At 37.0% G+C, this 144,179-nt stretch overlaps 2 protein-coding genes across 5 annotated transcripts; one reads left to right on the top strand and one right to left on the bottom strand.

The window, feature by feature from the left end:
* Nucleotides 1-4,010: 4,010 nt before the first annotated feature.
* LOC149800586 (vesicular glutamate transporter 1-like) lies at nucleotides 4,011-85,661 on the bottom strand. Of its 4 annotated transcripts, none has more exons than XM_089954544.1 (12): nucleotides 85,510-85,661; nucleotides 77,734-77,908; nucleotides 76,422-76,564; nucleotides 74,527-74,641; nucleotides 31,541-31,628; nucleotides 28,404-28,490; nucleotides 27,439-27,578; nucleotides 24,181-24,330; nucleotides 23,168-23,300; nucleotides 19,845-19,955; nucleotides 17,923-18,047; nucleotides 4,011-7,172 (listed from the first exon to the last, which is right to left on the bottom strand). In XM_089954544.1, exons 2-12 carry the CDS (start codon nucleotides 77,887-77,889, stop codon nucleotides 6,906-6,908), a joined length of 1,515 nt encoding a protein of 504 aa, XP_089810670.1. In that variant the 5' UTR covers nucleotides 77,890-77,908; nucleotides 85,510-85,661; the 3' UTR covers nucleotides 4,011-6,905. The 4 variants fall into 4 exon arrangements, with proteins under 4 accessions (XP_089810670.1, XP_089810671.1, XP_089810669.1 ...); XM_089954545.1 differs by having other exon boundaries at nucleotides 85,529-85,657; XM_089954543.1 differs by lacking the exon at nucleotides 85,510-85,661 and adding an exon at nucleotides 79,810-80,167.
* A 13,189-nt stretch (nucleotides 85,662-98,850) lies between these two features.
* Nucleotides 98,851-100,623, top strand: LOC149800587 (TELO2-interacting protein 2-like). The gene has a single exon (XM_089954546.1). It carries the CDS (start codon nucleotides 98,927-98,929, stop codon nucleotides 100,448-100,450), a length of 1,524 nt encoding a protein of 507 aa, XP_089810672.1. The 5' UTR covers nucleotides 98,851-98,926; the 3' UTR covers nucleotides 100,451-100,623.
* Nucleotides 100,624-144,179: the final 43,556 nt, after the last annotated feature.

The raw sequence follows: 144,179 nt of genomic DNA on the forward strand, positions 1-144,179 counted from the left end.
TCGGGAACAATTATCGGTTCATCACTCTGATCTTTTTTCTTTCTTGATTTTCTTTCTTTTTTCTGTGGTGGAATATCTTCCTTTGGTCTAGCTCCTAATTCCTCTGGTTGAAATATTGGCTCCTGTGGTTGAATATCTTCCTGTGATGTTTCTTTTCTCCCTCGTTTTTTAGTTTTTTCCTTCTTCTCCTGTTGTTTTCTTTCTTTTTCCAGTTGTTTTCTTTCTTCTTTTTCCTGTTGTTTTCTTTCTTTCTCCAGTTGTTTTCTGTCTTTCTCCCTTTGCACAATATCTTTTTGTGTATCTCTTGCTGTTTCTAAAAATCTTCTGTAACGCGGATCCGTTGTCTTCCTTACTGATGTTGTTTGTGTGTAAATTTTATATACCATATCGTACCAACTATCGCGAGTTGCATATCTTTTTTTCCCCACTGCAGTCAAAAATTCAGCTCGACTACTAAAATATTCCTCCGCAAATTGGCCAATCTCATCTATATTATACAATGTCGAGAGGGGCTGCGATATTATTTCCCATCCCTCATCGGTGAAATTTTCTCTTAAATTATCGATATTAAACTTCCCTTTTATCATTGAGATTTTTCTTCCTCCCGGTTTTCCACCTCCAGGTTTTCCTCCATCAGCAATTGCAAGTTGTTGCGCCGCTGCTGCTATTGCTAATCGCTCGGGTAATGTTCGTGATTGATCCTCAATACCTTTCAACATAGGAAAGATTCCACGTTTTCTAGCATCTGGATCTTTTTCGTCGCCATATACAACCTGCTCAATTGTTCCGGTCACTGGCTTCAACCATTTTGCCGAAGTTTCTGAAATTCCATGTTGCATATCTTCGTAATCACGAACATTTCTCTTAAATAATTGTTTTGTCGGAATAAACTTCTTTAATGTCGCTAATTGCTCTCGTGCTAATCTGGCCGAATGAGGTTCTCCAACTGTGCTAACTTTTCGACTCATCTTATTTTCAACTATATTGTTTTATTGTGAAATAAAATTAGTATCCGCAGTCGGAATTTGCAATCACAAACAAATTTTACAATACCCCCCCAAAAAATGCTGTTTTTTTTTATGTCTGAAAATGCACTTTGGGTTGAAATTTTGCGGATTAATTTGCGCAGGAGGCTTTATTTCTGCTTTCTGAGGCTTCTACGGATAAATGTTTGGTGGGAGGGTTAAATTTATCTGAGCCACCTGGTCTGTACGACTTCCCTGCTGCTCATACATCAATAAATTGCGTCACATCAGTACATATTCCTAATCCCGTTATACTCAACAACATCACATTAATCAGGCATATTTTCTTTACATTACAACTCATATACACTACACAAGTATTCAAATACCCATACGCTGATATATCCATACATCCATATTAACACACTTCAACCATTTTACAAATTCACAATTCAGGAATGTGTAAATTCTAACATATCACATGAATAAATGCATTATGTTACTATAAAGTTACCGAATAGCAGATCACAAAATTAATTCTGACCACAAGCTAACAATCTACAGAATTCTCTACATGATACTAAAACTCATTTCTCAAATATGCATGTATACACTACTATGGTAATTCTACGCACTAAACGATCATAATAATTAGGTATACATACTGCACATAATTACAATTACAATGCCGTACTATTCTGCAAAAATCAAGCAAATAGCTTATTGACCTTTACGAAGCTTTGTCTTTCCTTAGAAACTCCTAAGTTTTACCGCCAAATTAAGAGTGGCTCTCTCAGATTAACCCTATATTGCTCATCAATCTTCCTAGTCGAGACTAAATTTTTGCTTGCTAGTTAGAAGTTATAATTCGGATCGAAATTGTTATCACATCCTCCATTTCAATCCTGAAAGAATGTCGTTTTGACTTGATTCAACCAAACTTAGCGGACAATATCCTTCTCGCTGTCTGTTCACATGGGGACAGATTTAGAACACTCCCCGTTCCCTCGTGGTTCCTCTGATCTTGGAAAAAGCTGTAACACATAGGTGGGAAGTTGCGCTATATAACACCTGTGTTGATTCAAGATGCTGGATCTTCTCTTTGGTCACGGTAACCTTGCATAAGAGATTAACTCTAGCCTGCGGCAATGTTTAGACAGCAACCATGGCTTGTACCAATACCTTAGTTTATACACGACTTACAAACTAGGATGAGCAACGTGACACAATATGTTAGTAATTATTGAAATATTATCTGGACAAAGATACACATCAGTGGGAGCATTGTTAATTGTATGGTTAATGAGATCAAAAGCATTTTTAAAATAATATTAATACATAATTATCTATAGAGTGTATCCATTCTTCCACCAGTTCATCAAAGCCAGTAAATTCAACCATTGTGTTGGTATAAATAGCCAAAATATAAAGCAGCCAAGAAGTTAGCAAGCAACACATTTTTCAGTGGTTCGAAAAGAGCAGGAAGGTGCTATGTATATCTATATTGTGTACTTAACATTTAGCCATGACTGTAGGTTGTAGTTTAATCTAATCGGCATTCGTGAACAATTGTGCTGATAGCTAAATTTTGTCCATGGATGTGTGTTGTACTTTAAGATAAAATTTGTAAACATGTTGACATGGCCTTTAGACCTTAGAAGAATCTGAAAATTAACTTATGACCCACATCCTGGTTAGCATATTGTTTCTTAGGGTTTTATATAAAGTTCTTAAAAACAAAATAATTTATTCCTATTTTAATATCAGTCTAGTTGAATCCCTTTTAGTTTATGTTCATATATACTTTCTGAGGAATTGTGATTTAAATCATTCATTGGAATTACTAAAGTGTTCAACTGTAAAAAAACACTATTTTGGAATTATTGTGAATTCGTTTTAAGACATTCTGGATTATATCAATCAGATACATCAAGACTATTAGTACATCAGCACATTCAAAATTCTTGGACTTCATTCAGAACCCTATACATTTGGACTTGTGATAGAACTTTTATCATCATTTGGGTTTTAATTCATAATGCAGTAACTTTCAATTAAAATTTCATTTTATAACTAAGAGAATTAAATTATATGTTGATTTTATAAACTTGTTGGTTTTGCTTCTTTCTGTTAGTTAGTTTATGACCACAGAATCATAATAAAGGCTTGATACAGTTCTTTAATTAGAGAAGTAAGTTTTGTTGCCATGTTTTAGACATGGGGCTTAGCTAATTGGAATGCTTGTGGGAAGACTATAGTGAAGATGCTTTGGTTCATTAACTCGCTGATAGATGAGCAATTCCATAGGTAGCTATTTTTAACATTTTATGGCTTAGTCAAGCAGTACAAATAGATTTATTTCCATTACAACTGAGAAGACGTTTTAGCACTTCATCTTTAAATACTAAAAGCAGACAAAGGTAAAAATCAGGAGAACCCTTTCATTCACAAAATAGTTCAGTTAATCAAAGTCATTTCTGGACAAAGGTTAAGTAAGGATATCAGGGCTAGATCAGGTCAAGTGTTGGGGGAAGTGGTGGTCCAAAATTTAACATGGGCTCAAAGATTGCATGCTACCTGTCTAAAAGTACGAAAATGTATAAGGCCCTTCATTATAACATGGTTTCTGTTATAAAGTCCTTCATTTTAACAAAGTTCCTGTTATAAAAAAGTTATAATAACATGAATCTTGTTAAAAGGCCCTTCATTATAACACAGTTTCTCTTATAAGGTCCTTAATTATAACATATTTCCTTTTATAACAGGTATAATTACACGATTCCTGTTATAATGCCCTTCATTATAACACATTTTCTGTTATAAAAGAGTTATAATAACATGATTCTTGTTACAATACCCTTCATTATAACAGTTTATGTTAAAAGGCCCTTCATTATAACACATTTCCTGTTATAAAAGAGTAATAATATGCCCTGCATTATAACTCACGTATTCTAAAAGGCAAGTATTGTGATTGATCTTTTTTTCTGTTGGTGGTAGTAATGTTATACGTCTAATGTACTTCATTATAAGACAGCTTAAATATGAGGTGGTATAACATTTTTATGATTCCTATGGGCAGCATTATAATGAAGGAATAATATAGTCATTTGTATAAATATTACTCAATTAATAAATTACTGACAGTTAAATGTGCAATACTGAGATATCAAAATTTATGTTAAATCAACAAGAATGTTAGAAACAATCACTGAAATCAAAGAGGACCTAAATTAACACACTTTATATTCTAAATTGACTGTATTCTGTACATGTTCTACTATAACGGTTTCATAACATGCAGAAAATAAATTTATTACGTTAGGCACTAAATACCCAATTATTGTGGTACTTAATTTTTTCTATTTTCTTTTTAAAAAGTCAAACTAATTTGCTAGTATCAAATTTCACAGATATGCTACTTGATGCAAATTTAATTAATTTTGCAAAATAAAAACAATGAAAACAAATAAAGAATAGCTGTTATTGAAAATTGCATCTAGACTTCCCACTGTGAGTTCGTGAAAGTATTGATTAATACAATGCTTAAATGGTCAGTGTATACAGACCTGGACATGCTATCGTTTGGCAATGATTCTCTAAATGACACAATTAACATTGACGTTTTTAAGCAGGTACACCTGTATCTCAGAAGTACTAATCACTTTTGAGCCTACTGATTTAAGGGTAGAATCCAGGAAAGTGAAATCCAAATGTGTGTTTTGTTTAATACCGTTGTCATGGTTTTGAAGTCTTATGTCTCGAAGAATCATATACAAAAATACAGTTAGTTGGATAACAGCTTCATCTACAAAAATTTGGTAATGTGTCAATTTATCAGTGTCTGATTATTTAAATTCTTGTGATACATTAAAGTTATAAATTAATCACATGATCTTGTGTGTAAAAAACATCAAGCAGTGTAATGTAACCAGCAATTGTATAAACAATGTATGTGTTTGCTAATCACTGACAGGGGTGTTAATAATTTATTAAACACGCTGAGATAAAATTGTCCATGCTTTTGACATAATATATGGTTAATATGTTAAGTTTTATTAAGTCTCCATTGTTTACAAATTGTATGTAACAATCATAGCTTGTTGATGGCTGCACAAAAAAAGTTGATTAATTTAAGCTCTGGACAGTATAGGGATCCATCTCTGTCAGAAAAATTCTAAATTCAGTTATCAGCTCATTAGCAGCTACAACATTTTTAAAATATGACTTGTAGTAAATGACTGCATTTCATTTGTTGACCTTAACATATTTAACTGTGAGATGTTAGTTTGTATTCGTTCTACTATTTTACATTATTATGATGACACCATCAAGTAAACGTAGACGAGTAGAGATACTGGCTAGCATATAAAAAGATTTGACAGCACAAAGAAGATCACCCAAAAGCCACTATTCAAGATATTTACTATCATGCATGTACAAGTGTATAAAATGAGGTGAAATGAGTGCAAGTCAACAGATGCATCCATTAATCTATTTCACCCATTACTGATATATATATATATATATATATATATATATATATATATATATATATATATATATATATATATGTATGTATGTATGTATGATATTTGCTTGAAACAAGTGAATAATTGATATATTTCACTGAGTCACTGGATTAAAAACTCTGTATTTTCAAGAGTGGCAAAGCCACAAGTGAAAATACTAGAGTTTTTCACCCGCGAGATGAAATGTATCCATTATTCACTCGTTTCAAGCAAATATTCTTTTCATTTTATGCTCACATACATTGGCTACCTAAAGTTTCTGACACAATGAATTAACAGATTCCTTATGGTAATGTCAGCTGTTTACCATACATGTTCTGCTGTGCTATGTGTACCTGTGCACAAAATAGTTATTTTTTCACCACAGTGAAATATCAATATTATTTTAATTAGAAAATCAAGTAATTCACTGCTTAGCATAAAATATATGTGTATATATATATATATATATATATATATATATATATGTGCATACATACATGTCAACATATATTCAAAACTATTATACTACACATGAAATATGAATAAATATATACATTCAGAAATACCAGTGAAAATTTCAACAACATAAGAACTGTTCACTATTTGTATAGTGTCAATATTGAATAATGCCAAGTAAGTATTTACTGTCAAGCTCAATATAATTTTGAGCTAATCTGATGTATTGCCATTTGTGATTGGATACATTTATGCAATTTGTATCTTTTGTTTTTATGACCTGGAAATTAAAAGAAGACACCATCGCTGTTCTAAGACACCATCAATGTTCTAAGTAAGGAATGGTCCCAGAAAGTTTTCACCACTGTATTTGATTTGTATGACCTACCACATGTCTGTACTTGTTTAAAAAAACATTAAGATATGTATATCGATAGCTGGAATGATCAGTACATCAGTCTAATATGCCTGACTACTTGGGAAACGGTCCTGGAGAATAAAATGTATACACTATAGGCATCCACATTATTGCTAAACGGTTCCATGTTCATATATGCATTAAAAACAGCAATCTAGGCTAACTATATGGTAGGTCCTTCTTGAGGAGATTAGAGTCAACACAATGCTATGTTACTACACATAACACCAGCACCGTAATATGAATTTCTTCACTGGACAAGGATGACGAGTTCCTAAGGTAAAACCACAACATACTGTTTTCTCACGTTTCAGAGCTTAAACAATTAACATGCTCAAAATGTTTCTTGAGAATTGTAAAAGCAATAAAATAAAATAAATTGTGATACTGTTCTGGAATGTTATAGGATATTTAAGCTACCCATTTTTTATCTCATACAAGTGCTACCTGCCATTCAATGGTACATATAAACATTCTTCCACTGCTGTTGTAAAATACTTCATAGATACATTCTATAACTTTCAAGATCATGCTTTCACATAAACCAATGATCTAAATAGTGGTAGTAAACCAGAGTTTATCTTTAGGATCGTCATAGTCATACACAAAATTATAACTTTTGGTTAAAAGACGTTCTCTCTCATTATCATCCACCATACTGTTAACTGAGGTGGAGCTAACAACATTTGGAAGTTTCCTTTCAATTTCATCTTCTGCCCATGGCTGCCTATTCCCAGAAGCAAATATCCCATAGTATATTACTCCACCAAAATGTACAACGGCTGATATCAGAAACAACAATTGCCATTCCTTTAGTGTCTGAAATAAAGAAAATTGTTATATTTTATGAATACGATATGCAGTAAGCCATTGAATAATATGATGGAGCAATAAGAATGCACAGTCTGTATTTATAGGATAGCTCCTTATATGCTATATTTAAGAACGAGCTAATGAAAATTAAGTTTTCAACGTCGAACATTACTAAACAACTTATGGTAGTTGCTGACAAGAACACAATTTCTCTTGCCCAGTAACCCAGCTTATTCCAATTTCTGACTACACAACTTTAAAGCACAACTTCAGACTACTCTGTACACTTTTGTATGGATACATTTTAGTGCTCATGTGTATGAAGATTCAGACCAGACGCATGCAAAAAAAAGCGAAGGGTGGGTTAAACAAATGACAGGTTCTGAAATTTAATATCTGTTAACAGTAAATTTTCATTCCTAGCAGAAGGCAAGGATTGCAGGGATAAATTCAGACCCGACAAGGGGCATTGGTTCTTGTAAAAATATCTAACGGGGGAAATTATCACTGCCTGTAGGAAAATTGGCAAAAACCTAGATAAAGTCTTTCTATTGTGCACAGATGAGGTGCCTCTCCAGCTTAAAGTTTTGTACTTGAGGCTTTTCCTTACTTTAAGGTATTATTATTCAATCGTCATAATCACATTTTACTGGTATATTGCCAGTGCTCAAAGAAATTTTGTTTTTCACAGGCCCTGGACTAGTGACTTAAATAAACTCACAAGCCCTGACTGAAATTCCACAAGCCATACTCCAATTTCCGCATGCCCAAAAGTTCCCCTTTTTCAATATTGTCACACAATCCAGAGCTTCCAACCCTACAGGTTCACAATTAGTGAAAATAGGGATAAATATTAGTGAATTTTGACAAGAATTAGTGAAAAATACCATGACAATAACTCCTTCCACACTGACCTTGAGTACTACATTATATCAAGATCTCAAAATAAAAAGAAAATACTATATATATATATATATATATATATATATATATATATATATATATATATATGCATTTCTATTTATTATGATATTCACAAACTTCTCTTGTTCTTGTGGTTATTTAGCAAGAGATGAAACATTTAACCACCAATCGATATAGGTGCATGGCTCCTCTATCATTACTGCCATAGGTTGCTATAGAAAATAAAGACATTTGCATGCAAAGCACCAAGTTTTCTGTGGTGTTGTCTGACATTGCTTTAACTAGTGCAGCACTTTTGGTTCTTCCACAGGAAAATTTGGAAGTGGTCTTTGAGTCTGGGAATATTTGTCAGAACAAATGTTTAGCATGGTCTACAGCAGATAAAGGTAGATTGTGTTCAACAAGAAAACTCTCAAACAATGCTTCAGCATTGGTAGCTTGCTGGTCTTCTGTCGATGGCTTAAAATATTCCAGTGCTAAAATCTGCTATAAGTTCCTAATTTTCCCAACCTCTATGTGCTTTTTGTTACCAATGTGCTTTTTCACATCATCTCTGACACCATGTCCAATGCTAAACTTTGTGGCACACTGTGTGCAAAACGCATGATGTATATTGGTGTTTGATGGCTGAATGCATGGCCAAATGTTGGTATATTCCAAGCTAAACTTCACTTTTTGTGCAATGCATTTCTTTTTCCTTGGTGGTAAAGACATAATTTCAAGATGCAATGCAAAGCGGTAATTCAAATCAGTGTTGGCAGTGCATGCACCTAGAAAAATTCTGGTTAGGCCCAGCTTTCTTTCAAAAGCATTTGTAAAACTACTCTTATACATATAGATTAAAATACATTAAAATGCTTGCTACCAGGCCAACTGTACCAATCGGCTATAGTTCTACCAATATCATGACTAGCCGTACCAGACCATTTCAGCAGCTGCCGATATCAAGACTAGCAATTAACAGGAAAACAGTTATTTTATTACAAATTTAAAATAATTGAGAATTGGGGAATATGTGATTTTTTTGCATGTGGACTGAATCAGTGAAATGATGTAGAGAGTAGTGAAATTGATGACAAAATCATAAGAGTTGGCAGCTATGCACAATGTTGCATAGCTACAATTCAAATATAAATTCATAGGGTTCAAATAGGTTTGAAGATAATGGAAGTGTCCCTAGTATCCATCACTACTCACAAGGGACTAGGATGATAAATCAGCCACTTCTCCACAATCAAATTGATTTCAGTTTAGGGGCTGATATCACCTTTTCATTAAAACCAGCAAAAGTCTGCAGACACTTTTGCCTGCACACATTGGTGTACATTTTATACACTTACCAGTATTTCCCATGGCTGTGGAGCTACCATCGGCTGAAAGCTTTTTTTTGGTAGCATGTACATTATATTTCCAGAGCAAATTCTATGTTTGTTGACTTGTAAATCCATGTGGGATAGCACAACTCTCTATCCTGTGGCCATTTTGAATTTTGTGCTAGATATAGCTGTTACCAATTACTGGTAAGTGTCTAAAGTGTATGCATGTTTGTTCCAGAATGATTTCCAGGCAGCAAAATTGCACATTTTAATGAACAGGTGCCATTAGGCCCACATATGGTCCATCAGTATCAACACAGATTTGGGGGGGTTGATATATCAGACTAGCTAGGGACTGGATGGTTCTGGTGTTGAAACCTCTCTGCTGGATTCTCATAAAGTGAATCCCGATCAGATCTGAGTTGCAGTATGTCGATGTGTGATTTGTAGTACATGCAAAGAATTAATAGCCCACCCACCCCATGTCTTTATTTTTCACTAGCGTGCTTCACACAGTAAATCTACATCTACCAAGAGAATGATCATGCTTTGCATGCTATATATGCATTAAAATCCAACTTCAAAGAAACATTGCTGCTGTTCACAAACTTGTCAAAAATATAAAAATACATATGGCTTAAATACTCTTATTCATACTGTATAATAACTTTTGTTCTTGTACATGTATCTAGCATTTCAAAATGGGTTGTTCCACTTCCTGATTCTACCTATGTAAATTAGCACAATGGGCTCACCCACTGCAGCCTTCAAACATATCTCACTAGCAATCGTCAACCAATTAAGTAATATGTGAAATGATAGTTAATACATGACCTTCCTCTCTTTAACTGCCACTATTTAAACTGCCCAAGGGATAGTTTTACATCAGATCCAATCATGATAGTTTACGTTTATACATGCTACATGTAACAGGCATATACTGAAAGTGTTTTTGTTTTCTTTAAAGGTTTTTAATTATTTTTTTATATTAAGATTACTGAAAGCTGTGTTTTCTCAAAAGTCAGGAGATATGGGAGTACAAAATCATATTTTCAGCATGACATGCTATGCTTCAATTAGATTTAACATCAGATCTCAATCCATCTGGTCAGCCTGTATGAAAACTTCTGCCCTGACTTTAACCAGATTCCAGGTGGAATTTTAAAGCAGATTTCACCTAAATCCTAGATTCCACTTATTATAAATTTTAGGTGGATTCAGGGTGGAAAATGGCCCAAAATATGCAAATTACTCCATCTATTACTAGGAGGAATCTTTTCATTCCGCATACTAGGTGGAATTTGTTGATTCTGTCTACTAGGCGGTATCTGTTTATTCTGCTTATTTAACATAGATTCCCCTTATTATCACTTTTAGGCAGTTTCAGGGTGGAATATAGCTCGAAATATGTGAATTACTCTGTCTGTTACTAGGCAGAATCTTTACTTCTGCCTAATTAGATGGAAATACCTGCAGAAACCCCATCCAATAATGAAAATGTCAAGGCAGATTTCAGACAGGTTTTTTAAGCGCTTTCTGCCTAAACCATACAAAGTATACTTCAGATTTATATTAAACTGTCCAATGATTCTTAGACATTATTGGGAATCAATGATAAATATTCACAATAAATTTTTTAATGGATTATAAATTTTACATTGACAGACATAAAATAAGATTTAGGTTTTTCTTGTCCTCATTTTCTTTTTTATAACGAAGACCTAAACCATCATGGCATCACTTAAATCTTTTTCATTTCACTTTAAAGTTTGGTGAAATTTCACAAATATTTTGATTAAAACCTTCATTGAAACTGGTGAGATCTCACTAAAATTTTGATCATTATGTAGTATTTTACTGAAGTTTCAGTACTTTTTCAGACATTTCGGAAGGTTTCAAATAAATAATGGATATGAATTAAACAGGACTTTATTAACCAAGGTGATATTTAAGAGTGCATTAAAAAAAAAATACAGATGTTGTAATTATATGACATCCAAGGCAAGAAATATGGGAGTTAATAACAATAATAATAATAACAATAAAGACTTTATTTAGAGAAGGTAACTCAATTTGTTACAGCACTAATCTACCTTGAGGCCTTCTATCTGTGATGTACAACATATACAGTATATACATGTACAATATGATGTGAAGAACCTGGCTTGACACTAAATAATTAAGTGATTTTAAAAATCAAAGTATCAAGGCTGGAACATATTCACAGGCATCTGTGAACACACAAACATGTATAAAATATAAAATATCATCCTGTATTGAAAAAATTCAACTGTGAAAATGATGCAAAATTACAGAAAAGCAGACAGTAATTATTGTACAAGAACTGTTCAATTGTCTAAAGATTTCATCCATTTGAGACATTGATTATGAAAAGAAGAAATACTAGGAGCCTGCCTTATGTCATTTGTACTGTAGACTTGATTTTTGATTGTTCAAACTATGATGCTGTTGTGGTCTCTTGAATTAATCCTTGTTCCATAAGCAGCTGTGTCAAACGTTTATCATGATATAATTATTCTTATTTTACACTGAACTGTAACACACCTAGAATAATTTGATAATATATATAATAATGCCTCATGATATTGAAAGATGATTCTACTTTTTGGCCAAGAAAATTCCGCAAAACTCTGACCATCTTTGATAGACATGGGCATCTGGCAACAATTCCCACCAGTGATCTATACGTTGTCCCTCCTTAAATTCTTAAGTTAATCAGTTTGGAGTTATATATCTTCAAAATCACCCTGGTTCAATTCCTTGTCCTATTTAGCACATTAGCTGCTACTGTAAAGCTCTTTATGGCACAAAAAGCAAAATGCTAATCCTGGCATTCAGTTTTGATATAGACTGATCAATTATGTTCCCATCGACTTTGCATTCAAGCTATTCTCATTGCTGCACATTTTTCAAATGGTTATTCAATCTTGTAACTGACTCATAAATTCGCATCGCCATGTTTAGCAAACATGCTCATTCCCATCAGTTTTCGTTATGCAACAATTCATTGGGCAAGTAAAAGATTTTGACCAATCAGAAAGCTCTTTAGAGCGATCATCTGTTAAACAATAAATGGAACACGTACTTATTAGAAAGCCCATTGTGGAATGGGACCGGATAGAGCATTATTTTAAAAAAATGTTTTGGAGAGATATTAAAAAAGGGTCTATATCAAGGAAAATCAGATTCAGGTCAGGAGAAAAGCGAAATTCTGTTTTAAAACGGAAAACAAGATAAAAACTTGTTTGAGGGCAGTTAAATCCAATTGAAGTTAAATGAAACTACAACAAAAACAACAAATTTGAAAAAGAAATAAAACAAGGAAAGATGTGGAAAGAAGTTATAAATTGTGTCCAAAAAAAACAATAAAATTACTGCTATCAGAAACAGGAAATATAAATGCGGCTGAAAATCATTCAAACTGTACGAGAAACAATAAATTTTATCATATTTTATAGATATTTTTATTGAAATGTCAGTGATATTACAATCACAAAGTATCACTATATTTTCACTCATTTAACTTTACAGACACACAAAAGCCAAGTCCTAATTCTGCCATATTTAACTGATGTAAATGACTAAGTTCTTCATTCTGCCAAGATGTTGGTTAGAAAATAAACTAAGTCCAGATTCCTCCTTTCATATAATATATGCCAGTGACTAAGTTCATAATTCTACTGAGATGGTGGGTAGAAAATCAACCAAGTCCAAACTTATGCCGAAAGATGTAATATATAGCAGGAATTTTGACAAAAGTCCATCTCAGAGTTAGATGGACTCTAGATGGATTTGTCTTTGGCTTCTCCAATTTTACATGTCCGCCTTTGCATTAGCCAGATTTTAAACATTTTAGGCAGATTCCGCCAGGTGTCTGTTTAAGTTCCAGGTGGAATCCACCTAACTATTTTGTACGGGTGACCTGATTTAGATTACAGGGGCTTGTATCGCTGCTTACGATTTAACTGTCAGTCATACATACAGTATAAAATAATATACTACTGACAGTTAAACTGTAAGCAATGATAAAAGCCCTTGTGATTTAGATTGAGATATGTCCGGTATGTCAACACTGTGAAAATACATTTACACATTTCATCAGTGCTATCAAAGTTTCCTCAGGCAAATAAAAATTTTTTGACAAGCCTGATGGGCACTTTGTTTAGAATACAGCTTGTAATTCAGTACTGACCATTTGGGATATCACCATAAGTACCTTTACTGCCCAATATTTATTTGAAGTTCTATCTTTAGGACTTTTGTGTCAATAGATCGAACTAGCTCAGTCTGTACATGAAGCCAGCTAGAGTCCACTTCATATGCATGCTCTAAAGATGGGACTTTCTGCAGGACATGCTAACACAGCCTTCAAGATACTTCAACTGAATTTATTGACTTGTCAAATGACAATTTAATAATTTGTGTACAGAATTATGCATCCTCTAACAGTTAGAAACACTTTTTTCAGGACAGTGACTTCGTTCTTTTTCCTGGACAGTGACTTTGCTTTGTGCACGACTAGTTCAGTTTACTACATCTGTAATATCCTTCATTCTGATCTGCATACTTAAAATGTATGATCATTTGTTCGTTTTTTTACATTTGCAATGTTTTCCTTCTGTGCAGTCATCACCTTGTCTGGTGAGCTGTGATTAACTGCTGCAGGTCATCTTCCTTCTTTCCTTCTGGGGGTACACAGAGAGCAGTGTCTAACTCCTGTCTTTTTTGGTCAATGTCTAAGCCCCAAATCTTAACCATGTTAACTTTATAAAGTCCATAAAGTATCCAATTTTAACCAATTTATGTTAAAATGTTGTTGTTTTTAAAACCATGCCATTATAATAGTAACTGGCTTGCTATGCCTTTACTTAATTATGTTATTATTGCATCCTTAATTCTGTTTTATACTAATATACAATGAAAATTGCTTAAAGTGGCCTCCTGTTATTATTGCATCCTTAATTCTGTTTTATATTAATATACACTGAAAATTGCTTAAAGTGGCCTCCTGTTATTATTTCATCCTTAATTCTGTTTTATATTAATATACACTGAAAATTGCTTAAAGTGGCCTCCTGTTATTATTTCATCCTTAATTCTGTTTTATATTAATATACACTGAAAATTGCTTAAAGTGGCCTCCTGTTATTATTGCATCCTTAATTCTGTTTTATATTAATATACACTGAAAATTGCTTAAAGTGGCCTCCTGTTATTATTTCATCCTTAATTCTGTTTTATATTAATATACAATGAAAATCTCTGAAAGTGGCCTCCTGTTATTATTGCATCCTTAATTCTGTTTTATATTAATATGCACTGAAAATTGCTTAAAGTGGCCTCCTGTTATTATTTCATCCTTAATTCTGTTTTATATTAATATACAATGAAAATCGCTTAAAGTGGCCTCCTGTTATTATTGCATCCTTAATTCTGTTTTATACTAATATACAATGAAAATTGCTTAAAGTGGCCTCCTGTTATTATTGCATCCTTAATTCTGTTTTATATTAATATACAGTGAAAATTGCTTAAAGTGGCCTCCTGTTATTATTTCATCCTTAATTCTGTTTTATATTAATATACAATGAAAATCGCTTAAAGTGGCCTCCTGTTATTATTGCATCCTTAATTCTGTTTTATATTAATATACAATGAAAATTGCTTAAAGTGGCCTCCTGTTATTATTTCATCCTTAATTCTGTTTTATATTAATATACAATGAAAATTGCTTAAAGTGGCCTCCTGTTATTATTGCATCCTTAATTCTGTTTTATATTAATATACAATGAAAATTGCTTAAAGTGGCCTCCTGTTATTATTGCATCCTTAATTCTGTTTTATATTAATATGCACTGAAAATTGCTTAAAGTGGCCTCCTGTTATTATTTCATCCTTAATTCTGTTTTATATTAATATACAATGAAAATTGCTTAAAGTGGCCTCCTGTTATTATTGCATCCTTAATTCTGTTTTATACTAATATACAATGAAAATTGCTTAAAGTGGCCTCTTGTTATTATTGCATCCTTAATTCTGTTTTATATTAATATACAGTGAAAATTGCTTAAAGTGGCCTCCTGTTATTATTTCATCCTTAATTCTGTTTTATATTAATATACAATGAAAATCGCTTAAAGTGGCCTCCTGTTATTATTGCATCCTTAATTCTGTTTTATATTAATATACAATGAAAATTGCTTAAAGTGGCCTCCTGTTATTATTGCATCCTTAATTCTGTTTTATACTAATATACAATGAAAATTGCTTAAAGTGGCCTCCTGTTATTATTGCATCCTTAATTCTGTTTTATATTAATATGCACTGAAAATTGCTTAAAGTGGCCTCCTGTTATTATTTCATCCTTAATTCTGTTTTATATTAATATACAATGAAAATCGCTTAAAGTGGCCTCCTGTTATTATTTCATCCTTAATTCTGTTTTATATTAATATACAATGAAAATCGCTTAAAGTGGCCTCCTGTTATTATTTCATCCTTAATTCTGTTTTATATTAATATACAATGAAAATCGCTTAAAGTGGCCTCCTGTTATTATTGCATCCTTAATTCTGTTTTATACTAATATACAATGAAAATTGCTTAAAGTGGCCTCCTGTTATTATTGCATCCTTAATTCTGTTTTATATTAATATACAGTGAAAATTGCTTAAAGTGGCCTCCTGTTATTATTTCATCCTTAATTCTGTTTTATATTAATATACAATGAAAATCGCTTAAAGTGGCCTCCTGTTATTATTGCATCCTTAATTCTGTTTTATATTAATATACAATGAAAATCGCTTAAAGTGGCCTCCTGTTATTATTGCATCCTTAATTCTGTTTTATACTAATATACAATGAAAATCGCTTAAAGTGGCCTCCTGTTATTATTGCATCCTTAATTCTGTTTTATACTAATATACAATGAAAATTGCTTAAAGTGGCCTCCTGTTATTATTGCATCCTTAATTCTGTTTTATATTAATATACAATGAAAATTGCTTAAAGTGGCCTCCTGTTATTATTGCATCCTTAATTCTGTTTTATACTAATATACAGTGAAAATTGCTTAAAGTGGCCTCCTGTTATTATTGCATCCTTAATTCTGTTTTATATTAATATACAGTGAAAATTGCTTAAAGTGGCCTCCTGTTATTATTTCATCCTTAATTCTGTTTTATATTAATATACAATGAAAATCGCTTAAAGTGGCCTCCTGTTATTATTGCATCCTTAATTCTGTTTTATATTAATATACAATGAAAATCGCTTAAAGTGGCCTCCTGTTATTATTGCATCCTTAATTCTGTTTTATACTAATATACAATGAAAATTGCTTAAAGTGGCCTCCTGTTATTATTGCATCCTTAATTCTGTTTTATATTAATATACAATGAAAATTGCTTAAAGTGGCCTCCTGTTATTATTGCATCCTTAATTCTGTTTTATACTAATATACAGTGAAAATTGCTTAAAGTGGCCTCCTGTTATTATTGCATCCTTAATTCTGTTTTATACTAATATACAGTGAAAATTGCTTAAAGTGGCCTCCTGTTATTATTGCATCCTTAATTCTGTTTTATATTAATATACAGTGAAAATTGCTTAAAGTGGCCTCCTGTTATTATTTCATCCTTAATTCTGTTTTATATTAATATACAATGAAAATCGCTTAAAGTGGCCTCCTGTTATTATTGCATCCTTAATTCTGTTTTATATTAATATGCACTGAAAATTGCTTAAAGTGGCCTCCTGTTATTATTTCATCCTTAATTCTGTTTTATATTAATATACACTGAAAATTGCTTAAAGTGGCCTCCTGTTATTATTTCATCCTTAATTCTGTTTTATATTAATATACAATGAAAATCGCTTAAAGTGGCCTCCTGTTATTATTGCATCCTTAATTCTGTTTTATATTAATATGCACTGAAAATCGCTTAAAGTGGCCTCCTGTTATTATTGCATCCTTAATTCTGTTTTATATTAATATGCACTGAAAATCGCTTAAAGTGGCCTCCTGTTATTATTTCATCCTTAATTCTGTTTTATATTAATATACACTGAAAATTGCTTAAAGTGGCCTCCTGTTATTATTTCATCCTTAATTCTGTTTTATATTAATATACAATGAAAATCGCTTAAAGTGGCCTCCTGTTATTATTGCACCCTTAATTCTGTTTTATATTAATATACAATGAAAATCGCTTAAAGTGGCCTCCTGTTATTATTGCAACCTTAATTCTAAAATATGTTCTACTCTGTATATCTACTTGCAAGTTTGAGAGTATGGCCATTATGAGTTTTTAAGTCCATCTATTCTAAACATGCAGTTTCATTCACTAATTATATTATCTGACTCCATGGTCTTACTGTCCTTCCACTCTATTCACAAACACTGATTCACAAAATTACTGTAGTTCATTAAATTCTGGTGGATTCCTTTTACAAATATATGCATTGCTATTTTGAGTATTACTGGCTACACTTACCCCATTATGGGTCAGCTGTGAACCTAGCAATGTGCTAATGATGGCCCCTGATGCCCCCAAGCGTGCTATCCCAGTCAAAACACTGGCATATTGTGGGGACAGGTCCAAAGGATTCACCTGGTAACCTGCAGTAGCAAAATAATGCATTTATTATTATTATTATTATTATTATTATTCTATCATATAAGAAAGCAGTCATTAGTGTTATGAGTCTATGCTCTTAAAATAAGTAACAGAAAAGAATGAAGACAACAAACTTTAAAATTTAACAAATAATTAATTTCCATTGAATATAATGTTAAAAAAAGAGAAAAAGGACTTACGGTATTACAAATTAAATCCAAAAATGATCCAAGAATTAAAAACACAAGTCCTAGTAATAAACAGTCCTGAATGAAACTGAGTTCAAGTCCTGATGAGATCAAAGGCGATGATGTCTGTTATAGTTAGCAAAGTGCTGATGTGTCAACAGTCTCTTGTTAAGTCACAGAAATATTATTCCAGGTTTGAATTCAGTATAAATTCCAGTGAATGTCTTGTTCCAAGAATTTTGGTTCAGTACTTTTATATTTCCAGAGAAAATAATCACTTGAATTCAATAATATGAAGAAAACAAAATTCAGTCCAAACTGGTCACAACATAACACAACTTATAGTTCTAAATGCTAAAGCATGACTGGTAAAATCTTGACAGTCACAATATAATATAGTTCTCTCTGACCTCTGGTCACAAATTTGCATTTTCAAAAAACAACTATTACCTAATGGAAAATAACTTTCTAGCATGATTTAATGAGCCTTGTTTATTTAAAATTTAATACCCTATAAAGTTCTCTTTGGAATCCCCAAAACCCTGACTCAAATCAACATGTTTACTTGAATAATAATTTGGTCAATGAGCTCATGCCCATAGAGGATAATGAAGCTATTATTAGTTGTTTACATCAATGAAATAAAAAAATACAAAATAAGTCAATCAGGTCAAACAAAACTGAATTCAGTTTTGGACAAGGTCAAGTCCAGTAAACCATGTTACATTATAATAACATGTAATGGAATTTAAGAAAATTAAAACTAACAAACAAACAATTAAGTTAAATATACATTACATTAGGCTTAGTGTTCTTCTTACATAATGTCAATATAGAAAGAGATCCCACTACAAGAAGACCATCCAATACTTGAAAAACCACAGAAAACACAACATTTCAACCATAAAAGTTTGAAGAAAAATATAAATGTTGTCAACAACATTGAAATTAGGAGTTCTGAAGAGGCTACTTAATTCAGCAATTATATATATATATATATATATATATATATATATATATATATATATATATATATATATATATATAAAGAATTACTTCTTCTTTGCCATATGTTTTGAATTGAAAGGAACTAGAAACATCAAGAGTGTTATGCCAATTTATAATGTTCTGGATGCTTATAAATGGTTAACTTGAGTACATTGATGAGTATGAGCTAGCCTTCAGTGAACTCTTTCGTTGGTAATCAATAGTGTACTTTTCTCTTACTGCATTAATGACTCAGGAAAAGGGCAACTTATATAGCATAAATTGGTCAAAACACATCCTGAAGAAAACAAAGGTTTTTATTGAAAATACAGTAACAAATTGATTAGCTCTCATCTCACACACCCATAAAACAGATTTTGCAAATTAAAGTAGGAAATAAAATGTTTCCCTTCAAAACTTCCATTATGTGTATGATAGCTATTATTTTTACATGATACAAAAAATGCAAATTCCAACTTTTAATAATTGCAGCCACCATCAGGACCTGCCCAAGGGTTTTTGGTGACCTAGTTCACCAATATGGTTGGGCTGGCAAACCCATATAGGTGAACTAGAGCATCAAAAACTCTTGGGCAGGCCCTGGGTACCACATGTACTACTTACCCGATATTGCCAGACCACTGATGGCGACACCCACTGACAGTAGAATAATGGCCACTTTCCAGTCACTGATAAAATAAAGGCCAAGTATACATCCCGCCTCCACTCCAAACCCTGAAGCAATGAATAAAAAATGTGTTCGGTGACCTCTCAACTCCTGTACAATGATCACCCCATGGCTATCACGGCAGATCAAGATCTGCCATCCCATAATGCACTTGTAGTTGAGGATCTTCACAGTTTGCTTAGAGACAGCAAAAGACCAAATAGTGAAGACCCTGATTTTCCAACAGATTATGTTACAGCTGACACTGCTATATGATTTTGCAGATGAGTGCATTATATATGAGGCAAGATGATATAATATATTTGAGGCATGATGGTATACCATACATGAGTCATGATGTTACATTATGAATGAGTGATGATGGTATATTATACATTAGTTATGATGTTATACTATGAATGAGTGATGATGGTATATTATACATAAGTTATGATGTTATACTATGAATGAGTGATGATGGTATATTATACATTAGTTATGATGTTATACTATGAATGAGTGATGATGGTATATTATACATAAGTTATGATGTTATACTATGAATGAGTGATGATGGTATATTATACATAAGTTATGATGTTATACTATGAATGAGTGATGATGGTATATTATACACAAGTGGATATGGTATATTATACACATATCATTATAATATATTATACACAAATCAATATGGTATATTATACACAAGTCATGATCGTATATCATACATGAGTCAAAATGGTATATTATACACAAGTCATGATTGCATATTACACATGAGTCAAAATGGTATATTATACACAAGTCACGATTGTATATTATAAATAAGTTGTCACATTATAAGTACGCAACAATAGCCAAATTGTAACATGTATATGCTAGACCCTGAGGCTAATTATTCGCTTCATAAATGTTGCGAGGTAAGCTGACATCAAAAAGACAGAGGGGAGAAGCCAGTTGTGTATAACATGGCCATAGGAACTTGTTACTGGTGCCTTATTCTGCTGAATGCGATTCACAGGTAAGTGGCATAAATTGCCGGTGTTGGCTCAAAGGAAATCAAGTGGGGGCTCATAAATCCACCCTTGACAGACTGTCGGGGAGGGGGCAATGTCTGTTAATTATGTAGACCATGGGTGAATCGACATCCACTCGGAATTGAGCAAGGCGTGGCCACCATTGGAATCGCAAGTTTAAATCTAGTGTCTTGAAACTAAACGTCAGTAGTCGCTAAACCATCTTGCGGGAATTACATAAGGAAGTTCTAAGCTACTCCGACATCATTCGAAATTGATGGGAAACATTGTTATTCATGGAATTACAAAGGAGCTTCAGAAAGGTCAGTGACTTATTTGCTCGATTGTCACAATCTATTACGGCAAGGTAATTGTACTTTAATTATGTGCAGTATATATACTTCATTACTAGAATCATTAGTTCTTAGAATTACCATTTGTAGGGTTTGATTCATTTATAGTGTTTTACATTAATATTTTGAGATATGAGCAATGTTTATGTAAAGAATTAATATTGTAATTCACTATTTGATTAATTCGTAGTAACCTCGTTTATTTATTCATGTGATATTCTAGATTTGCAAATGTTGAATTGAATTATAACTTTGTATAATGGTTGCAGTGTGCAACATTAGTTAATATGAGTATTTGACTATTTGTGTATACTTTGTAGGAGTATAATGTATAAGGATATATCAGTGCATGGATATGTGGATATCAGTGTACACTTTGTAGAAGTGTAATGTACAGAAATGCGTCTGATTACGTGATATTGTTCTGTATAATAAGATTGAGAATCTATATATACCGATGTGATGAAATCTATTGATATATGCATGATAAGCAGTTGATAATGTGTATACCATACCAGAAAGTATGGGTATTTCGATGTGCGTGAATGCGTGACCAAAGAAGGTAATGGCTTATCTGATGATAGATTGTTGTTTAGTGTGAGACTAGATAGTTAGAGGAATATACTAATGTCCTTCTGTGTGTTCAGACAGGAAGCTTTTAGGGACCGGAAGAACTGTAGGAGACAGAGAAGGGAAATACCCTGGTACAGTTGGTCCCGAGTCTCTGGGAGACAAGAAAATGAGAGAACGGAAGTGGAGGACGTGAAGAGTGAAGGACGTGGTTGCTGGACTGAAGGTGTACTGGATACCAGTCAAGAAATACTACAGATCAAGAGATGAGTAGAAACACAGGACAGGAGGAAAATCTATCACACTAAGTCAGATGATGAAATAGGCCATCACTTGGTTGAGGGAAAGACAAGTGATATGGTTTGAATATTGAATTTCAATTGAGGAAGGATTATCTGTAATTGAACAGCATTAAATTTGTTGTTTATTTGAATTTCACCTTTTGTGTATTCAGTAATTTAACTGTCTGCATCGCTGACTGGGGGCTCAGAGCTTTGCATCTCTATCACTACTTCAATTTCTAACAAAAACAAGCCAGGGTGGGTCTTCTGTAATAATTAAAGATAATACTGGGAGCACCCCACCCCAACCTAAGGTAGTCAACGAGAGCCCCTATACATAAGTCATGGTGGTATATTATACACAAGTTATGATGGTATATTATACACAAGTCATGATGGTATATTATACATGAGTCAATATGTATAGTATACATAAGTCAATATGGTGTAATATATACAAGTCATAATGGTATATTATACACAAGTCATGACAGTATAACACACACAAGTTATGATGGTACATCATACACAAGCCATGATGGCATATCATACATGAGTTATGATGGCACATCATACATGAGTTATGATGGCATATCATACATGAGTTATGACAGTATATCAGACATGACTCAACTCATGATGGTATATCACACACAAGTCATAATAGGATATCATCCATGAGGCAAGATATACAAACGTTACATAGCATTCACAGCCAGAATCTACACTCTTCACCAAAGAATCTTCCTAGTTTCAAAATGCTGGCCAGTACTGGACCAAGAAACTGTTTCATAAAATATTTATTTGTGTAATGTTTCAAAATGACAAAGGTATTTGTTATAGATTTTTTATTTCAAATAATCCTAAAAATCTAAATATGGCAATATTAAAATTTACATAGAAGCCAATTCCATGCTAAACCTGAGAAATATCTCTAAAACTATATAATGCATTCAACTTATTCTTTCTTGATACTCCTTTATATTTTGAATGAAGACAATAATGAACTATCTAAAATATAAATGGCCTTTATGGCAGCAAAATAACATGATCTTACCAATACATTGAGCAAGTTTTCGTGCCACAGTGGTGCTGATTATCCGCCCCTTGATGAGATGGTCAAACATGAAGCCACCAAAGACCACCACGATAGTCATTAAAATGTGGGGAATAGATGAAAACAGGCCAATCTAGAAAACAATATATATATATATATATATATATAGAGAGAGAGAGAGAGAGAGAGAGAGAGAGAGAGAGAGAGAGATGAAATAACGACAAAGCAAATTCCATTAATGTAAACATTTCAGGTATCACACTCCTCCACTCTAATAAGAATTTGAACTGTAAAAAATGAAGCTAATCATATATGATTTTCCATCTCAGAATGTCATTTTCAACTATTTATTAAAGAATCATTATACTATATGATACATTGACAAAAGTAGCATTCAAGTAGGTATTAAATGCAAACTTTATAATAAAGGCATCCCAATATTTTAAATATGGAGCTGATAGATTGATCAATGGAATTAAAGTTAGTTATTATGCATAATAGTAACATTCTCCATGGACTGCCACATATTAGGAGTGTATTCTTTGAACTGTGGAAAAACTGATAGATTCTGTTATATTACATCTTTGGGGCCATCCATAAATGACGTCACGCGATTTTGGCTGATTTTTTACCCCTACACCCCCCCGCCCCGTCACACATTTTTTTAACAAATTCCTTCCCCTTGTCACATGTTGTCCCCCCCCCCCCGTGTGTGACATCATTTATGGACAGTCCCTTTTCACGGCAAAGTTATGCCTCATATTGACATCAGATCCTTGTTAACAAAATTCTAGTGTCCCATTTTGACTTTTTCAGTTTGATATTTACAGTTTTCATATTTTTTGCATTTGATTAATTTGCAGCGTATCCACCCATTGCTTCTTTTAGAAACACCAGGTTTAGTCTCTATGGCTTGTTAACAATATAAATATGTTTTTATGATTCATAGCAAATTCATCAGTAGATTTCTCACTTTATGTTAAACTACCGTAACACTAAACCATTAAACTCACATTTGCAGTGGACATGTGGAAGACATCTTTCAAGTATTGTGGTTCCTCTACTATAAGCATAGAAAAAATCCAATTTCTACAAAAAGCTCCCACAAACACCGCAGAAACAGGAAGTGATGTAAAAATCTGTTTCCAGGGAACTTTTGCTGACTGAAAGAAATGGAACAAATTAAAATCAATTTAGATATTGTTTGCATATCATTACAACTTAATTGAAATAATTAAAACCAATTACATATTGTTTGCATATAATAACAACTAAATTGAAATGAAAGATATTTAACTGTTCAGGAAGAGAGGTACAGTGAACTCTTGATGATTTAGATGGCATGCTACTGACAAAAGAAATTCTACCACAATATATCAGTAGAGATACGTTTGTATAAAGGAAATGCCATTTTCATCCATGCTCAAACCAAATCTGGGAAATATCAACATAATATTAAGTGTAACTATAATTTTCCAATGACACATGTGACCCATTTTTGTAGTTTATTGAAAGGTGTTGATAAGTGAACGTCTTTTACACTAAGACCACTCTTGTCAAAGACAGGGGCAATTTTTGGAACAATGCCAATACAAATATGTAATACAGGATGATTATTAATTAGGGAGAGAGAGAGATAATTCCAACTATTTTGAGCACAATGTGGTGATAACACATTCTGCTAAATATTTCTTCAGGAATATTCTCAAATGTATCAGTACAATTTTATGATTTGTACATTTAGGAGAACAGATACAGCAAAATGTAGGTTAATACATGAATTGAGCTGTGGGCCAACAGATCAAGTCAAATAAAGGCCAATACTGTTTAAAATACAGACCAAAAGAAAAGGAAATACAGACAGAAAATATAGTACAGTGTGGGGGAAAATTGAATGCAAAGTGTTGACCAATAGATAAAGAAAAGTGCAGGCATTTGCAATGAATTGCTAACATTTTTCATGTTCAAAATAATCATGTACAGTGAAGTTGTACATAATTTAATTCAGTACATTTGATAATTGTATTTAAGAAAATTAGCATGTACATAGTTCTATTTATTTTGATACATTTTTAATACATTAAATGCTATTTTTCAAGGCAATTTTCATATTAAATTTATAACTTGATCAGATGGTGTGTCTTTTCCTGTGCATAAGTTATAGCAATTCATTGCCAATGCATAACTCCAATACTACTCTCTGAATAATATATTAAGTCAGAATAAATGAAACATCATTAGGACATTTTGGCTTGACAGAACATCGAGTCTTCTATTCAACATTACCAATGACAAGTTTATGTGTGTTGTACATCTAAGTTCAAAGTAAAAGGATTTATTTATCAAAGTCAATCATTCTTATTAACTTTGCATTTACCAATCAAAAGAGTTTGATATTTAATTAATATTATTAATTAGTATATCTTGACCATATGAAATGTACAAAAATATAAAATTAAGACACAGATTGTGATTTCATAACATCTGTAAATGAATGCATCAGGAAACATATGCAAGTGGAAATACAGTGAGTAATCAGACCTGTTAACCCTGACGAGTCCATCTCAGAAGGCAATTGATTTTGTTTTGTAAGTTTTACCAGTTTTCAATAAGGTGTAACAAAATATCATAAACTGCTACTGTAATTCTAGAAAACATAATTAAAAGTTCGATATGCAGAACGTGCAGCAACGATAAACATTATGTTCGACTGAAAAGTTTGTAAAGTACGCGTAGACTTTCTTTACCACTAGTACAGTGCACAAACTGTAGTTCCAAACCATATGCAGCTCAATGGCTTGTTGCTGTCTCTCAACTTGACATAATTCCTGGAAATTCTTTTTCCATTTCACATGATGACGGTAATCATATCTCCCGCTACGAGTCATACTCAAATTGGCACATGATGTTCAATAAACGTAATTGTGTGCCTTCCAGCTCTTATTCACAAGAATCTGAATACTTTTTTTTAATTTTCCTGAGTTGATTATTAACACTTTTCAAGAGGCTTATTTTCCCTTTTGTCTTAAACATGCATGGCTTGCTGGATGCCATTTTTAAAAAAATTATATGATCAACAGTTTGATCATGCAGACGCTTCGCATGAACAAATAGGTGCAGTATTTAAGCGATCTTAAATGTGCTGCTTTTAAGTTAGTCTGGTTGCCTGACCGATTTCACTACCTCTAATATGAAACCTAGATTCAAATCAAACATGGATGAACACATTTTCCAGATTTTTTGGCAATGATCATTTTTCCATAGGTTTTGCTTTTATGCCGTAAGTCCATATTTTACAGGTAATTTTCTTAAGACTTACAGCAAAGGTGTAAGAGTTGGCAGGTCTGCAGTAACATTACACTGACAGGTACCTAGATACAGGATAGCAAAGTTTTGGGGACAGATATAGGGAAATATTTCACAACTGAAGTGGAAACATTGAATTGTCAGGAGTGGCAAAGCCACCAGTGAAAATACAAAATAGTTCCACTGCACGAGTCATAGATTTCCTTATATCTACTCCTAAAAACATATATAGAGAATTTCAAATAGGTAATCTTTAATACTGAATTGATGAGAAGCAGCACCTTTCATTTGTTGTGCATAAAAAATAGTCCGTGGAATCGTTTCACTGTTCTGTAACTAGTAAATTTTATTTGTTTAATTTTTACCAATTATAATTCAATAGAGCAACTGTCCTTCTGAATATACAGAATATTTGATTTGAACAACATCGTATTTCAATATAGAATGTATATGCATGGTCAGTATGATATCACATGGAGAAATGTTTAACAACAAGAGTGGGTCACTCTCAGTTTCATTTCTAGGCATCCAAATTGTTGGATACATGATGGAATGATTATGGATGCAGATATTCCAGGTTTACAGTAATATTTTTGACTGGATATTTGCATTATTTGATTTGGAACAGGAGACATATATAAATTTGGAACAGTAGACAAATTTTCAGAACTGTATAAAAAAAGATGACACCTGAAGCTGCTTTTTGTTGTTTGGAATTCATTCATGTTTTTGAAATTTCTTTTTTGTTGTTGTTGTTTTGTTTATGGGTCCTCCTCATTGACTGCATACATATATACATCAGGGGCTATACAGCCATGACATATATTTTAAGATTTGTTCATTCTTAGAGAGAGGAGCATAAGAAGAAACCAAACTGGCCTTAATATAAATATTCACATCTAAATTACATATATACATAAGGATAGATACTGTTATGTCATGATATTATGTAATATCCATCTTACTGTTGCCTTTGACCCCGCCTTCACATTGTTTCCCTCTCTTTCATAAAGCTCTTTTTCCTTTTCGCCGAGGCAGGGACACAAGGATGGACTGTCATATACTGTACACAGCCAGACTATTGACCACAGAGTACCTAAACCACCTGCAGAATGAAGAAAAAGACAAGTTAAAATGTACTTCTGAAGGTTGACAAATGTTTAAAAAATGTACCTTGTAAAGGTAGAAAAATGTTTATAAAACTTTTCAAAGACAAATTCAGACATTTATTGAGGATTTACAGTGTCTTTTTCAATTTATAATGGATTCTCTTTATAAATGGACTATACGTACCTCTACTTCTCTAGGACCAGTAAGTGAATGGCTTCGCATGGCAAGTCTCGATATTTGACACAATTCTTGCCAAAACTTGATGAGGTAAAAGTGATTTTTGTTGAATCAAAACTGAACAATCCATGTGTTAGGACTATGTAAAACTTCTCATGGCATAGATGTACAAATAACCAGCTTGGTATAGTGGGTATTATGTAACAGAAAGAAAAAACAGAGCAGACACTATTAATAAAGTGGGGGGCAGGTATGTAATAAATATAATTCTACATCTATACTCATTTCAAATGAAATTTAAGAAACAAAATGAACAATTTCCTTCATTTGCCAAGGTTCACATTTGAAATATAATGAAATGAACACTCATTTAAAATGTTCTATTTACAAAGTGAACTATCCCCACTCTTCAAGCAATGTTTACATATATATATATATATATATATATATATATATATATATATATATATATATACATACATACAACTGACAGTGGCATGGGTTTAAATGTTTATCAGTCTTATCCAGCATTCTGTTTTGCAGTAAGGTCCAGCAAATCTTAATCTCTAAACACTTACAAGTATGTATTTCAGTAGTAATTCTATGTATAGGTTTTGTAGACATAAGAAAGATGGACACTCACCGTAAAGTATTAAGGCAGCATACCATGTGACATAGCACATGCACGCCCCAGACACAACAAAGGCAACGGCTGTACTTAAGTAGGCCCCTGTTCATTAAAAAAAAGTTTCAGCTGTGTGAAGCAAAGAAGAAAAGAAACAAATGAAAAGAATTGTCTTTTTGGGTACATGTACAAAATAATTATGTGATCAGACCAACCTCACTATCAGTAGTCATATGATGGAGTTGTATCATCCATTTTTGTAGCTATCATTAATGATTACATGAAACCAAGACCTCACATTGAAAAGTATTGCACCAAAAATGGATTTAACATCATGGTTTTCCAATATTTTTATGTCAAAGAAACATAAAAACAGCACATGTCCTAGGTTTATTATAGTATTTATGTCTTGTCATATCTTGTCATATCTCATTGTGGTGTGTCCTTCTCTGTTTTGTTATTTCATAACTCATTGTGGTGTGTCCTTTCATATCTTGTCATGTCATATCTCACTGTGAAGTGTCCTTCCATGTCTTGTATGTCAGATCTCATTGTGGTGTGTCCTTTCCATGTCTTGTCATGTCCTAACTCATTGTGGTGTGTCCTTTCATATCTTGTCATGTCATATCTCATTGTGGTGTGTCCTTTCCATATCTTGTCATGTCATATCTCACTGTCGTGTGTCCTTCTATGTCTTGTATGTCATATCTCATTGTGGTGTGTCCTTTCCATGTCCTGTCATGTCCTAACTCATTGTGGTGTGTCCTTCCGTGTTTTGTCATTTCATAACTCATTGTGGTGTGTCCTTTCATATCTTGTCATGTCCTAACTCACTGTGGTGTGTCACCTTCCATGTCTTGTCATATCATAACTCACTGTGGTGTGTCCTTTCATATCTTGTCATGTCATATCTCACTGTGGTGTGTCCTTCCATGTCTTGTATGTCATATCTCATTGTGGTGTGTCCTTTCCATGTCTTGTCATGTCCTAACTCATTGTGGTGTGTCCTTCCGTGTTTTGTCATTTCATAACTCATTGTGGTGTGTCCTTTCATATCTTGTCATGTCCTAACTCACTGTGGTGTGTCACCTTCCATGTCTTGTCATATCATAACTCACTGTGGTGTGTCCTTTCATATCTTGTCATGTCATATCTCACTGTGGTGTGTCCTTCCATGTCTTGTATGTCATATCTCATTGTGGTGTGTCCTTTCCATGTCTTGTCATGTCCTAACTCATTGTGGTGTGTCCTTCCATGTCTTGTCATGTCATAATTCATTGTGGTGTGTCCTTTCATGTCTTGTCATGTCCTAACTCATTGTGGTGTGTCACCTTCCATGTCTTGTCATGTCATAACTCACTGTGGTGTGTCCTTCTATGTCTTGTCATGTCATATCTCACTGTGGTGTGTCCTTCCACGTCTTGTCATATCATAACTCATTGTGGTGTGTCCTTTCATATCTTGTCATGTCATATCTCATTGTGGTGTGTCACCTTCCATGTCTTGTCATGTCATATCTCACTGTGGTGTGTCCTTCTATGTCTTGTCATATCATAACTCACTGTGGTGTGTCCTTTCATATCTTGTCATGTCATATCTCACTGTGGTGTGTCCTTCCATGTCTTGTATGTCATATCTCATTGTGGTGTGTCCTTTCCATGTCTTGTCATGTCCTAACTCATTGTGGTGTGTCCTTCCATGTCTTGTCATGTCATAATTCATTGTGGTGTGTCCTTTCATGTCTTGTCATGTCCTAACTCACTGTGGTGTGTCACCTTCCATGTCTTGTCATATCATAACTCACTGTGGTGTGTCCTTTCATATCTTGTCATGTCATATCTCACTGTGGTGTGTCCTTCCATGTCTTGTATGTCATATCTCATTGTGGTGTGTCCTTTCCATGTCTTGTCATGTCCTAACTCATTGTGGTGTGTCCTTCCGTGTTTTGTCATTTCATAACTCATTGTGGTGTGTCCTTTCATATCTTGTGATGTCATATCTCATTGTGGTGTGTCCTTTCCATATCTTGTCATGTCATATCTCACTGTGGTGTGTCCTTCTATGTCTTGTATGTCATATCTCACTGTGGTGTGTCCTTCCATGTCTTGTATGTCATATCTCATTGTGGTGTGTCCTTTCCATGTCTTGTCATGTCCTAACTCATTGTGGTGTGTCCTTCTGTGTTTTGTCATTTCATAACTCATTGTGGTGTGTCCTTTCATATCTTGTCATGTCATATCTCACTGTGGTGTGTCCTTCCATGTCTTGTATGTCATATCTCATTGTGGTGTGTCCTTTCCATGTCTTGTCATGTCCTAACTCATTGTGGTGTGTCCTTCCATGTCTTGTCATGTCATAATTCATTGTGGTGTGTCCTTTCATGTCTTGTCATGTCCTAACTCATTGTGGTGTGTCACCTTCCATGTCTTGTCATGTCATAACTCACTGTGGTGTGTCCTTCTATGTCTTGTCATGTCATAACTCATTGTGGTGTGTCCTTCCACGTCTTGTCATATCATAACTCATTGTGGTGTGTCCTTTCATATCTTGTCATGTCATATCTCACTGTGGCGTGTCCTTCTATGTCTTGTATGTCATATCTCACTGTGGTGTGTCCTTTCCATGTCTTGTCATGTCCTAACTCATTGTGGTATGTCCTTTCCATGTCTTGTCATGTCATAACTCACTGTGGCGTGTCCTTCTATGTCTTGTATGTCATATCTCACTGTGGTGTGTCCTTCCATGTCTTGTCATGTCCTAACTCATTGTGGTGTGTCCTTTCATGTCTTGTCATGTCATAACTCATTGTGGTGTGTCACCTTCCATGTCTTGTCATGTCATAACTCATTGTGGTGTGTCCTTCCGTGTTGTGTCATGTCATATCCCATCATATTACATTACATCATATATCACTGCCCAGAATGCAATGCTTCAAAATATATAGTCAAGAGAAGAAGCTTTTAAATTGATTGATCTTTTATTTTCTTTCAAGCGTTTCTACTGATAGAGATGTAAAAGAATTCATGATGACTTAGTCTACATTCCATGAAAAGTATTTGTATCTCTGTCCAGTGCTAATGAGTACATTTAATTTTGTCATCATGGCCCAAGACTTCCTTGTATCACCAAATGGTTTATACAAATGGGTTTTTTACCTGCATATGAAATTGTGATCAAACGGCTTTTCTCTGATTTAGGTGCCCATGCAGCAATAACACCATTCAGTGCAGGTACTGTAACGCCCTTGAATGAATGAATAAATAAATAATTTAACCGATCAATTAATCAATAACAGTCAGCAAGAAAGATTCATGAATATATGAACTGGAAGAAAGGACTGTTATAAAATACGTAATGCATCATTAGTAGACATTTTAATGAGTATGAGAATGATTCAGAATAGACTCAATCACTGACATTTTTAATGAGTATGAGAATGATTCAGAATAGACTCAATCATCGACATTTTAATGAGTATCAGAGCAGCAGGGAAGTTCTACAGACCAGACTCACAGACCAAAATAAAGCCTCCTACGCGAACTTTCTCCGTAGAAGCCTCAGATTTCAAAAATAAGCCTTCCCACGAAAATTAATTTGCGTAAATTCGTCACCGATTGCAATTTTTGTGTGCAAATTCGATGATTCTGGACAAGTAAAAAACAAAGATTTTAGGGGGGGGGGGGAATTTATTCTGGTGTCGACGAAGTTTGCAAAGTTTGGCTGCAAGTCTCATGAATAAATTTGATCAAGACCGATTCGATATCTACTACGCGGATCATGAAGATTAATCGTGATGAAACCATGCGGTGTTGCCTGGGCGCGGCTGAAGAAATTTTTGAATTTGTTTATGTCCATATCACCGTTGCACCAGGTCTGATGAATATTTCTCAACGTGTGAGTATCAACGCCATTGAAAACTGATAAGATATTGCAATTGTCCCTAATTACCTTTGGAATTTGCGTATATCGCTGCGTCACGTAAATAACATCGGTGTTCTTGTGTCGGCCACGCGAAAATATCCTAGCCGGATTAGTTTGCTTATCCAGCATAACATCATCGAAAACAACAAGATTATTAACATCACCATCTAAATTTTCCACTGATGGAGCTTCATTGATGTCTGTGATGAATTCGATTGTGCCTTCGTCGGTATTGTCGCTGAATTCCTTTAGCACTTGATAACAACGCTGATCATCAACTGACGGTGCAACCAAATACAACTTATCCCATTTTAGCCATCGCATTATCAAATTTAGCAACAACTGCGTTTTTCCAGAACCGGACGGGCCAATGATTATCATCCTTATCGAATTCGGTAACACCGCGTTGTGTTTCACCTGCTCGCGTCGCTTCGTGGCTGAAAAATCAATTACATTCATGTTACTAGAATACATGGATCTATATTGTGTTAAGTGTCGCACGCGCACAGCTACGATAAATCCAACCGAAATCGTCACACGCAATAACAGGAACGCAATTGCAGGAGAATGCGAAGTTTGTAAGACACGCAAGTTCAGATTTGTAAAAAAAAAAATAGAAGAACCGGAGGAGACATTACCGCCTCCATGAAAAATCTACCCGGGTTGCCTTGGGCGAAATATCCCGGAGAAAAGCATCTGCCAGGATACAATTACTGCGGACCCGGCACAAGGCTCGATATAAGACTCAACGATAATAATCAACCAAATCCCGGCGAAGATCCAGTAAACGCCATCGATAACGCGTGTTACTATCACGATCTTGCGTATCGTAGCGGGGATTTACAACAAAGACATCTCGCTGATATTAGGCTAATTCATGCAATAGACGCGATTCCTGACAAAAATTTCAAAGAAAAATTGGCAACTTGGTTGATAAAAGGCGCAATGAAAGGTAAATTAGTATTCGGTGCTGGTAAATAATAATGGAGCAAATATATTATTCTCCGCGAGGATTCTGGCGAGGAAAATCAGCAATAGCCAAACTCGCTAAAGCCGCTAAAGTAAAACAATCCACCGCTGAATCGTGGTTATCGAAACAGGCAGTCTGGCAAATATATCTTCCTCCGCCTAAGAAAATACCGTACGCGAGTTTCTCTGTCAGCGTACCTAACGAAGTCCATCAGGCTGATCTTATGTTTCTTCCTCACGATACTGTCGACGGAGTCACATACAAATACGTGTTAACGGTTGTTGATATTGCTAGCAGATACAAGGAGGCGGAACCGTTATCGAATAAAACAGCAACAGAAATTTCAAAGGCATTTGAGAAAATTTACTCGCGATCTCCGCTGACCTGGCCGAAGCTTCTCCAGGTTGATCCAGGTCGAGAATTTCTTGGCGCGGTTACTTCACTGATGAAAAAGAATAATGTTAAAATCCGTCGCGGTATTGTAGGTGTTCATCACAATCAGGCTATCGTCGAAAGATTCAATAAAACTCTTGCAGAACGATTATTCGGATATCAGTACGCGCGCGAATTTATTCAAGATAATCGATCTCATGATTGGGTAACAAGATTACCTCACGTGATTAACGCGCTAAATAACGAAGTAACTCGAACAATAGCAATGAAACCCGCAATTGCAATTACAAAATCGAATATACCACTAAAGCGAGATTCCACAATTCCGCCTGTGCTAGGTAGCGTCATGGTCAGGTATTTATATAAAGAAGGCGAGGCCGAAGGAGGAAGAAAAAGAGCAACCGATCCAAACTGGAGCGTTACAACACACAAAATATCAGCCGTAACAAGATCATCGGGAAGACCAGCAATTTATTTCCTAGATTCGCTAGCGCCACAACGCGGACTTACCAAAGAAGAATTACAAATAATACCGAAAGATACTCAACTACCGCCAGCGTCATTAATGTGATTTACTCGAATTCTACCTAACTGAGATAATTTTCTTACTCTTGACACGGCCAGATACACTAAATTTGACCAGGAAATTCTATCATCGACAATCCAAACCTGACCGTGAACCGTCAATCCCTGCGATGAATGTATCGTTGTTGCATATCCTAGTTTCCATGGCGATCTTTCTGCGTTTATCGCGTCATTAACAAGATTAATATCAACAAGAATAATATCATTCAGTACCAAGATCTTTTCCTCTCCGCAGGGTAAAGTAACACTGATATTTTGTTTCCTGGTATCAGCGGGCCTGTAACATAACGGTACCTGCAATGTTGGAAATTTCTCGCAATGCAGCTTGAATAACATCTCCTGAATAATATCGCGAACAATTTTTCTGCTAGCAACGATCAAATGATCGGGACGCCACAAATTTAGAAAAATATCCATCGGAGTCTCGTCGATTATTCTTCTCATCACATCGCATTGAATTTTATTCGGTTGTAATCGAATTATTTTCTTAAATTCAGTCAGTAAAATATCATCGGATCTATAATCGGCGTCGATTTCCTCATAATAGTCAACGAAGTTCCTGAGCCATTCGTGAGGAGATTCACCATCAATCGGATCAGGCTGGCCATGATCTCCGCACATTATCACGGCTGTATTTTTCTCCTCCAGCCAGATCAGGAACGATTTTAATACAACTAAATTTACTGTGCAAATTTCATCAAATATTATAATTCTGTTGATATATTTATTTCCCATACGAGCCGAATCCCATAATCCACCGCTGTATTTGAAATAACTGTGATATGTGCAAGAATCAACGCCGCGTTGCCTTATTTCTCGCGCTAATCTGTGAGTTGGAGTCAACACTATCATATCAGATTTCGCAAATAAATTTATCGCTCGTGTTGTTTTACCGCTACCACCAGGTCCATTTAGGTAAACGAATTTACTACGTGAAATCGGGTCAAATGCAGATGCAGCCGTTGATATTTCCTCAAATTTATCTCGATGAAATTTATCGCAATCTTCGACATCGGCATCCTCACAGTAATCTAGGATATCCTCGTTTTTTATCCTCCAAGTTCCCCAAGAACCATCGGCGATTAAATTATCCAGCCTATACTGGTATTTCTTATCGATATAAAACGAGTCCGTTGCGACCCTTACCGCGATATCAGAAAATGTATTTATCATCGACAGTAAATTTATACTCACATAAGCGAGCATCGATGATCTCAAATGCGTATACTGCGCTGATTCTCCATCGAGATAGCTAATTACGGTACCCAACTTTACTCCGTCAATAATAATATTCTCTCTGTTGCAGAATATTCCTCGCGATACCGTATCGGCAATAATAAAGTCCATCTCGGCATCGTTGATAAATAACCTAGCGTGTCGGTGTTTATGATCAACGGATCCTCCTTGAGTAAATTTGCCAATTATTTTTCTTCCAATATCTTTCGCGTTTTCACAATCCGTCGGCAACCACACTTCGGTTTGTTTCCTGTATGATATAATCGCCTCGCTCACTGTCAACGATATTAACATTGACGAATCCAGCATATATCTCAACAACACCGTGGGAACCCATCTGCGTTGAGATAAATGCCGACCAAACCAAATATAACAAATTTTATGTAAATTTTCAGCAAACTCGAATGAAGTTACATAAGCGAATCCGGTCATAACAAAATCTGGCAACGGTCCGTTAATTGCTACCCTTGTCATTTCGTTGGTGGGATGGCCAAATTTAGCAAAATAATCCGCACAATCGCCGTATCCGAGGAAACTTCCAGGATAGCACACGCTCATATCAACGGAGATCATGTCTTCGAAATAATACTTGGTATTCCACAATCCGCCATGGCCGTATTCGATACAGCTAAGTTGAATATCAGCGAGGTATTCGTTTCTCGTAGGTTTCCACGAATTTCTTTCTCTGGCAGCGTGAGCAGCAACAGACGGAACAGTAAAGCAGTTCGTTAATAACTGATCGGGATTTGACGAATATTTCACCGCGATATTTCTCATCGATTCATGTAATTTTTCATCTCGGTAAATATCTCCTCGCGGCAATATAAACTGATCGTATTTTTCTTCGCTCGAGAATAACCAAACCGATATCGGATCAGATGCGGCTAATATTTTGATATATCTGAACATAGCATCGGAATTGTCCTTTGCACCATCAACGGGATAAAATTTAACAGCGCGATCTCGCGGGAATATCATTACCGACTGCGACCACGCATGTGAATTATGATCAATAATTTCGATTGGAACTCCTCGAGATCTATACGGCGACGAATATAATATTTCTCCTGATAGCGTTTTCACGGTAATAGGAAATTTAAGTTTCTTGCTCAACACAGCAACATCGTCAATCGATGCGCCATCAACAACTGTCTTCGCCCATGAGTTAATTTTATCCAACCTCAACTGGGTCAGACCAGATCCACGACGAGCGTTTTTCATGTGCTCGATAACGCGCTCAGCCACGCAGTTTATCATCGGTGATTCTTTCATCGCAGGTAGATTTTTCATGTCGGGATTATTATTTAGCCGATAAATTCCATAAACAACAGCACTAGAAGGATATGCCCTGGCATAATAAGGACCGTCAATTCCCAATAATAATCCTGGCTTCGAATTTTTATCAAGAATAACGTTTTTCTTACCGCCACACACGGGATCTCGTTTATCGCGAATAATCCAAGTGTCGTCAGGCATTTGTGCAATAAATTGTATTCCGAAGATAAATCGTTCTTCTTTATGTTCGTTTTTTATATGCTCGATTATCTTCTTCGCTCGCTCCAGATTCATCGTAGCATCAACAGAGTTAGTTTTCCATGTCGACCAAGTGTGAACCGCTCCATCATCGAAAAATTCTTTTTTGGCACGATCAACCTCAGGTATAATATATTCTGCCTCATCAAGATCAAATGCATCCATTATTATATTTTAGACAAATGTTTAAATTATAATGAATAAATGTTCGTGGATACCAATCGGATCAACAAAATCATGCGACAAATCCTGCAGAGGTGATTATTGTGGCGCTCATATATATGCGATTCGACGAGGCAGTAAAGGACCACAACGGTGTTTAGTTTGCCAAGTTGGCACTCGAGGAAAGACTCGATTGTGTTTATCCTGCGGAGGAAAGAATTATCGGGAATTGCTCAGATATTACAAAAAGAAATCTTCCTCGATAATAACATGCGAAGAAGATTATATTAATCGATTCAAGGCAAATTACGATTTAAACAAACAGAATATTGTATATGGAACTGAAATCGACGATTCCTGAATCAACAATCACGCACGAGTATAGATCTCATCCAACCATTGATGGATATGAAGCATCTTCGGATGGTGTTGTCAGAAATATCAAAACGAAAAATCAAGTCGGTAGTGTTAATAGATTTGGATATCTCAAAATTACCGTCGGTAATGATAAAAAACGAAGATGTACGACTTATTTCTGTCACAGGTTCGTATACGAGTGTTATCACGGACCAATAAAAATCGGTCTTGTTATCGACCACATTGACGGAAATAAACTTAACAACAAACTTTCCAATCTCCGGGCTGTAACTCAAAGTGTAAATTGTAAATTTAATGGCGGATATCGATCAGCTAAGGCGGTAAAATCATTAAATCGAGAAACAAATGAAGAAATTGTATTCACGTCGATGAACGCCGCCGCAAGGTATTTTGGTATTAATCAAGCATCGGTGCAACGCGCGGCAGAAAAAATAATCAACGCAGCATTTTCCTATGAATTTGGCGAATGGATCGAGTTTTACTATATTCCGATAATATCCGAAGAAAATTAATTGAATATTACAAAAATTATATATGGACGAAGAAAATATAAATAACATCATCGAAGCCATCGATGATCTGAGAAAGAAAAAAATAAATCTTCCCTCGGAGTTGGACACGAATAAAATCCGATCCGAATTTGAGACGATTGTTCAAGGGAAACTTGAATATAAATACACGCTACCATCCGAATACAAATTAATAAAGAAAATCCAGATTGCGATGTATCAATCACTTGCGACAGTCAGCGATGATCGCGTCGAGGATTTTGTTAAATTATCGACGCTGGTAGAAAAAGCTAGGTTGATTTTATCGGATGCATATGAATCAAAAAAAATTACAAGCTCGCGTGTCAGACAACTGAAAAAACTTGTCGATGAGAGCAAGGCCAAGGAAATTTCTGATCCTTGAATTTTCCTGAAGATTTCCGCAAACAAAAAAAAAACAAAAATTAAAAAAATCTTCCAATTTTGAAAATTTCCCCGGTTTTTATTTATTTTTTTGGCCCATTTTTCCCTGGTGTACAGATTCAAAAAATCTGCGATTCTCACGATTTTACCAGCAGATTGATACTTATCGTTTCCCCGCGTATATCAAGCAAATTTCCTTTCTGATCCGTTAGTTTGAAATTTATCCTTGACAACAATCGATTATGACATCTTAGGTAAAACGGATTCACTGGCTCCTTTATTATCAAATAACCAGGAGAGGCGCTAGGTGAAAACGAATACAATATAAATCCCTGCTGCGCCTGATTTGACTCTGACGAATCAACATTGTAGCTGCCCTCGACAACATCCGCGTGAAGATAAATCGCGATAACTTCCGTTATGTTAACGATACCTGGCGAGATATGCCGCCCCTGCCCGGCGGGATCGTTATTGTGTTTGAGAATCGATTCTGATTGTATTTTTTTAGTCCACGCGGCATGTAACTTCGGAAATAAATCATCGATGGTATCAGTAACAGATTTTCTCATTTTATCAACATCATAATCGGGGAATTTGAAATTTGGTAGCGTTTCCTCGGTTAATCCAAAAAATGTCATAAATTTTTGTTTTTCTCCTGAATTTTTGATCAACTCGAATTTGCTAATAGGAAGAACATAATCGGCAATTGATATATCGTCGACTATCGCCTGAATAAACATACCATGATAATATTCAACATCATTCGCGAGTTGATTTAAAATTTTCACGCGTCCGATAATTTCGCTACATGAGCCTGATTTATTTAAGATGCATTCATGAAAGGATTCCCGCAATAAATTTAAATGTAATTTATGTTCTTGATTAAATTCGTCGAGGATTCTTCTTACCAAGATGCCTTCTATGGGGGCTATTATCCTGTTAATGTGGGTAGCGTCGAAGATTTTCACACCGGGGGGAATTTTAGGAAGAGGCAACCACGAGAGAATTTTTTCGTCCCTAAAATTAAAAGCGAACACCATCAGGTTAAATTTGTGGTTGTTCATGTAGCTGATGGCGCTATCGATCAGAAATTTGTGTTTGATATCTCCGTACCATCCTTCGTCGGTGGTAAAATCTTCTTTTTTTGGTTCCGGTTGCTCTGGAGGAGCTTCCTCGTGAAAACCTGGAATAAAAACATCTGGTTTTTCTGGTTTTGCCAGAGGTGCGATTTCAGGCCAACCTAATATGGTCCTAATCGATGATTGGTAAATATCTACCATGTACGGTGATTTCACTTCTATCATCGATGACAGTGTTGGATCGTGCGCAGATATCTTTATTCCCGGAGTAGCATCGCCGGTTATATTTGATATTCTACTGGTAAATTCCTTACCTAGTTGCTCAATTTCGTAACTGCCTGTTGGTATGCCAACGACGATCCAATCAGGTGTTCCATCGAGTTTGTTTTTGTTGGCAAAAACAAGTGAATTGTTTGATAATAATTTGCCAAATGATTTCGATCTAACATTGGGCCAGCTATTGTAGACACGCAATTGTGTTAACGCAATTTCTTTGACGCTGATTGGTGTTGGAAAATTGATGCTAAATTCTGGCTTGGTGGAGCTTAACGATATTAGTGTTGTTGTCGGTGGTGTCGTGTTTGTCACGATCTGGGCTAGTTCGGACATTATTAATATTCATTTGTTCAATCTCCGAGTAAATACCGATCATTGCCGAAAATTCTGGATCGGAGATAACGCCATCATTGAGACTCTCCGAAAGCAGCGATGATAATCTCGAATAGGCGTCGTTGACCTGGGATAATTTATTCTTGTACAATGATAACTTTTCACTCGTGCACGAGGAGATTTTTTTCGCTACGATATTGAGAACACCAGCGATTGTTGTTGTCGACGAGATTATTATCGTTGCAACGATTGGCGCTATTGTTGTTACCGCGGATAAAATTATTCCAGCACCGGCGACTACCGCGGATACTGCGTACACGGCGACGTCAATGATAACTAATCTACGCTGGTATTTTTTTATTTTTATCTGGTAATCGTCTAGGAGCTTTTTTAGCGAATCCTGCCATGACCTCGCCTGATTGTATCGGTAGTCCGATGCGGTCATTTATTAGTATCTTACGATAACAATTACGGATAATATGGCGTACGTTCGTATAAAAATTCGAAAATTACAGAATAATTCACCACTCCCATGCTGGTTCTGTCTGGCGTGAATGTTGCTCTGTCTGGCGGTTCTAGCGTGAATATTGTTTTGCTATATTCACTTAACGAAATAATAATAAAAAATCCAGGGCAGAGTTCATAAATTTTATAATTCTGATCCGGTTGTACCTTAAATTTTATATCGGAGATAATATGTACTCGATATGAGCCAGCAATTGGCGCGGTAAAGCTAAATGTGTTATTCTCGGGTGTCCAGGTAAAATCATTTATGGATAACACAAATGTTAGATTGCATCGAAAAATTCTGTCTATCAATTTATTTGTCACATATAATTTCTCCAATATTGGGATATCCAACGATGATATTTTTGTGTTAATATCGTTAATTTTTGTAGTTGCGTCGAGAAGATCCGAGCTCAATTTTGGTATATCAGTGGCGTAAACGAATTTATCGATCTTTTGGTCAATAGCTCTGTCGTACACTGATGTATCGACCTTTTGACGCGCTAATTCACGTACCGCGTTAATATCCTCGTTGATTTTTTTTATTTTCTCATCTGTCGATTCACGCGCTGCGTTAAACCCCCTGGTAAATTCGGGAACAACAACATCGCTGAGTTTATTAATTTCCTCGCTGATTTTTTTGTTGAGATCGTCGATTGTTGTTCTCTGACCCAACGAGATATTTACTTCGTTAATTTCGGCAAGAATATTAGTAATTTCCTCGTTGATTTTTTTTATTTTCTCACTGAGATCGCTGTGTGTAGTTGAGGAGGTATCGATGAATTTTTTTATATCCTCGTCGAGTTTTTTACTGAGATTTTTTGATACCTCCTCGAGTTTTTTAAGATCATTATTTAGCTTGTTAAATCTTTTTGTTATTTTTTCCTGGAAATCATCCTGTGATGCCTTATCGGACTTTAGAAGCATCGCCGCTGATAACTCGCTATTTTTTTGTTTTATATCCACGAGATCGGCCTTTAGTGGGAACTCCGCGATAATATCGGCGATATCAGCGATAGATTTTAATACCATCTCAGATTGGCGAGTAAATTGACTGATATGATCGTTATATTCTTCTCGCTTGATTATATCAGTTATTTTGACATTGCTGGTGTGTAATCTTCCCTCGGTATTTTGAAAAACAGCAACTTCACCAGGATCTACTTCTGACAGCGATAGGAGATTGTTAATATCACTCTTGGTTGCAAATTTTGATGTATCGATGTCGCCTGTTTCTGTTTTTTCCTTCCTGTAGAGGGATCTACCATAAATGTCAACCATGATATTTATCTACGGCGTATTCAAATACAATTTTGTGATACGGACCGGATGATTTTGAAATTGCGTCAAGAACATTAATTGACTCTGGACCGCATATTGGTGGATCCGCTAATGTTTGTGTTGGAAGAGTCGAATACCAAATCGGAATATTCAGCGAAGACACGTAGTTGATAAATTCATTTGGTGGTGCTAATCCATACGAGTCAAAATAAACGACTTCGCGAGGATTAATCGCGTAGGCAATCCAATGCGTGCCAGGGCCGGTATTTTTATCGAGATTTATTATTCCTGTCTCGGTAGGGTTTGGTTTTTCTGGTAGTTGATCCCGCATAAATACGCCTCTGAAAAATTTTATTTTTTTATTCTTTGCTTCGCTAAGTAGATCTAAATTTGAATAGGCCGTGCTAATCTTAGGCCGGATCCGTATGGGGGACGCCTTAGATAAAGGCCGTTCCCCTTTTTTTTACCGTATCTCCCTCCGGTAATTTTACTTGTTAATGCGGAACCTAATTGGGAACCTATACCTCCGAGCGCGCCTAATCCTAGTGCCTTTCCAATCGCCGGAAGAGCCATTTTCACTAGCCCCAATAGAGGAAGAAATCCGCCTGTTTTGACCATGTCTCTGATGGCGCCTATGGAAAGGCTCACATGAACACCGGAATTTGCTGATTTGGCCTTGGTAAATCGTTCACGCTGACCTCTAGTTAGTGATAGTTTGTTAGGCCCACCATGAATTTGATCATTTTTCAGGGTTAATTTCATACCGCATCGCTTTGATATCGCTGATTGGAGTTTTTTCATCTGACCTGGGGTCAGAGTTACACTGACGTGTTCGTATGGCATATTAATAATCGCTTAATCTAAATTTGGAATTTGTCACATGTTCTCGACAGGAGCATCGATGACTCTCATTCTGCCGCTGATGCCTTCCAAGATCATTGTTCTATCGCTGAGAATTACCGCGATCACTTTGTGATTAAGTCCAGCTGTGTTAATTCTGGCTTTGAAATGGATATCAACAACAGATTGTTTTACCAAATCGAGATGCTCCAGGGAAAAGTAATAGATAGGATAATGAGTATTAAAATCTAGCTGCGATATTTGCAATCCCGTATCGATATTTTGATCGCGACCCATGAAACTTAACAAGCGATGATACGCACGAGCCGTCGAATGATTTTCAAAATCAATTGATATTTCCTCGGATGGTTCTTGTTGGCCATTTACTCTCAACGACACATTTGTCGCTCCAATGTGATCAAATATCATATGACTGTATAATTGATGATACCTATTGGCACGCAAAAACGCGATAAAGATATGCCTAGGTGCAGAGGTACCCTGCTGCGATGCAATACGCCAGGTAAAATCACCATTAATATTGGTAGTTGTGGAATCTGTTGTTGTTGTCAGCCATGACATGACAGATTTACCGCCTTGGTTCATAAATGACAATAATTTTTCTTCTTCGATTATTGACGGGGTTATCGCTGGCATCCACAAGGTAAATTTTAGTAATCTTACTATGCCGTTATTATTCGCGGCATCATTGGGACCTATCACGCCAGTAGCGTAATCGACGGCACCTTCTCGCCAGATAGCATCGTTGCTATTTTCCTTTCTGACAAATGTTACGGTGTGTTTTGCTCCGTAGATACTTTTCCTGAAATGTCTGCAAAATCCGAATATATGGGATAACGGGATAGCACAAGCGAATCTTCTGTTACCTGGTGATAGCATGGACTTTCGCGTGGTAAATCCGAGATTATAGTCAGGATAAGGTTTAATGATCATATCTTCGATACCAGCGGGAACAGCAGGATTGGCGCGATCGTTGGGTTGTCTGATAAGGAACGGCCTACTTTCGGGACGATCAGTATTATCCTTGGCAAACATCATACTAGGGCCAGCTGATCTAGTAAAATCATCCGAGTATCTAGCTAGGCCTATTATCGTTGTTGCTAAGTCAATATCGTTGGTAATTGACTCAATCTCTCTTCCGTCGATCATGTAAGTGGCGCTCTTGAATAATGCCATAATACCGTTATTGACGAATCCTACTCTAAAATCTGCCCCATAATTGGTACCATCCGTTTTAACAACTTCCCCAATAACTTCGATATATGCCTCAGATGGAAGAAAATATCTTGTTGTATCGTGAACTTGAATTTCCAAGCGATTAGGTGTATTTGGTTCAACTGCAATATACGAAAAATACTGGAAATCTCGTACGGATATATCTCTACCTACAGGCTCGTCCATGTCAAACACTTCATTTGACACTTGTGCGAACATTTATTATTAAGAATATCATCTAAAACGAAGACCACTGCCTGAAATGAAGCTTGTATTTGCAACTTCATTTGCGAGATTTGTCTTAGCAACTTCCTGCGCTATATTTGTCTTAGCAACTTCCTTTGCGAGATCATTTATTTTTTTATTTGCTGCGTCGTTTATGACTTTGCTGATTTCGGGTGGCATTTCTCTGGTGCTAGGTAATTTGACGTGTTGTTTTTTGCGCATTAAATTTAATATTTTACTTTTGACAATATTGAAGCCTTTACTGGCCAAATTACCGATACCAGAAATGGCAGTCTCGCCGATTTTTCCTATTGCTTTTAACCCGAACTGTTTGATCGTGGGTCCGATTTTAGGTATTACTCGCGTAACGAGACTTCCAATGATATCGCCGAATCCATTGCCGTGTATATATTTGTATACAGGCAATCTAGAGTTTACTATGCGGACCTGCTTGGATCTGCGCTGATGTTTGTGAACAATCATGTTATTTTAATTGTGTTGTTTTAATCGATGAGCTCATCGACAAGTTCCTTGTAAATGTGAGAATTAATGATGCCACCGCGGAATAACCGCTGACAAATATCTGAGGCTTCGTTGATTACTTCGCGAGAGTTATTTCCGGCTCGTTTTCCTCCGATTAATACCTCGAGGCGAGACACGTCGTTGACAACATTGTCAGGGCAAACGGTATATCCGCTTCCTGTTTTTGGTTCTGAAAATGACGATGGCGATAACGCTTCCTCGAATACTTCTCCTGACGATGTCCCTGATGACGACGTTAGTGGCGAATATATTTCTGGTGGAGTTTCGCGTCTACCAAGTGGCCAAGCCTCATCTTTCGGAATATTCCGTTTTCCTGGGGGTGAAAGTTCCTGTGGTTTCCAGTTTGTCGATGTTGGTTCTGGAGGTGGGGGGCGCCAAGTGGGGCGCTTTGTAGGACCCCCCCTTGGATATATTGAAGGAGAAAGGGGGAGGTGGCGAAGATCAAAAGGGGAGAAAGAAGGACTATCACTCTTAGGTGATTGTTCTGAAGGGAGTTGAAAGGAAGGGGGGGATAACTGGGGGATTAACGTGTCACTCGCCACTTTAGGTGACGGAATTTTCCTTATACTCGTAAATCTGTATTTAATAACATCTGATGAAAATTTTGCAAAATTTTCATCATCATATTTTACTGGTTTTCCTAAACCACCAAAATAAATTATCGCTAGCCAATCAATTTCTTCAATTTTATCGGCAATATCCTTATTATTCAAAAAAAATCTTTTATTTTCCGGAGAATTATCCGCAGCCATCTGAATTCTTGAACCATCGTTACTGAGTAAATGCAACAAATTCTTGTTCAAATAATTATCAGCTGATATTTTAGGATCAATTGTAAACGAACCATTACCCGCAGATGGTTTATATTCGCTTGGTTGAGTTACTGGTTCTTGATCACTCTGATCTTTTTTCTTTTTTGATTTTCTCTCTTTTTTCTGAGGTGTAATTTTTTCTTTTGGTCTAGCTCCTAATTCCTGTGGTTGAATATCTTCTTCCTGTGGTTGAATATCTTCCTGTGGTATTACTTTTCTCCTTCGTGTTTTAGCTTTTTCTTCCTTCTCCTGTTGTTTTCTTTCCTTCGCTTGCTGTTTTATATCTTCCGCTAGTTGCTTATTATAATTATATCTATCGTCTGCTGCTTCTAAAAATCTTCTAAAAAATGGATCCCTTTCACTCGCCTGTGTTTTTTCCGCATAAACTTTATATAACATACCATACCAACTATTACGGGTTTTATATTTTCCCTTTCCTATTTCAGTCAAATATTCATTTCGAGTACTAAACATATCTTCCGCAAATTGACCAATTCGATCTATGGTATACAGTGTCGAGGGCGGTCGTGATATTATTTCCCATCCCTCATCGGTGAAATTTTCTCTTAAATTCTCGATATTAAACTTCCCTTCTTTTACTCCCAGTTTTCCTACTACGGTTTTTCCCTTACTACCTATTTTATAAGCAATTGCAGGTTGTCGCCCTTGTGCTGCTGCTGCTATTGCTAATCGATCGGGTAATGTTCGTGATTGTTCCTCAATACCTTTCAACATGGGAAAAATTCCCTTTTTCTTAATATCCGGATCTTTTTCGTCGCCAAATACAACTTGCTCGATTGCTCCGGTAACTGGCTTCAACCATTTCGATGATGCCTCGGCAATTCCATGTTGTATATCTTCGTAACCACGAACATTTCTCTTAAATAATTGTTTTGTCGGGATAAGCTTCTTTAATGCCGCTAATTGCTCTCGCGCTAATCTGGCAGAATGAGGCTCTCCAACTGTACTAGCTTTCGGACTCATATTATTTTCAACTATATTGTTTTAATGCGAGGTAAAATTAGGATCAGCAGCCAAATCTTCGCAAACTTCGTCGACACCAGAATAAATTTCCCCCCCCCCCCCCAAAATCTTTGTTTTTTACTTGTCCAGAATCATCGAATTTGCTCACAAAAATTGCAATCGGGGACGAATTTACGCAAATTAATTTTCGTAGGAAGGCTTATTTTTTAAATCTGAGGCTTCTACGGAGAAAGTTCGCGTAGGAGGCTTTATTTTGGTCTGTGAGTCTGGTCTGTAGAACTTCCCTGCTGCTGTATCAGAATGATTCAGAATAGACTCAATTATTGACAGTTTTAATGAGTATGAGAATGATTCAGAATAGACTCAATCATTGACATTTTTAATGAGTATGAGAATGATTCAGAATAGACTCAATTATTGACATTTTTAATGAGTATGAGAATGATTCAGAATAGACTCAATCATTGACATTTTTAATGAGTATGAGAATGATTCAGAATAGACTCAATCACTGACATTTTAATGAGTATGAGAATGATTCAGAATAGACTCAATCATTTACATTTTAATGAGTATGAGAATGATTCAGGACAGACTAAATCATTTACTCTGTACACATCAAAGAACTTTATGCAGCTGTTTTTGACCAGTGGTATACTGTAGCTAATCCAGACTTCTATGGAGATTGTCGATGGAGGAAGGGAGTATTGGGGGTGAACTCCATGACATTTTGGACAGAAATGTTAACCTGGTGATCCTAAAAGGACACACAGGTAAGTACCATGGTAAAAAAGCACACACTACCGCAGCAAAAAGGCTCACAGTAACAAACCACAGTTAAAAGGATACTGTTACGTATCACTATACATTTTATTCATATTCCTATTAATGTACTAGTCAGGAAACTAGATACATGTATTTATAACTTATAGGACATTACAGTGTCAATCCCATGCCAAAAGCAATCTTGTTCTATGGTTAAATTTGAGTCAGACACCCATTTTCAAGTAAAAAATCAGTGATTACATAACAAGCACCTGTCCATATACTGAGAATGAAAGAGAAGGACCCAGTTGTGTACCTTTAATTTATTGAAAGACATCTACTGATTTACTAATAAGCTTGAAAAAAATGTACACAATAGCTTTCATTAGGCAGTTCTTTCCCAAAATGATAGCGCCACATGAAAACCCAGTCCATGTCATCTGGAACAACCATGCTCATATGATAATAGTTTTGAAATACCAAACATCGCTATATGTTTTTAGAAAAAGTTTTCCCAATAATTGTGTGTTAAGTTTTGTCTATCGATATTCAGATTACAGCTGATTTTTTGCTGCTAATAACCGTTTTATTTTCTTAAAATATTATTTCTTGTTTAAAACTGAATGCCACTTGAATTTTTCATTACTGCCTACAACATATTTACAAATAATTTTGATCCTAATCAAGATAAAATACATGTATTTTAGAAATAGTAACATAAAGTAACTTCTCATAATGGGATAAGATATATTATTTTAGAAATAGTAACGTAAAGTAACTCCTCATCACAGGATAAGATATAATATTTTAGAATACTGTAATATACAGAAACGTCTCATATCAAAAAATGATATGCATTTTAGAAATAGTAATATATAGTAACTTCTCATTATCAATGTTACTATTATCCAGAATAATGTTCATATAGTATCCAGTGTTTTCTTTGATGCTAGAAGTCCAAATTTGTAATGGGAAAAGTTTTTTAAAAAATGAAAACTATTTCACAAATCGAATATCTCAAATCATATACTGATTTAAGTGTTCATATAAGTCAATCATGTGATGTTATATTTTCAAATGCTCTTATCCTTCCTTCATTTTGAAATTATATTTTATTAGTGGATTAATAATGAATTTAAGAATTCTTGATTCTAAAATGTATTGTGTTGGAAACCATTCAATGGAAAATTCTTTGCAATGATGTAATAATAAAATTGAACTGTACACAGTGCAAGAATGAATCAAGAATAAAATTTTCAGTCTTTAACATACTACCCTAAATTATCTTGTTACAAAATGGGGCGGAATAAATTGGTACATTTCAAATGTTCTTTTCCTTATTAAACGGCACACATAGAACTCTCCTTTGCTTACTTTAATGTATATAACATGTGTGGCTCAATACTGAAAGTTAAGAAAACACATATCAAAAGATTATCTGAAAATATAATCCAAGTATTTTTCAGGAAAAAGTACAAAAAGAAACAAACTGAATTATAGAACACAAATGAATGCTCCCTATAGGAATACTACAATGGATGCTCCATACTATGCACATGTATCTGTTACCATAATAATAGTACTTACATTATAATATACTTCACAAGTGAAATTTCATTATGCAGTATTATATGATGCATTATTGTTTTGACACTGAGGACAATATTGAAAATATACAGTTAAATAACATTGAAGCTGTACAAGCAATTCTGGTCTGTATCAGCACTAATACAGCAAGGGTAATAATAATAATAATAATAACAATGATAATAACAACAACAATAATAATAGCAATAATAATAATAACAATAACACTAATGTGGATTAACATGGTGTCTAAGTTATAAAAAAAGCCATTTATAATATTAGATAACACATACAACACATGCAATGACAAGATTACAAAAACAAATAGGGGCCCTGAGTGGCCAAGTGGTCTAAAGTGCTCTCCATCACGGATCACTACCATCTCACCTCTGTCTGCGAGGGTTCGAGTCTCGAGCTCAGCCAATGTGGATATGTGAGAAAGCTTGCCAGTAGCTTCTCGTGGGTCGGTGGTTCTTTCCAGGATTTTCCTGGGTTCTTCCTCCACCATTAATACTGGCCTCCATGTATAGCCTATCTTGTGCTGACAAATGGCATTAAACCCTATGACAACAACAACACCAAAAACAAACAATGAAATTACAAAACAAATTAATGCTGATAACAATTAAGGAAGCAAACATTATTAAGTCTTAAAGTCTGTTCTTATAGTTTAAATAGGTGAGCACTTTTCAATGAGATTACAGTGTCCTTGTGTTTAAGATCTATGGGCAATTTATTCCATGTATCTGGGCCATGGTGTGCAAAAGAACATTCATATGACTTCGTATTAAAATTGGGAACAATGAGAATATAAGAGTCGGAAGAGGAGCTTAAGTTTTTAGATGGGGTATACAACTGGGTAAAGTCAGATAATTATATTGGACAGGAGATATAGTCACTGAAATGTAGCATAGTGAACAGATTTTGTGTTTGATTCTGGATCAAACGAGAGGCCACTGAAGGATGTAAAGCAGGGGGTAGGTGAGCTCAGTTCTTGGTACTCTAAGGATGATTCAAGCAGAGGTGTTTTGGACCTTTTAAGTTTGTGTAGATGATACGGAGACAAACCCAACAGCAGTGAATAGTCCTTGAAAGTACTAAGGAACACGAGTCTTTTAATGGCATCAACTGAAAGAAAATTTTGAATAGAGCTGATGTGTCTTAGTTCCAGATATGCAACCTTGAGTATGTTCATGACATGTTGGTGTAATGAAAGCGTGTTGCTGATACTCATTGTTTGAGGTAAAGAATGTGAATGAAACGTCTCTGCATGGTGATTATAGATGGTTTCAGCTTTATTATCATTCATCTGCAGCTTGTTTCCATGACTTCACACTGAAAATGCACTTCTTCAGGTGTTGGAAAGTAGCCTCAGCTTCAGATTTGTATTTTAGAGTGTCATCAGCATACAATTGGTTTGACACTGGATGTTGATCTATGGTTGAGTGTGTAGCGTGATGATAATGAACACGGCCGAGAACAGAGACTTTTGGAACACCAAAACACAAATCAACTGGGCAGAAATGTTTTTTATTTATGGAAGAAATTTGGGCTATATCATGAATAGCAAATATATGGAGATAGTAAAGTATACTATCATGGTCTATTCTGTCAAATGCTGCAGACATTAAGTCAAGGAGGGTGAAGACTGTAATCTTTCTGCTATCCAAAGTAGAGACGAGGTCATTAACTATGCACATTGCAGTTTCAGTACTATGGTGAGGGTGATATGCAGACTGTACATTGCTAAAAAGACTATTTGAATTCAGATGAGATACAAGTTGGACAGAACAACTTTTTTCTAAGATTTTTAAATGAATGACAGGCTATAAACAGGAAGGTAGGGTTGATGTCAGTTTCCTCAATGTAGGCTTTACCATGGCAGTTTTGAAAAATTATGAGAATTCCCTGGATGAGAGAAGTGATAGCATCAGTTAGTGAATACAATACTGAATCTAATTAGCACTCAAACAGCAGTGATGTCACAATCAGATCACGTTCACATGACTTTGGGATGCTCTTCATCGCCATTGTATCTACCAAATCCATACAGACCGGTTCAAATGATGTTAAAGGTTGCCATGTATATTCTGTATCACAAATGTATGGTGACATCGAATTAACTGAAATCGAGTTGTCAAGTTTATCTCTAATGGACTCAGTTGTGTCACTGAAGAAATCTGCAAACAGGTCTGGAAGGTCAACCAGATAGAATGTCACTGGAAGTGGTGTACATTTATTTTCCTTGACATTAGCTTGTTTGTAATCTCAAATACCAGTAGCTCTTTGCAGCTGAACTTTCAGTGACCTTAGTACTGCAGTGGGCTGATTTTGCTGCATGATCTATATTTGTGACATTCTTCTTGGCAGCTTCATAGATCTGCTTATGAACAGTGACATCTGGTGGAAAGCCAATCCTCTCAGCCTCATATAGCATTCTCTTTTAACAGCATGTAAGCTGGTCCCTAACACTATTAAACTGTGGAGATCACTTTTGAATTGATACTCTGTTCTCCACTGCTGGGGCATGTTTGTCAAGCAATAAAGACAAGCACTTGTCAAGATGTACTGCTGTAAGAGATAACAAAGTTGTTAGGTTTGCTTGGATGTCATGCATTATTTGTTGTTTTTTTTGTCAAACAGAGGCTTCTCTTAAGTATCAAACAGAGATGGAGGGTTAGGGACTGATACCTTGAGATGGCATATGAAGCAGAGTTGATCTGATACAGTAAGTTCAAGGGACACCAATGAAGACTGTCATATATTATCATCCGTTCTATCAAGAATTAAGTCTAAAATGTAACCATGGCTGAGTTGGCTAACTGACTGATTGAGGTTAAAAATGTGAATGGAATCTAAGAGTTTTGATGTGTATGGATTTGCAGGACAGTCAAAGTGAAAATTGAAATCTCCAAGAAAAATCAAGTTATCGCCTACTGAATTCCGTACTCCAGGAGGTTAGAGAACTACTCCTAAAAGAGAGATTCAATCAGCTTGTTTTTTTCGACTAGCAGGAGAAAAAATGGACTGAGTTTTGATCCGCTGTTAGTGTGGTTTGGACCAGTTCAAATTATGTGTGTTCAAATTGGAAGTTGTAGTGTACTTAAGACAGTCAGTTATAGAGTTCTTTGTGATTACAGCAATTCCACCTTCATGGGAGTGGCATGGGAATGACTTTATGGAGTTACAAAAACCAGAGGGTGTTAGATTCACACGCTTTGACTCATCATCTGAATATGTTAGCCATGACTTTTCTGTTTGCTTGAAGATGTCGATAACCTGACTGTTGATAAAGTTAAGACTTTCAGTGTGCAGTTCTGGTGATCCTGCTAACTGTGTATTGAATAATGGAATGCGCAGTGGCTGCACAGACTTCAAGGTTGATGATTTAAGAAGAATGTGAATTAAGTTTACCAAATTAGTGGTTGAGTTTTCAAATTTTTGCGAAGGAATGGGCAAAAGGGAGATAACTGGAATTTCCTTCCTGTTCTCCCCCACCAGAATTTAAGTTGAGTACAGTATCAGTCCATTAAGTAAAGTGCTCAATGCAGTATGAAGCACCAAGGATCTGTTATTTAATGCAGTTAATGATGGTCCATTGTACGATAAACTGGTTGACTGGCGAGTATAAAGTGATGACAACATGTTCAAAACAAAAGAAGGTTGTATTAACAAGACAAAAGGACAGAAATAGTCTAATAGTTCTCTTTCCAAAACAAGTAACTGAAGAAATAGATTCCAACAGAATGATGATAAAATCACTATGTAGGTCATTAATCTCAAAAACTGAAGAATATATTGTAAGTTTATGTGATATCTTTTGGAATATTATATAGTGTGGAATGCTTTATTTTGTTGTACTATATTGTGATCTACAAAGTAAGGATATGGCAGTCGCATTTTGTCTTCTACCTCATGTGTACATACTGCTGGTCAGAATGAGTCTGCCAGATCATGGCACGTAACTGGTATTTATACCACTGCGAACCATTGGTCTTACATGAAGATTTTGATGGGAAAAAGCTTTGTTTTAAGTTCATGAAGCAAATACATAATTGGTTCGAATGATAATGATCAACAATTTAGAATGCTCAAAAGTATGAATTGGGCAGATTGCAACTCACAATTTGTCATTGGAATTACTCTATATTTGGAGACATGTTGTGAAGATATTCATAGCAGAACTTAACAATGTATCTCAGAAGATAAGCTAAATTACATACTAGGACTTAAAACAGGCCAAAACATAACCACCAAAAAGACCAATTTCAACCAACATTGACAATGGAATGTGCCAATCACAACCACCAACATTAAAGTATATTATTTTTTGAAAGTCACATGACCTGATAGTACAATACTTGTACAGTTCTTATTGTGCCTATTGACCCTACAAGTCCTATATATCTTCATGCATGTATTAAAATGTATCAAATATTGTTGATCATTAATAAATTATATAGACATATGAAGCATTGAGAGTTAGTATTTAATGCTGAGATTTTTGAGAATTATTGCAACATGAGTAATGCTCTATTTATATTTTATAACACCAGAATTTATCACAAAGGAATTAAGACCTTGTTGATATTACAGCTTTATGTTGATAAAATTGAATCTATTCAGACACCTAATTTAACAGCATTTAGGCCTCATTCAACATACAGTTTTATAAACTGAACATAATGCATCTGTTATTAGTGACACAGACACATTTGGAATAGTGGAGTACAGTTTTATAAAATGAACATAATGCATCTGTTACTAGTGACATGGACACATTTGGAATAGTGGAGTACAGCTTTATAAAATGAACATAATGCATCTGTTACTAGTGACACAGACACATTTGGAATAGTGGAGTACAGTTTTATAAAATGAACATAATGCATCTGTTACTAATGACACAGACACATTTGGAATAGTGGAGTACAGTTTTATAAAATGAACATAATGCATCTGTTACTAGTGACACAGACACATTTGGAATAGTGGGTACAGTTTTATAAAATGAACATAATGCATCTGTTACTAGTGACATACACATTTCGAATAGTGGATACAGTTTTATAAATTGAACATAATTCATCTGTTACTAGTGACACAGACACATCTGGAATAGTGGATACAGTTTTATAAAATGAACATAATGCATCTGTTACTAGTGACATGGACACATTTGGAATAGTGGAGTACAGCTTTATAAAATGAACATAATGCATCTGTTACTAGTGACACAGACACATTTGGAATAGTGGAGTACAGTTTTATAAAATGAACATAATGCATCTGTTACTAGTGACATGGACACATTTGGAATAGTGGAGTACTGCTTTATAAAATGAACATAATGCATCTGTTACTAGTGACACAGACACATTTGGAATAGTGGAGTACAGTTTTATAAAATGAACATAAAGCATATGTTACTAGTGAGATGGACACATTTGGAATAATGGATACAGTTTTATAAAATGAGATTAATGCTGAGATTTTTGAGAATTATTGCAACATGAACAAAGCTCTATTTATATTTTATAACACCAGAATTTATCACAAAGGAATTAAGACCTTGTTGATATTACAGCTTTATGTTGATAAAATTGAATCTATTCAGACACCTAATTTAACAGCATTTAGGCCTCATTCAACATACAGTTTTATAAACTGAACATAATGCATCTGTTATTAGTGACACAGACACATTTGGAATAGTGGAGTACAGTTTTATAAAATGAACATAATGCATCTGTTACTAGTGAAATGGACACATTTGGAATAGTGGAGTACAGCTTTATAAAATGAACATAATGCATCTGTTACTAGTGACACAGACACATTTGGAATAGTGGAGTACAGTTTTATAAAATGAACATAATGCATCTGTTACTAGTGACATGGACACATTTGGAATAGTGGAGTACAGCTTTATAAAATGAACATAATGCATCTGTTACTAGTAACATAGATACATTTGGAATAGTGGATACAGTTTTATAAAATGAGCATAATGCATTTGTTACTAGTGACACAGACACATTTGGAATAGTGGATACAGTTTTATAAAATGAACATAATGCATCTGTTACTAGTGACATATACACATTTGGAATAATGGATACAGTTTTATAAAATGAACATAATGCATCTGTTACTAGTGACATACACATTTCGAATAGTGGATACAGTTTTATAAATTGAACATAATTCATCTGTTACTAGTGACACAGACACATCTGGAATAGTGGATACAGTTTTATAAAATGAACATAATGCATCTGTTACTAGTGACATGGACACATTTGGAACAGTGGAGTACAGCTTTATAAAATGAACATAATGCATCTGTTACTAGTAACATAGATACATTTGGAATAGTGGATACAGTTTTATAAAATGAACATAATGCATCTGTTACTAGTGACATACACACATTTGGAATAATGGATACAGTTTTATAAAATGAGCATAATGCATCTGTTACTAGTGACACAGACACATTTGGAATAGTGGATACAGTTTTATAAAATGAACATAATGCATCTGTTACTAGTGACATATACACATTTGGAATAATGGATACAGTTTTATAAAATGAACATAATGCATCTGTTACTAGTGACACAGACACATTTGGAATAGTGGAGTATAGTTTTATAAAATGAACATAATGCATCTGTTACTAGTGACACAGACACATTTGGAATAGTGGAGTACAGTTTTATAAAATGAACATAATGCATCTGTTACTAGTGACACAGACACATTTGGAATAGTGGAGTACAGTTTTATAAAATGAACATAATGCATCTGTTACTAGTGACACAGACACATTTGGAATAGTGGAGTACAATAGAAGTACATGTGGAAAATGTAAATTTATCATTGCTACAGGACAGGATGACAGAAGAGGAAGGTTCAGAGTATAGCTCTTATGAAGCACTTAGTGAAATAGAAAATGAAATGCTATATCTTTCTAATAACTCTGGTTATATTTTTCTCATTGGTGACTTTAATGTCAGAATTGCTAACTTATCAGATATTTGTCATAACTTTCTTAATACAAACCAAGCTGAAATATGTCTTGATAATGATGCAATGATACATCTAGGGGACTAAGGCTCCAAAACAATTTAGTATACCCCAGGTCTGACACTCATAAGACAGAAATAGAAATTGGTACAGTATACATTTATGGAATTTTTGTAGAAATAATAATATGTATATTTGTAATGGAATGGTTGGTGTAGACAAGAGTTGAAAAATGCACATCAGGTGGCAAGAGCTTAACTGATTATATATTAATGTCTTTAAATGGCTTTCAATTGTAATAAACAATATCTGAAGTGCTCAATTTTAACCCTTTGTTCCCAGGCATTCACTTTTCTTTAACATACGCTATTAGACATGATCAACTACATTTACATGATGTTCTGTCATGTAAAAAAGACCTAGCAGATTGTGGGATACCTTAAGAAAACTGATTTCCTGCTGGAGATTGTGGGATACTAGAAGAAAAAATGAATTCCTGGCAAACAAAAATATATTCAAAATCTGAATTATATTGACTGTGATTTGGAGGAACTTATCAATAAAAATAATATAACGCGAGGCGATCAAATAGAATCATCAGCAACATTAGTAGTACTTTTATTATCTATGCTGAGCTAACATTTTGCCCAGAAAAGACATACAGCTGTAAGTTTTGCAAATACAAGCTAGAAAAAGAGCTGAACCATGGTTTGGCAATGAAAGCCAGAAAATATTACTACCTCTAAAGCACAGTGCATGAAATCGCAGCGAGTACAGCTAACATGCGAACTGCTTGTAGACACTGTAAGAAACCTGTTGCAAAGCATTACTCTCAGTTTAAAAATCACTGCAAAGGAAATTACACACTTTATATTCAAAAGATCCCAAGAGATACTGGAGTATGATAAATAATGCCAGGAAGAAAAGACCATTTGAGAGTATTCTATTGAAATTTTAGAATATTTTAAAGAAATAAACTCGGTGCACATGGGTACTGACAATCAAGTAATCCCATTAATGGTGCAAGCGGCAGATGTTGTCGATAACTCATGTTTGAACGACCAAATTACAGCTGAAGAAATGTTAAAAGTTGCTAACAGTCTAAAAAAATAATAACAAAGGTTCAATTGATAATATATTAAGTGAATATGTTTTAAATGCTCAACTTATGAAATGTTAAATGCTTATGTGAAATATTTTAATATAATCCTTAATACTGGATATGTACCAGTTGGTTGGACCAAAGGTATTCTGTGCCAATCTAAAAAACTAAAGGTGACAACACCAATATGTCAAGATGCTTTGGTAAAGTTTTTACTGCAGTACTATATTTAAGACTGTCTAAATTACTTGACAATAATACATTACCATCTGAGACTCAAGCTTGATTCAGGAATGGCTATTCCACAACAGACAATATTTGTTTTTTGTAAAGCCTTATTGAATTTATTAGACAATGCAAAAAGAAACTTTTCTGCACATTTTTTCATTTTAGAATGCCTTTGATAATGCATGGAGAGTTGGATTATGGCATAAGCTGTAATTGGTAGGCAGCAGAGGTAAATTTTATGATGTTATATTAAATATTTTAATGATATCAAATCATCTGTCTGCGTAAATAAATTTTATAATGTTATATCAAATATTTTAATGATATCAAATCATGTGTCTGCGTAAATAATGATTTTTCTGTTTTGTTTGTTTTCTCATGTGAAAAATGTGTAAGACAAGGGAGACATTTATCTCCATTATTGGGTTTTTTCCGATTAGGCGGAGAAAAAATGGACTGAGTTTTGTTCCGTTGTGAGTGTGGCTTGGACCAGTTCAAATTATGTGTGTTCAAATTGGAAGTTGTAGTGTCCTCATTCCTACATGACCTAGAATCTTTTTTACTAGTAAATAGGTACAGAGGATGTCCCGTGTCCTTCAAATATACAGAATTTGTAAATAGTTTAAATATTATGTTGCTTTCTAGTATCCATAGCTAATTAAAGTATGATTTTACTTAAAAAGACAAAGACAAAATATAATATAAATTCTCTCATATACAAACATTGTGGTGATAATGGTTACGATGATAAATGGTGATTTGAAGCACAATCTTGATATTGGGTTATGCTACGTATGGAGTAATCGAAGTTTTGTACAAGTTAAATGGTTAACAAATTCAATAGAACAATGACTGAAAGGTCAATATATGCAAGCCTTGGCAGCTAGCATCAATACATCATCCAAAGGTCAAAATTACAGGTTATTTAAAACTAGTTTGTATTTAGAAAAGATCTGTTTCTCATTACTAATATATATATATATATATATATATATATATATATATATATATATATATATATATATATATAAAAAGTTTAATTAAGTTTAGAACTGCAGATAACAGTTTTCTGGCTGAAACCAGTAGACGGGCTATTGTGCTCTATAACGAAATATATTGCACACTCGGTCAGTCTCAACTAATATGGGATGAATATCACTATCACATTTTCACAATTCCAGGACTAATATTCAAAAATATAATTAGTTAATGAATACATGTAACGTATGATTCTTAAGAAATATTTGCAGGTTTTCAGAATGTGTTTTCTGAAACCTGTAATCCCTGTTACGCATTATGTAATAATATCACACGTTATATTCATGGTCTTTTTCTTATATATATATATCATATGTTACAAACTTTACATCCTGAGTGCAATAAAGTCTTGTTTGGTCTTGTCAACTATCCTTTTCTCCCTGTTCTTTAACGGTTTGAAATCATATTTATCTGCTGAGTATAATTACATTGGAATGTAATCAGTTATTTACCTTATGCAGCAGTATAATTACATTAGAATATACTTAGTTATTTACCTTATGAATATACTCAGTGATTTACCTTATGCAGCAGTATAATTATATTAGAATATACTCAGTTATTTACCCTATGCAGCAGTAGATTTACATTAGAATATACTTAGTTATTTACTTTATGCAGCAGTATAATACATTAGAATATACTTAGTTATTTACCTTATGCAGGAGTAAAATTACATTATAATATACTCAGTTATTTACATTATGTAGCAGTATAATTACACTGGAATATACTCAGTTATTTACCTTATGCTGCAGTATAATTACTTTAGAATATACTCAGTTATTTACCTTATGGAGCTGTAGATTTACATTGGAATATACTCAGTTACTTACTTCATGCAGTTGTAGATTTACATTGGAATATACTCAGTTATTTACCTTATGCAGCAGTATAATTACATTAGAATATACTTAGTTATTTATCTTATGAAGTAGTATAATTACATTATAATATGCTCAGTTATTTACCTTATGCAGCAGTATAATTACATTAGAATATACTCAGTTGTTTACCTTATGCAGCAGTATAATTATGTTAGAATATACTTAGTTATTTGCCTTATGCAGCAGTAGATATACATTGGAATATACTCAGTTATTTACCTTATGCAGCTATATAATTACACTGGAAAATACTAAGTTATTTACTTTATGCGGACGATTTGGTGATATTTGCGGAATAGAATAACACTGGAATATACTCTGCTATTGACTTTATGCGGACGATTTGGTGATATAAACCAGATGTATTACATTAGAATATACTCAGTTATTTACTTTATGCAAACAATTTGTCGATATTTCCTAAGTAGAATTACATTGGAAATATGCTCAGTTATTTAATGCCGATGATTTGGTGACATTTACTATAAGAAGTTCAAAGATTATTACAAAACTTGGAAACTGAAAATCAATTTATCAAAGATGAAAACGGACACTTAGGCACAAACCTAATAGTGACAGCATCCTACTTGAAATATCCTGCATGTGTGTTCATTTAGAATAGAAAAGAAAAATATTTTTTTTATAAAAAAAAACATTGTTCTATGTGTCAGAAAGCACTTGCAGTACAAGGCGCAAAGGGACTGTATGCTTGAATACCAGATCAAACCGCTTCGATAAATTGTCCTGAAGACTCCTTTTTCAAAAATACTAAATTAAATTGATTCTAAACTGTGGATAGGAGAGGTCTGAATCTTTCACGCGCTTAGTGAAACAGGAGTTGTGCATACTTCTTTCTGTAAGTATGCTAATGGAATCACTAAAAAGACATTAAAGGTGCTATCTGTCATGAAATAGGAAGAAGGTTAGTACAAATAGTAAGAAATTGTAAGACAGTGAAACATTTGTGTAAACTGCTAAAGTTGAAGCACATGAGATTTCAGAAGTAATGCTATGATCTACAGACAACTTGGGGTGATCACTGTAATGCTGGGCAAAGCACTTGATATATGATTAGTGTGAAGGATTAATCACGGGATGGGTGACGGTAGTTTGTTTTATTTTGTGTTCAAACATAAATGTAGACATACTGTACAAATTAAATTTTATTTAAGTTCCGTGGAAAAGCTACAAGTGTATTACATGCCAATGCATTATTTCTGCTGTCAATATTACACAAATAATTTATAAACTTTCCACACTGTTCATTTACTATTGATGTCAAGAATCAGAAACTTCCACGACATTGATAATTAATGTAGACTTGAAAACCCTCTATTTATACAACAATCTTGCTTTTTTGTATTGATACTGATGATAAATATAACTTTGCCGCTGAATGTCAAATGAACAGCAGCTTGAGAAGATTTTATATTCTTTCAAATATTTACTATGTTGCTACTTATGACAAGGTTTGCAACTGAATGGAAAATGCTGTAATAATTATCATAACCTTGACCATTACCTGAAGAAATCATTGAAGATCAGGGAATAAGTGTGTAAATTAAAGCATAATATCAGACTGTATGTACCAGATTTAAATGCATTAATGTAATCTGAGTCTGCAGTCAATCTTATTATTATTGTCATTATTACTATTATTATTATTATTATTATTCGTGACAGTCCAATTGCAAATATTGATGTCTCTACGAATGTCCTTATCTGTCTTGCTTTGTGTGGATAGCTGTTTCGTGTACCTCATAATTATGACTCTATATCCTTAACATAAGGAACGAAAAAGAGCAAAATCACCATTAAGTTTTATAAAATTAAATAAATAATTTATTTCCTTAGAATAAAAAATGAAACTTTAAAAGAACTTTAAGTATTGTGAATTAAATCCCAAATAACCCTAGAAGTTCTATCACAAGTAAAAACGTATAAAGTAATCTGAAGGAATTCCAATAGTGTTCTGAATCATGAGTGTGCTGATATAGCAATAACATGGGATAGTGTTAATGTACCAACAGTCTTCATGTATCATAATGATATAATCCAGCATGTTTCTAAATGAATTCAGCATAATCTCCAAATAGTGATTAAGTCCTATGTCATACAGCACTTTGTAATTCTAATCAATAATTTAAATAAAGAAATCCTCTAAATTAAAACTCAAAACAACTAAAAGACTGATTCCACTTTGGATATTAAGAGAGGAGTCAAGTTTATTTATCCCTAGAAGTTGTGTTTGTGACCAAAAAATTATGTAAGGAAAGTAAAGTGAAGAAATAGGTAATACAACGTGACAAAATATTTGTTGGTGAGAATCTTCTGGTGGCAATACATATTGGATTATGGGGTACCTGATTCATACCCCCTCCCCGTAAAAATGAACAAGAGACGTTGTTTAAGCATGCCGAACTAAACAATAAGCACGAGAAGTCAACGTCGTGTACGAATACCTCTATACAGCGACACAAGTCATTGGACAAGGACACGAGCTGATAAAGATTTAACCTAGAAATGGTTTTCTTTCAGTAGAATACGGTCTATTATTTCCTTCTTTGACTGGTACAAACCCAACTTGAATAGAAAAGATTCGTATTCATTTCACTTGGTAAAAATCGAACACAATTTGCAGCATACTTTCTAAATAACATTGAGACCCGCATAAATCCCTTGCTAAAAATCTGAACATGACATTTGCTCAGACAAAGGACAAATTTATTTTGTTTGCCCTTCCTTTATTGTTTGCAAAGAGACGGCCCAGATTAAATATTGTTCATCGATCTGCGAAAGTTGTTGTGATGGGTTTTTCTATTTATAATAACGGTAGCCATATTTGATGATGAGTTTGAACCATTTATATAAAGTTAAGTTGCTACTAATGAGTGAGTGCTTTCGGTCTAATTAGGTCAAATTCTATTAAATTGTTTCTAGAAGCCTTTTGAGCTTTGGTGGGGAAGGATAACGGCAGCTAGATTTGAGAGCAGATCAGTATCAATTGTACAATCGCTTTTATGATGAATGCTTCCATTCAAATTAAGTTAAAAAGTCTTAAGCATTTGTTGTTAAAGATGATGTTTAAATTTTTCTACTTTTAAAAATGGAGGCTATTTTTATCGGCATTATTTGTTCAAATTTTAAATGCTTTTATGAAGAATGATCAAGGCTCGCTGTCAAATTTGATTGAAATTAGTCCAGTGAGAAGAAACAGAAAAAACAATTGATATGGACAACGCTACGGATAGTAGTAGACAGGAGGATAATTCTGGCATATAAGTTTTTATCTTCCTTGAAGATATCAAAAATACACAGAGTTGATACTACCTTTCAAATTGAATTTCAAACTAAAAGTGCCAAATGCCAGAAACACTGATCTTCTATATTACATAAATGACAATCAGTCCTCAGCTAACTATCAAGGAAAACGATAAACTTCTAAAATCTGTAAACTGAATGACAGAATGTTATATCAACACAAACCTTTTATCTATTTAATATTAATATTTTTCTCAATGTACCCTTTCTCGAATCCAATCAAGTTGTATGGCATCTCTTGTGTTATGACTTTATCGTCTTAAACCAGGTAAGAGAAAGAAGTGAAGCCAACAAGTTTACTACAATTCACTAAAATATTTCCCTAGAATACAAAGTGAAAATTTAAAAGGAACTTCCAGTAATGTAAATTAAATCCCAAATAAACCAAAAATGTTCTATCAAAAGTCGAAAAGTATAGAGTATTCAGAATGAATTTCAATAATCTTGAATGTGCTGATGTAACGAATAGTCTTGAGTTACTAGATGTGCTCATAGTCTGGATCTACAGCAATGATAGAATTAAGAATGTATTTGAATGATTCCTCAATAATCCCAAAGAAGAGTTTTAGTGCAAAGATCAATGAACACTTTGTAATTCTGATGAACAAATTAAATAAACTATTCATCTCAAATTATATCGGATCACAACTGAAATTGATTCCACAGACTGATACAAAAGTAGGAATGAATAACTGTTTATCTGGTCTCCTTTATATACAGAGTGTCGCCCGACCTATGACCAACAAAATGCCCTGCATGTGGCTCATTTATAATGGAAAATACCATCAAAATTCGTAAACAAGGTTGCTTACAGAACTGTCTAGGTTCGTAAACAAGGTTAAGTCAACGTCTTGAACTCAATTCAAGTAAACGTCTTTTAAAAAAAAAAAAAACATGACAATAGTCAGGTAGGCCAAAAGTCGGCCCGTAATCAATAACAAAGGTTAAAAACACAGGATAAATAAAATTTACATAATACCTGTTAGTAGGTTCTTTTGGTATTTTCTGTTATATAAATGAATTGTTTGTCATTTCAACGACATCTGGCCTAATGATTTGATCCCAAAGTTTACTATAAAATAGCACCTACATTAGTGAAAATATAATTTTAAAGTACACAAAAAGATAATAAACAAATAAATAAATAAGCAAAATCACTAATAGGAAGGCTTTATAAAGCGATATACATCGTCTACATCAATAGGACAAAATTGTTGTAGGAGGCTTTATTGCAGCTACATCATTCACTATTAGAACTGAGAAAGAATTAAATTTAGTCATTGATAGATTACAAAATGAAATGCAAGACACTGTTCAACTTTTGCAAAGTATCAGTCAATGTAGTCATTGTGACAAAACATACAAATGTAAAGTCATATATACAGAAGGTATACCACTGAATTAAAATACGTATTCCTATGTACAGTTGCGTCGGTCAGAAAGGGCATTTTGTATTCACTAGGATGCAGCATAGACTATTCTGTGTGGGCATAAGCTAAAACAGATACCTAAATAATGTTAATAAAGTACAAAATATAGGTCATGGTGACCTTTGGTTTTGGACTTTAACTAGCAGATATCCATCCAATTATCAAGTTCTATGATTTAAATATACACCAAAAATTGAACTTTAAGCAAAAAAATTAAACAAAGAGATCAAAGGATGAAATGTGCGTCACAGAGACATTCTTTTGCAATAAGTTTCTATTTCATATTAAGGAGAATCTCCTCGCCAAGTGTCATAATTAAACCTAATCTACTAAGACAGACAATTGTCAAATGTAGGGCACATTTACCTTTCCGGATTAGTTTAAAGATTAAAGCACTAAATAATAAAAAAATCACTAACTGTCTAGCAACTGACTGTTACTAACAATTAACATGAGTGTGGGATTGGATATCAGTACTGTTTAGACCTATTTAGTTATAATAAGACCTTAAGTGGACCTTCTTCCTGGAAACCAACACTACTTGCACAGGAAAGATTACAAGTGCGGTAGTTATCTCTCACGTTACGTATTTCGATTCTTAAGTGAAAATGTTATAGATACCGGTACTGTCGCATTACTTTGTCATGTGTCAAGTATGTCAACCTGCGGTTCATACAAAGACGTCATTTTTGCGTACACTATTACTTGTTTATTTTTATTATATTGACCCAATGTACAGTCTTTGTAATATTCCAAATTAAACCTAAATCAGAGTGCTTATAGTTTCTGATCAGATAGAGAGCACAAAGCAGCAAAAAAGACCAGTCCCCATATTTTCGAAGCAAGAAATTCAAGAGTAAGCTTAGAACACCAAACTTGAACATTATAAGTCGAGGAAATCAAATGTAATTAAAGTACAGCGGAATAATATAGGAACAGAAGTTTAGAACTTCATGAAAGTTCTACGAGTCTAATTTCATCTTAGTCAAGTGTAAGGGTGTACAATATTGTAGAATAGTATGTCTGTAGTATAAATTTCACAGTACATTCTTTCGTGGCCGGCGTGACGAGTGCCCATTAAGATTGATATATTGACTAGTCCCGCAAAAAATTACTGACTGCGAGGGATAGCATCTCCTCTGCTTGGAGTATGAACTGAATTGAATTTTAATTAGGACACGCTTGGCTAATAGCTGGGAACAGATGAAAGTGCAATGTTAACACGAGGTCACTGTGATAAACGTCCAGAGTTGATATGTACCAGGGAAACATTTAAGAAATGGTAGTCCATTTCTAACATGTACCATAAAATGACATTTTCAGAATAAATAACGTCGGACTGAAAAGAAATGTCTGCCTTCGATGCGAATGATACAGATTATTGGCGGGTAAAGTAGCAAATCCTCACTGGATAATCTAAACCAGGGTGTGCGCGTGATGTTCCCAGATGAAATTTTAGTTAGAATAGTTCCTCTCGTAGAATTTATCAGTCCATATTTTTCTGGCAAAGGGGAAGTCTTGACTCCGGAAAATGTAGAGTATTTTTGCAGCATATTTAAGCATCTTTTTCTTTCACTAAATATTCACCGATTTTCGGGTCCAATACACGTGAAATTCTCGCCGTTTCTCCCTGTGGAGTGCGTCATTCCCCCCCCCCCCACGTGCCCCCATTTCATATGTTGGTCAGCTGTGCCCAAACTGCGCAATAGGTAAAGGTTAGACTCGAGCCTCTTTGACATAATACAAACAAACCGCCTGTTCTACAGCGAGTAAAAGCAATTGTTATGTATATTTGATTTAATTATATCTGATTTAATATATATTTACTTCAATTTAATTGTTTGTCAGTTTTAATTTTTTTATTACATGCTATTGTAATGTAAATTTATTCACTAGAGATGATACTTTATTTCAGAAAATAGTTTCACCTTGAGTGATCGTTTTATAAACACCAGGTGTTGATCTAGATCCTGACCGAGATGGAAAATTAGTAGCAACCACGTAGACAAGTTCTATTTTTATTTTAAAATGATTGGTTGCTGTCGAGGTCATGATGGGACTATGTGCTTAAGATGTAAACAATTTAGTTTTTCTTAAAGCAAACTGGTTGGTTTTCGTCAGGGCCACACTGGGTGTACGTGTATTTTAAAAAGTACATAATTTCTATAAGCTTCTAGAACATGATCACATGACCCCCTGTTTACGTTTTAAAAGACATATAGCCACTGTTCTGGAGAGTTATTCTCAGTTGCAGCTGGGCTTTTTCTTACACTAGAAGTCGAATGCTGTGCTGTTTGGAGTTATTTGAAACTGCTTGGCTTTAAAGAGGATTAATTCTTTTTTCCTGGAAAATGCGTGTGCTCATGTGAAACTGTTGAACAAGGACAGCTTTTATAAAACTTTATTCAGGTATCAAAAACCGGAGTGATAATTCTTGTTTCTACAAAGAACTGTAGACTTCAACAACACATGTTACAGCATACGTCACCGTCTTCCATCTTGGATTCTTCGTCGTGATTCGAACTTGAAATCCGTAGAACATTTTGTAATTAGGACTTCAAAAATTTTATTCTTGGATTATTTTTGGATTTGATTCTTAAAACCGTAAGTTCGTATTTTTTCCCTCATTTTTACAGAATTTTCCAGGGAAAATTAATAGTTTTGTTTTTCAAAGTTTGTTCCTTCACTTGTTCTTGTGTTACTGTTTATTCGAGCCTAAACACGTGACATAAGACAACTGATTGACAAAAAAAAACCAACAAAAAACAATGCCGTTTATTGTTATAACTAACAATGCCTAAAATGGGTGTGAATTTATGTTAACAGTTCAAATGTGGTCTCAAGCGACCATACATGTGATAACTATTTCCCACATTTTATATCCCACCTTATTTCCTTATTGTTAACTCATATATGTATATAACACTGCTTCACTGCTTGCTAAATAACACATTTATTCCGTATGAATGTTTTTTTTTTTTTTTGGGGGGGGGCACATATGCTCTGTGACACGTTTCTTCATTCCTTCTTTTAATTTAATGATGGTAATTAATGCTAATATATACAGTATATTAATGTCAGGTGTTGACTCGTGTAAGTTTTTTTGTTTGAATTGAGATCATCGTTTGCTAATCGAGAAACAAATCTACAGCATTCAGTGATCATTCTCTGGATTTAGGAAGCAATACACTACAAGCAAATCAGGTAAAGCGCAGCAAAAATACATTTCTGAACTCCTGGTTGAAGCTAGCCATAAAAGCGGGGGGGGGGGGGGGGGGTTTACTTCCTGAATGCATGAAATCGACGGTCGCATTATACATCACTTATGTTACATTGCAAAGTAAGATCATAGGGTTTTAGTATTAAAATGTCATTATCTAAAGTTCCTTACAAAACTTACACATAATATACATTTGCTTAATACCTGATGTTTCTATTAAAAAATGAGAGAGAGAGAGAGCATTTATTTCAGGTGACAACAGTCATACCTAATGTACTAACTGTGATGCGGGATGCAAAGACCATGGAAGTAGTGCAAAACAGTCATGTAATGATTTATTTTCTAATATTATGGCTGTATTGCTTGTTGTTAATAAAGTAATAACCATCCCATCTTTTTCAATTTTCATCGCATATTACATTAATAGACTTGGAAAAATATTCACTACTTGTTCTGGCGACATTTTTTGAAAATTGACGATAAAATATTGATGTTGGCGATTGTATTTGCGACAACTTTTTAAAAGCCAGGACCGTCTCTGCTTTACTCGATCCGGGCAATAACACCGTGGTCGATCACCTCCAAGATAACGATAACCAAAACCCATAAGGACTAAGCGAGATCTCTCACATCATCCACAACCCCGTGACACTATGTTATAATATACTAATTTTGACAAACGTTTCAAGAAAACGGGGCTATCAATTTAAGCATGCAATACTTGCAATCAACTTTTAGAAATGTAGTATTCAAGAGTAATCTATAATCTTTTAGCAAGGTATGATTCAAGGATAATCTCTAATCTTTCCAGTTCAAAGGGCTAAACAAATCAGTACCATTTTGTTTATCAGCATCATGAAATACATGCCGACACAAACCTTTAACTACGTTTGATATGTTCCTCCAATCCGAACAAATTTGCAATTTTCAGCAAAATACAACGAAAGAATTCAGTTCAACGATGTATCTGAAGCTATTATATAAATCACAGTTGATCCATATAACGTGTGCCATTACCTGCTTTAATCATATGTGAAGCGTGTTCGACTGTTGCATCAAATAGTTTTAGACACAATTTATATTTAATCATATGTGAAGCGTGTTCGACTGTTGCATAAAATAGTTTTAGACACAATTTATAACTTTATAAATTATTATGATTCATGTATTAAAAATTAAATATACATAGAATACCTACAGTAAAGCTAGTTCTACTGTCTTTTTAATCTTCTTGTGTGAACACTTTTATAAGAACGGAAACGTTTTATTGGTGCACATAGATCACCAGTATGAGATGTCAAAGCTTAGGTATAATGATTGCAGAATGTGTGTGTGTGTGTCTATTTGTGACTTAGATTTGTAACATACCTTTAACAATTTTTCACTCATAATTGTGGCAGTTCATACTGATGTTCAGCACTGGGACATTATGCCGCAGACATTATCATGTACCACCTGAAACCAGGTCGACCACCAGTCCTAAAAGTAACTTCTTAATGCTGAAAGCACAGTCAGGCAGCTGCTAGTAACATTTTATTAGTCTTTGGCATGACTCGGACGGGGTTCGAAGCCGAGATCATCCATACCGAGGCGCACGTTCTAACCACTTATGCCACCGGAAAGTCCACATACATACATACATACATACATGTGTAGGTATATACGTACGGACCGCTCCGGTGGTCTAGTGTTTAGAGCGTCCGCCTCGGATGCGGGAGGTCGTGGGTTCGATCCCCGGCCGACTCATACCAAAGACTTATAAAAATTGTACTAACAGCTGCATCGCGCTTGGCGCTCAGCATTAAGAGGTTAGTGTTAGGACTGGTCGGCTTGGTGTCAGGATAATGTGACTGGGTGGGACATTGTGTAACATGTCTGGAGCATGATGCCCCAGTGCTAGACATTACTATAAACTGCCACAATGCAGACATTGTAGCGATATGACTGAAAAATTGTTAAAGCTACGTTAAAGATCCAAATCACACACACACACACACACGCGCGCGCGCTCGTACGTACGTACTTGGGTGCGAGCGTACATACATACATACATACACTTAGGACTTGTCGCTTAATGTAGCTTCTTCATGCAGGATTTAGTGCATATTTTGTTTTATATCTGTTTTGCACGAATTATAACTGATGTTAAAATGTGCGAACAGGAATGATGGCATATGGATCATTTTAAAAAAATTAGGTTTGGCGCACCTTGCATATTTAGAAAGAAAAATAGTGTGTGTGTGTGTGTGTGTGCGCGCGTGCATGCGTGTGTTTTGCTTCAAAAATGAAGAAAAAATACTATAAAAAGAACATGTCATTACTAGAAACAAGGGGACAAGGGGACAAACCAACATTTTTGGTTACTAGGAGAACTCAGAAGATTCTACAAAGACCTCATAATCAATAATATCGGCTAATGATATTAAACAATGTATCATACGCACGCAGTTTTGATTCTATCAGTGATTGTTTTGTTTTATACAACGGAATTTTAAACAGTTAGATGCTGGCTTTTAAGTTAGATTCATTCATCATGGGTTATTATGGTTTATTTCTTGTCATTTTCTTAACAAATAAAAAACTATTTTATGCAATTTTATACCAGAAAAATAATGGAAATATATAATGTGATTTAAAATTTAATGCTCAGTTTATGGATAGACATTATCAACAAGAAATAGAAAATATAAAAAGAAAATGAATGTCTTTGATATCATCTTAACACAAAATTGGTGTCCGAAATTTAACTAAACAATCTCACAGGATCACTGATACAACCAAACAGGTATCCGACAAGATCGAATACCTAATTCTGGAAACTGACAAACATGAGCACTCTCAGGAGGTGATAGATGGAGTTATCTCACTTGGTAAAAGCATAAAAGCAAACATTAACATTAACAACGCTTTGTTATGCAATTGAATCAATTTAGAATATGTCAAAAACTACTCCTCTACGGTAATGATGTTGTTGTTGTTGTTGTTGTTGTGGGGTTTAACGCCATTTTTCAGCACAAGATAGGCTAAGTATGGCGGCCAGTATTAATGGTGGAGGAAGAACCCGGGAAAACCCCGGGAAGAACCACCGACCCACGAGAAGCTACTGGCAAGCTTTCTCACATACCCACATTGGCCGAATCCTAGACTCGAACCCACGCAGACAGAGGTGAGATGGCAGTGTTCCGTAACGGAGAGCGCTTTAGACCACTCGGCCACTCGGGGCCCCTCTACGGTAATGAAAATAAAAGTTAGATCGATACAGTATATGGTTGTATAGATGTCACATACTAATTAGTGATACTGAACAACTGTTTAATCAATTTAGATTATCGGTGAATGTGTACCAGAGAAATACATTAGGTCCGTAACAGTGATCAAAAGAGAACAACAAAAGCACTTTGACATGTTGAAACTTTTGGTGCATGATAAGGGAGATTGCAGTTATCTAGGAATAAAAAGATCACTCGAGCCCTAAGTCATACATCCTGTACCTGAATCCTAAACATTTTACGACTGGATACTGTGTCAATACATGCCGATAACTAACTTTAGATGGGCAAGTAACAAATAGATTGGCTGGATGTCTTATCGATGTTGTTTCGGAAATACCAAGCAAGATTCATAATCTATATAAGGAGTATCACCTTGCTCTTCAAACGATGACTTGGACTCGAAGAAATGTCAGCACTAGGTGAGAAAGGAAAGAAACCAGCTATACCCAAATTACTGTGTACGTTTTATGACAAAGAAAAGTATGTACATTCACTACAGAAATTTGAAGTCGAACATCCAATCAGCCCAAGACAGTTGTCCTATTTTATCAGCAGCCGTGGCAGAAGTCCAAAACAGATCGCAACACAAACTTAAGCAACGAATCGACAAGTGATTCTTAAAAGAATCCTTTTTACAAGTTGTTGAAAAACAGTGTATTCTGCAAACGAATGCAAAACCTCCACACAAAAAAGAACAACAGTAAAAAAAATATTAATTAATGAAATAAAATTCTCAAAGTGGCGAAGCAATCTTGCATTTGCCTGGAGGACAATAATCAATGAGGATTTGGTTTTTATCTGTATGCAAAACAAGAAAAGAAAGTTCCGAACCTATTTATGGTGACTTCACAATGTTGGAATTATTAAAATGCCCAATAAACTACAATTGGTACGACAAAAAAAATTAAACTTGGTGATTAGTCGAAGGAAAATAGTTTTTTTTTAAAAATCAATATTCAAGCACACTAAACACACCGTAACTTTTTAAAGAGTTAAATGGCTAAACGATTAAAAGATTCTGTGGTTTAAGATATAAAAGGTAAAACTTCTTTTGCTTAGGACTAATCATGGACAACAGCAAACAAGAGAATCAATATACGTTTGATAAAAATAGCTCTAATTTTGTACACAGTGGAAATCGCCAGGTAATTACTGCACTCAGTAACAAAACAAAAGCGGTGGCTTTGTCAATCAATGTCGAATGAGGCGTTGTCTTATAAGGTAAACACAATGCTTCGTGGTTATTTAATTTAATGCACTGGCTATTTAATGTAATAACATATCTTACTAACAAATTAAATTCCATGGCAATAAATGCAAATGTTAAAGGTAGAGGACTTGAGATAAAACGGAATAACTTTAAATCAAAATCATCAAAGACATCTACATTAGCCTCAGCAGAAATTTGTTCAGGGTGGGGCAAGACATAATCGGGGGTGGGGTGGGTGGGGTGCAAAGCCCAAGCCGAAAGGACAGATGGTCTTTTAAGAAATCGAGGCAGGGTGGGGTCAAACTTATAAACTGTCACTAAACTTTAATGTCTTCTAAGAACTTGTGATGGACAAGAAAACATGGAAAACATGCAAAAATGCTACTTTTGAAATGCCATCCCCCTTTAGTTATTTAAATTAAATTTGAAAATAAAATTTATGCCGATCTGAAAAAAGAGGCTTTACCGATCAGGATGGTCAACTTATCTGAGACTGAAAAAGAACTAGCAAAACTAGGCAACTTGAAGAAATTAATGAAGCAATAGGTGGTGGTCAAATGAACACAAAAACAAATGTAAACCACAGGTTATCCACCACAATTTTTGAAAATTCAAATCTTGAAAACGTTTCTAATGAGATTGAAGGAAATTATTTTGCAAAGAGCAAAGATTCATTACTCTACATGAGAGTGTGGGGGTGTAGTGGTTGTCTAGGGGTGGGGTTCTTCTTATAGACTTTAACGAATTATGAGAAGTTCCCCTGGTCCTTATTCAGAAGGTTAATTCTGGACACTATATTATTTATTGACTAAATATATTTATGGCTACGAGCCCCCAGTCAGCAATGCCGACAGTTAAATTAAAAGAAATACAAAGATGAAATTTAAACAATAACAATTTAATAAATGAAATTTAAAAGAATTTAAAGTAATCAATGTCTCTCTTTCACCCAATGATCCCTTTGATCATCATTTGAGTTCACAGTGTGAGGAGATTTTTCCCTTCTTGAGTGCTACTCATCTAAATCTCTTCGTTCCCTTGTCTTTCTCTCCTTTCGTGATCTCCACTTCCGCTTCCTCTTCTATAATCCTTGTTCCTTGCCGTTATCTTGACTTCCGGTTCCTCTTCTAGTATCCGGAACCCTTGACGATATCCCTTGAGGTCACCCGAAATTCACTCGGTATCTCTCACCGTCACCCGAAATTCTCTGAACTTCTCTCGTCCCCCGAAATTCTCTGAAATTCTTTCGTCCCCCGAAATTCTCTGAAATTCTTTTGTCCCCCGAAAGCTTCCTGATCGAAGCTATTTCATGAATTTCCTAAATTCCGCCAATTTTTACGAATGGCTAACGGAGTGTGTGTCACTGCGACTCTTAAACACCAACTGACGAATTTCAGGCTCGTACAAGTCTTATGTCAGTTTCTCGAATCAAGTCCCACCTACAACGCATCCCGATTGGATGGCGACGGACTCTGGTCATTTGATCGAACTGTCAATCATAAAAATGTCAGTCTGTGTGTCCCCATGTACTGTCCAGCCTACCATTGTCGGCTTCCGGCTCTTTGAAGTTGTCTACGTCACGTGTTCCCATGTACAAAGATTCCCGCCAGATTTCCACTCAAGAGCTCAAACAAAGACTGGGTTACGTAAGAGGATTAGCCAACTTAGGCACTTGGAAAACCAAAGCTTACCTGGCTCCACTTACAGACTTATAAATACATGTATAATACAAGGGGTTGGGGTAAAACATCACAGAGAGATATTGATAAATATCTTCCAAATTTTGATTTGATACAAATTTTGAATGAAAAGACTAGAATTGAGTCTTGATTACGTCATATATTTACACCTGGCAAACGTAAAATAATAACCTTTGATCGTTTACCAGGTTTCAATCTATAAACACATATGTAATGTTCAGGGTGAAGCGTTGCTGCGTGAAGTGAAAATTTCGAAGATGAATTAAACGGGCAGCAACTGAAAATTATCAAATCATTCAGCCACAACAACGCTGAAATGTCAAATAAATCATTTAACATGAAAGCAAAGCCTAAATAACCAGCAAATAAGAGACTCAACAACAGTTATTAGATGTGTGAATGCGAATCATTATTAAAAAGATGTAAAATGTGTGTCTGTGTACTGGGGCGTACCTAAAGTATTTGGCACGCGGGGCGGATCCTTAATTTGGCACCACACAAATAATGTTAAAATGTAAACACACAGACAAATATATTATGTTTTCAAGTAGAATTTTAAACAGTACAGTACTGTCATAAGAAAACTGGAAATAACGTTTACTTTGGCGAAATTTTCATTTGGTTTGAAAATTTGTATTTGTATTTCAACTCTCCCGATAGCACCCACCTTCTGGCTATCACCCGCGGTGGACCGCCCTCTCTCACCCCATTTAATACGCAACTGTCTGTGTATCGTTCTTCCATTCACTTTACAAAGTTTCAGACGGTCATTATCGTTTAGCTTGATAATGGTTGTCAGTTATGAAGCATGGAAGGAGAGAGTTTCTAACAAACCGAAATTTTAGTTTGAAATTCAATTTAAAAGGGTAGTAATTCAGCGAAGTTAAGTAGCTTGGTTGCCGATACGTTTGATCTTCGAAGAAAACAAAATATCCAGTGTTCCAGAACTGTCACCTTTTGTACTAATAAAGCACAATGCAAGACAGATAACGAACTTCGTGCCCGCACTCAGAACCATACAATAAGCTCACTTGGCATTTTGCCCTGGTGAGCTAAAGAAAAAGAATTCATACGACTATTTTTAACATGGTTATTTCGAACTTATTTTTTTTAAACCACACTAATTTTGAGATTAAATTATTACCTCAATTACTCCCTGAAGTATTCGAATAGCAAACACGAACCCGTAGTGGTGTTGAATGGCAGCTGGCATGACCATCAGTAGTATACCGCTCAGTAGTACGGAGAGTCCACATACTCTGAAGGAAAACGGCCACAGTTTAGAAATTCCATAGTAATTTTAGTTTTATTTTAAATGATAGGAAAGCATGGAAGATATGCATCCAAACAAACAGTGTGAAGATCGGACCATCGGGAAAGGTTATTTCAATTTTTTACATTTTTCAGAAACCCTGACAGTGTATTACTTGCGATTCTAAGGGGTTATGTGTTGACATATCAGACTATAAAAACGAATGCCAGCTAATTATCATAATTATTCCTTTAAAATCATCTTGTCGGCAATTAATACATGACTTTTAAGTATGCTGAGAAGATTCGATGACTGTTGAACAAGTTATTTTTAGAACGCAAGAACGCCCTCGTCTAGTAATAATTTTGTTTTCTTGATCTGGGAGTATTTAGGGGGAGGGATGTTTTCATTTCCTGAAGTAAAAGAGTATGTCCTTATTGAATTGTTTTTATGATCTTCGTACAGGAAGTCTTAACATGACAGAAAAGTGTACCTGCAAAAGGACGATGTCAAATAAAATGGTGTGCCCATTGCCCAACAATATTAGACTATTATCTCCCCTTCGTGCAAAACGGAATTATATTATAACAGACTCAAATGCACCATTTTAAACGAAGTATTAAAAAAAGGAAGTGAATATATTTTTACTGATAATACTTTGTGCCCTTTCCGCTTCCTGTGTATGCGTGAGTTTCCTTTAAACAGATTGATCTGATTTGCTCCATGAGCACATTGCCGGATTAAGCTAGTGCGAAGCCTGTAGCATATGTTAAAAACAAAAACCCGCATAAATATTGAAACACATACATTTTAAACATGCATAGTAAAGTAATTGTATTTTTTCATTTGCTATAAAGCCAGATAATACTACAGATATGCCTGACATTTCAGTAACAGTATTATTTATATGTAGGTAATTTATAGCTTGAAAGCATTTAGCCCGGGGCCCTTGGAAAGTGCGGGGCCCGTAGCATATGCTTATTTTGCTACTAGGATAATCCGGCATTGCATAGGCATTCTTAAGTCGGACGTCGATGTTATAGTGTCTTTGTTAATGTTAATACGTCGGACACTATAAAGGATCGCTTCAAACTAGATTTGTTCCTATTTTCATTAATAACGTTAGCAGCTAAATTTAAGGGCTTCACCTCAAGGAGAACTGTTGTGTGAATTAGTATAACTTTCATTTTTTTATTAATTTTTTGTCTGATTCAAAATGTTGAAAATCGTGGAAGTTAGACTGTGTTCAATGACGGAAGGCCAAAAATTTCGCTGAAAGAAGGCCATAATTTTCCCGTCGCCACACGTAAATCTTAAAATGATGTTTTGAGCTACAAGACCACTGCTTCCCGTCGCCACACGTAAATCTTAAAATGATGTTTTGAGCTATAAGACCACTGCTTCAAGTCACTACACTTAAATCTTAAAAATAGTGTTTTGGTCTATATATCATTGCCTCCCATCACAACATTTAAATCTTAAAATGGCGTTTGATCTGTAAGACCACTGCTTCCCGTCACGATACTTAAATCTTAAAATGTTGTTTTGATCAATAAGACCACTGCTTCCCGTCACGACACTTAAATCTTAAAATGGTGTTTGATCAATAAGACCACGGTTCCCCTTCACCACACTAAAATCGAACTAAGAAAAGAACACTCCTATAGTATATATTTCTGCTTTGTAGGGTTTGCCTTTGTAACATGCCTTTCAACACGAACTGCACATAAGTTGCACTTTCTTCTTCTTTACAGTTAAAAGAAAAGAAAAGGACGGTCGGTCAGTACCTTTTGGCGGAGAATCGGACAGCAAGTATTCCGCCCGGAAACTGGGTTAAAGTACTGCTTATGAAATACGCTGTCTGGAACAGGAAGTTGACCCCAGGCGGCCACTCGACCTCCAAATTTTGACTTGTACCGGTGGTTGTGCACTGGTTAACACAAATAAAAATCATATGTTACCTTTTATCGCCATTATCAAGGTAATATTATTATCGTGTGCAGTGGGTGCTCAGCAATTGTCAAGTAACATAGTCATACACAGCTATTATCCATTCATACATATCTCCTAACGCAGTGGTTCTCAAGCTGGAGCCGCGAACCCCGGTGGAGGAGGGTGGGGTGTGGAGTTTCCCCACGGGAGCCTAAATGTACAACTATAAGCATGAGGGGATCGGCGATTTTTTTCTTAAGTTAAGAAGGGGTCCTCTATCTCGAAAAAGCTGGAAACCACTGTGACCTAATGTACTCAGTTGCTGCCAATTGTGTTTCTGTTAACTTTTCTTATTTCTTATTTATTCGTCCATACGTTTTAAAATATCAGTAGTCTTCTTCTGTTGAATAAGGAGTACTAGTGTAATACAATAAGCTTCATTACTGGCATTTTATAATGAGTAAATGATGCAGTAATTTGAATGAATGATATATTCAATAGTAAAAGATCCTGGCATGTTGTACTAATTATAGCTTCAACAGTATGTAATGCTGGCATATTATAATAATTATAGATTCAATAGTAAATGGCGTTGACATTTTATAATAATTATAGATTCAATAGTAAATGATGCTAGCATTTTGTAATAAGAAGAGATTTAATAATAAGTAATGCTGGCATTTTGTAATAATTATAGATTCAATAGTAAATTATGCTAGCATTTTGTAATAAGTAGAGATTTAATAGTAAGTAATGCAGGCATTTTGTAATAATTATAGATTCAATAGTAAATTATGCTAGCATTTTGTAATAAGTAGAGATTTAATAGTAAGTAATGCTGTAATTTTTTAATAATTATAGATTCAATAGTAAATTATGCTGAATGAACTCATAATAAATATTAACTTATTCATTTATTAGTTCGTCACTTCTTCATTACTTCCTTCAAAACTTAACTTAGACTGGCTTGTCCTTTTCTCACTACATGAAAGGTCCAAATTGTTTATTGGTATAAATTATTGCACAATGCACATGTAACAGTCTCTTATTACCAAGAAATGAAATGGCTGTTATACAGCAACCTTTGACCCAGAGAAGTAATCGAGCTTCCTCAAAGAGAGAGAGAGAGAGAGAGAGAGAGAGAGAGAGAGACAGAGAGATATGGACCTTTGTTGCAAATATGGAGTCGTCTTCATCTGTCAAGTTGTGTTTCGCTTTGTTCACGTGAACTATAACCAGGGAGAAGACTGCACGGTAACCAATAGACAGAAGGAGTCCCATGAATCCCATTAACACAACCCAGTAACGCTGTGCGCATGCCATTATCACAGTGGAAATGAGCCTATGCATAAAAGAATGTGAATATGAGAATTAAACCATTTTTTAAAAGTGTTTGTGTTTTATATCGAGAAATAATTAACTAATAAGTAAGGTCAGTAGGGATTACCTCCAGTTCGCACCCCGCCTCCTCCCAACACATCCAACATTATTTTGTACAATAATATTCGATACATATACGCTAGGACCCCTTCCATTCAAGAAGAAGGAAAAGCCCCGCCCCCCCCCCCCCCGTTACCAAATAAGAGGGGAGTACAATGACAGCAACTTTATCTTCTCCCCGACACGTTTCATTTTGTGTAATTTTGATTCAAATCAGATTTACGTTTATGATTGTACCAAGACACACAAACGCGCAGTTATAATGGAGAGCGTAATTGGTGAACTGACTTGGCATTTGAAACAGATAAATGGCAGTCTATATTTCAAACTATACCTTTACCTGCTCATACTCTCTCCGAAATCATGTATAAATGTACCTAATTAAAATGTAATACTTAATAATATACTACTTCCATAAGAACTTGAAAATCTTCTTTAAAGTAATACATTTCTTATTGTCGAAATAAGGTTAGGTCTTGTGGTTTTAGACTAAATGGCAACATGATTGTGTTAGAGATTAACACAGACAAACAGTCAAATAGTCAAACAGGTTGTCGGATATACTGACAGACGGTGAAAACGATACAGAGAGAGAGAGAGAGAGACAGAGACAGAGAAGATACATCCGTTTGTTGATGGCAATGTGCTCTCGAGAAAGATTGGAATTTCCTTGAAGATGTGGGAAGGTCTGACTGTATAAAGTGGGAGCAAATCCGATTAAAAGTAGCTAGCCCTCACACATCGTCACCCCGAAGTGAAACAAAAAAGAGAAAAACAATTTTGAACCGGATAGTTCAGCTTGAACAATGATGATTCATCGTTAACACGCTGCGTTAGTGTGTATGTTCAATTGCATTATTTCCCCATAAGCTGTTTTTAAAGGTATTGTTTCAAATTTAGAACATGCCCAATATTTGCACTAGTTGTTATTGCTTGATTGACATGAGTTTACAGGAGGGGCGGGTTATTGCTTGATTAATATGAGTTTACTGGAGGGGCGGATACGCTTTATACAGCTTAAATATTTTTATACAGAAAATAAGACGTGATCAGCTATGCTAAAGGTTCACTGTTACATTTACATGTTGATTAATGTCTGTTTTTATGTCACGGTATGTAATGAATATTTCATATATTTCTACTGAAATATTTCTACTGAAATAAATAAAGTATATGCGTTTTAATTTAGTCATAATTCTACTTTTAAACAAAGTTTTCATTTTTGGTGGTCTTATATTATAATTATATATAACTGGCTGACAACGCGCTCTCAAACAGTTTCCACTGAAAAGGGTTCATTGTCTTTTTGTTGTTTTTATTTGATCAAAATTACACTTTGTTCCTAAATTTGTATCCTGACACCAGGCCGACCAGACCTAACACTAACCTCTTAATGCTGAGCGATATGCGAGGCAGTTGTTAGTATCATATTCTAAATCTTTGGTATCCAAGACGGACGCTCTAACCACTAGGCCACCGGAGCGGTTATAGTAAATACGTACATGCATAAAAAATATTTAGAACACGTGAGACTACAAAACACTGACAATATAAATGACAGGCAACAAACAACGAATAAGCAAGCGAGCGGACGTTTGAAAATTTGTATAACAAAAATACCTTTTAAAATGCTAGTCGACACTTCATTCTGAGGCAAAAAGACAGCAAAGCTGAGAGAAAGATAATTCTAAATGTAAATATAGAAAAGTAATAAGTAAAATCCAGTTGAGCAGTTCCACCTAATATTAGCAACAAATAATAAATATTCTTCAAAACTATAAGAAATATGGAAAATTGACTTACTGTGTAATTTTTAGAGTCGTCGTATTATCAGCTACGTTTGTGGAGTCATGCCTTCTTAGACTGACTAAGCTGACCTTTTCAACTTTTTTTTTCTTATTAACTACTTACTGCGAAAGTCTACTTTCGTTTCTCAAGACATCCGGCTCTCTATCCAATGAGCGTTACCACTATACATTGATACTGTGTATCATGCCAACGCCAATGGCAGTCACGTGATTTGATAGGAATGCAGTTCATGAAAAACAAAGGACAAGACACTTTCAAGACGTTTGTCTTCTATAGCTTCATAAGCGTAATTTGGAAAATAATAGGAATAAATTAGGATGCGAAGGAAAAACTAAATAAATGGGTCTTTGCGTCACTAAACAATGTACTTGCTCATTTAACAGAACCTTCCTCGACTGCTTTTGCCAGGTATGGTGTAATACATTAACTGACCTAGTTGTGTTTTCTCTCTCTTTGCATTGCGCACATGCGCAACAGAGAAAATATTCCAACAACATTGTTAAGGCTTGGTAGCTACATAACGTATACTGCATCGTACGAACATATACGTTGTTGCGGTTTGAAGGCCTTAACAATATCAACAATTCCAGGCTTGTAGGCTGTAACAATGGACGTATCGGGTGGAATGACCTATCTGTTTGCTGTCACAGCGTAGGTGAAATACCTGTCACACTCGAGTTTACCGGTTCTATTTTTAGATCTCTTACATGCTCTCAATGTGAACTTACTTGTCTTTTAAAAGTTTATATAGTACATTAAATGGGATTTTGGGGCATTCCATTCACTTCCTAATTTCAATATAACCAGGGCGAAGAGGCCAAAAATTGTCCAAGTGGTTCGAGCCTCTCAACCTCCAACGGGGCCTGTATTTATGCATGTAAAAAGTCCACAAACGTCAACCATTCATTCACTGTCGTTAATTGACTTGTTGCTGAGGCCATGAACTGAGTCATGAATCTAAATCATGTAAATAAATGTTGATATTTACCCATCTGCAGACAGACAAAACAAAGGATCAGAAAGAATGGCGGGTTCATCCGATTCACCGTAGTTATTACACTTGTAAACTTAATACTATTTAGCAATTTCACGTCCAACAACCTTGACCATTGAACTATTGGTCGGAGACTCAATAGGAAACTACCCTTCCTCAAATGTAATACAGCTATGACGTTGCGTAAAATTTGGGTTTGGAATGCTTCATGTTGAACCTCAAAATGTATGCAAGAAACTTGAACAACACACACACACACCCCAATAATAATAACTATAATAATAATGTGTGTGTGATTTGGACTTTTAATGTAGCTTTAACAGTGTTTCATTCATATCATCGCTACGATGTCTGCAGTTTGACAGTACATAGTGACGTCTAGCACTGGGGCATCATGCCGCAGACATGTTGCATGATGTCCCATCCAGTTACATTGTCCTGACACCAGGCCGACCAGTCCTAACACTAACCTCTTAATGCTGAGCGCCAAGCGAGGCAGCTGTTAGTTTCATTTTTGTAAGTCTTTGGTATGACTTGGCCGGGGATCGAACCTACAACATCCCGCATCCGAGGTGGACGCTCTAACGAATGGGCCACCGGGGCGGTTAAATAATAATAATAAGGTCGACTCCCTTGTAACAATGATGTTTCCCTCGGCCTAGAAAACAGAATTTGGTACCAACCTTATCCATCTGAACTATAATCAGTAATATCAGAGTTTAATGAAAGTCAGGCCATGGAAACCGTCCTGGTCATTGCATCACATAATATTCCATTCTCAGCTCCACTGACCACTGCCTCGGACCTGACAGCTTTTCAGGCATATCGCTACGATGTCTGCAGTGTGACAGTTTATAGTGATGTCTTGCACTGGGCACCATGCCGCAGACATATGTCATTATGTCCCACGCAGTCCCAATATCATGACACCAGGCCGACCAGTCCTAACACTAGCCTCGTAATGCTGAGCGCCTAACATGGTAACTGTTAGTACTATTATTATAAGTCTATGGTATGACTTGACCGGGGTTCTAACCCGCGACCTACCGCATCCGAGGCGGACGCTCTAACCACTAGGCCACCGGAGCGGCCCGTTACACATGGATAAGTCACACATGGGGTTTAAGTGTGAAAAAAAAATAAAGAAAAAAGAAAAGAAAACTGACAACAAAGCATTGCTAATCAAACACGTTGCGGAAATCTACTTGTCTTCCGGACGGATGGTCGAAAAGAAAGAAGTCAATATCGCTATTATCCACAAGCACATTTCCTTTGATATGTGGTTGATGATACCATACCTAGCAGCTGGGATGACTGAACGGCTCGCTCTCTGCACACGTGAATAAAATGTACTATTCCACATTTGTAAAGGAATTTTGATTTTCAGACGAACATTTTTATCATTAAACTCTCTGCTCCTGAATGCTAGGACATAATCAGATATTTATGGCGTATTACACACATTGCGCTAACTTACCTGCCTTTTCTTTGTTTGATGTTAGCAATAACACTAATTACATGTATTTCTTTATAACTTATGTTCATTTAGCCAATGAGAAAGCATCATTTCATTCTGCGCGTTGTTCTGGCATATTAAGCGGGCGAGGCCATGTCGAGCAGTAGCGTTGTTGTTGTTGTTCTAGGGTTTAACGCCATTTTTCAGCACAAGATAGGCTATACATGGCGGCCAGTATAGCTGGTGGAGGAAGACTCGAACCCATGCAGACAAAGGTGAGATGGCAATGATCGGTAACGGAGAGAGCTTTAGACCACTCGGCCACCCTTGTATATATTATATAGTACGTATATGACAGGTAAATTGTAAGCAACGATACGAGCCTCTGTGTTGTTCCCAAGGATGTCGAGATAAATGGATTATGAAGATGGTGACATTTTTAAATATCGGCGACAAAATATTGAAGTTGGCGATTTTTTGGCGACAACTTTTTAATGCCAGCGCCATCCCTGCATACATACATATATACATACGGATGTACGTAAACGCAATTATTTGCGTACATATCCTTCAATTCATCAATACATCCATCCTATCATCCAAGTAAAAAGTAATAATGCTTCAAATTTGCATGATGTGATTACTTAAAAGTAATGAAATGCCCTTAGGGTACTCTAGATTAGATTTACTCGCATGATAATATCCAGATACCTACCTCTAACCACCCCAACCCTAACCCCTTATTATTTATAAATAGTGCGCAAATTGGTACTGTTCAAGTTCGATGAATCGTGAACCACGGGTTTAACGGACGGGGCTTTTTCTTTTTCGTACCACTCCTACGCATCAACAAATCAACTTCCTTTTCTCGAACATTCAGCACCCATTTCCTTGGAGCTTTCGATGACTTGGCTTAATTAAGTGTAAATAGATACTTTTCTCGTTGAGTCATTACTAGAATCCAGCCAACCAGAAACCGTTATTATTATCCACTTGTGATGAAACACTTGGTGCTGACCATTTACTATTCTTTTCCTTTAGGGGGCGCTCGCCAGTTATTATGAACTTTTGAGAGAGTGACGTTGTTGTTGTTGTAGGGTTTAAGGCCATTTTTCAGCACACGATAGGCTATACATGGCTGCCAGTATTAATGGTGGAGGAAGAACCCGGGAAAACCCGGAAAGAACCACCGACCCACGAGAAGCTACTGGCAAGCTTTCTCACATACCCACATTAGCCGAATCCGAGACTCGAACCCACGCAGACAGAGGTGAGATGGCAGTGATCCGTAACGGAGAGCGCTTTAGATCACTCGGCCACTCGGGGCCCCGAGAGAGCGACATATGTAAGGTGAAGTTGTTTAAATTTGAAACATGCACAATGGATAGAATGTTGGCATACCTCTATGCTATTTTGATGTAATGTGGATGATATTTCTTTGGATATTGTAGTTATGGAAATTGTACGTGATCAAAGCACATTGCAAACTAAAATGGGTGCTTCCTTGTGCTAAAACAAATCAGCCTGAATTAGTCTAAAGTACACTTTCCATAGCAGCTATTAAAATAGGGAAAATGAATTTTGCCCAGTTAGAGAATACCATCTTCTGAAAGTGCATTGAATGAATTATCAAATATATAAAACGTAAACAAAAAAGTTATCGGCTCTTGTTTTTATACAATTTACCTTTGAAGTCCGGGAAGTGCAAATGGCCAAGTGGAACTAGCAGTTTTTGAAAGGTGCACATCTCAAGTAAGGCCAAGCTGTAGTCTCTATAACCCATATTACACCAATCAATCATACACCAGGCTAAAGGGAATTAAAGGTTCTTTGAACAACACCTAAGATATAAAAGGTCTTTTTTAAATAGCCAGTATAAACAATGAAGACACCCGGGGAAATTCTTTTTCTTTAAAATTCTAGAGCGACACCTTAATCACATATACAATACTTTCATTGCTCCATTAATACTGTAGAACGAACAAGTATCGTTGATGACGTCATTACATTCAATAACAAGTATCGTTGATGACGTCATTACATTCAATAACAAGTATCGCTGATGGCATCATTACATTCAATAACAAGTATCGTTGATGGCATCATTACATTCAATAACAAGTATCGTTGATGGCATCATTACATTCAATAACAAGTATCATTACATTCAATAACAAGTATCGTTGATGGCATCATTACATTCAATAACAAGTATCATTACATTCAATAACAAGTATCGTTACATTCAATAACAATTATCATTACATTCAATAACAAGTATCATTACATTCAATAACAATTATCATTACATTCAATAACAAGATTTTCTTGCATTAAAGTTTGAACATTTATTAAAAAAAGACTGAAATTGCGAGAACGGATGAAACAATGCCAGAACAAAACGAACCATGTTTCTACACGCCTGCATCTGTTTAACTTTAAATTTGGAGCTTTTATTAATAATCAAGTCCTAGATATGCATTATATATATATATATATATATATATATATATATATATATATATATATATATATATATATATATATATATATACACAAAAGGGTCACCATAACATGATTCAATTTTAAATCGATAAGGTTTTCTATTGTACGTGTTATCAATGTAAATTTTTCATAATTTAGGAATCAAATAAAAGCACAACATTAAAAAAGGTCATGGATGTAATCTGAATCATCCCAATGTAGACAATAATCTCTCTCTCTCTCTCTCTCTCTCTCTCTCTCTCTCTCTCTCTCTCTCTGTGCTGAGTGGCCCCGAGTGGCCGAGTGGTCTAAAGCGCGCTCCGTTACGGATCACTGCCATCTCACCTCTGACTGCGTAGGTTCGAGTCTCGGATTCGGCCAATGTGGATATGTGAGAAAGCTTGCCAGTAGCTTCTCGTGGGTCGGTGGTTCTTCCCGGGATTTTCCCGGGTTCTTCCTCCACCATTAATACTGGCCGCCATGCATAGCCTATCGTCTGCTGAAAAATGGCGTTAAAGCCCACAACAACAACTCTGTGCTGAAGACACGATTTTGTGCTACAGGTAGTATGTAGTATTCTGGATTCTGTTCTGGTGCTTGTGACCAATTATAGCTAAACTTTATGTACGAGCCCGCATGATATGATGACCTTAAGCAGGCCGGGTTCAGCTGAGTTATAAACATGAATCCTTTTGTTGTCGTCATAACAAAGGGAACACCCACATCACCAATCTTAGAAAGACGTTTTTACGTTACTTACAATAGGAAGCCCGCCTCACGGAATCCAGTGAACTTTCCTTATTGTGAATTTTGTCTGTTTTCCACAAAGAATATGTCTATGGCGTCAAACTTTTGTGAAGGCTACCTTTATATTCGATTGGCATGTTGTGTTTTCCATATGCAAGTAGGGGATAACGCTGTTATTGACATATATCACACACCTTTCGTAAACAACATACACTCTAAATACACACAAGTATGGTTCACTGAACCACAGAGGACTTCGGATACCGTAAATACTCGCTTATACATCGAGTCAAACTGCAAGCAACAAAGATCAAGGTCTGCATTAGCATAATGCACCTGCAGATCAGGGTCTATATTGCTTGTTGTACTTATTACTCCTAACAAACTGCACAGACGCAGGTACGCGGTGCATTATGCGACAGCAGATGATCTGGAAGTGTGCAGTTTGCAGTTGGTCTCGACGTTTAAACGAGTGCAGACGGTGATGTAGATTTTGAGTGTAAATTACATTAATTAGATCGATTTTGTCCAGATAAACAAAATCTAGTACTTAGACATCCGTATAAAGATGTAGATTTGTTAAGGGGGCATAGTAAAACCCGTGGTGTACCAAGACTACTCTGAGGACAGTCCTGAGGTGGTTTTTATAAGCGTATCTTTATAAACACGTTTTGATGTATGTATAAAAGGGACCAATGCATCTTAGACATTATAAGCCGATGGTCTTTGAATAGTGATTGCTCCAACGAATCTTTGTTTTATTATTTTGTTTTATTTTTTATTTTTATCGAAATAACTATTTATTTAAATGTTATAGTTTGTTTATATCGGTAGTAGTGTTCTGTTGGGTGATTTAGATTTTGATAGGTGAGGTAGACCAACTCCTTCTATATTCTATGTCCTTACTGTCTTTACTATGATCGTCACACGCGTGTGCACGTGCTATGAGGTAATTGACAATAATTGTAACGCTAGCATTAATGATTTCCAAAATAATTTTAAGAAAGTATAAAACAAAGAAACTCACCAACCCCAAGTGTCAAGGAATACTGATTGTGGTTGATTATTGGTTTCTTAAAGTGGGCTGAGAGTGAACCGCAGTCGTTTCTTATAATGATTCTTGCTTCGTAAAATTCAGTAGCTTCCTGGTGTGCTTAAGTATAAATCGCAGACAATGTTTACTTTAATGACTTATACGAAGTACGAATCATCGGCATACTATAGTGATTAAGGACGTGTTTACTTTAATGATTGTTAATTGTATAAAAGTTGTCCCAGTAGATAAGAATACTTTGTTAGAAGTGCGTAAGCGTGTTGTATATGAAGAGGGCGAGATTTTTGAGAAAGTATACCACGAGATCACATTATTAACAGAAGAACTATAGGAGACCCTCGATGTTAGTGACGCGAGAAAACAATCAAAGCGGAAAATCTGCAAAATGAAATCACCATGAGAACTGTTTTGCAAGCGAAATACACAGTTTGTGTTTGGTGTTAGAAGCTATTCGCAGAGTCACGACCGCGATAACCGTTAGTCTTGTTATTGCTGGAATTGTAAGCACAGCATCCATTATAGCCACACGAATCGGATTAGCTGTCTGGGCTACATCGAAAGTATCTGGTGTGGCAGGCGGTGCTGAAAAAATAATTTAAGTGCGACAGCATTGACGAATACGTGTTTATTCTGAAATTCTTGCAGCAGCATTATTATTAATAACCTCTACTAGATGGCTATTGAGGAGAAAACAATTAGTATAGATGAGTTCTAATTGTTGTTAGGGGAAATGGGAAACCACCGACTTCACAGATACGAAACGGAGAAGATATTGAACCAAAACAAGTAATTGATTTAGGTGACGGTGAAAATCGAGTAAATATTTGCCAGTGTATATTAATCAGTCTGATTTGTACTTTGTAAAAAAAATATTAAAGTAAACGACTGTGGTTCACCTTCAGCCAACCTTGATAACTAATAACATCCACAGCAACTATCTGGAATTCGCTGTCACTCGCGTTTCAGCGCATTGAGATGGCTGAGTTGGTATGTTTTTGAATGGTTGTTTGATTTGATTAATCTTTTATTCAAACGTTAGAATTATTGTTGTGAAGCGATATTACTGATATTCTTCTTAAAATGGCAGCATCTTTCGTATTTTATTTTCCTAAATATTAAACAGTGCCAATAATGTCTGGAGGACTATTTGCTTGCTTTATATGGAGCTTACCTCCAGCATGTCATGCGGGGAGATTATTGGAGAGTGGACCTGCCATGCTGATTCGATAGGAAATCTATGTTACAAGGGTTCTGTGCATTCCGAATGTCTCTGGAAATTTAGCATAATATCGCCATTTATTTATAGTTTCTTTTTTATGGGCCGGAGGGTGTGAAGTAGCTGATAAGCATTTGAAAATTAAGAGTACGCTCCAGTTTTGTGGGATTCTGGGAACAAGGGGAAATAATATGTTAAAAATGTTTATATGTTTAACGTGAACGTTGATTATAGTGACATGGAAAACTACCATTGGGCCTCTTTATGAGATATTCGGGGTACAAGGAGAAATAGGTTTGACACTACGGGTCTGTATGGGGACAATATGAAATTAACATTACGCCATCATTTTTGTGGGAAATCTTATATTAGACATATGCATAGGTGTTTCCTTTATAAATCTTGTATGAATCACAAGAGGGTGAGTTTTACAATTTTATAAATCCCTAATTTAATACTCTCACCAGAAATGGTCAAGTATTTTTATTTCAGCAGGTTGTATTTAAGATATATTCACTATCAAGTCAGGCACATTTTCATTCATCATTTCCTTACAAATGTTACACATTTGCCAGCCCTACACTGACTTGATCCTGACTTACTCCATATGTGGCGTGAAAACACCAAAGCTGAAAATTAAATTGAAATAAAACTAGTATATTAACTTAACTGGGCCACCTAGTATAGCAAATTTGCTTGCGGGCGCCCACCAGGGAAGGCCAACCACGGGTTCGCGCATTTATGTAATTCATGAACTATCGTGTGATTCGAGGGTCAAGTCGTTGTGTATGGAAGGCTTTGACCGATATCAGTGAGCTTAGTCCAAACGTAACATAATGATACTGCTACATTAGCTTCGTTGCTTGTTTATCGCAGGTTGTCTAATATTGGAACGCAGCCGTGTGCGAGCTTGAACGTAAATAACTCGCTTGTTTTTTCGGCAGAGGATGGTCGAATGTTACTGAACTTCCCATGGGCGTGTGCAAGATTGAATCAATGAATAATGGGGTCTGACGAAGGATCACAGTGGTAACACGTGATGACCATCCCACACTCAGCTCAGCCATCTTGGTCCGAAGATAATAATGAAATACTCACGGAACAACGAATCTTAACACATGGGATATAATATCGCGCCAGACATTGTAAGGATTGCATGAACGATTCTGTATAATCTGACATGTGACATCAGCAGTAGTAGTTATGCTGCCTCAGACTCAACAATGGCGTCCACATCTTTCATGTCATAATTGCCGGTTGGCAAATACTAGTTTTACCCTTGTGGATAAAGACGGGCACATTTTGGACCTGCGCTGGAAGACCTTGGGGATAAAAATGTACAGTGAATATAAACAATTGGAGTCTTTACCGGTCACCAAAGTGATCCTCCGATGGATCTCATCAGGAGCGCATCCAATGGATCTCATCAGGAGCGCATCGAAGAACGTTTGCTTAGCTTCACTGACAATCAAGTTGTACATGAATATCAGAAGCGCTAGTCGCACAGGCACCGACATCAAAATATCGACACAGGTCGCAGATTTTCCAGCACGATATTCGTACGTTGCACCCGATTCATTACTTTTCATTGGAACATCTGTACCTGTTCAGACAGTCAGTGATCGACATGTACTTTCATGCACGTATTGCTGATATGGATGGTCCCGGAGCTATTCTTAATTACAGATGCATTGACGTGATTTTATCCAATACGTTTTTGTTGCTGGAGGGCTCTGATGACTGAATGTGGGCCATTGCTACTTCCATAGAAATCTTTGTAATATAGTAATTGAATCTGTTACGTTTTCAAAACAAATAATGTCTAATCACGAAGTTATGGTTGGCATTACCCCCAAACCAGATTGCGAAGATAAGGAATATGAAACAAATGCGGATCACATTGTGGCTTTCTGCGACAAAGTTAATTGGAGTTAACCCTGTATGACTGACCCAAACGCAACTCAGTCTGCTTAATGTGGCCAAACAAACGAACACCTCATTAACATAAAAGTTATACAAGTCAGAGGTGGCACAAATGCAAAAGACTGTTGGAATATTTCCATTTCTCGCAGCTATTACATCATTATTTGAGGCATTCGTGACTGCATCCAGCATGAATCTGAAAAATGGGTATGGTGGACGCATTGTGCGTCGTGGACGTATAAAAAGGAAACGAACTTTCAATATCCCCTTGACCTCAAGAGCAAACTTGGGGTCAAAGTCATCGGCTGTGGCAACGCCGTCGATGAAAGCCAAGGTTCTCCCACGACCATTTATCAATTTTGATTTACTCTCTATAATAAAATCATTCAAACAATTTCGAGGCACTTTTAAGAGATGAAATTATACTGATGATCCTGCGCAGAAGGGAAACCAGACTCATCAGCTTTCATTCATTACAAGGACCAGGGTCGCATACGTGGTAAAGTGTCAACAACCGTTTTATTTTGAATCGTACGGGCTTGCAATGCAACTTTAAGTCATTGATTTTTGTAAAACAGGGAGGACAAGAGCCGCTTTTATTCAGCACTACCATTACAATCTCGGATGAACCAGTCAGTAAATTGTAGACACTGCATACACTTGAAAGTCCACCAACCCCTCAAACGCTTATTGATTTTTTATTATTAATATATAAACTTCAATTAGAAGTAAACGATATGCCTATTTTTATTTGCGGATGCTCAACCGACCGACAACACAGACCTAATGTGGTTCTAACCAGGGTTATCACCGAAGAGGACTTTACAGAGTCTGCCAGCCAGTTTATTGCTGACGCTAACCCATTCGAGATTGTGATTTTCCAAGAACAAACTGAAAAATTTAAAGCATCTAACGTAGAAATTGAAGAGTTTATTTTTGAAACTACGATTAGTTGTTGCAAAACGACCAGGTCGAATTAAAGACTCGGGTATTTCGATTGCGTTTATCAAAAACTAAGCTGACACAAATAGGGTATCGAAAATTAAAAGGAGACCTTGTTATGAACAGAAATAGAATTCAAATGATTCAAGAGAGCTTCAGTGATGAAGATGCTAAAACGAAGCAGTATGTGAATTTACGAATCAAAGGTATCGAAGTCGTGGTTGGTAAAATCACATTGACAAGGTATGCAGTGGTGGATGAACAACTAAAAGCAGTACATTACCCACTTGAATATTAATAAAATTAACATTAATATCACATGTTGATAGTAATGGGCTTTATGCCATTGGTCTCTGTAGACCTGCTGATGATATATCCGGTTATTTCTTTTGAGTATACACGTCTGCTATTACATGTGGGTCTCTTGGTATTCGATAAGCAGGACAAAGACAATCTTAATAGTCTTAAAGTTAAAATATTAGAATATTAATGTTTTATTTTCAGGTCATATCCCAATGCCAAGTCGCTTTTTTCGGGTTACACGTTTATTTAAGATGTCGTTGTGCATAAGCTTTGTTATTACATGTAATAATGGATTCTGACGGCGGTGATGAGGTTGAGGAATTAGCCAACGGGGTGTCGGATCGGATAACTAGTTGTGGTGTGACAAGTTGTTATGTCGCCACTGTGTTAAGTGTATTATGATTGGGGTGGGGTGCTCCCAATAATATATTTAAATTATTATAGAAGTTCCACGCAGGCTCGATTTTGGTTTGAATTTAAATTAGTGAAAGATGGATGTAAAGCCCCAAGCCCCCAGTCACCAATGCCAACTGTTAAATGATTGAATATACAAAAAATTTGAATTCAACGAATAACAATTTAATGACAATTCAATAGTCAAATGATTAAAATTTCCCAAGTACTCTCCTTCCGCTCGACCCTGTGATAGCCAATTGCATCATTTGATTAGCAGTGTGAGATATATTTCCACCTCACCTTGTATTATACTCATCTGTGTATTCGTCTCTCATATTCCTCCAATTCCTTTTCCTCTTCCTCCCGACTTTCTCCAAATTCCTTCTCCTCCTCAACTTCTCTTTACTCCTCTTCCTTCTCTACTTCTCCTCCTCGTCCTCGACTATCTCCACCTAAAAGACTTATCGACTCCGACTGCTCTGCTAGTCTCACTTCAGTCTCCCCTCTCAGAGACTCGGGATTTAACTGAACCGGAAATTCTGTCCTACAAAATGATTCCTCTACGAAGTTTTGTCTCTCCTTATATTCTCCTCTATAAGTTGAACCGCGAAATTAAGAGTGGCTTCCTCGGAGTAACCCTCAGCAATATTCCTAGGTGAGACTAAATTTTTGCTTGCTAATTAGAAGTTATAATTCGGATCGAAATTATTTTCACAGTTTCGATTGGGTGTCGCTTTAACCCGATCCCATCAAACTTAGCGGACACTGTCCTTCTTGTTGTATATCCACGTGGGGACGGATTTAAAACAACCTCCAGTCCCTCGCGTGTTCCTCTGATCTTAGGTCTAAGCTGTAACCCATAGGTGGGAAGTCGCGCGATCCAACGCATGTGCCGATTCAAGATGTTGGGTCTACTCTCTGGTCATGATAACCTTGCGTAAGAGATTACTCTAGCCTGCAAAAATGTTTAGACATCAAACCATTGCCTGTAATAATACCTTAGTTTATACACGACTTACGAACTGGGGCTGAGCAAACGTGACACTAGTGATACCAACATCGACAGTAATATTGTTGCACATGTCGATGCATATCTGCGTGGAAACGGTGTTAACCAATTCTCGTAAATGCTGAATAATTTTGTTAGGAGCTAAATAGAAATGAAGAGCTTGGACCAATCTGATGCACCAAGACCAACTCAATGCTGTTTTGGAATCACTATATTAATCACGTGAATATGCTCAGTTGCATAATGTACAGCAATGTTTGAAAACACGCAGTGATTGTTTCTACAACGATAAAAAGGAGTTTACAGACAAATCCACACTGTTGTAATCACCAACGCTGATTCAACAAAAACGAGAAAAATCTCGAATATTGTTTAGCAAGGAGACACGTGTCAGTGTAACAATTTTTGGGTGAAGATGAGACCGATCATTTCAGAAACTTTTCAATGGCGTAATCAGTATGGTTTTATATGAGCCTAATGCCAGGCCCCAAGAAAGCGAAATCGCAACAGCTTTAAATATTGTGATTATTTGTATGATTGTATGAATGGTATACCAGTTTTTAAAAAAAAGAGTTGATGGCTAGAAGTGTTTGTGTATGTTGCATCTGCAGAAGGTCAGCCAGTCGAGAAATTAAACTTTGCTATCACGTTATTAATAGAACATACATGATAGACCCTCAAACTTACCGACGTGAAAATGTAATCGAATCGGAACCAGAGCTATGAGCTTAAATCATAACGATAACTCGTGAAATACAAACGAACGTGTGCGGCTGTAGATCAGGGTTCTCAAACACGCGGTTCGCGGGCCGCATGCAGCCGGCCATGCCGTATCCTGTTGCCAGCAAAATGATTGGCATGTTATGAGAGATAACAAAGGTGCGACCCTTGGGCCATGGAAAATTTCTTCATGCAGTCTTCAGGGTGGTATGAGTTTGAGACTCCTGCTATAGATGCTGTTTGCGGACTGACCAGGGTAAATACCGTTGGTCTGTGTGCGGCGGGAATCGCCGTAAACACGGCGATTATGATAGGCAAACCAATTGTTATGCTTTTGCTGGAGCCAAATCAATTGTAACCCATGCGAATGTTGGCGCAGGTAAAATAATATCCTTATGGCTGCATTCGGAAAACTTGTCAGGGCAGCACAAAGTAGTCTCAATACAAATAGTAAACTGTATTCGGTGGCCATCGAAGATAAAGTCATTAGCATGGTGGAATTCGGGACTGTTGGCGGAAATGGAAACAACTGACGGCTTTGTACGCAGAATCAGAGCATTTATAACGCTGATTCACATGCACTGAAAAGGAAGTCAGTTTGACGGTGCATATCGTTCTGCCCGGAGGTGTTTGGCCTGACTGCGCCACCAAGTGTACAAAGTTAGAATATTCAGAGTTAACCTATTTGGGTCAGTACTAGAAGACAGGACATTAAATGGAGCATTTTGCTGACCAATTGCAAGTCACAAAAATCTCTTCAACGTCTGTAAGATTTTGCTTTAGTGCCGAACGCACAGTGTCTCTTATCTGCGTAAAATCCATATTCAGAAAATCACTAATTCCAGTAGATACATTTAAGGCAATCATACACTGGCTTTGTTTGTTTATAAGTATTAGATCTACACAAGATAGATTAAATTCATTCTTAAAACATTTAGGTTCTCTGATCAGGCATGCAAACATTAATAAGAATATGACATAAACCATATAGACAACGAGAGTTGAAATGGTCTTGTATGTCAAAATTTAGGTCACCGGTGATAATAAGGTATTCACATATTTACCGGACTGTTGTCAAGTTTTTTTAAGTAGTTTTTCTTTGTACAAAATTATGCGAAAATAATTTTTTATTCATTAAATGAGGCTTATAAATACAATTGATTTCCATTTAGTCTTATTTATAAAAAGTTCATAAGTATGATGCTTAATGTACTCAGACTCTAGTTCTTTCATCCTGCGCAGTGGGACATCTGCGCGAATAAATGACATAATCCCACCACGATTATCAGTGCGATCCATCCTCTCACGTTGTGTTCATCAACATGAAAACAACTTTGCTGTAAAAGAATTAAGTTTGCGTTCCGATATAACAAAGGAATTAACTAAAGAACTTCAAGAATTTTATAGGGGTGCGCCATATTCGTGTCACGAAGACTCGTGAAAGTATCTTCCTTGGAACTGAATCCGGATGTATGGTATGCTGCAACGGCAGATGGAAACTACTTGTTGATATATGGCAGACGACTCCGGATGATTATATAGCAAGATACGAACACGCAAACTTTCGGTCAAGCTATCCAATGTGCGCGTTTGTGTGTGTAATAGTGATTTGGATTATTAACGTCATATCGCTATTATGTCTGCAGTGTGGCAATTTATAGTGATGTCTAACACTTGGACATCATGCCGCTGACATCATGATGTCCCACCCATTCATATTATCCTGACACTAGGCCGACGAGTCCAAACACTAACTCTTAATGATGAGCGCCTAGCGAGTCAGCTGTTAGTACCATTTTTTAAAAAGTCTTTGGTATGACTCGGCCGTGGTTCGAACCCGCGAACTAACGTATACGAGGCGGACGCTCTAACTATAGGGACACTGGAGCCGTCTATCTACTGTGCACCTGTAGAGATTGGTATAGGACAGGACTCAGAGTTCCTATGTGAATCTCGTGTTAAAAGGAATATTATGATTATGGGTGTCAAGTGAATCTCGTGCTAAAAAGAACGTGAGGATTATGGGTGTCTATGAGAATCTCTTGTTAAAAGAATATGAGGATTCTGGGTGTCTACATGAATCTTGTGTTAAAAAGAATCTTAGAAATCTGGGTGTCTATGGGAATTTAGTGTTAAAATGAACCTGATGAATTTGGATGTCTTTGGGAGTCATGTGTTAAAATAATCTGAGGATTCTGGGTGTCTGCTTGAATCTCGTGCAAAAAAGAATCTGAAGATTCAGGGTGTCTATTGGAATCTCGTGTTAAATAGAACCATAAGATTCTTGGTGGCTATGGGAATCTCGTACTAAAGATAGTCTGAGGATTCTGGGTGGCTAAGGGAAACTCGTGTTAAAAAGAATCTTAGGATTCTGGGTGTCAATGTAAATTTATCAATAGGTCGCCCTTTACATAATAGGAAATGAACAATATAGTTTCCGGCTACTCCACCCTACCCACAGTAGTATATATCCCCACCCCGACACACACATTAAAAACGCATCATTGGTATTATACAGTCTGTCGTAATGCTAGTCTCGTATCTGGTTTCAGAGTTACGATTTCCAATACAAATGAAAACGCTGGTGTGCGACGCAGTCGAACTGTTGAACCACTGGTCTCTATGAAGTCTCCAGGAACGCAGCAAGCAAATTTGAGTCAGTTCGATTATCTCTCTCCTAGAGCCACATATTCAGCTATATGATTGTCAATACTGCATACATTGTCCGAACTTAAGTGAGCAGTAGTACGAGCAGATGATATTGGACAATTTTGACTACACACATCAGTGTATATATTATACACTTACCGGTATTTCTCGCGGTTGCTGCGCTACCGTCGGCGGCATCTTTTGTTTCTGATATGTACATTATATTTCCGGAGCAAGCCTTATGTTTGGTGAAATATAAATCCACGTGGAATAGCACAACCCTCTGTCCCGTGGCCATTTTGAATTTCGCGCTAGATATGACTGTTACCAAACACCTGTAAGTGTCTAAAGTGTATGCCGGTTTGTTTCGGAATGATTCGCATGCAGCAAAATTGCACATCTGAATCAGCAGGTGACATCAAACCCATATATCGTCTATCAGTATCAACACAACTTTGGGGGTAGATTTATCGGACTAAAAATTAGGTATTGTAGAGGTTCTTACCACTTATTGACAAATCTGATATAAAGCCATTGACAGCACAGCCACCCGCACACCTCGCGTCCCGGCAGTATCAGTCCAGTCATTGCCACCAGATTAACATTACCGCCTCCAGCTAGTCCTGAATTTCCGTCAGTGATGTTAAGCTGTTACTAGTTTCACGTTTAGTATCATGTAAAATAGATGCATATTCAGATGCGGTGCCACCTTCCACGCCAAACTGGGTGGGACATGTTAAAAAAAAAAGGTACTGACATGCATAGTATCGTTATCTGGCTTTTAGACCGAGCCCATGATACAGATGAAAGCCTTCTATACACTCCCTACCCCCGGACTTTACTCTTGAATCACACGCGAGTGCATGATTTGCGCAAGTTCTTGAACCCGTGGTGTGCCTCCCCCGTGGGCGCCTAAAAGCGAAGTTACTACACCTGGCGCTCACCGTTACGGATCACTGCCATCTCACCTCTGTCTGCTTTGGTTCGAGTCTAGGGTTCGGCCTATGTGGATATGTGAGAAACCTTGCCAGTAGTTTATCCTAGGTTGATGGTTCTTTCCGGGGTTTTCCTGGGTTCTTCCTCCACCATCAATACTAGCCGCCATGCATAGCATATCTTGTTCTAAAAAATGGCGTTAAACCCCACAAGAACAACAACATTTCAGCAGTGACATAAACACTACTAAACTTGAAACAGTACAAGAGCGTGTTCTGACATTTGTGTGTGATGATTACACAAGCAGTTATCAGAAACTCTTACTTAAACGCAAAAAAAAAGAAAAGAAAAAAGGTTCGCAGACATAAGATTATGGCTTTAGAGACTTTTATAGTTCTGAATAAGTGCGCTAGCAAATCTATGGACGATTTGATGGGTTGTAAAAAAAAACATAATACAATGTTAGATACTCAGATATTTTAGATGTCTCCAAAATTAAACCTCAATGTATGACAAATATATTTCAGATATGCAGCAGCCATGCTATGGAATGAACTACCTAATCACTTTTGAGACCAATCAATTTTAATTTATTTAGATAATTAGTTTTATCATGGAAAGGTAAAGACTGTAAATGTAGTAATGGCAGATAATACACCACTCCCATCCACGACTCTCCGGCCATGATTATGACACTACATATATGTGTTACCGTGTTGTTTTATCTGTCCTTGTCTTAGAAATGTCAAGTGCCTTACCTTTAACTCTTTTCGTTTTAAGTAAGGTAAAATCAGCATCTCAGCATGCGTTTAGTCCTACACTGGTGCTATTGTGTTGTATTTAAATTTAAATTTTAATATTAATTTTAAGAAGTATATTTTCCCCATTATTATTCTTTTTATTTATTTTTCTTCTTATCTTTCGGACCATCCTAACCTGTTGGTTTTGTAGTTACCAAAATACTAAATTCACTTTTAATTTCTGCCTTTTTAAAATATCTCGCTTGCTTATAACTTAAGCTTTGTTCTAAGTGTTTTTCCAGTTGTATCTTTGTTTAATGATCGGGTTGTAAATCTTGTAAATCATGCTTGTTTTTATTGGGTTTATTATGTAATGTTGGTACATATCACATTAGGGCTTATGTTGAATTGTTTTAAATCACGCCAACTATAAATAAATCTCATCTTATCTTATCTTACCATAGTATGAACCTCTGTCTGCGTGGGTTCGAGTCTCGGGTTCGGCTACTCTGGGAGAAAGCTTGCCAGTAGCTTCCCGTGGGTCGGTGGTTCTTTCCGGGTTTTCCCGGGTTCTTCCTCCACAATGTATTCTGGCCGTCATGTATAGAATATCTTGTGCTGAATAATGGCGTTAAACCCTACAACAACAACAACAACGATAGTGTGACACTTGAAAATGCACTTGATTTGAAATGTTCGGAAATAAATAAAACACACAACAAAGGTGTCACTGGATAGTTTCGTATTTTGACACCTCCCTAATTTCTAAGGTAGAAAGCATGAACCTAATTATCACAAGCCTAGCATTTATAAATTCACGCAGAAGCTAAATCTGTAATGTGGTTTAGATTTACTTTGAGTTAGGCTTGGAAATGGGTTGGCCTGTTGGTGACTGTCTCATGTCTGTCACAGTTAGACGAGCACTGGAGATCAAATGCGTAGTTTGAGCTGCAAGTGAGTTGCCGACTTGGCTTACGTATTTACATGTGTCTGCTACAGAAGTAAATATTTAAAAATCTAGATGGTGGAGGATGATGAAACGTATGCTAATTTGTTATAGTACTAGTGAACTTTATTAATGCATAAACCACATACTGATTCTTTTAGCTGCCTTGTCACAGAAAAATATTCAAAATAGCTCTTTGCTGTTAAAAATGAATGTAAAATATAGGTTGGTGGCAGTTTTCGTTCAGTATAAAAGCCACCAGTTGCATCAGGAATTAACCTGATTGCGGCATTCAAAATCTCACATGTATGCTTTCTAAAAAAAAATCATTAGTTTGTTTTTATTTGTATCTTCAATGTAAAATTATTCTCATTTTTCTGCAATAGGTCGTTGTCGGATGAAAATTTACCAGATAAACTTTCCAGGAGGATCTAAAAATAAAATATAAAACCTTACGAGGTGCTCCTAAGTAAACGGAGGAACATAGCAGCGAGAACAACAACAGTAGGAGGTGTCCATTATCGAGCATTAGTTACTTATCTCTTTCTCTCTCTCTGTTATCAGCAGAGTGTTACATAAGTTTTTTTGACAGTATCATGGATAAAGAGATAAAAGAGAAGCTGAGCTTGCTGCTTAGCGAGAAAACGCAAGACATCAGTGTTGAACAAATAGCCAGAAGCATTACAGAACGTTATACCTTACTTGACGTCTTCAGTGCAGTAATATCAGAAAAACAAGATATGATCTCTTTACTAAAACTCGTGACGTATTTAATTTCAGTTTCTCAAAAATGTTGGATTGAAAAGTTTTGTGAAGCAGGTCTGAAAGAGGAGAAGCATTCCGTACAAAGAATATTTGAAAAGTTATCGGAAATGGGGAGTGTGCGAAGCTTTGCCGATCGAGAACATCACGTGTATTATATTGATGATTTTACGGGCGATGCTGATAAGGCATTTGTGGTTATGTGCTTATTCGAAGAAATCATAAAGAAATGTATAGAGTTTTCATCAAAATGCGTGCATAAAGAGGCAGTATACACTTGGACTCCATACATTTTAGCCATTATTTCACAGCAAGTCACGCCTAATTTGTGGACTCATCAAAGCTCAGAGAAAGCTGCAGCAGATTTAATGATATCACTTAAGCAGGCACTTGGATGTCAAACAATTTCTTCAGTTTTGCATAGTGAGGAAGAAAATACAGTAACCAAAACGATCTCCTACAAATTGTTACACATGTGGAAACCTAAGCTGGAAGGGAGTGCCTGGAAAAAAAACCCTGGTACTGTAGCCAGCTTCTGCTGGTATTTGTCACTGGTTAAATTTCCATATCTTAGTGAATACCTGGATCTTGTTCTTCCACCAGCCTTATCATTTACTGATGATTACATCCATGACCACAAGATAAGAGGCGTGCAGTGCCTTTTACATATCATACTGAATTCTACTAATGAAGAGCTCAGATGGTATGGCAGAGCAGATGTCATCTTTGAGGCACTGAAACATAATATGTATACAAATGAGGTAGCTCTCATCAAACTAACCCACTCTGCAATGATTCATATTTTACCTGTGTTAGAAATGTCACCAACAGAGCAGTTGTCATGTGTTGGTCAGGGGAAAATTTCCAAGTTTGATGAAATTTACCAGATGATTTTAAGAAGTGTTGAAATGGAAAACACCATAATCATGCGCAGAGCACTGACAGATAATTTGCATTTCTTTGCATCAAAGATGGGAATCTGTGTTGTGAAGCACTTCAAAGTTTTGATGAGGATAATTCCTGAATATTTAGGTGTGTATGATGGACCAGAAGAAACAGCAAGAGAAAATGTTCTTAAACTTTTAGATACAGTATTGCGGATTGCCTGGCCCAGGATTCCTTACCACTCCCAACTTCTGACAAAGTGTTTGATAAAGTTTATCAATGATATGACAATGGATGAAACTACCACACCACAAGAGGTTAAAGACAGGTTAGTAAAACAGGCTGCAGAATGTCTTAATATGGTACACTCTTTGAATAGTGACAGAGTGCATTCCTGGATTGAAAATATTCCAGAGGAATATCTGAGTGAAAAGTGTATGGAAGTTTTGAAAACAGTGATAAAGGAATCATAATTTAGTAACCCGCTATTTACAGTATGATATTAAATTTATCTTGGAATCAATTTAGTATAAATGAGTGGATAATATTGCTGTGAATTCCCATGTATTTGTTGGTACCAGTTCTTGTATGTGTTGCAAACTTCATAGTAAAATACCTGGGTTCAGTCTACAGGGCAAAAATTTAACTTTTTTTGCTACTTGTATTTCTTTATGATTGGGGAAAAACTCGTAGCAAAATCCTTTAGTTGACAGTTTTTTTAGTATGTCTGTTATTCTATAACTATTTAATTTTGTAATTTTTGATGGAGTGTGATTCCTTCTCCATTTGCAAAATGGGGTTGGGAGAAGGGGAGGATTTTCTGAATATAGAAGGGATTTAAAGAAATAAAGATTGGGCTTTGAAGTATAATATGCAAATGTCATGGATTTACAGGGATTCACTTTGGATTTGAAATTGAAGGGTCACTGACTTCTAGGCTGAAATTTTCCAAGAGTTAGTTTGAAGACTGTGAGTCAAAATCTTAAAACAAACCAAGAGTCTTGAATACACAAACAATGCAATTATAAAATAAAATATCGAGAGGAGACCAAAGGAAATTTAATCATTAGATTACATTCAAATGCAATATTTAATAACCATTTTTGCAAAATGTTCTGCATTGCTAATGATAGTAGAGCACAAGTTTTGCATGATGTGGCATATTTATATCACCATTGATAAGGCAATACACCACTGACAAGGCAACATGCCATTTACAAGTCAATATATGACTGACAAGGTAATACACCATTGACAAGGCAATATACCATTGACAAGGCAGTACATCATTGACAAGGCAATATACCACTGACAAGGCAATACACCATTGACAAGGCAACATACCATTGACAAGGCATTATACCATTGAAAAGGCAATACACCATTGACAAGGCAACACACCAAGATTGTGGCTCAATTTTCTTCCACACACCTTTGAATTTTTGTTTACATTTTGAAGAAGTGTCTTTATCCAATTCATACTACTATGCTTATTTGCACAGCTTGAGTCCGTATTATGCTGACATTTCCCAGCAAAAATATAGGTCAGAATATTTCTCAGGGACATGGTGTGTATATATATATATATATATATATATATATATATATATATATATATATATATATATATATATATAATTTAATCCACTTTGATTTGTGTCCATCAGTTTTAGTTTCTTGTTATTTTATATTATTTGCCATTGTACTTTATAAAGTGGCACTAAATTCCAGTTATCTCAATAACTGTTGCTCACACTGTTTGTTATCTCCTCAAAACAAAAAATCAATGTTGACATTAATGTCAGTTATTAGATAACCTCATGGGCTTACAACTTCTCATGAGAACAATCCAAATTGATCAGCTGATTATGCAGGTGCCTAGTTATGGCCATTCTAACAGCTGATTATGCAGGTGCCTAGTTATGGCCATTCTAACAGCAGATTATGCAGGTGCCTAGTTATGGCCATTCTAACAGCAAGATTATGCAGGTGCCTAGTTATGGCCATTCTAACAGCTGATTATGCAGGTGCCTAGTTATGGCCATTCTAACAGCAGATTATGCAGGTGCCTAGTTATGGCCATTCTAACAGCAAGATTATGCAGGTGCCTAGTTATGGCCATTCTAACAGCTGATTATGCAGGTGCCTAGTTATGGCCATTCTAACAGCAGATTATGCAGGTGCCTAGTTATGGCCATTCTAACAGCAAGATTATGCAGGTGCCTAGTTATGGCCATTCTAACAGCTGATTATGCAGGTGCCTAGTTATGGCCATTCTAACAGCAAGATTATGCAGGTGCCTAGTTATGGCCATTCTAACAGCAGATTATGCAGGTGCCTAGTTATGGCCATTCTAACAGCAAGATTATGCAGGTGCCTAGTTATGGCCATTCTAACAGCTGATTATGCAGGTGCCTAGTTATGGCCATTCTAACAGCTGATTATGCAGGTTCCTAGTTATGGCCATTCTAACAGCAAGATTATGCAGGTGCCTAGTTATGGCCATTCTAACAGCAGATTATGCAGGTGCCTAGTTATGGCCATTCTAACAGCAAGATTATGCAGGTGCCTAGTTATGGCCATTCTAACAGCAAGATTATGCAGGTGCCTAGTTATGGCCATTCTAACAGCTGATTATGCAGGAGCCTAGTTATGGCCATTCTAACAGCAAGATTATGCAGGTGCCTAGTTATGGCCATTCTAACAGCAAGATTATGCAGGTGCCTAGTTATGGCCATTCTAACAGCAAGATTATGCAGGTGCCTAGTTATGGCCATTCTAACAGCAGATTATGCAGGTGCCTAGTTATGGCCATTCTAACAGCAAGATTATGCAGGTGCCTAGTTATGGCCGTTCTAACAGCAAGATTATGCAGGTGCCTAGTTATGGCCATTCTAACAGCTGATTATGCAGGTGCCTAGTTATGGCCATTCTAACAGCAAGATTATGCAGGTGCCTAGTTATGGCCATTCTAACAGCAAGATTATGCAGGTGCCTAGTTATGGCCATTCTAACAGCAGATTATGCAGGTGCCTAGTTATGGCCATTCTAACAGCAAGATTATGCAGGTGCCTAGTTATGGCCATTCTAACAGCAAGATGGTACAAGATTTTTATATAGTACTGATTGTAGTGTTTGATGCTTAAGGCAGAATTTCCAAAGGTAAACTGATGCATAGGATGAAATGAATGGACACGTCGTATTTTCAGGTCACACATGAAATTTACATGTCCAGACTGAAGATTATGGGTTAAAGGGAAAATCTGCATTTAGTTCAGGGACAGTTTTGTAGAAAACAGTGTGAATCTACAATTTCATGTCCTGTACAAGACTGTTCTGCCATAATGTGGATCTTATCTTGTTATGATGTTTAGTCCGTTGATTACTAATTTTATTTCTGCACAATGACTCGAGTTGCCCATCATCTGTGGGTGCCAATATTTGTGGATGACTTGCACTTTGGCTAAGGAAGAATCTCATTAGTTGGGAATTCAAAAGGTAAAAGGTCAAGGTCACTGACTTAAAGTAGAAAAATGTTTTTTATATTGTAACTTGAATTCTTTGTCACATTCAGTTGCCTAATTTTTTGACTGGTTTACACTTGGGGTAAGAATGAAACCGAACCTTATTGATTTCAGTGTGAAATGGTCATTGGTCAAGGAACTGATTGACTGAAGGTGTGTTGAATCAATGGTCATACAAACATGGAGTCTTGAATCAATGGTCATAGAAACATGAGGTCTTGAATCGATGGTTATACAAACATGGGGTCTTGAATCGATGGTCATACAGACATGGGGTCTTGAATCAATGGTCACACAAACACGGGGTCTTGAATTGATGGTTATACAAACATGGGGTCTTGAATCGACGGTCATACAAACATAAGGTCTTGAATCAATGGTCATACAAACATGGGGTCTTGAATCAATGGTCATACAAACATGAGGTCTTGAATTGATGGTTATACAAACATGGGGTCTTGCGTTGATGGTCATACAAACATGGGGTCTTTACTAAAAGACTTTTTAATGTCATGTTGTTTGTACATAAAAAATACTTCTTTACAACTGCCACAGTAGTTATCTTGAAAATCTTATCACTTCTTTTCTTAGATAGCAGGTCATAATAACATTGTGCTTTCACCAAAAGGCTTCTTATGATGTCTAGTTGGCACTAAATAGAAATGGTGCCAGATGGAAAGTCATATCAACATGGGTCTTTCACCAGGAGAATTCTTATGATGTCTTGTTGGTTCTAAACCGCTAATTGAAACTTGTGCAGGGTTGATATCCAATATGTTCACCACAGCAATTTTATTATCCCTGAAGAATATCTAAGATGATTGAAACATTCAGCAGCTAAAATGAGAATCGGTTTTTACTTGAATTCCTGAAAATATATTTTCAGCAAGTAGAACATCTGTCCATTGGAGGGACTCATCTTATTTCTTTCTGCATATATCCAGTGTCACCAATTTTGAACTGGAAAGGTTATTAGAAATAAAAAATGTAATGAATCATTGGAACCAACCATTTTGTTTTGGGGAGGTGGTCAGCATAATCTGTGACTGAGATCAGTCATCCGAGGAAAAAAAGTAGTATTTCTTAAGAAGAAACAAGGTAAGAGATTTTGCCTGAAGTCAGACAGAAATATATCCATATTTAGTGAATAAAATGTGTGGCTTTGCTTACAAAAAAGATACTGTGGCATCTTAAAAGTCATTTGCACCAATGAAACGGTTTTAAAAACAAACTGTGAACCTTGAGCCCAGGACTTTTCAGTTTAATTTATGCTAGATCCAATCCTATGGTGACTGGGTCAAAATGTTTAAATGATGCTACACCAAGTATGTAACACAGTACATGGTTACAACTGTGAATTTCTTTTCCTGATAGATCTGCCAGTTTTATTTCTTATTGCTACCAATATTTTCATCTACACACATTAGTTCTGTATACTTGTTATGTTTCAACTGAGTCTGAGTTTGCCAGACTCTTTGGGGTTAAAAGTGGCTTGGTCTATTGTTTTGTAAAATGATATCCTAGGACTAAGTCCACAGTTCATGCAAATTTAGGTTTAAATTACCAGTGTTGCTGCAGAGCAGTTTGTGAGAACCTGATGCAAGGTACAAGTGCTAACTGTATTACTTTCTCTAAATTTGATAATGTTTAATCAAGAGCAACTTGGCAAAGCATGTTACAGCTGGACATTACGTACTGGCCATTTAATTTTATGGAGTAGATCCCTGGGTTTTGTTTTGAACCAGGATATTTTTTCTCAGCAAGTTTTTTCCCATTAATGTAACTGATATAACTATTTCTTTTTTTCCCTACAGATCTGGGGAAGAGTATTTTTTTAAGAAATTTGGTGACCTAAAATATTTTGAATGTTCTGTCCCTTATGGTGGACCAGTTGCACAATGTTTATGTTACCATCTGACTAATTGAAAGAGAAGAGATAATAATAAAGCATTAGTGCCAGTCTGGTCCTCAGACTTGAGATGCTTTATCTAACTTAATTTTAATTATAAGCTATTTACTAATTTTGATTTAATGTACACATTGAGGAGATGCTTATGCTGAAAGCTCCATTTCTCTTTTTCCTGCACCATGCAGCTGCCATAATAATTTTCAAATATGTGGTTGACTTGCTTTTCAAAAGTGCCAGTGACTGAACTCCAGAAGTACAAACATTCATTTTGTTTGTCATAATTCCACTTCTGTACATCCATCAATTTAATTGCAGATCAAAATTTCACTTTTTTAAAAAGGGTTTTTGAAAGTCATGTAGTACACATCTCATCAATTTAGCTGGTGAAGCTGGGTACATGGAAACCATTGTTTGTCCTAAATTACCAGTTTGAAACATAGAAACAGAGAGAGAGAGAGAGGGAGAGATAGATAACTACTGTTTTTCCTAACTGGCCACTAAACATGCAAATTTGTATGATATATCTATGTTTAGGTACTGATTTTTCCTATTTTGTTTGGGAACCCCAGGTGGCTGGGTGGTCTTAAGGCAGTTGCCTGTACAGATCACTGATAATTCAATTCGCTAAGCATGGGTTTGAGTTTCTGCTTGACAGTTTGAGTACATGACAAATCTTGCCAGCAGCTTCCCATGGATCAGTGGTTCTTCCTCCACCAAATATAAAAGCCACCCTGTATATTATCATGTGCTCAAATATGGTGTCTAACCCACAAAACAAAACCACGCCCCATTTTGCTCTTTGTAACATATATGCGCGCCATACTTGTCATCAAAATTTAGGTTATTGATCTCTACTGCAGGCATTTTAGTGGGAACCTAGTATAGATTGTACTTGTGGTAACTATTGGTGAGATGGGCAAAATTTTAAGCCTCTGCCTTGGGAGGGATCAGGAGTTGAACTTCTTTATAAATAAACTGCTATTACAGTCATTTTTAAATATTTTTTTTTAAATCAAAGTTTAATACAAGACTGTCATTTAGTCCAAAGATGAAGAAAAGGCAAAGTTGATTTCATCTTCTCTTTTGAGTTAATATTTTTTCACCTCCCCACCCCGATTTTTCAGGCAGTATTTATTCTGCTTTTTGATTGATCTAAATGCCATTCAGATAATTTTGTCTGCAATTAAACCTCACCATCATCGTGATATATCTGCCAAAACTTCGCTGATAAATTTTAATTTTGTGAAATTGTATGCATTTAGAGCCCAGTCATGAATGAATTAGTACTAGTGTCTACTGAGGATTTAGACTGACTTCTAATTAAAAACATGCAAGTTGGAAAAAGGACTTGAACTTTAATATGTTATTAATTTTTTAAGCAACTTATTTTTGAGATTTCTATTGAGTTTTACATATCTTACTACGTGTATTGTACTGTGAAATGTCAAAGTGACTTGTAAACATTCTGAATTTTAGCCACTGTTCTTCCAAATATAAGAAAAACATTTTTTCCAGGTCCTCTAATTTTGAGAGATTAATGGCTTGTCAGCAATGTTGAAAATTGTTTTATTGTTTGATTTAAAGGACCAAATAAACACTCATTCAGTTATAAAATTTATTCATTGTCATAATTTACACCCAGCAATAGTACTTCCCCTTTCTGGTTTCACTATATAATCATTTACTTTCTTGTTTATTCTCATTCATGTGCAAATTTATATATATCATAATTTATTCTCTGTCTCTTTTTGTGTATTTATTTATTGTTGTTCATTTGTTCATTCATCCTTGCATCTGTTCTTTAACTTGTTTGCATCTTGGGGTCAAAAATCAAAGGTCACTGTAACTTTGAGAAGAAAATGGTTTATGCACAATAACATTGTTTTGCATCATATACCAGGACCAGGACCACTTGTGGATGGTATGCACTTGCAGTAAGGATGAAGCACATGACTTAGGGGTTAAAAGGTGAAAATTCAAGGTTACCGTGATTTAAAGAAGAACTAGGTCAACCTGTATGGCTGAAAATTCAAGGTTACCGTGATTTAAAGAAGAACTAGGTCAACCTGTATGGCTCATGTAGGGTAAGGAAGGAGTCTGTATATTTGGGGCTCAAAAGGTAAAATATGGTCACTGTGACTAAAAGAACTTTTTTTTTTTTAGTTTTGACTCAATAATTTTCAATTATTGATTATGTATATTCACATGTTTGTGGACGACTTACAAATTTGGTAAGAACACACACACTGGTTTGTTATTTCAAAGGTCAAAGGTTCGGGATCAAAAAGTCAGATAAATATAATAAGAAAATTATGCATCCTGGACACGAATATTTATCCCAATGTATGCCAGTTATCCGTATTAAGACATCTGATTATAAGTCTTCTGTCGAGAAAGCTGTAAACATGGTGTACAAAGCGAAGCACATGGATTCATATCATTGCTTACAACTTACCTATAAATTATACATGTACTGTATAATGCTTCCAGATTTATTAAACCAAGCTAAATGAAGCTTGAAATATAAGCGTTGATTCTTAAATGGATCGTGCGATACGAGATAGTTGTCCTCACTTGAAGCATTACATGAACATGTATGATTTATAGGTACATTGTAAAGAACCAAGCCTCTGTCATACGAATGGGGAACAGACTCATCAAACTGAGCGAGAAACTCTACTAAAAATGCCAGAGTTTGTCAAATAAATTATTTGTTGAATTTTACAAAACTATTTAGTTTTCGCTCTTTTCTATTACTTAGTTTCAAAAGGAAGTTGTAATACTCAGAGTTGTAATGATATAATTCAATATATCAAAATACTGTCATTTGAAATTTTGAAACTGGAAACAAGGTGTTAGTTTCATTACAATGTGAAACAATATTTATAATTACTCAAAACGTTATACTGACTGTATATGAAACTTCGAAATATTCATATTTCCTAAATATGTTTTCTTTTACATTTCAGAAATAGAATTTTTTATTATTATTATCTTTGTTTTATTACACCAACATGTAACGTTGCTAAGGTAGGGGGTGTTGGACGCACTGTTAACAATTTATGGGGAATATAAATATGAGATATTCATAATGGTGCATCAAAGATACTGGATTGAACTAAAGCTAGTGTAACCGTGTCATAGGCGTGTGTGTGTCTGTGTGTGTGTGTGTGTGTGTGTGTGTGTAAGAGAGAGAATTACAAAATGAAGAATTGTAACTATATATTAAATATTGAATGAAATAGTTGTTATCATCCATCAGTCCATCATTCCACCCGTGTGAGCTAATGTACCCTTATGCATCATACATCGATTTAAAAATAATGTGTGCGTGTCTCCGTATAAATATCGATACCCACACAACCATGAACATACATGTATACAAGCATGTACAAAAATAGAAACATACATGCGCCTACACCAACAGAAGTACTTGTGGAGATATAAATATATTAATTAATACGGCGTAACCGCATGCACCAGGCATTGCACGGACAATCTTGGTTGCTAGGAAACTGTTTTAAAGGCGGGCCGATCCGGAGATGCATCATTGTATATAGATACACATACTGAACCGATCACTGCATCCACACATATCAACACATGCACGTACCTTACCAAGGACAGAATGCAAAATAGCGATAAATTAATATTCACTTAATTTTTTTCTTCTAAAGTTGCCATTTTTAATCAAAATTTCCCCGTGCACAGTTTGTGTATGCAGAATACTTTTCTGACAATTTCAGTGTAATTCCAATTCTTAAAATGATTCCGATTTGGTAATTCATTATTAAATCTATAGTATTAAATCTACAGCATTAAATCTACAGTATTAAATATATAATTTTGAACTGTAATGTAAGTTAATCACATCATCAGATTTTGTTTCATCTTTTATGTCCAGCAGAAATTTTCACATACATGTTATAGAGGTGATTGCAACCGCTCAAATTACTTGAAATATTTCCTTTTTTCAATTATCTGTAGCATAAATTTTGCCTAAAATCTTGGTTTGAAGCCATATAAGTCTGGGACTTCTGGTTACCGTGTGAGGCAAGGAAAAGAGTTTATTCCTTTCATTCTCATTTGAATTGGTAAATTCTGTATTCCATTTTGCAATTGAGGTTGGCTTGTGATTACTATTGATGTGTTGTTTTTTTTTTTTAAATAATAAATTATAGCCTTTTAAAAAAAAAATCTATTATGATAAATACAGTAGATGGGTGCATAGATGGTTATTGATACTTAGATCAAATTTACTTCTTTAGATTTTTATGGCACGTAAAAATCACCGTAAGGTGCTTGCCAAGGTTATCATCAGTCGGATCTCAGATGCTGTCGACATACCTCCAAGGCAGGAACAAGCCTGATTTCGGAAGGGAAGGGATGTATAGATAAAATTTTCACTCTGAGAAACGTCACAGAACAGTCGCAGAGTGGTAGAGATAGCCATACATTAACTTTGTTGATTTTGAAAAGGCCTTATACTACATCCAGAGAGAGAGAGAGAGAGAGAGAGAGAGAGAGAGAGATTTGGAATTTTAACGTAGCCTTAACTATTTTTCAGGCATATCGCTACGATGTCTGCAGTGTGACAGCTTATAGTGATGTCTAGCACTGGGGCATCATGCCGCAAACATGTAGCATGATGTCCCACCCAGTCACGTTATCCTGACACCAGGCCGACCAGTCCTAACACTAACCTCTTAATGCTAAGCGCCAAGCCAGGCACCTGTTAGTACCATTTTTTAAGTCTTTGGTATGAGTCGACCGGGGATCGAACCCACGACCTCCCGAACCGAGGCGGACGCTCTAATACCTATGCCACCGATTGAAGTAACAGATTTCTTGCGGGATCTCGCGCGATGTCGGCGGTATACCGTTTAGGTTCTGTTGTGTTTGGTGAATATTCGCACAGAAAATATAAACAGTAACACAATTCTTTTTGCCATTTCAAAATAAAATTGCAGGTTTTGAAGAAAAAAATAATTTGTGCCTAAGATTTGAATTCAGTCATCTTTAAACGGAGGCGACCAGATTTTCGCTCTATTTTGTATGCATTTAAAAATAACTTGTAATTTCGTGGTTATAATGGTATCCGCTTCTATTGACCAGAAAATCCAGTAATTCACGGCCCAGCATAAAATAGGAACAAAACTGAACTTTGATCAGGTGAACTAAAAGCATTAGCTGCACTAATTGCACTGATGTGTATGCGTTCACCGGCCATATTGTATGTTGACGTGAAGCCATATTGTATGTTGACGTGGAGCCATATTGTATGTTGACTTGTGGCCATATTGTATGTTGACGTGGAGCCATATTGTATGTTGACTTGTGGTCATATTGTATGTTGACGTGGAGCCATATTGTATGTTGACTTGTGGCCATATTGTATGTTGACGTGGAGCCATATTGTATGTTGACTTGTGGCCATATTGTATGTTGACGTGGAGCCATATTATATGTTGACTTGTGGCCATATTGTATGTTGACGTGGAGCCATATTGTATGTTGACTTGTGGCCATATTGTATGTTGACGTGGAGCCATATTGTATGTTGACTTGTGGCCATATTGTATGTTGACGTGGAGCCATATTGTATGTTGACTTGTGGCCATATTGTATGTTGACTTGTGGCCATATTGTATGTTGACTTGTGGTCATATTGTATGTTGACGTGGAGCCATATTGTATGTTGACTTGTGGCCATATTGTATGTTGACGTGGAGCCATATTGTATGCTGACTTGTGGCCATATTGTATGTTGACGTGGAGCCATATTGTATGTTGACTTGTGGCCATATTGTATGTTGACGTGGAGCCATATTGTATGTTGACTTGTGGCCATATTGTATGTTGACGTGGAGCCATATTGTATGTTGACTTGGGGCCATATTGTATGTTGACGTGGAGCCATATTGTATGTTGACTTGGGGCCATATTGTAGGTTGATTTGTGAATTTTTCAAGCGTCCTAAAATACGCCTTTAAACGTATCAGTGGAAGCCAAACACACTTAAAGAGATAGCATATCCAGAAAAGAGCATCTTGTTGTGGTGTTTTGCTTTTCCTCTATGATCTGAATCACTTGACCGTCACATCAGATCCATTATAAACAGGTCTCATTCTACTACTGCTTCTACTACTACTACTACTACTACTACTAATGATAATAATAATAATGATAGCCATTCTGCACTCATATGTCCTATAAACTATTTGACTGGAACTATTTTACACTTTGTCATGGTCAATTTTGCATACAAAGCAATTCTACAAAATGTAGTAGTCATTAATGCCATCATTATTATAACCTCATCTTGCTGTCACTCGATTATATGATGAAATTTATTCAATCAGTATAACAGAAGTAGTAAAGTGGGCCACCCTAGCCTCAATGGGAATTATCATTACAGAGACCCCTGGGCCACTCTAGCCTCAAGGGAAAATTAACATGGAGAAAAATCGTGGGCCACTCTAGCCTCAAGGGGAATTTAACATGGGAAATAGTCTTGGGCTACTCTAGCCTCAAGGGGAATTGAACATGGGAAAAAGTCTTGGGCCACTCTAGCCTCAAGGGGAATTGAACATGGGGGAATAAAGTGTGGGTCTATCTAGGGACAAGGGGGAAATTGAACATGGGATTTGTTTTGTTTTTTTTTTAAATTTAAAAAAAGGGGTAGGCAATTGAAAGTCATTCTCTTTTCGAGAAATATGGGTGGCCCTGAAAAGGGCCTTTGGTTTTTCTTCTTCTTCTTCTTCTTCTTCTTCTAATTTCTTCTTTTTCTCCACCAACTTCTTATTTTCTCTCCTACACTCTTTCTCTTCTTTTCTTTCTTTTTTTCTCCTCCTCTTCTTTCTTCTTCTCTTCCTCCTCTTCTTTCTTCCTCTTCTCATTTTCTTCTTCTTTTTCAATTTTTTCGTTCCATTTTCGTATCCTAATCCTTTCCTCTTCATCCTCCTTCTCCTCCTTTATTTCTTTCATCACACCACTTATCATGTCCTTTACTTTTCTTAAATTGTTAATTTCCATCTTTACACGATGGGGACTATAGGAATAGTGGTCTTCATTGAGTCTCACTAACATCTGCTCCATCATTCCTCAATTGTCCAAAACGTCTTGCAATGTTTCCATTTTGTCAAGGTGGTTCGAAGCCATCTTCTTTGTAGAATGGTTTGAATGACGAATACTGTGGGTTCTTATACGAAAAGCGCGGACGTGAAGGAAAACATTCCCCATAAACATAAAATTGATCTTACCTAGATCATGACCAAACATCGCGCGGACGTGAAGGAAAACATCCCCCTACTTTTCTCATTTCATATAATAAAACCCAAACTATACTCTCCACATACGCTAAGAAACAATAAACAAACCCATAATCTACTATCCACACAAACTTACGTGAGCAGTTACAAACACAAACACAAACACACAAACACATACCCTCACATTTTTAAAAAAGGGTTAGTGTTTATATTCACACTACTCTACCTACACACATTGGCAAATTGATGGTTATTTCTTTTCTTGAGTATTGGGTAGCCCTGAAAAGGGCTGGGGTTTTTTTTGGAACTTCATGGGCACCTGGTTAATGGTGGCACCTTCCAGGCCTGGCGCCACATACACATCTTGTTCCCCAGTTGCTTTTTACTTTTTTGGGGGAGAGAGCAGAGGGAGGATAAATAGCTTCAGAATCCCAATTTTCGGTTTCTGGGATTCTGAAATTTCTTCTTCTTCTCTCCTTTTCCTCCTCTTCTTTGTTTCTTCTCTCCTCCTCCTCTTCTTTGTATCTTCTCTCCGTCTCTTCTTTGTATCTTCTCTCCTCCTCCTCTTCTTTGTTTCCTCTTTCCTCCTCCTCTCTCATCCTTCCCTCTTCCACAATGGCTTCCGCGGCCAGTTCATTTAGTATGCGCCTGGCATATTCCAGATGCACATGAAGTTCCAACAGTTTCGCCAGTCTCGTGTTCATTTTTGGTGCGATCAATTAACAAGGGTAGCTAGACTGCCGAACGAGTTTCAATTTATAGTGAAAGCGCGGACGTGAAGGAAAACATCCCCCTAAAAAACATAGAATTGCTCTTACCTAGATCATGACCAAAAAAAAAACAACGCGCGGACCTAAAAGAAACACTCACTCACTTTTTTATACTTCCCATTCCTATTCTAAATTTTTTTTTTCATTAATCACTTCAATAGACTATTCACATACGCAAAGCAATACAATCAAACCCCAAATCTACTCTCCCCACACCTCAAACACCAAAAAAAGACATCATTTTAATCTACTATCCACACCAACTTACGTGAGCACTTACAAACACACAATCTTATACACAAATACATACACTCACATTTTAAAAAAGAGTGTTTATATTCACACTACTCTACCTACACACATTGGCAAATTGATGGTTATTTCTTTTCTAGAGTATTGGGGTAGCCCTGAAAAGGGCTGGTTTTTTTTTGTTCTTTTTTTGTTTGCTATGGCAATCTTTTAGTTTCTAAGAATGCGATGTCCTCTGAGGATAGACTTTCTGGCGATAGGTCTGCTTCTTCGGAAAGAGAAGAAGAACTCTTTGGTGTCGATACGACAATCGACAAAGCCTCTGTCAGGTTCAGGTTGTTGCTGCTGCTGTTGTTGTTGTTGTTGTTGCTATTGCTGCTGTTGCTGCTGTCTCTGAAGTCTGTACTTCTCTGTCCATTCTTCTTTCTCCCTGTTCACTTCTTCTCTGAAGAGCTCTTCTATCAGGTCTTCAGTAACTTTTAACATTCTCACATTCTCTATTTCTTCTGGCTTCGGTATCAGACTGTGTCTGACCCTATGCAAATTCACGTAGGCTTCGTTTAGCTTAGCTAGTTTGAAGCACATCTTCGTAGGAGGATGAGTCGACAATGGATGGTTAGACTGGAAACAACCCGGTTCTTAAAGTAAAAGCGCGTACGTGAAGGAAAACATCCCTCCACGGTTTTCGAACCGCAACGTTCAATGAGTGACATGAGAGGGATAGTAAGAAGTCAAAGAGCATGAATCAAACATTCTTATAGCCAAACAAAAGACAAAGGCATTTTTTTTTCAAAACACAACATTTTTATTCAAAAAATCACTTAACACTAACCAACAACAACTCTAACATTTTTTAACAATAATCCAACATTATAACATCAAACATTTTTTTTTCAAATCACAAACATTTTTTTCAATTCATACTCTACTTTAAACAGGGCTGACAACGTTGTGAATGAAATTGTGATTTCCACTGATGGAAGTCATTAGGACATTGATGGACACTACGTTTCCTAGCTTGAGACAAAAGATAAGCATAATGGTCACAAAACCATCGATCTACTTTCACATCGTTTCTAGAAGAAGAACGAGGATCAAAATGAGTTACTAAATGTTCTAAGGAATAGCCCAGGCTGCGATGATGCAGAAAATACACACAATATTGTCCACACACCAAGGAATCTGTGCCTTGTAATTTCACATTATTGAATCGGGTGGTCTGAGCATTTCTTCTCATAAAGTCGATGATATCGTCTTCCAAAGGGGGCAATCCGTACGAATCGAAATATTCCACACATCCTTCTTGAGGAAAGTAAACGGCTACCCAGTGGGTTTCTGGGAGATGACTGTCGTCCGTGTTGATCACGTAAGCTAGATGGTCTTGAGGTTTGTGATGAGGGAGTTCATCTTTAGCACAGACGACAGGATTCCAAGAAGCCGTATACGAACTGTGGTTCAAAAGGTAATAAAGTTCCCAGGTATCCATTGTTTTGTGTGGGTTTTTTTCTTTTCTTCACAGGTAATAATATGTCATCAATTCGATCCTGACTTTTTGCTTGAAAATGTTTGACAAATAATCGTTTCTTCGTTTCGTCTCCTCACTTTGATTCAGGAGAGCTTCGATACGATGGATCTCTTGAATGGTTAATGGTGGACAAGAATGTTCACGCAAGTCTTTATACCACTGGTGCAACACGACTTCGTCCGAGATGAGACTCCAAGCTTCGTGCAGATACTCGTCCAATTTTTCTTCTTGACTCAACATCAGGCATTTGTCGTGTTGAATTTGACTGGGATGATCGTTTTGACATCCATAACACTCTTTCTTGATCAATTCCGTCATTTTTTCGGCCAAGTGTTTGGCAAAACAGCAGACTAAATGGGCTTCTTGTTCTGGCCATCTTGACTTCATCATGATATCTTCTTCGTCTTTGTCTTGGGATTCTCCTTCCACGGTCTCCTCACATTCCATCTTTAAAGTTTCTCCACTAGGCAAAGAGGGATAACAGTCTTCCATGGCTTCTAAAAATCTAGAATGACTTCTCTCAAACTGTTGATTTCTATGGTATTATCAAATTCTGCATACAGGATGACGTTCACCGTTTCATCAGGGTCTCGTTTTGCAAACTGAATTTCCACACGAATCTGGCCGGAGTTTATAGGGTGGAAATGTCCCTCGTCGCTGCCTTGGTCTGGAGTGAAATCGAAAGCCCACAAAGCATAGCCTCCGTCATAATCGTCGTACGTAATGCCGTGACTGGTGTTGGTCCCTAACTGTCCCGTGGCTTCGTACAGGGACAAGTACGATCTCAAGTAATTCTTCTTGGTAACGTCAGGTTCGAAAGGTCGGGTACACAAGGTCTTGCCATCGCGACTGACTTCGATCTTGGACACGCCAAAGTGTCGAAAGTAGAAAGGATTTTTAGCGATATCTCCGTTGAAGGCTTCATTCTCGCCCATACCAAGGATCAAACGTTTGGGTAACTGTCCTTGGAACAGATGATCTTCGATCATGGATCGCTGTCCCCTAGGAATGGTGAAAGTTTTCACTTCCACGCGTCGTATGGGATACTTGGCAGTCGTTCTGCTCAACGTCTGACTGATGTCGTTTCCCACTTTAGGTAACACTTCCACACGGCGTACGTAGAGTCTGGCTTCTTCGATTTTGGTTTTGTAATCGTCAGCATCAGCCAATAAATGGAAAGCGGTACTGCTCCGATTCAGTCTCAAGCGGACATCCACCCCGTTCAGCAAATACTTTTCTTGCAACCACATGTCCAAATGCAAACGATCCATCAGTTCTAAACTCTTTCCATTTAATATTTTCTTTCTTCGTTCTACAAATCCCTCATTGACGGTTGCTTTTGATTTGGGGTCAACATCAATACTTTTTTCATCAAATTGCTCCGCTTCGTCAGGTTCCCATAGCACGCATGCATTGAGATGGGTGTTCTTGGCGTCTATTCCATACGTCAAGAGATTTTCCAGGTAGGCACGATAAGGGTAAGTATCCATGCTGCTGCTGACTAGTTTGTTATTCAAGTACAAGTCCACTCCACTGAACAAGGAATGCATGAAATTGTTGACGGGAGCTACTGCTTCAGTGTCTATATGGCCTCCTGTCTTATCTAGAACTTTGACTTTCAAGTACAAGTAACTGCTATTCAGATCGATGTAATCTTCGGGCTGTCCTTTGATTTCAAACTCGATGGGAGCGGAATCGGCCAATGAGGAGACGAGGTGAAATTCCACCCACTGGGATTCTTGCATGGTCATCATGGTGGGTGGCATGGCAAACAAATCCAGTTCCGTCTTGGAACAAGCACAAGACTCTCGGTGCATCATTTTTTTGTTGCTGTGTCTCAATAATCGAAAACGTCTAAGTCTCGAACGGTTCTTCTTTTCTTGGCCTTTCTCGCTTGAAGTCTGGTGAAAGGGTGTTTTCTTCGTCGTCTCTTTCTGCCTTGTCCTTGCTGAATGCCTGACTCGGTAGCGTGAGGGCATTTATAGGTGTGTCTCGGCGGCCCAAAAGGTGTTTGCCCGTTTGCAGCAAGACATTTTTGCCTCCCCTCATGAAGGCTTCTTTAGGGTTTTGTTTGTCGATGATGACATTTTGGAGAAATTCTTTGCCTTGCGTCAGTGCCGCATCTTTCAAGGCGTGCAATCCGCGTGTCACCATCGGTTTCAACACTGGGGCCACCGAACGAAAAGCCGATTTTAACATATCTCCTAAACCGTGTCCTCGCTGTCGTGCAACCCCTCGGTACACTGGATACATGACTTACGAGTCGTGAGAAAACCGTTTTCGAAAATGGAGTTTCACCGTGACTTTTCCTTTGGTGAATGGAATATTTTGTCCCAAATCTCCTTTTATAGCAATGTTGACCGTGTCCAAATAAGACTTGCTGACCGACAAATAGTGAGGATGGACACATTCCAGGTGGACGTGATAGGTGTTTCCACCTTCCTGGTCACTGGTTGTGGTACTATCCTCTTTGAAAGGAATGACACGCAGTAACGGCACAGAGGTGTGTCCCACCACGTTATACTCCACCACATCGGAGTACACGAACATAAAATTCAGTCCTTGGTTCAGTTCTACAGGGAATCGAAAAAACTTGTAAAATTCCGTATTGCTGTTGATCTTCGGTTTAAAATTTGGAGCCATTTTTGTGTCTCCACCTAAAATATCAAACAAGTAACGATTGAAACTTATGGACATCGTTTGGGTATCCGGAAATTTCCTCAGTAAGCGACGAGCCACTTTATGGTACTCCAGGGTGACACGTTTACTTAGTTTGTTCAGGGCTCTGCCAAAGGCTAACTCGAACCTGTCCGCAATAGTGTCCACCAAATGTTGTCCACTAAAATAAAACCCTGCCGAAATTTTCAAGGTGTAGATTTTGAAGGCTGGATTGCTGGCTTGTGTTGTGATCCCTGAAAACTCGTTGATGTCATTCATGATCTTTTGTAATTGTTCGTTCAGGATTTCCACCTCAAAAGTGTTTTGCTTTTCAGTGATATTTTGGATTTGTGTAGGGTGAATCATTTCTACCAAAGCCACTTCCCAATGGGCTTCATGATCTAACTGGATGGCTTGAGGTAATTTGGCCGTGTAACAGCACAACGTGTTGTTGGGAAACACCTCCATGGAACTGTCACTGGGTAAGGTTAAGTAAAATTTGGTTTTGGTGACTCATAATTCCAGAGTTCTGTGGCTGTCCGAGGGGTTAGTGGACGTCAGAGGCGTGTCTCCGCCCAAAATGGGGTAGTTGTTGTTGGAGTGGTGACTGGCACTGACACTGGCACTGGACACAAGGTTCCCGTGGATCTCGTTGGAAGAGAATTTCAGGGAGGGATTAGGAAGCAGGTAACCGATGCAACTGCTCAATAAAACGGTCCACAATTGTTTGTCTCCTTGTTGCAAACTCAAATTGGCGATGGCTGCCCCGATGACACAATACACCACGAAGATTTGGCAGTAAAAGACGATTTGCGTTTTAGGCACACGTTCTCCGCACCACACCCACAAGGGTTGTTTTTGTAAATCTTGCACAGAAGAACTAGGTGAAGGAGAACTGGTCGACGTAGCTGCGTCTGTGTGAAAGGGCATGATGGTCACTTCTTTTTATAGTCGATGACTTGCGAAGCGTCGATCCAAGAATCAAAACTGGGTGGATATCCTTTCCAACGTACTTTCACTTCTTTGACATGTCGTTTGCCCACTTTACGGGTTCTGCGTTCGAGAATGCTTTCGATGTCGTACACGTCGTCTTCTTTTTTGGTGACACGTTGTAACTCAGGCAAATAAAACGTTCCTTTGATCACTTCTCCGTTCATGTCTTCCAATTTATAGACGGCAGGATGACGGCCATGCACTCGTCCAGTGACGCGAAACAATTCGGTCGTCCAGTTAGGTAAGTAACCTTTGTCGAAAGTGCGTTTGGTTTTGCCAATGCGCACCCAATCTCCTACGGCCAAGTCTCCACTTTTCTTGGGGACAGCCCTCGTCGGGGACGTACCAAACAGGCGCTCAAACACCAACACTTCGTTCTCGGGAGTCACGTCTTGCGGGGCACGTCCGATGCTTCGATGGTAAGATAGGTTGTACGCTTGCACCAGGTGCGGTAAGATGTCGATGTACTTCAGAGTGTGGTGATGCGTAAAATATTTCCACATGCGTTCTTTCAAAGTGCGTTGAAAACGTTACACGATGCTCTCTTTGGTTTCGGGATTCTCGGTGGTAAAAAAATGAATGTCACGTTTCTTTAATTCTTTTTGGAAAGCTTGGTTCAGAAATTCGGTGCCTTTGTCCGTTTGCCATCGAAGAGGGTGACGACCGCTTTGTTTCAACACCCGTTGCAGGGCTCGCACTAACTCGCTGCTCGATTTGGAAGTCAAGGACACGACCCAGGCAAATTTGGAAAAGACGTCGATGACACAAAACAAATATTTGTAGCCACGATTGTAACTGGCCAAATGAGAGACATCGGCTAAATCGGCTTGCCATTGATGATCGATGCCTTCCACTCGGGTGCGACTTCTGGCAAACTTGCGTCGAATGGGTTTGTGTAAAGTGTAGGTAGCTTGTTCTTGTAACCATCGTTGCACTTGAGGTAAACGGAGACTTTTCAGTCGAGGTTTGGCAGCACGATATAATTTTTGAACTCCTGCGTAACCTGCAGGATGCGAGGGATCGTAGTAAATGCTGGCTAAGACTTTTTCCATTTTTTATTTTTTTGTGTTGGTTGGTGTGTTAATAAGGCACCCACTCTTGGAAGATGCTACTCTTTGTCTCTTGGGGTATTTTCTTGGATTGCAATGCTTTGCGTGTGCGACCGGCAATAGGTGTTGAAGAGGAGGATGTCTGAGCGGGGGATATCGGTTCTTGTTTCACTTCTGTCTTCACTTCTGTCTTCACTTTCTTTTTCTCTTGTGATGAAGAAGGGGTGGCCATCATCTTTTTAATCCATTCAATTCTGGAGGTAGGTGGTGTTGTTAACTTGCGTACTTTTTCTGGTGGAGTTTGAAACCCTTCTTCTTCTTCTTTTTCTGTCTTGGTCACTGGTACTGGTACTGGTACTGGTGATGGTGCTGGACTTTTCATCAAGGTCTTAAAATCTTTCAGAGTGGGTAGAGCTGTTTCGTCTAAAGCTTTCTGGTGAAAGAGTTGCAGTCGTTGCAAGAGTTGACCGTACTTTTGCGATTTTTCTGTTTCGGACAAATCTTGGCGATCCATCAAGGACTGCAATTCGTGTTGTAACTGGGACATCTCGCTCAAATTGGGATTGGGAGGTAAATGCGGGGTGCGTTGCTCTTGCCACCGATGGTATTCCATCCATCGTTTGTAACGCACTAAAGCTAGTTTTCGTCCTTCCATGGGGTTGTCAGGGGTCGATTCTGAGATCTTGGGACTTCAGAGGGTCTCTTTATCTTGCTCCCACCAGTCCTCCCAACATGGTTCCCAAGACTCCTTTCAGTATGGGGCCTAACAAGAGGGGTAAAATGCCTCCACGTTGGACCAACATCTTCTTCTTTTGACGAATGGGAATTTTCTTTTGAACCATTTGGCGAAGAACGTGACGATGTTTGCTTAAGCCTTGTTTCTGGTGTTTGGACAAAGGGATAGTGCCTTTCAAAACGTTCAAACAACATTCGCACACGGTATTGATGACCTCTTTGGAGGCCGATTGAATGAGTTTTTTTCGTAGGGGTGGAGAAGCTTTGGACAGGACAGATAACATGTCCCCATGTTTGACTAAACGTGGTGGTAGTCCTTTTCTTTTCTTTCCTTGGAGTTTTCTGGAGGGTGACATCTTTGAATCTTCAGGAGCACCAAAAAACACTGATACCCCCGACTTGGTCACAGGTCTTTTTTATACTGAAACGCGTCGCCACTGATTGTCTTTACGTCGTATCAGTTTGAGGACAGGCATGACACGTCGTGGAGGGGTTCGCAATGGACTAAATCGAGCCAGTTCTTGCTTGGACAAATCCAGTAAACTTTGTAACATGCCCGATCTTTCATGGACTTTGATTTTTGGAGAAGGTACTTTGTGAGCAGCAGCCACTGCCACTAAATTGGAGGGTCCTGCCAGTGGGGAAGTTCTTTTTGGAGTCATCAACGGAGAAGTTCTTGGTGTGATCAATGTCTCCAGGTACTCTTCAGTTCTTGGTGTCATTAATGGAGAAGTGGATGAACGTGAGGCTGCCGGTGACCGTGTCACTGCCGTGGCAGATCGTGGTTTGCGAGTGTAAGGTTGCGTCCTGGCCGAAGAAGTGCCTCTCTTGCGACTAGTTTTCTTCTGTGGGCTTTTCTTTTTCTGGGGCCTTTTTCTCTGTTTCTTTTTCCTGGGTGGTGTCTGGTCAGAGGAGGGTCCCGCCACTGGAGAAGTTTTTCTTCTTCTTCTTGGGGACCTGGTCTTTTTCTTTTTCTTCTTGGGGCTTCGTTGGACTTTTTTCTTGTGGAGAAGTTTGGGGGCATTAGGATCCCATCTTAAGAGAGAGCGAATGATGACCCCTCCTAGAGTACCGCTCCCTCCAGGTTTCAAAATGATTTGTTTTTTGGTTTGAGTGTCGATGCGGGGATCGGCCAGTTGGACCAAAGCGACTTTGTTTCGATCGAAAAAGCCTTTGGTTTGATGAGGAATCTGAATGATTCCTTGGAGTATTTGACGTGCCGTCACCGTGAACCATCGTAAGACTTCTTTGAGACTAGCTTCTAAGACACGAGCTCGTATTTGTGGATTTTTTTCTCGACTGATGCCATACAAGGCACGAATCAATTTGACGGGAAGATGCGACTGAAGGGACGTCATGTTCGCACTGTGTGTGAGACAGACGAAAAGGGTCTGAGGTTTTTATAGATTTTTCTATGTGGAGTGAAATGAAGTCGAGGATGCAGACGTGTACAGGACAGGCCCTCCGTCTTGGCACCAGTGGTGGAAAAAGTGGGTACGAAATCGCAAATCCTCGGGGGTGTTAGGTTTCAAATCGACGAGTAAATAGGCGTGTGGCGTTTGAGTGGCATCGTCGTACGCCTGAGTCAGCCAAGGCGTTCCTAACTGTTTGGCTAAGACTTGCACTTGCGATTTATCTCGAGGGCTTTTAACCAAGACCACGTAATGCGCATTGAGACTGATGGTGCGATGGGCTTTACTTTGTTGAAACAAATTTTGGGTGATGTAAACGACACTGGCATTACGGTGATGCCCTGTGCGCGTGAACCACAGTTTAATTTCTTCTTCGTCTTCTCCTAACATGTCGTCGAAAATGACCAAATGGGTTTGACGGGAGTCAGAGACGATGCCGTCGTCTTCTTTAGGAATGCCTTCCACAAACACGATGGAATCGCCTTGACTTTCTCGCAAGAGGCTGTACGCCGATTGCCACTCTTTGTAACACCACACGATCCGCTGAGGTGGCCGATCGATCAAATGATGTTTATGTTCGATCAAACGTTTGACGAATTCGGTTTTGCCTGAACCGCTAGGTCCAGCAATGAGCATGTTAAAGGGATGGCGAAGATACAAAGCCTCCCAACTGGCACGATCTAAGTGTTCGTCGATGACTTTGACAGTAGAGGAAGAGGGAGCAGAGACAGCAGAGGTAGCCATAGTGTGAGAAATGTCACTTGTGACACGAAAACAAACAAGACAAGAGTTTATATACTTTTTTTCAGAACACGTTTATTGAATGTTTTCAGACATGAATACGAAAGACAAAAATACATAAAAGCCAAAGGCTTAAGTACAAGAATAAAAGGCACATGATAACCATTAACGTGGAATAAACACAAGTGTCTGTACAACAACATGTTTTGGGTAATGTTCTCACCAGTTCTATAGGGGGTAAGGTCACACAAGTGTCCTCCCGAAAGGGTCTTTCAGGCCTGTCCACGACATTCCCGTCCTGGGTGACGGGTTCTTCTGGCACCGTCACTAACACGGGTTGAAAAGTAACTTTTTTCCTTGAACAACTCTCGTGCATACTGGGCCACTTCTTGGGTCCAAGCCTCAAAATCCCATTCTTTCCAGGCACGGACATCTGTCCAATGGGGATGTAAATCACAAGCTACACACACATCGTTATACACGTCTTGGGTAGCTAAAAGTTGACGAATCTTTTCTTCCTGTTGAGGCCGAGAAGTATCCAGATGAAAACGCAAGGCTTTGAGCAAAAGGAGTTTTTCGTGACCATTTAAGGCCATTGAGGTGGTAAGTACTGATCGTAAAGAGTCCACAAAGAATCGGCTGGTAAACGAAATCCCAGAAAACAAGTCACTAAGACACACACCACTTGTCGACCCAAATTGAATGGATACAGTTCTTGCAATAATCGATGGTAATGATCCACGGTTTGAATCTGGTCATTGAGTTCCTTCCACGGAATCTGTTCAATCACTTGTGACATAATCCGTGGCATGGCAGCCTGATTTTATAGTCTCTTTGTTTCGGAAGCAATACAGCTCTCGGTAAATCCTTTCTCTCAACTCCTCAGGCAAGCCCAAAATGTTCTCTTGTAAAGTATCCATAAGTATATACACTGTTTTTGGAATCCCTGGGTGGTGACCAATAGCCTCGTTTACCTTTGTACCTGATGTAATATCCACTCATAATCAGTCTTCTTATACTTTGGAACAGAGCATAATTTAAAAACGGTTCAATAACTTTGAGTTTGCGTTTCACTTGTATTTTGATCAGTTCTCGGTAAATGCGTTCTCTCAACTCCACAGGTAAAACACGAATGTTCTCTAGCAAAGTATCCATGAATAGGTCATACTAAATCCTCTTTGGTGTGACACAAGAAATGTACTCTTTGCACAGACATGGCTTTACTTCAGTGACGAATTTAAATCGTTTAGTCACTAATTTACACATTACAATTCGTTCAGAAGTTTCCTCTTTCACTAAGTTGACATTGTGTTCAAGATGTTGGTAATTCGTTAACTCTTCCTCTGGAATTCGATGCAGTAAGTTTACAATGATGTAGTAGATAGAATCGTCCATACCAAACCAATCCTTTTTAAAACTAGGGGATCGTTGCTCAATGTCTGTCCAATGGAACACTTTCAAGTGAATCAGTCCTTGTATAGCCTTCAGGTACCAGTGGTTCAAACACCGGTGACGTAACGGATGCAATTGTTCTTTACGTTTCACTTGTATTTTGACCAGCTCTCGGTAAATGCGTTCTCTCAACTCCACAGGCAAAGCACGAATGTTCTCTTGTAAAGTATCCATGAACAGATTATGGTAAGTTACTTCAATGTCTCGGTCCCACTAAGGGTAAGTAATGACAATTCGGTGACCATCGAGCATGTTCTACGTAGGCTGAATCTTGCGGTTCCCAGTAATGAAGTGACACACCGCAACTGAAGCACTTGACTTTATCTCCTTCGCCCAAGTAGAAAAATCCGGCTCTGGCTAATTCTTCGGGGGTCGGTCCTCCCAGATACTTAGGCCATTTTCCTTTGAACGATTGAAGACGATTTTCAAAGTCGCAGTATTCCGACAAACGCACAGGAAATGAATATTCGTCTTTCACAGGTTCGTTTCGATGAGGGTTGGGTGACATGAACAGGAGTTTGCTCAGGGCTGGATGACATCCGTAGGGGGGTAGACGTGAAGGTGAACATTCCCCTTTAAAACGAAACCCAATAAAATGTCCAAGAGGACGAGCGGCATCACTTTCGCATCCCTCAGGTTTGACACGCACAGCATCCCTTTCCATGATAGGGGTAGTGACACTAAAGTTCCCATGATGCTTTATGGAATCGCTAAGATCACAACGTACAGCATCGTACCCATCGCAAGGCTCACAATCGTATTCCACTTCAGAAGCCTCACACTTGAATTGTGCCTTTCTAAACAACTTGTTTTGTGTTTCTCTGAAAGTATTCATCTTGTTCCCTCGGTCTTGGTAGTCCCAATGAACTATCGATCTTACCTAGGGTTCCTTTTTATATAGAGACCAATACCGACGTGTCCATACGGTAAGGTGAAATGATTGGGAAGTCGCACTCGCTTCTGGTACACGATTTGATAGACTTTTTCCAGGGGTCGACTGACGATGTGGTGAGTGGGTAAACGTACAATCTTGTTCGGTTGGTGAGTGGTCACTTTAAAGTTTCCATCCTCTCCCGATTGCAAAGCTTCTTTCAATACCCCAAAGTTGACCACTCGACTGGTACGATAATTCAGAGTCAGTCCTTTCACTTTGCACTCCGTGTGCACTTCTCCTTGTTTGTCCCGGTATTCGTAGCCGTAATTTTTAGAATCGCCACTCGCGAAACTTAGAATCTTGTCGTCGGGATGCTCGTCTGTCCAGGCTCCTAAACGGTCTCCTTCGATGTCAGGGTGTTGCTGACCCGGTCGATCGATGTAGATGCAACTGACCGTGTCAAAGTACAGGACGCGTTCTCCTAACAGTTGTAAAGCTTAGTACAATTTTAAGCGAGCATGAGCTGTCACGTAAGCCGCAATGATGACATTTCCAAAAGGGTCGTATTGTACAAAGTCCAGATCTTCTTCGTAATTGACCAAGATCAAATCCTCTCGAACGACGTCCACGTGTTTCATGTATTTGGTTCTGTCGTGAATCATCTGGAAGTAGCGGGAAGGTTCTGTCAAATATTCCGTCTTGGGTAAACACGGTCGTTGTGCCATTTTATCCCCACAAGCAATTTAACATCACTTTGGCAAACGATCGCCTGCCTTCGTTTTTCTCGATGTGGTCTAAAGTAATGCCTTCTTGTTCATAGTATTTCTCTTTGAATTGTATTTGGTCTTCGGGAGTGTGACACCAGGAAGGATAGCCGCTGGCTTCTTGTTTCAGTTTCAAAAAGGCATCCACGTAGTTGGCGAAAATGCCTTTCTGGCTGGGATCACCCTTGTGGTATTGTTCTGTCTTGGGAAAGTGGCAAATTTAGTACACTTCTAACAGTTGGTATCCCATGTCCAGAGCTTTGAACAATTCTACGCTGACCCAGGTTCCCGTCAAGGCACGTTCTTCCTGGGTGTGCTGGCAAGGCTGGTCTTGCACGTTTCGGCACAAGTACGGCACAATGGAAACATCAGTTTGCCTTGACAATGGTGAGGTAAGACGGGATGGTATAGGTTCGTGGGAGGCAAAACTTTACACTTGATCAAGCCTTCGTATTGTCGAATGTTTTTCAGGTCGATGTGTTCCGTGAACAATTGCGGGTGCCCTACAGGAAAGCGACAATATTTGCACACGTAGGGATACAGCGAACACACGTCCAAGTATTTGATTTATTCTCCTTTCTCTTCGTCGGCTTGGTACAGCAAACAGGTGGCATTGGTCCTTCCTCCGTGCAAACTATCCCTCGGGTTCAGCGGGTCCATGAACTGGTAACTTTCCACGAGGCGTTTAAACTCGGGATCGGTTTTCATACGGTGATCGTACTCGTGTTCCCACATTTCCACCACTTGGTATCCTTCCTGTTCCAACTTTAGGCGCCGCTGACAAGTGTCCTGGTACAAGTCTTCCATGGTTCGTTGCAAAAACTGATTTTTAGTGCTACGGTCAGGGTAACAGACGGGACATCCGTGAATAAGCAACCGTTAAACTCGTACACGATCTTGGGGTTTTCTAAGTCCCAGCCATCGACCGAATACGTTCCGATGGTCTTTTCACCCCCTCCGTTGCGAGCATGCTGAATCCACTTGTCTTCCTTGTCGCACAAGTAATGTAACCAGCGTAGGGCTTTGACCGAGTATTGACGTTTGACAAAGTTGGTCGTTTGAGGGCTGATGACAGCCACGGTGTTTTCAGGCATAAATCGTTGTCGATACACTAAGGAACACGCTTTGGCAATGGTGCAAGCTTCTTTCAAAGGATCGACCCCTCCGTGTTCCATGAACAGTTCTCGAAATTTTCCACAGCAACGCCGTAAAATGTCCACGTCGGAACGACAATACTTTAGCATTTCTTCCTGAAAGTCGAAAGGGTCCGAGGCGTGAGCCTGGTACCAAGCATAGAAAGCTTCTCGTTGTTCGGTACGCATGTTGTCGGGGTTGTAATAGTGAGCCTCAGGTAAATGGGGTAGAACGGCGTGTTGATTGGCTTCCGTATTGAAAAAGTGTGGAAAGTACCCTTTAGCCATTTCTGTCATTCCAAACGTTTTAGGCATTCGACTCAAAGGCATGGCCAAATAGCTCATCGAATCTTTAAACTGTACTTGTCCCACTTGCATGAAAATGATTTTGGCTCCGTTCAAAGTCACTTTAGGACACTCGGTGCCTTGTTCCGTATAGTATCTCAAAAGAAACTGTCCATCGTATCCGGAGAAATTGTGAGCCATCACCGTGGCATGACGATGACAATCTCCATAACGTTCGATGTCCTTTTGGCTCCACGTCTTGTCGATGGGGTGTAAGACCCATTGTGCAAAATCGGCTAACGTGTTCGGTCCCGAAAGATTTTTTCACGCCCTCCAGGAATCTTGCTGCAGTGAGGGCAATGACTGAAAATAGGTTCTTGAATGCACTTCTCGCACGCTCGATGAGCCACGCAGAAATTAGGAATGTGAATGCCGGTCTCTTGCATGCATTCGAAATCGAAAAAGATGAAATTGCCTTTCTTCTTGTGACCGTCCTCTTTCTCTGGTGGGGGTTGGTATTTTTGCACGTAGCATTGGTGTTCCAAGTCCACGATGTGGTGACAAATGTGACATTTTTTCTTTCCTCGACATACGTGTGCCTTGGCATCATTGGCAAGTATGCCTTGTCCACAGGTAGGACACAATCTCAGCAGTTGACAAGCACATTTCTTCTGTGAACCTTGCGTCTTCAAATGTTGTTGGTAACAGGTAGGGCTGACAAACGTGCGCAGACAAGTTGAACAAGGCACTGGTTCTTCGCTCAGACAGGGTGGAGAGGCCAAACATCCTGAGCATTTCCATCCACAATGTTTGTGTTGCTCTCGATTATTATAACCACGGTCACATTTCTCACAGTAATATCTGTATCCCAGGAATCCGGTGATAGTGGTAATGGTATCGAAATGGTCATCGTGATAATAAACATGAATGTATTTTCCGTCCTTAAAATCTTGGCCACGAAACAACAGGGGCCCGCGCATTTCTTGAGGGTGCACTTTCAAGGTGTATCGTGGAGCTAGGGCATCTTGCAATTTCTGCATCTCAGGAATGCCACAGGGTGTGTCTTTGGACAGGCCAGCTTGTTGTAATAGGAGTTCTGCTTCGTTTCGTTGTTTGGCTCGGAGCGATTGTCGAATAGTTTTCCAGGCTCTTTTCCATTCTACCGTATCGTTCTTGTTGGCATAGGTTCGTCCCACCACGATGGCTCGAGCTAAACACATCTTGTCTTGAGGGTTGTTAATTCGGACGAGACTTGTTTTGGTGTTGCGAAGGTCGTCCACCAATAACATCTTTTTGCGTCCAGTCCCTTGAGGAGGAGAGACGTGGGTCATGTCCAGTGTGGCTTTTCCATCGGTGATGTCAAACTGGTCATTAGATTGTTGCACGTGTTGAATCTTGTCCATGACTTTGGAAGCGGTCAATTCTGCAGGGGTGCTAAACTCGATCCAAACAGGGGATTTCAAACCGTCGTGTTGTATAGAAAGTCTCAAGCGATCGTCTTCTTTGGGTTGACATTGTAGCTTGAGTGCGGTGAGCAAAGAATTCCACACCCCTGTGATGAACACTTCTGCTTTCTCTAACGGTACTTCAGCCTTGAAATCTTTAAACTTCACCGTGTATTTGTAAGCCGTGGTTCTAAATTTTCTAGAGGAGCGCTTTTCCGTCTCTCGAATGGAATAGTATTTTTCAGGGTTGACTAAGGGTGGTGAACTTGGTTTAGAGGGTTCGGATTCTGGTTCACTCATGTCCTCTTCAAAATCACTGGCATGAATTTGTGCCAAGATTTCAGCTCTAGTACGAGGCGTTAGATCACGTTTCTGCCTCTTACTTTCTTCTTCTTTCTTCTCGAATGAATAGGATCGTTTCATCTTGAGTGAAAAACGTCAAATGACTCAAGTTTAAACACCATAGACTAATTTATAGTCATGGCAAACCAGCGTATATAAAAGGGTGTGTGTCTTGTTCTTTCACTATTCATTTCACTCTCAAGCCGAGCACAACGATGGAAGAGACTAGCCAAATCGAACGTTTCGTCAGAGCTTTGCGAGGGGTCATTAGAAAATTCTCTTCAGACCAGCCGACGGACTACTCTCCTTCCTTTCGAGATAAAAGTCAAGATACTTGCTATATCTGTCAGAAGAAAGGGCATTGGTCTTCAGAGTGTCCAGACCGTCAAAAAAGAAAAAAAACAGGGGCTAAAAAAGACAAAAGTCAAGATACCTGTTATTATTGTCAAGAAAAAGGACATTGGTCTCCAGATTGCCCAAAAAAGAAACAAGAGGAGTCAAAAGAAAAGAGGAATTCTTCAGAAGAAGAGAGGGATTCTTCGGAAGAAGAGAGGGATTTTTCAGAGGAAGAAAGCAGACAGGTGAAGAAAAAGAAACAGGAGAAGAAAAGAAGAAGGGAAGAAAGTGAGGAGGAAGAAGAGGAAAAGAGTGTGACGGTGAAGCAATTTAAAAAACAGAGAGACTAAACAAGGAGACAGAAGAAGTGTATGAACTTTTTAAAGTAATCTGTTGTGAATTGTGAATTGGATTGTAACAATGGATAAAAGAATAAATTAATGATATAAGGCAAGTGTCTTTGAGTTTTGATTTTAAAATAAGAAGCTACACTCACGCACTCATACAAAAACACGTACTATAGGGAGTAAAATGGGCTGTTTTTTTTTTTTTTTGAGTTATTGGCAAATTGAAATTGTATTTCTTTTCGAGAAATGTGGGTGGCCCTGAGAAGGGCCTTTTTCTTTTGGTGTAGGGGTGAGTTCAAGCAATCAACTTTAACTGCCTTAAGCCTTTGCCACGGCCAAGGCCTACTTCTGGACTGTGTAATGTTGATGATGATTATTATTGGGTTGAAATCACTAAGGGTGGTACGGTAGGCTTAGTCACAGGGTTGACGTGTTTAGCTCGGGAAGGTCGTATTCTCTTCGGTCGTAATAAAGAAGTCTGATACATTTGTTTCAGACTTCTTAACTCCGCTAAAATGTCCAACAGTACCGTGACCGTTTGATTTTCACCCTCTTGTTTCTTTGCTGCTACTTCTTCTTGCTGTTGTTGCTGTTGTTTTTTTCTTACCTCTTCTTCTTGCTGCTGCTGCTGTAGGAGGAAAGCTTGTTCCGCTTCCTTTTGTCGTTGTATAAATTTCTCCAATTCTTCTTTCTGTCTCTGTCTAAAATTCTTCACTTGCGGTAATGAAGAAGGTAACGAAGGTTCCGGAACAAATTCTTGCGAGGTAAGAAAATCCACAAAATCCCAATTCACCTCTTCTGAAAGTAAGTCCGGGTTCCCTTGGGCAGTCTCCCCTGCTGGTGCACCCCAATGGATCGTTTTCTGAATTTCCGTCATGTTGAATCACTGTCGCATAGATTGAGTGCACACAAGCGCTAGCGAATCTATATAGACCACGTGACGTCACAGACTGGTCTCTTCGGATTGGATGCGGGCTGACTGAATTTTGTAACGCGTGTTGGGATTGGTGAATGAACTCAATCCGTTTCAATCCTTCCTCTACCTATAAATAAGCGCAGTTCACTGCATTGATTCACCTGTTCTCGTCGCTTCAAGATGTGGACCACAGTCGAATCATCCACCCTTGTGTCTTCCATGATGTTTAGGACGGACATGCTCATGTATGTCCGGTCCAAGTGGACCGTTGTCGACAAGTCAGACACCAGTCTGTGGATACGAAGAGTGTACGTAGAAAGACAAGGTTGCCTCAAGAGGACACTGATTTATGGCCCTCGAGTAAGACGCAGCTTGAGGACAAGAAGATGCCGCAGATGCCCTTTATGTTAATGGATACATTAACATAAACCCAAAGGCCCTTTTCAGGGCCACCCATATTTCTCGAAAAGAGAATGACTTTCAATTGCCTACCCCCTTTTTTTTAAATTTAAAAAAAAAACAAAAAACAAATCCCATGTTCAGTTCCCCCCTTGTCCCTAGATAGACCTACACTTTATTCCCCCATGCTCAATTCCCCTTGAGGCTAGAGTGACCCAAGACTTTTTTCCATGTTCAATTCCCCTTGAGGCTAGAGTAGCCCAAGACTATTTCCCATGTTAAATTCCCCTTGAGGCTAGAGTGGCCCACGATTTTTCTCCATGTTAATTTTCCCTTGAGGCTAGAGTGGCCCAGGGGTCTCTGTAATGATAATTCCCATTGAGGCTAGGGTGGCCCACTTTACTACTAACAGAATGGCTGATTGAATTTCGCAAAAAGTTTGTAACTCTGTTTATTTTTATAGAGAAAACGAGTCATTCAAATGTCATGTTCACTTAAATTTTATGAAATATATTGTTGTATTCTACACAAATTCGTGTTATGTTCTAGTTGCTCAGATCTCTGTTATTCAGTCGTTTAATTTAATATTTTATATTATTGTTTATTCCATCCTGGCAATAGCACCGTGGTCGATCATCTCGTAGATAATAATAATAATAATAATAATAATAATAATAATAATAATAATAATAATGAGGACTTTGTATAGCACCTAATCTTTAGAAGCTCTAAGCGCTTTACAACATTAGACAACACCTATAACATAACATTTAATAAAATAAATAAATAGAAGAACAATATATATAATGATATTTAATGATATTATTACAGAAAACAAACACCATAAAACATGTTGTAAATATTTAAGGCAGGGAACATTATTAGGTCTTTAAGTTTGTTCTTGCAGTCGAAATAAGTGAGTTTTAAGGGCACTCTTGAATGGGATCACAGTGGCTTTTTGTCTAAGTTCAGTGGGCAATTCATTCCACGTTGCTGGGCCCTGGTATGCAAAAGAACGTTGTCCATGTCTTCGTTTTCATAGTGGGAATAATGAGTATACGATTGTCAGAAGAGGAACTTAGGTATCTTGCTGGTGTGTACACATGGGTGAGGTCGGATAGGTATGTTGGACTGGAGTCCGTCAGTGAAACGTAGCACAGAGAACAAATTTTATGTTTGATTCTGGATCGAATCGATAGCCAGTGTAGGGTACAGAGCAGCGGGGAGGTGTGCTTTGATCGTAAGTATGATCCGGGCAGCTGTGTTTTGAACCGTTTGAAGTTTCTGAAGTAGATATTGAGATGAACCAGACAGAATCGAGTTACAGTAGTCCAGTCTTGAAAGTACTAGTGAACATACAAGTGTTCTAGTAGCATCAACTGAAAGATATTTGCGAATGGAGCTGATGCGTCTCAGCTCAAGATATGCAGCCTTGCATATGTTCATAACATGTTGGTGCAACGTGAGGGTACTGTCCAGAGTGACACCTAGGTTTCGTGATGACTGTGTGAATTAAATGTTGGTGTTACTGAAAATTATTGTTTGAGGTAAAGGATGTGACTGAGAAAGTCTTTGTGTTCTGATCAGAATGGCCTCAGTTTTTTCATCATTCATCTGTAGCTTCTTACATGTCATCCATGATTTCACATCGGAAATGCACCTCTCTACACCTTGGATGGTAGAATCAACTTCATTTGGATGGCTAGATTTGTATATCTGGGTGTCGTCAGCGTACAATTGGTGAGACAATGGATGATGATCTATGACACTTGAGAGTGGCTGAGTGTACATAATGAAGAGAACAGGTCCAAGAATAGATCCCCGTGGAACACCACAACATATATTAACTGGGCTGGAGTGTATTCCATTTGCACACACAGTTTGTGTCCTGTTGACCAAGTAGGACTTGAACCACAGTAAGGCTGTATCATGAATGCCAAATACATGCTGGAGACGGTGAAGTAATATAGCATGGTCTGTTGTGTCAAATGCTGCAGACAAATCAAGGAGGGTGAGGACTGTAATCTTTCCGCTATCCAAAGCAGATAGAATGCCATTAACTACTTTTAGAAGAGTAGTTTCAGTACTGTGGCAAGGGCGAAATGCAGATTGTACATTGCTAAAAATACCGTTTGAATTCAGATGAGATACAAGCTGGGATAGAACAACCTTTTCTAAGATGTTTGATATGAATGGGAGATTAGAAACTGGGCGGTGGTTCTTTAAATCGTTATGGTCGAGTGTCGGTTTCTTCAGCAGAGGCTTTACAATGGCGGTTTTGAATTCCCCGGATGAGAGAGAGGTGTTAATAACATCAGGTAGTGAAGGCAGTACTGGATCTAAGTACTCAAGCAACAGTGATGTTGGAATTGGATCAAATTCACATGACTTTGGTGCACTCGTCATCACGATTGTACGTGCTAAATCCATAGAGACAGGTTCAAATGCTGCAAAAGGTTGCCGCTGTAATTCTGTATCCCAGTCAATTGAAATTGTGTTGTCAAGCTTATCTCTGATGGTTTGTACTTTGTCACGGAAGAAATTTGCAAACAGGTCCGGAAAGTCGACTAGAGAGAAGGTAGTTGGAAGTGGTGTACATTTGTTCCTTGACATTAGCTTGTTAGTAATCTCGAAGAGCTCTTTGCAGATAACGATAACCAAAAACTATAAGGAGTGGGGAATATCGCTCATCTCCTGAAAACTGTATTGTATTGTATTGTATTGTGTTGTATTTTATTGTATTGTATGTATATTGTATTGTATTTATATTGTATTGTATTGTATTTATATACATTAAATAGTCAGGTAGAAGTGAGAAGAAGAAGAAAAAACGTTTTAAAAAAAAATAAATGATCTTAACAATAATTTAATCCCAAAGGAATAAGCCAAAAATTAATAACAAAAAGGAATCAGCTTGAGATATTATTAATTATATCATGGTTTCCTATTTTACAGAATTAGTTGATAGTGTAAATTTAAACAAACCAGAAATACCGTGACAATAGATGTACTACGGGTTTAACATGGGAATTAATAGGGACAAAAGTGTCACTTAGAGGGATAAACGGTAACACTGTTACAAGTAGCTGACCTCAATGGGGTAACTTAGTAACAGTGTTGCAGTTGACCTCAGTAAGTGTCACAATCAATAAGGTTGAGAAGTCTTATGTCAATTGACTCAACAGGTTTAACATGAATTGATTTATGGGGGCAGAAGGGTTTTTAGGAACAGAAGGGTTTATAGGGACATTTTCTTTTTTAAGTGACAAAGGGTTTATAGGACAAAATAATTTATGGGGACATACGTATTTACGGGAAAGGGAAAATGGTCACTCTTTTCTTGGTTTTTTTTTGTTTCTACTTCTGTCGGTAAGTCGTATTTTGACGGTGTCGACATTGGTGTAAAAGGAGATGCAGAATAAAAATATTTCTTTCTCGAAAGGAAAAGTCACGGTGAACCTACATTTTCGAAGACGATTCTCTAGCGAATTCTAAGTCATGTATCCTGTGAACCAAGGAGTCACTCGACTACGGGGATATGGTTAAGGAGATATGTTCAAATCTGCTTTTTTGTACAGTTGCCTCCATCTTATAACCGATGGTGACACGTAGATTGCAAGCTTCTAATGATGCCGCTTTGACGCAAGGAAAATAATTTCAGTAAAATGTCAACAGCGACAAACAAAACTCCAAAGACGTTTTCATGAGAGCAGCCAAATATGTATTGCTTCAAACTGGAAAAGACCTTTTAGCTCGCCGACAGACTTCTTTAAACGCGCTTCACGTTGCTGGTCAATGCATTCCTTCCTCTCCCTCGCCACAACAAGACCAATGCAGGAAGAGACGTCGAAACCCGTTCAGAACTCATCAATACGTTGCGAGAAAGACTAAGAAAAGAGGCCGGAGAATACGACGTATTTGATTACTAAGAAAATTATGCACTGAGATTCTTGCAAATGTTCTAAAATACAGAACTGGATTTGTTTGCCATGTCACCTACCATGATGACGATGCAAGAATCCTATTGGTAGAGTTTAATCTCTTGTCTTCGTTCACTACTTCAGCTACTATCTAATTTGAAATTAAAGGACAGACCGAAGACTACATTGATCTGAATAAAAGTTACTTGTATTTAAAAGTAAAGTTCTAAAATTGTACAAATCCCCATAAGTTGTCGTGCTAGATTAGCTCTTGTCAAACATTTCATGCATTCATTGTTCAGATAAGTGGATTTGTACTTGAATAACAATCTAGACACCAGAAGCATGGGTACTTACCCTTACCGAGTGTACCTAGAAAATCTCTTGAGGTACGAAAAAGAAGCAAAGAACACACATATGGATGCCTCAAAGACACAATACTGATTGCAAATGAGGATGACGATACTCACGCACCAGTATAGCAGAACGGCCAATTGCATTTCGCATAAATTTTGTAATTTTATTTCTATAAGATAGTGTATCATTTAAATTTTATGTTCAGTTTCATTCTGTTGATGTAATTGATTAAATTGTTGTATTTTACATACAGGGGCTCGTGTTGTTCTATTCTATAATTCTGCTCAGAAATCTCTTATTCAATCCCTTAATTTCATAGTTTATGTTATTATTTACTTGCTTCCGTCAGTAACACTGTGGTTGATCATCTGCTAGATAACGATAACCAAACAAAAGCGACACATAACAATTGGGCACCCTAACAACACTGCAAGACATAAGTAGTTATCAAACCGATATTGGTAGACATCCATTTTGGAGAAGTAACCATAAGAAAATTATGAAGTTGGCCATTATGTGGGCGACACTATATATCAGATCGGTATCATTCCGTGTAGTACAATCCACCAGACAAGGATGTATACTGTCACCCACACTGTTCAATATTTTTCTGGAAAGGATCATGGAGGATGTCTTGAAAGACCACGAGGGCGCTGTTAGCATCGGAAGAAGAGTAATCACCAACCTTCGCTTCCCAGATGATATTGTTGGCTTAGCAGGAGATGAAAAAAAAAACTGACTGAATCGGTTGAGCGCCTCGACACAACCTCCACAGCATGCGGCATGCGATATGGAGATTAACGCCGAAAAAACAAACTAATGACAAAAACACACATACACACACGCTATATATATATATCTGCCTGTCTGTCTCTGAATGTCTCTCTCTCTCTCTCTCTCTCTCTCTCTCTCTCTCTCTCTCCAGGCTCTGGTTTTCTCAAAGATCCAGACCCACTATCCCTTGGACGAGTTATTTAACTAGAGAAATTACAATTATGTTACGTCGGAGTTCATTGGAGTGACTAATAACCAGAGTGAGATTACTTTAAAACATTGAATTATATCTGGAAAACATCCACCATAGTTAGGCTTCGCCAATTAGGATTACATATCTAACAGCCATATATTTTTGCACTCCCATCGAAGTCATAAGAATCCTCTATAAACTGCTTTATTAATATCTATTCTGGAGAATATGATTTTATGACACATGTTTCAAATGGCCCAGGACGTCCTAACATTTTCCTCTGGTTTGTTTCAACTAGTTAACATTTACTGCATTAGACCATGCGTTAACATTGCACTCTATCTGTCTCTAACCGTTAACCGAGCGAGTCCTAATTAAAATTCAATTCATGCTACCAAGCAGGAAAGGTTAATTGTTACAAGTTGCCAGGCTATAGCGAATTTAGCCAAAACATCAATCTTAATGGTTACGTGTCACGCTGTCAACGACAGAATGCATTGTTAAATTATCCTATAAAATTTTGCATTTTTAGAGCAATACAATACAATACAATACAACTCATCTGACCTGCATCTTTCCCCATGGATAATTTCACAACATATTATCATGCATCCTTCTGTAGGACCCAAAGACAGCACTTCGCCCTCTGTCCGCGTGTACATTTGTTGCTATATTAACTTATATATTCCTCGATTTCTGTCAAAGCAGTCCGGAGTGAATGTATTAGATGAAAGGTAATTACTAGGTTGCCATGCGAGTGGTGTTGTTTCATCTTTTAGGGAACTAATTAGAAATTATTTATCCTGTTGGGTTATTCTGTTTCTCCAGACATAATTGCTCTTGACCTTACCACACATCCTCCTGCAAGGTCTCCAGGGTTATATATATATATATATATATATATATATATATATATATATATATATATATATATATATATATATATATATATATATATATATATATATATATCTATATCTGCGTGTGTGTATCTGTATATGTGAATGTTTATGTATATATCTAATTATCTATATATGTATATATCTATGGATCCATATATGTATATATATATGTATCTATATATGTATATGTCTGTGTGTGTATCTGTATATGTGAATGTATATGTATATATCTATGTATCTATATATGTATATATGTACATATCTATGTATCTATATATGCATGTATGTATATTTACATGTATAATGAGAAAGACACACTTTAATGATACACTAATCTCACAACTCACTTTCCTGGTCACTTTAATTATAATATGACAGTTCCAAATACATTGTAAATGTATTTTGTATCGCTGTTTGCTATTTTACAGGGAAATAATATGACATTTTTAAACCTTTTTCGATCTCCTCGTCGCATTCTGTGTAAAACTTACCTATGAAAGACTATGAGCTGGGATGTCTAAATGTGGTAGTTACGGTATATAGGCTGGTCCCATAAATCATTATGTGCCTTCAGGCAAACACTAAGAATCTATTTAAATTTGGAAAGCAAAGACAGTGTAACAATACCAGATTGACACTGTTGTACTTGTTGACAGAGTGGGGTTCGTGCATTGTTCTAGGTGGCTGAGTATTCTAAGGTTCTTACCTTAACAGATCAGCGACATCTCACCTCTGTCCACGTAGGTTCAAGTCTCGGGCTCGACCATCGCGCGCTTGTGTGTGTGTGTGTGTGTGTGTGTGTGTGTTAGGTTATTAACGTAGCTTTAACAATTTTCCAGTCATATCGCTACGATGTCTGCAGTATGTCAGTTTAAAGTGATGTCAAGCACTGAGGCATCATGCCGCAGACATGACATGTAGCATGATATCCCACCCAGTCACATTATTCTGACACCAGGCCGACCAGATCTAACACTAACCTCTTAATGTTGAGCGTCTAGCGAGGAATCTGTTAGTACCAGTTTTAGAAGTGTTTGGTATGACTCGGCCGGGGTTCGAACCCACGACCTCCCGCATCCGGGGCGGATGCTCTAACCACTAGGCCATCGGAGCGGTCGGGTATGTGAGTAAGATTGCCAATAATTTCCCGTGGGTCGGTGGTTCCTCCTGTGGTTTTTAGTAGTTCTTCCTGCATAAGCTATACTGGCCTTTGTGTATAGCCTATCGTGAACTAAAGAATGGCGTTAAATCCATGAAACAACAGCATTGTTTTAATTAGATTTACTTCAAAAAAGAAATAATAAGGCATGGTCTGTAAATCAAAGTCATTAATTCGTTAATGCAAGCGGCACACATGTGCAAAGTAGATTGAATGTGTGCATCAGTGCATGCTTTGCTTGCACATATTGTCACAAGTCTTGCCATTGCGAATGGAATGATTAAATAAATGTATTGCTGTAAGGAAATGTTGGGACTGATCATCTTGATGATCAGTATATAATATATTTATCATTCTTTCCATCTATTGCAGTTATATGCACGCCACTTTCAAAGTGGGTTTTGTTGTAATTTCATGTCATATTAACCTAATCCTTTATGAGTTGAGCTATTGTTCTCTCCTCTGGAGAACACTAATTATAATACAATGGGGCGGATATAGTTGATTCATTAATAGAAATGTTGCATTTGTAGGGCCTCTTCTTGCTAGCGTTTCGTGTGTGAAACTTCATTGTTGTGTCCTTATATTCAGTTAGGATAATTACGCAATTCTACATGGAATTTATGTGTATTTTCAATATCAGTTTCATGGACGTCTTTTTTATGATGTGTGGTGGATTTATTGGGTTTCACTGGACATGAATTTCGTGACTGCATAATGAGTTTCCCATCATTATTGACACACATGTGTGAAACAGTATTAAGAAAGAAACATGCATGTAGCTTTTTAAAGAAGATGAACGATAGGAACCTAATGAGATGTAAACATTCAATGTGCTATAGTAAGGTGTATAGCAAACGGAATCTGGTCATTCTTAAAAAATAGATTTTTATGAAGTAAATAACATGCTGCAGACCTTATTATATCATACAACTCAAATTATATCTTTCTTTCAACTTCACCCAGACAATATTGAAAAAATACAAGTACCGTTATATGTACTAGCTTTTCTTCTTCTAGAGTAGCTGTTATTGTAGTCTTACAATAAAAGACATACCACATGTTTTTCTTTTAGTGCCATGTCTTACTATCCAAATAACGGCCTTTCATAGCGTGTTCCGATAACGTTGACATCGGAATGAGTAGTCAAAGTTTCAGGAACATCTCGCACACTTGGCAGTCTATAACGACACTTCCACTAATTTTATGTGCAATTAATATACTTACTGTGCTATCTTTATCCTGGCGGAATGAAAATATGATACTAGGAAATGGACGCATTTTCACGTTCCGTTGACATACATTTGAATTTGATGCAATGCGACGGTAGTCGAGGTATCCCGAAGTAAGTTCAAGTAGGTTCATGTTGGGTTTATGTTTCCTGAACGAAACGAACCGTTGCTTACAGTTCCAATAGGCATAATATATTTTTATTCGTTTCGTTAAAGAATAATATTTCAACTTAACCCGATTTCGGCATTCTCGGCTTTCGTCGCATTCCAGCCAATTGATAGGAAGGCCAACGAAACTTGAAAGCAGTTCCATTTCGTGTGAGAATTTAAATTTATTAGAGAAAAGACATCAAAGTAAAGTCTGACTAAAACATTACGACATTATTTTGCAGAAAAGCGTCGTTATTTTAGTTGTCAGTTGTGTGAAATATTCCTGAAAATTTGACTTTCGTAATGTTGTTAGTCGACATCAAAACACGCTACACAACGCCGTTAGTTAGGCTGTAAGACCTTGACGTCCACAACATAAATATCAGCGCCGAGGTCTTACATGTACGACTACTGTTATTGGAACTGCAATTTTGTATTATAAGGGAGATAATTATTGGAAACTTAGCACTGATCTCTTTAAGAGTATTCTACCGGGTAATCTAGGACACTCTTTCCGGCGTGTGTGTATGTATCAAAAGGTTTGGAGGTAAGATACACTCCATAATCACGAAACAAGCACGAAGTATGTCAACGGGACCTTCATTCAAATCATGTTGTTTTCTGGGACCGAATTTTCGTAGAAGTAAGATTTGACCCTTTTCCCAGCTGAGGACGTCATCGGTTGGAGGGGTGCCCTCAGCACTGGTGTGTAATCTTATGAATGTTCACTGTTTACATTAAACACACACACACACACACACACACACACACACTGTATTAGTTTTTTTGTGTTATGAAAGCATATAATTTGTGTCAGTGTTTTGGAACTTCCTATTTTGTGTTTTAACTGGTGTATGACTACATTAGTGTATAAATTTTGTTCTGGAGAGTTTTCAGTAACGTCTTTGATTTAAATCTTCTTTTTCTGATACATGTAGATTGTCTAATTGATCTTTTATTCGTTAATTGCACAAGATGACAAAGCTGAATGTATATTCCTAATGATAAATTGAAGAGAGATAAATAGTGACAATAAACAAGGTAACACTTCATTTGACAGATTTATTTTAATATCTTTTCTGACTTTCTGATTTTCTGAAATGATGCTTATATACATAAATGTTGCCTGAAATTCACAATTGCTATTGTTGATATGCATGAACTTGAAGTTTGTGTGTGTGTGTGTGTGTGTGTGTGTAGTTAGGATTTTTAACGTAGGCTTAACAATTTTTCAGTCATATTGCTACGATGTCTGCAGTATGTCAGTTTATAGTGATGTCTAGCACTGGGACATCATGCCGCAGACATGTATCATCATGTCTCACCCAGTCACATTAGCCTGACACCAGGCTGACCGGTCCTAACACAAACCTCTTAATGCTGAGAGCCTAGCGAGGCAGCTGTATGTACTATTACTTATAGAACTTGACATATAATTTAATACTCAGTAATATGCTCTACTCTTTAACAAGCAGATGCTCAATGGCAAATGTTCCTTTCTGCTACGATACAAAGGAGTGTCAAGCAGTGGCTTCACTCGGGTTGGTGTCACCCAGTGCGGTAGCTCATGGTGTCACCCCCATGGTCCTCCTTCCGTAACAGACCATACAGAATCCTTAGTAATGTCATTTTGGTGTCACCCCCTCTGATGGTGTCATCCGGTGCAGTCCGCACCCCCCGCATCCCCCTAGCGACGCCACTGCTGTGCCTGCTAGTCATGTATTTAACTATGATCGGTTATCCACTTATGAAATCCGACTAGACCGAGCAGTGTGTGCTCTGTAAAATTTGCAATTTTTCATTTTGGTGTCACCCCTCTGAGATGGTGTCACCCGGTGCGGTCCGCACCCCCCACACCCCCTTGCGACGCCACTGGTGTCAAGTAAAATGACGGGTGGATAAAAGGCTCATGGTACTAATGCATTTAATATATATATATATATATATATATATATATATATATATATATATATATATATATATATATATATATATATATATATATATATATATATATATATATATATGTTCAATGACCAGAACTGGTTGATAATGAAAGAACAACGTTTTCGTGAAAACAAATTTTCGCGAGTTTATCCTAGTTGTAACTGACAAAAGTACAGACGATGTTTAACTGATGGAATTTCAGTCCTTTAACAGTCTTGAGTTTGGAACACTCATTACTGAAATTAGCACCTGAATCTTTGGTACAGAATTGAAAGCACATGTTTCAAACACATGCTGATCCAGAAAATGCCGCGGTTCGTATGGTTTTCTCTACACAGAAGCTGTCATCCAGGATGCATATATATACAGAGAAATATAGGTCTGAGCATAAGCATGAGTGAATGGCAAATACACACGCCATGATTTAGGACCATTACTTTCTGTATCAACTAGCCGTTAAAAGAAGTCTTCTTATTAAATATCAATATCGACAAGACGTTCTGTTTAGGAGTAGCCATTGCAAGATTTGTAAAATGGATGCCATGGCGGCCATTTTTTTTAATGTCTGATCAGCAGACCGATATGATCATTCATCCAGGAGGATAAATAGTAATAAGATTTTTATTTTAAAAAATGGCTGCTACGCTGGAGGTCAGGTTTGCATTATCTTCATTTTGGACAATTTAATGATCTTAAACATTCATGTCGGTTTGACCATTTATTGAGGAGGGGTAACGACAACAAGGTTTTTTAAACAGCCACTGTGGTGGACATAATGGATGTCCAAACGCCACCTTTTTTGTTTTGGATCTACTGGACCTTCGGAGGAATGTGGCTAAAGTTTCATGTTTGTCCAGTAGCAGAGGTCACGTACTTGAGCTAACAGACAGACGGACGACGTGTCCTCTCATATGCTATTTTCAACACTGATTGCAAACTAGACTTATCTTGATATTGCATGTTACTTCATAAATTGCACAAGTAACAAGGATTGAATGTGTAAAATTTAGACATCACACCCACCAATCCCCATAAAATAACCTGGTTACAGGTTCTAAAATTAGATACCATAATGTAAATAAAATTAAAACCAGTTTCTATTACAGCAAGTTACCATTACATAACACACAAATCCATCCACTGCAGTGTTCAGCAAGGCATTGTTAGATGCAATCTGTTAACATTTGAATGATGGGTGGACAGGCTCAGTGATCCATACTTGCAGATCTGTTAAGCAAGAGTCCATGTAAGGGACCGAGCTCAACAGGTTTCAGTAAATTTCCAGGAATTCAAGATAGGACCATTTCACAAATAAAAAGACCTGTTGAATGTTGAAACCATCTCTGATTTTCTTCAGCGATACAACGATTTCCAAATTAACTGGTGTGGTGGACATATTCGATATCAGATTAGCACCATTTTCATTTAGGACCACTCGGCATCATAAGGAGTCTTGTTGTGGAAACCTTATGTTGATATGAGCTTTCAGGTTTGGACGAGTTAAAATAGCTAGCTTATTATGATGGTTACTATGGTGGCCATACTTAATATCAGACTTGCACAATTTCCATCGAAATACCAACTAAACATTATAAAAGGGCTTTTCATGGAAGCATAATGTCAATAAACCCAACTAACCAGAAGAAGCAGTGATAACAGAATTTTCAAGTACTTGGGAGTGAAGTTGATGAACATTATACGCGGATTTCTACACGTGTACCAGTAAATTTCTACTCGTGCACCAATCGATTCTTGCCATGCCATGTCTTTGGTAGGATGGCATTGGCATCCAAAGTCTCATGACTCTAGTGTTTACCATGGCTGAGAACTTGATCTAAATGGACAGGTTGCCAGTGTGTGATGTGCTGGGAGATCGATGGGGAAGTTACCAGTGTGTTATGTACCGAGAGATGGATGGACAATGATAATGCTATACAACAGTATGACAGACTGACAGAAGAGAGTCGAGTCGCATGCCCATTCTACAATCATGGCGAGAAATAAAAGCAGCAAAAAAAAATGCCTTCTCTGTATCTTTTATTTCCATTTTCTTCAAACATTTAATGATAGCACATGAATTGAAACTTAGTGAACTTGAAACAGTATTATTTTTTCCGTTTCTTTAACAGGAACCACTGTGTGCAAGCGATAAAGAAATACCATTTCGACTTGATTTTAATAGCAAAAAATATCCATGTGCTCAGCTAGATAAATGTCCTAAATAGCAAAACTAAATAATAAATTCAATATTTTTCAAGCAAGTTTAATATACTGCAATTGAAGTATATAACAAGGTAGCTTATTGTTGTAAAATGAATACTCTAAAAGCGTCTACAATATATCTGAGTACATGTCCAACATTTCTGAAATACATGTGTGTGTGTGTGTGTGATTTGAATTTTAACGTAGCTTTAACAATTTTTCAGTCATATCGCTACG

The sequence above is a fragment of the Sinohyriopsis cumingii genome, chromosome 4, assembly GCF_028554795.1.
Source record: "Sinohyriopsis cumingii isolate HCF-2022 chromosome 4, ASM2855479v2, whole genome shotgun sequence".
Lineage (NCBI taxonomy): Eukaryota > Metazoa > Mollusca > Bivalvia > Unionida > Unionidae > Sinohyriopsis > Sinohyriopsis cumingii.

Coding starts and splice junctions, on each gene's coding strand:
- LOC149800587 (XM_089954546.1), top strand. CDS start 98,927: ATGGATAAAGAGATAAAAGAGAAGCTGAGCTTGCTGCTTAGCGAGAAA.
- LOC149800586 (XM_089954542.1), bottom strand. Junction 74,642..76,421: donor GTCCGATTCTCCGCCAAAAG/GTACTGACCGAC, acceptor GTTTTCCTTCAG/AGTATGTGGACTCTCCGTAC. Junction 19,956..23,167: donor AAAACTTGCTCAATGTATTG/GTAAGATCATGT, acceptor TCATTGCTTCAG/GGTTTGGAGTGGAGGCGGGA.